Below are 122,241 nucleotides of genomic sequence, written 5' to 3' on the forward strand. Positions count from 1 at the left end.
ACATTTTAAAACATTTTCATCTTTATCCTCATAAAAAGTAACTAAAATCGGATTATAAAACCTTTTCACATGATATTGTAATTGTTTCCATCTTCCGCAATACTCAATACTTGACCATGACGAAGTTGGCCAACAATCATTTAATTGCCAATATAACATTCCGCGATTAATTGGCTTTAAAGTTCTCCAAAATTCGCAGCCCATTTTAATCGCAATTGATTGTTGAACTTGACTTAAATAAAGACAATGTTCGAAAGTTTTCGGCTCCTTAAAATAATGATTAAACATGTTTTTGATCAATTTATTTCCGGATTTATTTTTTTGATGATTTTCGAAACCTTTTGACTCAATATCAAATTGATCTTTAGTTAAAAACATGAATAAAGTAGGAAAAGATGGATAACTTTGATATCCAAACTCAGAACAAAAACGTGGTTTAACATCATAAAATGATTCAAAAGGTTTTCCGCCATGCCAAACTTCCCAATAATGAATATCGCCTTTGTTTTGTGAAAACCATTTTCCTTCGTAATCAAATGTTCCGTCGGAAGGTGACGAAGGCCAAAACAAACGATTTTTATCATATTTTTCAACATTTTCCTTAAGGAATTGATTAAAAACTTTATATTGTTCACGTAACCATTTTTTATAACTTTCGGTAAAATTAAACCAATTAATTGCTAAAAAATTTTCGTTGTCACCACACCAAATCACTATTGATGAATGATGTTTGTTTCGTATAAGTTGACACTTAAGTTCTTTCTTAACTTCACGTAAAAATTCTTTTGTAGTTGGATATTGTGCACATGAAAACATTAAATCTTGCCAAACTAAAACACCAAATTCATCACATATATCATATAGAAAATCGGGATAATATCCGCCGCCCCAAACACGAATCATATTCATGTTCGAATGAACGACGTCTTCAATTAATGAATAACATTTATCATATGTAATTCGCGATGGAATTGAATCAGGCGGAATGAAATTTGCGCCTTTAACATTAACTATTTTATTATTAAGCTCAAATTCAAATGTGGTTCCATAATGATCTTCATTACGATTAACTTTAAGTTTACGTATTCCAATCTTTTTGGTGATGATTTGATCTTCAATAGAAACAGAAAATTCATAAAGTTTTCGATTGCCGATTTCATAAATGTTCCACAATTCGAATTCGTTTGGAGTTATTTCGAAGGATTCGATGAATTTCATTGGATCAATTGGTTTGATAATTTTTTCATGAGTAACGCCATTAAAGTTAAAAATAAGCGATGTGTCTTCATTGGATTTATGATAGCATTGAAGATGCGCTTCTATTTTAATGCGAGGAAATTCATCTTCCCAAAATTGTTCTGCTGATATATCAACAAGATAATAATGTCTTATTGGTATGAGCTTGATGGGTTTGTAAATGCCACATGGAATAAGACATGGTCCCCAATCCCAACCTGATTGAAATTGTGGTTTACGAATTAAATTCATGTTGGGTACTTTGTTGTTCCCTTTACTATATGGATACACGTCAGGAAGAAGTCGTTCTGCACGATTATTTGCTTCTTTTGTGGGATCATGAAAGATAATTTTGATTTTGTTTTGTCCTTCAATAAGATATGGCTTGATGTCTAAATGATAAAATTCAAAGCAGTTGTTTGTCTTCTTAATGAAAATATCATTAATATAAAATGATGCGAAAGTATCAACCATTTCTAAAGATAAAATCATAGAATTATGTGAAAGGTTTGGAATTTCGAATGTCCTTTGTATTTCCCATTCTACTTGATGAACCCATTGAGTTTCATTTTCATTTGATCCAAAATAAGGATCTGGAATTAATTTTGCATCTAACAATGCGGTATGAACATCTCCAGGAACTTGCATTTGTATTTGACTTAAATTTTTTTCAGTGCAAGAAAGAAGCCAAGTTCCATTTAATGTTTGCATTTAACCAAAATAAAAAATAAACAAATTTATCGTCAAACAATAACTTTACTTAGATAAAATAATGATTAACTGCAGCTTTAAATGTTTCATTGGATTTCAAGTAGTAAAAAATAATTTGATAATTAAAAATCTCAAAATAGTTTAACTACAAAAAGATCAGCAATGTATAGTCTATTATTCTATTTTATTTAACAATTAAATTTTCTTAATCCGCTTTTTGCATATCTTCGACAAGGAAGAGTGGAAGGCAACAAAATGGGTCATCAAAGAACGACAAAACATCAATGGACTCCGAGTTAGCCATCATTTGCTTTTGTGGGTATAAAGGAACAGCTTGTGGGAGATCAACAATAGTTTCCTCAATACATGGTGATGAGAAAGTATATGACTTAGAATGAGGTATTTCTTCAGTAACTAATGGATTTGGTGTTACTGGTGAGTAATTCTTAATATGCCATTCTCTGGCAAAGTTTTGGTCCGACTCAAAGAGAGGAATATACTTGCAGAGCTCACTTAAAGGTCGAGCTGATGTCATGAAACCTATTTTCTTTAAAGATCGATTCAAATCAGAATTCGAAATTTTGAGTAATGAACAAAGTTGTCTGTTATTTACCGCAATACCGGATGGTATCCAAAAGATACCGCAAGCGATAGCTCTTCTCCATTCATTTTCACCTCCGGTTTGGATGAAATTTTTGATTTCGGAAATTTTCTCCGAAAATGTCTGTTTGCTTTCTCTGATCCTTCTCTTGAGCTCGTCGAACAAGTACTCTTCCTCGCCAATAAGTCTGATTTGATTGTTCCTGGCAAAGCCGATCTGATCTTCCATCTGTTTTATGGAAAGTGAAAAACGGTTTTGAAATTGATGATTATTTATCACCGAATTGAAAACGTTATATTGTTTTTGTGTTGGAAAATTTTTCATCAGCCTGATTTTAATTCAAAAAGTTTGGTTTGGCGGTTGAAGATTTTCCGCTGGAAATAACGGTTTATAACGAGGCAACGATTTCACAAATCCTTATCAGATAAAAGAAATCGAAATATGAAACAATAACGCTAAAAAACATGCGAAATGTATTGTTAACAAAGTTTTCTTATTTTGTTTTTGCTATGTGATTAATATTTGTAAAATGCTATCTCAATTTCAACTAATTAGATTGGTTGTTTAATTCTTTTTCACAGTAAAAAGAAATAACTGTTTTAAAATATTTCATTTTGCATTAAAAAAAATTTAATTTTCAAAATAATTTTATTTTTTCCTTTACCTTTTGATTGAATAATAACTTTTGCATTCTGATAGGTAGCATCCCACTAATTTTTTAAGGAATATTACCAAATTTATCAAATTTTTTATTCAGAATAATTTCAAGATTTTACATTAATTTTAACCAAAATTTGTTGCTTATATTGCATAAGCTATAGCTTTCATAATATGACGAGTTAAATGAAGGGATTTAAGAAATAAATTCCAAATCAATTGTTTTGTAATCTCAATTTTTTTTCAAATGATGTTTAACAACTAGTTAATATTTGCTTTTTTATTTTAAAATGATTATTGTTTTTTAATAGTCACAGCCAGAATTTTTCTTATTTTCACCGTAGTCAAACAACCGTCAAAACAAGATAGTTTTAACCGTTTTTCATTTTCTTCATTTATGACAAAATTAACATTTATTTTCGGAACCTATCCGACATCCAAAAGCAATCCTAATAATGAAATGGCGATATCAAATCTATTTGGATCAGATCCAACGATAATGCAAGCGTCAGCAAAAACAAAATCTTCTCTTCCAGAAGATTCAGCGTTTCCTGTTTATCTTGCAGCACTTAACGAACATATTAATGAACCTCTTCAGGTTCAATGGATTAGTCCATTTCATAATGCACATGTTTTAAATCTTTCGTCAGTGAAAGATGAAATGCTTCACACACTTTGGAACTTCATGGCATTTCTTCACTGGCAAATTGTAGAGCAGGATTGTACTGTCAAAGAAGGAATGCAAAACATCAAATATCTCTTATCTGATATTACCGCTCTTCATGAAAGTTTTGGAAAAGTTATTTCAAATCATAACCATCCTGTTTTCACACCACAACTATACGCATTCATGACATGTTATCATCATTACATTTGTTCTCTTTTCTTATTCCATGCATTACAAGATGCCAAAAAGCCAAGTCTTCAAATATGCAAAGCAGCTAACAGATGTTTAATCGAACTTACCCAATGCAACGCAACACTTAACAGTCTTCAAGATGAAGCTCGTGTTTATTTCTCACCAATCATATCCGGATTAATCAAATACTTCAATGGATTTATTTGCTTAAATATGGGTAAAAGCTCAATAGATAAGTGCGATTATCGCAATGGACTTGGCTATTATCAAAAAGGAGTACGATTCTTCGAAGGTAATATTGAATTGTCAAATTTTGCAACATCAGTCAATACTTCAGTATCAATGATGAAGAACGCCATAAACTCGACATTTGCGTCCGCTCAACATGAAAATAAGACGATTTGGTTTGTTGCAACAATCCCAGATCCACCAGATTATCCAGTCGCTTACAAGCTTGACATGACCAACTTCACTCCAACGCCATGTCTTCAAATCGAAAATGGCTTCAAAGAAGATATGCAAGCTCTTGAACAATCATTATTAATGCAAGATGTCGAAATTCCTGGATTAGGCCCACCCACAAAGCCACCAACATCATCTGACCCACCTAATTCATCTGGTCCTCCATCATTTGGTGGAAATAATTCAAGTGGTGCACCACCTAAATTTAATCCCACCTCTTCAAATAATTCATCAGATGGAGGAATTCCAATCTTTAACCCGACAGCAAGTATGCCACCTTCTAGCGGTGGCGCGGCTCCAAAATTCAATCCAACCAACGGGGGTGCCCCTGTTTTCACACCGTCTGGGGGTGCCCCAAAGTTCACCGGTAACAGTCAACCGCCGACTTTTTCACCTAACAATTCACAACCGTCAGAACCGAAACCGTGGACACCGCCATCGTCATCAAACAGTAACCAAAGCGGCGGCCCACCAGTTTGGACGCCACCAAGAAGCAACAGTAACCAAAGCCCACCAGTTTGGACACCGCCTGGTAATAATAATCAGCAAAATAATGCACCAGTTTGGAAACCTCCATCTCAACAAGGAGCACCACAAAACAACTCAGGCTCGTGGAGACCTCTCGGGACATCACAGCCAATCCAGCAGCCAAACTTTTCAGCACAACAGAATCAATTTCCAAATTGGAATGAAGTCCTTCAACTCAAAAATAACATAACAGCTCGATTCCAATCGCTCAGGCAAAGATTCCCGAACGTTGCGCAGGTCTTAAACGCATACGAACAGCAATTCCAGCAAGCATCAAGTAATGATAGCATCATATCAAGTACCATCCAAAACTTCCTCAACGGACAAAATATATCAAAGCAACAGGTCGACGGAATGATAGGACAGGCATCGAACTTCTACAACCAGCTGAAGAGTCGACTTGATCAAATCGAATTTCAATTTGGTGGACGATAAAGTGTCCGAATGATTTCGTAAATAAAACTCAAAAAACGCTAATTATACTTTGAATTATCTAAAAGATCATATCAATAATCATTTTTTTCTTTAATTAAAAAAATTTGGTGAAGAACATTAACAAAAAACAGAAATTCCTTAAACATTTAACTTTGGACTGACCGCTTTTTGTTATTTTTGAAATATAAAGAAACCACCGATGGATACAACTACAATCACTGCTATAATTCAATCTGATAAACCATTCACTATGTCATCTTCATATGTATTTTCATCGCCAAAAGAGAAATGGTTATCATTACTTGAAACAACATTCGTTGAAATATCAGCAGTTATTGTTTATGTAGCGTTGGCTCAACATTAGTTGTTTCGATAATACATGTTTCAATTGGTTCTTCATTTAAAAGTCCGAATATTTTAAACATTTGGATACAAGTGTTAATTCTATTGATAATATTTATTATTAGCATAATTATGAAGTCTAACTTCAGAACCTCTAAAAAACCTTATGTTACAAAATTAATGTTTTCAACTTTAAACCCAATAAATTTATAATACATTAAATCCATATAAGCACTAAATATATTGGGATAATACAGTGATGTTGGATTGTCTATGTAAACATAAATTAGTTGTGATTGAACTTCGATATTAATGTTTGCTTCCTTTATATCCACAGGTAAACATATACGAACAACTCTTTTTCGTTGTTAAATTATCATTGAAATAAACACCAAGTTCTTGAAATGTCCTATCACAAACATATTCTGAAAACAATAATATGCTTGTTGAAGATCTAGAATAATTTTCATTTGAGTTAACATATTGATCTTCATAATCAGTAATATAATATTCCGTTTGTGAAAATATTTTTTCTCCTGCAATGTTAGTGTCAATGTTTACAAGTACTTCTAGCGTAATGTTAAAAATGTTGAGGGGTACTTGTGTAAAAATACGCAGACACAGTGTACATTGTTGTTATCTGAATATAATTTTGCATAAGTTATATTTCAAGATGAATTAAGTTGTCTTGTAAACAAGAAAATCTTGTATGTAAGAACTGTGATAAAACTCAATAGGTTTTTCAACTATGTTTTTGTAAGGAATACCTATAATTACAACTTGTGCATCGCCAATATCATTAAAAGATTAATTCTTCCATTAACTGTTTTTTCTATTGTTTTACTACCTGAAATAAGAGAACTAAAATATGAATCAGTTATATTTTTTTTAAGAACCATCAATTGGATCTTCTCTAATTCATTAAAATATTTAATAAGAAAGGACAGTGGCAATATTGCCCTTATAAATTTTTTCAAATTTTGAATAACATTTTATTATAAATTGGACAATATGGAATAAAAAACGTAAAGTAATCAAAAAATCTAATCAACCGTTTATTACATTCAAACAAAACAGTTTTTTATGACATGTCACTTTTCACTCATTAGTTTTTTTGTTTCTTCAACAATTTCATTACTTTTCTCGCAATCACAATCAAATCGTGCCAATTGTAGTGCAGTTTTCATATCCCCACCTTTAGCTAATATAGTAATTGCTGTACTATGAGCTTTACATTTGATCTCAAATTTATCTGCAGCACACATCACAACACTTCGTAATTGTTCTTCTTCATCTTTACCACGCTTTTGCTCGGCAAGTTTAACCACAAATTTAGCCACTCCAACGAAATATGGAAAGAATCGATTTGAACTTTCAAGGAAATGTATTGAAACAATTGGCAAAAATTCACTCATGTAAACATTTCTACAAAGATAAACGCACCATTCGAATATGATTTTGGATATACCATAACAGTCGCAAGTAATAATATCATTTTCGATCCATGTCGTAATCAGATTTAATGCATACATCTCTTTAGATGACTCATGTGATGTAATAGCTTCTTGTAACTTAAGGTAAATAGACATTAGAAGCGGAGAACCAGGAGATGTTTTAAGATAATTTGAAAATGCGATAATTGTCGAAAGATTTTCTGACTTAAGGGAATACGCTATTTCATAAATAGGTGTTAGACAATGGCACATCAAAGGGAATGCGGCATCTGATGGAAGAGGCATCCATTTTGAAAAGTGACTTAAGGCGTAAAGTTGACACTTTTTGACATCGGTGTACGTTAACATTATACAAATTGGGGCACCGCAAACCTCCGGAATTGAGAATATGTTCAAATATTGTATGAGCTTTCTGAAAATTGAATGATAATTTTCTCGAATTAGAATTTGCTTTTTATCAGAATATGTAGTCATAAAACGAGAAAATATCCTCATTCCACAAACAAAGAAAGAAGGATAAGATGATTCAAAGAATGGTATAAATAATTTCGGTGTATTTTTATCATTAAATGTATTTGATTTATCACAAATAATAAGAATTTGATAAAGTGGATATAATTCTGGTGATATTATACTTCCTGAATTATTAATAATTGTTTTAGCCAACTTTAAAATTTTTTGATTAATACTTTTAGTTGAAATTAAATAAAGACATATAGAAGAACGATACGGCATATCAACGATCATTTTACTCTCAATTAACTGTACGATAGTGTTAACGGTCTCTCCGTCTATTTCTTTGATTCGTGATAATAAAGAATTTAATACCATTAAGCAAAATCGAAGTTTGTTTTTATTTTGTATGGTTTGTAATAAGTTTATAATAGTTTTAGTATAATTTTTTTGATGAAAAGCAATATAAAGGAAACTTTTTGCTAAATTATATAAATGTGCTTTTGAAATTTTAGGTAATGAATTTAAATGATCTAAATATTTATCAGGGAAAGTAGAAATCAATGATATCATTAAATCAGTTGGAATTGTTTCATAATTTTTAGAATATTTTTCATAAAAATTATTTAATTCAGGTGATTCACTTTTTCGTAAATAATTCAAAATTATTGATGCAAATTTTATCGGAAATTTCACATCAGTCAAATTAACCAAAATTTTCTTCTCTTGCGCATACCGAAGTAATATTGATATCGATATGGGATCATTTTTCTTAATATAATACTTTAATATTTCAAGAATTTGTTTTTCATTAAATTCAAATTTCTTAAATCTCAATTGAGTAATAATCATTGGACTATAAATTGGATATTCTTTAGCTAAATCATCTTTATCATAGTTCGTCAGCAAATATTTTTTGTTTTCGAAAGTTAATTCTTCATATTTAATTTCATCAATTTCTTCTTTAATTTCATTTGAAGCCTTAAATGCATTAAATGTTTCTAATTGTTCTTTCGTAGCATTTTCAGGATGTTCAATGATATAATCGATAAATTCGATTAAAGAATTTTTAATTTTTTTTGATTCGTCGAAGTCTTTTGAGTACTTTACGTACAAGTGACACAGAATATTTACAAATTCATAATCTTGAATCATACATAAAAGAGAAACAGCTGCTTTAATTCCATCTTTAATTTCATATGAAATGAATTTCTTATAATATTTTTCCATTAACTTTAAACCCTCTATTGGGAATAATTTCATCAAATGTTTTGCTAATAAAATTGTAAATTTCCCTTCGATTCCAGTTGTAGGAAGTTTTAATATAAATTTTAATGCGTTATAAGCAGGAGAAAGAAATATATTATAATGTAAAGAATTCTCTGATATTACGTCTAGATTTTTAGATTTTATATCAATTTTTATCATCTCTTTAATGATTTGTATTTGTTCTTCTGGTAAATTTATATTCCATGAAGTAAAACCTGAGACTTCTTGTATAGACACAATTAATATTAATAAAGCTGATGAGAATAACACTTGTAAAGGTTTAACATCGAAGTTTGTATAATCGAAATTACTTAAGAATAAAAAGACTTCCGAAAGTATATTAATGTTCTTCTTATAAAACGAATAATATTCGATTAATAAATATATTAAATATGTTAAATGTGTACATTTGTAAGTTGTAAATGAATGAATTAAATATGATAATGTGTTTAAGATTTTAATTAAATTGTTTTCATCATAAAAATCAATTCGTTTACAAAGTTCTAATGTAATCATTTCATATGTTGAAGATGTAATATATAATGTAAATAATTCTTTGACTTTCTCTGTGATTCGTTCGTTCTTGAATAAAAGCATTTCGATAAAGATGTTTAAGGTTCGTTTTAGCCCAAAAAATTGTATTATTATATCTTTCGGTATTGATTTGATAACTGTAATGGTATCGATTGCTTGGAACCAATTATCTTTGTTAATGTTGTTTAAGATTTTGTTGATCACGTTGTATAACTTTTCATGATTTACATGTGAATATAATATATGAAAACTTTTGGCAATGCCTTGTAGCGATGCGGATGAAGAATCTGAGAATTCTTTGGTGATGTTATCAGACAAAATGTCTAAAACTTGTTCACTTTTACTTGGATCATGTAAAATGTATTTTGACAATGATTTGATTTTAGCAGATTTGGTTAAAACTCCATCGGATTCATTAGGAATACATAACTCAAATGGGCATTTTAATAAATAAAATGATGGACGTGTTAAATATTTCGGATCATTTAGCGTTATTGTTTCTTCTTCGTTTTTAGTTTTGAGCGTAAGTTTGAACGTATCGTTTTCGGTTTGCGCCATTGAAATCGAGAAGTTTTTCGATTCAATCGACAAAATTTGAAAGGCGCTGTCAATTTCAGTGAAATTTGATGCGGGGTTTGATAGGATAACAAGGGAAGCCTTGGCAATGGATGTCAAATCAAGCTCATCCATTTCGAATTCAATGGATGAAAATACAAAGGCAATTAATGGTAGGTATGCTTTGTAATTGTTCTTTAATTCTACATATGAAAAGACTTCTTTCATTAATTTGATCTTATCATGATTAATAATAGTAGAAACAACTTTGAGAATGTTGCGATTTGTTGAGCTTCCTGTTGTTTCTAAAAATGATTGAAGTAATGATTGATACCATTCAAATCCAAGATTTCCTAAATTAGAAATTATGGATGATAAATGTTCAGAAAACACAGGGTCTGCTATTTTGAAGTGATGGAAAACAGGAGTTGAATTAAGAAAACTTTCTAAATAAGGATATGCAATATGATTTGAGACAAATGCAAATGACGCAGCTATGATAGCCGAGCTTTTTAGGTCAATAGTTGTATTCATTGAAATATCTGAGAATGTTTCTTTAATTAATGTTGGATAATATGGAGTTATTTTTAGAAGAAAAGAACCAGTTGATCTATATGAAGCAATACGAACATTACTTGCTTGATGTGAGGCAGCAAAGAGAAGGAATTCCCAAATGATTTTTAATGTTTTTTCTTTTTGATCATCTGCTAATGAATCAATAAAAACCGAATTCACCTTATTTTGAATATCAACTAGTAGGCGCATAATTTCATTTGGTTGCGCTTCTTCGCCTTTAAGTTGAAGCTGAAGCTCTTCTATTAAGCTCACTTCCATCATCTGCAATTCAGTACTTTATAAAGAGGTTATTGTAACCATTTTACATCACATTTCCGTAAACAAAATTTGATTTCAAATTCGATTTGTATTTTAGTGTTTATTCAATTATAGCAAGAAAGTACATTGTCCGGCTTATGTACAATCTTTTCATACGCCTTTTCGAAATCTTTTGGTAAAATTACATATCTGTTTCTTCGAACTGCATGCATTCCAGCTTCCATACAAATTGATGCTATATCCGCACCACTAATCTTATCAGGCCTTGATACATAATCTTCCAAATCTACATCCGGACTTAAATTCATCTTATTAGTTAATACTCCGAAAATTAATCTTTTCTGTCTTCTGTCCGGAAGAGGGAATTCTATCTTTCTATCAAGTCTGCCGGGTCTTAACAATGCAGGATCTAATGTATCAGCTCTATTTGTAGCCATAATGACTTTAACGTTGGTCGTCTGATCAAATCCATCCATTTGTGCTAACAATTCCATTAATATCCTTTGGATTTCTCTATCACTTCCATGCTCAGCGTCAAAACGTTTTTGGGCGATTGAATCAATTTCATCAATAAATATGATGGAAGGTGCATGTTCACGTGCTAATCGAAATGTATCACGTACCATTCTTGGACCTTCTCCTAAGTATTTTTGGACAAATTCACTACCAGCTACTGCAATAAATGCAGCAGATGTATGATGTGCAACTGCCTTGGCTAACATTGTCTTGCCTGTGCCTGGTGGACCGTATAGAAGTACTCCTCGTGGTGGATCAATACCAATTTGTGTATATAAATCTAAATGTGTAAGTGGTAATTCGACTGCTTCACGAATTTCTTGTTTTTGCATATCAAGGCCACCGATGTCTGCGTATGTAACATCGGGTTTCTCTTCGATAATTTGTACTGCTGTTGTTCCTTCGGGTGGTAAAACATCGACAATAGAATGCGCAACACGATGAAGCGCAACACTTGTGTTTGGCTTCAGAAGGCGACGGTCGATGGTTTTCATGACTCTGACAAGTTCATTTGAATCAATTAATGCATAATTTGGATCAACCATTTCGGAAAAGTTACCAACTTTAAGAGGAACGGATTGAATGCATGTGACTTCGTCTTGTGCTCGAATTAGTTCACGTCGAAGATATCGGATTTCATCTTTGATGTATTCTTCTTTGATGTTAAGTAGCTCGATTTCGTCTTCGAGCTCTTTCATGCGGTTGTATTGTTTGATGGACTCTTCTTGTTCGGATTTTGCTTCTGTGCTCATTTATGATCAAATGATATTGTCATAACCGTTTTATAGTTGGTCAAACAAAAAAAAATTGGAAATTTACATCAATACAATAAAAATTGCATTTGTTCGAATTATATAATGTATTAGAATTAATACTTATGCTAGTTGTTGCCAAAAGAAAATGAAATAGTTATAATGTATAATTTATCTCATTGAGTGATTGTTTACATGAACAATCTCAAAAAGAAAACTCTGAATCATTAAATAAGACAAATTATTTTTTTTCTATTTTAAGTAATTTTTTTTTAAATATTTCTGACTAAAAACAATGGGAATAAGTAATAAACAAAGCAAAATCGACAAATAAATGTTTTACACTAAATAGCTCACGAATTCTTTACCCTATGAACAAGCACAGCTATCATGAAAGCAATAAACGCTGCTCCAATTACAGCGCACACTGCAATTCCTGCGTACACGCCTGGGTTTCTCCACACGACGACATCGCCATATTCGAACACGGTGAACTTCACTCTTGGGTTTGCATCTGTACTCATTTCTAATTCATATTCCACCGTTATATTATTAGTTCCTTTCTTTAAGCTCAATTCTTTATTTGGTGCATTAAATTGTATATCACCGCTTTTTCTATTTCCGAAGTATCTACAATCGGAAACATTCGTAAACTCCAAATATTCACCGCTACTTAAGCTCATGTTATAAAATTCAATTTGTTTACCATTGACTTCGACTTTAGCGTTCTTTAAATATGTTGTAACAATTGGCAAAGCCTTTATTGGAGAAATGTACACAGTACAACTTGAATTCGCCGGAACATTATTCATGTATATATTCATTGTTCCAATATGTTTAAAATCGGATCCAATTATATATACATTTCGATTTAAAGACGCCGATTTATAAGGCCATTCGAAGTCATCGAATCGTTCTGCATCTCTTTCGATTAAAGGAATTTCAATATATTTCCAACCAACGAAATCGATAACGACATAATATTCGTTTGATGATGATGAATATGTTGTCGGAGAAGTTGGCTGAAGATTTAATACTTCTCCTTTACCATCGCCGTATATCCAACAACAAATTCCGCGCTTCGATATATCGACAATTGTACCCAAAGATTTCGACATTTTGATCCAAGCGCCTTCAGTTACATAATTGTTATTAGTTGCAACTATTTTAAGACTTGTTGATGATTCTTTAACAATAGTTTTTTCTATTGTTACTTTTGCTGTTACATTCGTTTTTGTTTCGATAGAGAACTCTGTTGATGAAGTACACGATGCTAATAAAATCGAAGACGTGTTACTGTACGGAGTAACAGAAAAAAGGGGCTGAATACGGAATCTTAAGTTTTGCTTCGAATAAGGATTTTCGATAATAGAAAATGATTTTTTCTTTTGCGTGAGTATTTTTGAAGGATATTTAGCTCTATAAATATTCCAAATTCCATCGTCAATACTTCCTTCGATGTGAAACTCTTCTTTTGGTTTTTTGAGGATTTCTTTTTCTTCATTTGTTAATATTTTCCTTCTTCGTAATGTTTCCCATTTCTTAAATGTCTCCATAAGGTCATCTTGTTTACCATTTGTTTTAGTTGTTGGCGATAACCCTTGGAAAGATGCTGAATAATCATTAGCTGTTGTCTTACAACACATATATTCGAACTCATCTATTAATTGGGAATAACATCCATCGGATTGTCCATTTAATGACCACCAGCCCATTTGTGATGGCAATAAATATATTTTGTTCTTGTCATTATATCGAATGTGTTCGTCGACAAAGTTTTTATAGCCCCAATAAGGTCGATCGAGTGCTCCAACGCGACTATGGAATGTCCATGATGATGAATCCCATGAACTCGCTTCGATACTTCCATGTGTATTTTGGGCATAAAACATTGCTCTCCGCATTTCTCGTGTTCCTAATGATGTGTTCGGCATCCCTTCAATGCCATCATGATAAATATAATCAAATCCTAAATTGTATAAGTTCCCAATGTTTTGCGCTATTTCAGTTACAAGTGTCGAACCTAATTCAGGTTGAAATGTGTTATAACGAACATGTAAATGTGCTAATTGCTCTGATATTGTATGTGATGACGCTGTAGTACCAAATGCGCCACGAACACAATTACTAAATCCATAAGGAGATTGTGTTAGTAATCCGCCATATTGAATGAGTTCATTCCCAATTCGAATGACATTTCCTTTACCGCTATATGTAAAAACAGTATCAAAAGTCTTTTCGGGTGCTGTCGTTGTATATATTGTCGTGTCGGTACTAGAAATTGATTTAGAAAGTTTATACACATAATCTTTGGCCAAACGTGAATCAGGTATAGGCGTAAGATATGAATCTCTTTGATCAATAGCTCCAGAAAGTGTATGCAATCCTACAAGTAAACCTGCCGCATGAATTTTATCGATAACAGCTTTAACTCCTGCTGTGCCGTTTGGGAATAATGATTTACTTGGCTCATAATGTCCAAGTGTTTGATATGCGGCTGAAAAATGTATCATTCCAATCCCATATTTTAAGGTCATGTTAATCCATTGATCAACATTAGCTTCACTAACACTTGCAAATACATATGATTCTGATGCTCGTGAAGAATCAAGTGCAAAGGGACCGCCATGTGGTGATGTGGGAAATCCTTCAGAAATTACCATCTGCTGAAGTAAACTTCTGAAAATGGGGGCTTTGCCAACGGTTACAACACATTTTGGCTCGTCTCTGAGTTCGCCATTTAAAAATGCCCAATTAATATATGATGTAACTGAAGCTACAGTGGTAGGTGTACCATTTAATGTGTGTAAACCAATACCATAATCATTATTCATATGAACACCTGATGAGGAACTCGAAGTCCCATTTGGAAAAGATGTGACAAAATATGGAAACAAAAAACGTGTATCTGAAGTAACAGAGGTCTTGAGAATCTCAAAGCAAAAATGAGTGCTTTTGGCTGAAACTTTAAATATGATGTAATTGTCTGAAGTTGACGCATTGATTTGCACATTATCTGAAGTGACAGAAACTACTTGCGCTGCTTTTGTAGGAACAGTTTTGAGATATGCCATGGCACCAGAACCATATACAAAATTTGTTTCTAAATCTAAGATTCTATGTTTCCCAGAACTGTTAAAATCAATTCTGGCGTAAGAATTTGTAAGTGATGCAATAACTTCATCGCAATTCATGAGATAGAGATAACAAAGAAAAAACATTTCGAAAAGATGCCTCCAAAGTCAGCTGTAATGAAACTTTTTGAATAACACGCAACTTTTTCAAATGTCGATTTTAACCCTTGTCGGTTGGGCTGCCTCACAAAATTTTGTACGATAGAACGTTAATTTTTACATTGGCAAAGCTTTGCTGTAACGTGATATATTGAGTTTTATTCCATCTCATTATTTAACACTTAATAACATTTGATAGGAATCAAAAAATAATTTTTTAATCTCCATTATTATAATTCAATTGTCATTCAATCATTTATAAAGTCAAATTTTCATGATAAATTTGTTTTAACAAATCATTATAGAATCATTATTAAATGTATAAGTTTATAATTAAATTAATGTTAATTTTTTACTCGAGCTCATTTGTTGTGATTTTATCATATTTTAATTGAATTGGAATTTTTTCGTTTCCTTGTTCAACACAAAAGTACTTTAGTTGGCGCGTTCTTTAACTTGAATATGGATCACAAATATAAAATGAAAGAAAGCATTTTTATTTATAAATAAAAGATGGTCAAATGATGTCAATAATTTTTATTTGATATTTGAATAGTTCTGAAAACGTTTACTCTTAAACAGACTTGTGATATGAAATGAATTTTACATGAAAAATGGACCTCCTCCCCAGCAAAATATTGGTGGAATGCAACAAAATTTCCAGCCAAATGGAGGGTATCAAGGTCAAGGGAGCAACGGCCAACCTTTGCCAAATGGACAGCAACAACAACAACAGCAACCCCAAATATCACTTTCTGCTTTAGGCATTAATGGAATTCAACAATTACCTAACATTCTCAAAGCAAATATCGCTTTATTAAATGCCATGAAAAACCAAAATCAAATGCGAACAATGCCCCAAGGGGCACCCCCACATCAGCAAGTTGCAAGACCTACTCTTCCTGGAGGAATTGGAATTCCGCAGCCACGCCATCCTCCACCTCCCCCGAAAGAACCAAAACCTGCTCCTCCTAAAGCTGATGTTGTAATTCGTTCTCTTCCACTTGAACACCATATACAGCAATGCTGTCTCAACAGATCATTTATCGACAGACGTGTTCAAGTCGAAAAAATGTTTTCGGACAAATTCCAAGTATCTTTTCATTTTACAGATAATGCAATAATGCTTCTTGCCACTGCCCTCAAAGCACGCATGATGTACGTTGTTAAAGAATGCGTTTGGTACTGTAAGTTAAGACGTCAACAAACATTTCCTCCCGAAAGATTGATTATAGATGTTCCAAGAGCTCGATTTTCGTTATTAGAAGCAGAACGAGAAATCGTTGCAAATAAGGAATTAATAATTAAAGAGCAAAAAGCGAATCCAGATGTAACTCTTGATCGTTTAAAAAATGAGGCTCTACAAAGTATTACATCACAAACGCCTATAAAACAAAGAGAAATGATTCCACAGACCACAAACGAGGCTGATGATGATGCTCCTCAAAACTTTTCTAGAATCAATGAGCTATCGATGCCCATCAATCAACCGGAGACCGTTACACAAGAGGACGTTAACGCGTTTATTGAAAACGATATGTTTCTATCGGCTTCGCAGTATCGGAGGAGCTTCGCGATGCAAAACTTTAAAATTTAATAAATAAACTGTACGTCTAAAATCCATGGAATTTGGTGTGTTTCTTCTAACTATAGGTTGTTTATGTTCGAAACTCAAAAAAAATAATACATTTCTTTATATTGATAACTTAAAATCTGTTAATTTTGGTGAAAATTTGTATAAAATTGGAGATGCAGCTTCTCTTGGATGTGTTATTTTTTTATTTTTTTTATTTTTTATTTTTTTATTTCTCGGCATCCTAATGACCAAATATCTGTTTTAAAATCATATGATAAAAAATGAATGATTTCTGGTGAGAAATATAATGGAATACCTACACAACTTTGTCATTTTTGAAGGAGAGTTTCAAGAACTCTAACATTATCAAAATCACATATTTTAATATGATCATTCTTATCATGTAAAATGTTTTCTGGTTTTAAATCTCGATGAATGATTTTATTTTCATGAAGAAATTGAATCCCTGTTAATATTTGATGAAAATAATGAATAACTTGTGATTCTGAAAAATTACAGCCTTCTAAGTATTCCATAGCAACACAAATGTTTTTCTCTGTTTCAAAAACTTCATGGATTTTGACAATGTTTGGATGTCCTATTCATCCAAAAGTTTCATAATGTTTCTTAATTTCTTCTCGCTCTTCTGAAAATTCAAATAGTATTTGTATTTTTTAAGTGCATATTTTTCTTTTGTATTAACTTCTTCTACTAGGCTAACTTTCTCATATGACCCGTATCCAAGAAATCGTATTTTATATTATATTTTCCATAATTAAAAATAAAAAGAAACATGTTAACTTGTATCAAACTTTTTGTAAATAGGCAAAAATATTTTGAAAAGTTTACATGTTCAAAAAATTGTTTACAAATAATATAACTACATTTATAAATGGCTAAGACCCCATTTTTCTTGTTTTTTTGTAATTTATAAATAATTTTGTACACATACATGGCATAAATGTCAATCAAAAAGTGTTATAGTTTATTTTGGAGAAAATATGATTCAAACAGTTCGAACTTAAGTTCTTTTCCCTTTGAACATCAAAGGGAAAAATAAAAGCGAGTTTTACATTGCGTCAAATAGTAATTAATTTAATTAAAAAATAAATCGTTTATTAGTAAAACGAACCTGCTTTTTTTATACAATAATGCTATCTGAAAGCAGCACTTCTTGTATATCGTCGTATTGAGGTTCTTGCTCTAAATTACTTTCACAATAATTTAGATTCATTGGACGAGAAGGACGGTTGAGTGAGCGACCCAATATTGCTGGGTCCTCTGCAAAAAGAGCATCATTTGACTTGTAGATTGGTGCATCAAAGATATTACAACAGGACTGCGGCATATTGGATCGCAAAAAAAAAACAAATGCGATCAAAATCAAATTGAAATTTGATACAAACCGAAATACTCACAGAAATACATAACCGATTATTTGTATCGTCATGGTTTGAAAAATTTTTTTACAAAAAAGAATGAATAGTTTACAAAAGGGTAAATAATGGTAAATTTAACTAAAAAAAAATACAAAAACATTATTTAACGAATTTAATTTGTTAACAAATTGTAACAGTATAACCAAATAGTTATCTCATTATCAATTACTTTATGTCTGAAATGAGTCTTTATAACATTGATCAATTATATTTCTTGAATATTGGTAATATTTTCAATTTGAGCACATCCATAGCTTTATAGACAGAACAATACCTTGGGAAAATTATTTTGTTGATCATTTTATAGATCATGTGAATTAAAAATTAATGAATTTTTTTGCTCAAAATTTAATTTAATCTGAGACTTGATTCGGAGTTTAGATTCCAAATATTGCGACACCATTTTCTGTTCAAAGCTGTAAAATATCATCGTTCCGTTTTCAAAAGAAAATTGACAAATATTCTGAATGTATCGTTCTATCGTTATTTCCAATTTTTGGAACGCACGTTTAAAAGAGCGACCGTTATGAAATAAATGACTTTTTTTAATTAACGTTTTCCATATTTGATGGCTGTTTTAAAAAAACTCGCACTTTCGATATATTCCTCACTCCTTCCTCATCAAGAAGGGATTAAAAGAATACAGTCGCTTGTGCTTTGGCATAAGCCTGTTTTTTCAGTAATTCAATTGCTAATTATCGAATTATTATTTTTCATAATTTATAAACTTCCATTCTCAAAGATTTGCAACATCATCTTAACGATTGGTAGCATTGTTTTGTTCCATTGCGTTTATACTGCTTTTCCTTCATTTCTCAATAAAATATTTTCTTTCCAAATTGAGGAAAGACCACCTGAAGATCCTCGAAGAATACGTTCCGTCAAAGAAGTTTCTGCTTATCTTTGTACATGTATTTCATATGGAACAAAACTTTTGGAACTTGCTTTCTCATCAGTTACTGATTCCAGCCTTTTCTCCGTTATTTACGTCATCTTTATATTAGTTGTTTTCTTTATTTTCACATTCTTTATTGGAGATTTTTGTGTTTTGTGGATCGTATTTCATCTGATTTTTGTTCTTCCGGGAATTGTCCTTTTGCCACCAGTACAAAATTGGCTGAATGATCCAGAGCTCAACCAATCTAAGAAAGCGATGAACAAAAAGCCAAAATCAGATGAAAATGAGAAAGATGAAGAAGAGTCAAGCGACACAAGCTCAAGCGAAAACGGAAACGAAGGAGAAAACGAAGATGAAAAGGAAAATAAATAAACCGAAAGTGTTAAAGCATTCTTCATAATGACTTCAAATTTCGTTAATTTTTATTGAAAATTGTGTAATTCAAATCAGAAAAACACGAAAATGTTTCCAAACATCGAAAAGCCGAAAAAATAAAATATGAAATATTTCAAATATGAAATTAAATAATTCGTTTACAGTTCGGAGCATTTGTATTCAAAATTAAAAATTATATATGAAGTTATACTTAAAGTGAAAAAGCATTAAAAATTCACATGAAAATTATTTTACAAACACAATTAGATGCGCGCGGAGGGAAGGAAATCCTTGCGATTACAATCCAAAAATTCCTCAAACCTATAAAACTGCAGTTCAGGCGAATCGTATTCATCGTCCAGTATATTAAAGCGGCCAAACAAATCATTTATCGGATTTGATTCTGTTCGTGTGTGCGTATCCGTTTTCCCGATTCCTCGTAAAACAATTCCAATAAATTGATGTTCAATATCTCCATCAAACGTCGGTAAAACTTGGACAATTTGATTAATTATATTTTCATCAAATTCATTTCTTTGAAATCGAATTTTAATAGATAAAAGATATGCATATAAAAGTTGAAGTGACACTTTTGTGTCATTTCCGAAGTTTACACATGTTTCATCTGACAAGTCAGTCATTTCCAAAAAAGTGTCAATCAAATCTATATCTTCCAAATTTGACTGTGGGTCTGTTCGTAAATAAATAAACGTCTTATCGTTCGAACAAAGCTCGTCAAACTGCGTTTGAAGTAATTTTATGTCAAAAGTGATTTTATCGTTCCAAACGGTTTTATCGTCAATTGTCGTTCGAAATAAAATTGTAGAAAAAATTAAAGGCATTAAATCCTTTACATTAATATTATCATTACTATTCTTTGTTAATTTTAATAAGATATGTTTTTTAATTCCAGATAAATCAAGTTTTGAAACAAATGAAATTGTATCCAAAACCGCCAAAAATTTATTTAATTCAATTAGATTCAATTTTTCTGTGCAAATAACCGAATAAAATAAATCATTCAAATTGAATTCAGAAGGTTCGTTCAGATTTTCATAAATAATTAAAATCCAATATTGCCAAAATGGAACACTTTTAATCAAATCTTTTGCATCGGCTTCATTACTAATATATTCTAATAACCAATTTGAAAGGTTTGGAGCATTTTCCATTGATATTGTTGTCAAATATGCGATAAGAGGTAACATTTCTATGTAACGGTTTAACCGTATCATTTGAATACAATTTGTTATAAACATTGGCACTGAATTCTTTTCAATTTTTATTGTTTCAATTATATCAAAAACTAAATTTGACAGAATGTAATTCTCTGAATTCAAGTTTTGAATGAATTTCAATATTCTTAACGAAATTCGTTGTAATTCGAAATTACTATTTTTCATTAAGTCGATGAAAGGTTTATAATAATCGAATTCCTTCAGTGCCTTTACGAGCTTCTTATCGTTGAATATTAACTTATCTTCGATGAAAGAGAAAATTGCGATCAATAATGCGTTTGCTGAAATTCCATTAATTATTTCGTTGATCACTTGTATCAACGACTTATAAATTGCTTTTGTATGTAGCATATTAATTATCTCGGCTAAGAAACCCCAAACTGAAATAATTATTTTATCGGATTCTGGTTTATCATATTTTAATTTGGATAAAGCGACGCAAAAAACATTTAAATAATTATTTTGTTTGAAGAATTTTATTATTATTTCGTTGTTCCGATGAAATATTGTCGACAATATATTCGTTGCATAAAAAGAAGCAATTTCGAACTTATGTTTAAACCAAATTTTGGGATTTAACCATAAATCACTTATCATTGTTTCGATGAACGTAATTGAATCATAAGAAGAATCAATTAATGTGTTTAATATTAATAAAATGTTTGTGTTCATAAACTCGTTTTTAATCTCTTTTATTGTCTTGATTAATAATTTACTTCCTTCGATTTCTTCGAAATGTTTTATTAATTGTTTTCCTTTTAATATGTTTTGAAATATTCGAAATAATTGTAAAAGTAAATTTTGGTCTTCAACAAACGAAAAAATGCCCAAAAAAATGGAAAACAAATTCGTGTCTTTAAAGAGGATATTAAAAGTTTTATTATAATGAATTCCAATTCCTGAAAAAGGAATCGAATTTTTTATATCATTTTTAATCAAAGTAATTTTCTCATTTTCTTTAATGTTAATATTTAATCCGATTAATATTTTATTATTATCTTTTATATATGTATCACTTAAATATAAATTCTTATTACCGAATGTAATTATGGAAAAATTATTAATCAAAATATTACTTTGAAAGTTTATCATTTTTTTACTTTCATTTAATTGTATTGAGTTTTTAGTAAACCTCAAAATTATATGATAAAAAGTATTAAACTCGAATTTAACATGATTAAAATTAAATGATTCTAGTGAATTCCCAACTTTTATACTTAAGATATTATCAGTAACATATATTATTATACTAGAATTTTGATTAGAAAACAAATGAAGTAAAGTCGTAATTTTTTCACTAGAATTTATATAAAATGTTGTTTCAAATTGCCAATTCTCAGGTAATATTAATGGCGATTCACTTAATGATACATGAATTACATCCTTTAAACAGATAAATGAAGATGGCTCTTTTTCATTTTGGATTGATAATTCTTCGAAGTCATATAATATCCAACTTAATTCATTATAATTATCTTTAAATATATTGAATACATATTCTAATGATTTATCATTGATTCCTTTGTGAACAAATTCTTTGATAAAACATTTTATGTCTTCTTTCGAATTCTCTAAGTAACGTTTAATTATTATTGGTAATATATTTCCGGTAATACATTTATAAGTGTTTAAAAAATTATTGTTCATTAACGATCGAAGATATACATAAGTTTTTATTTCTTTTTCTGTGTTTTGTGTGATATATATTAATGTCTTTAATATATATTGATTATTTATTATTTTAACTTCACCAAATTTTGATGGCTTATCAAACATTATCGTTGTTAATAAATCTAAATCTGTAATTTCTTTCGATATATTTGTTAATAAATTAGAATTTATTTTATCAATGTTCTCTTCTGTTTTTAATAAATTCGTTGATTGTAAAAATTTAATTGTAATAATAAATGATTCTTTAGTCTTAATAATAATTGGCGTTTTAATTACACTGTCAAAAAACTCATTCAAAGGTATTGAAATATTTGATAACTCATCATTGAAAATTTGAATGAATTCATAACAGAAAAGTGGCGAATTTGAATCCAAAATAAAATCGTAAAGTTTTGAAATGTATTTTATAACAAAATCATTTTTTGGGTTTTTTAAACAACTGATAAAAGTTTTAAAAATTGAATTTCGATATTTATCATTTAATGTTAATTGTAACATAAAATTAAATAATTTTTCATATGAGAAAATTGATAAAGGGTCCGACATATATAAATATAAAAACAATTCGAATAAATTTGTTGATAATTCACTATTAGGAAATATATTTATAATATAAATTAAAGGCGTAAAAAATGTATAAATTTCATTATTAACTTCGAACAAATCGAATTTTAACAAATCGACGTACTTATTATAATTCAAAATAATCGAATGGAACAAAGGCAATAAATTTAATAATAAATAATATAATTGTAAATCACGTTTTTTTTCGATTAAATTAAATGCATTTTTGACAAAACCTTTCAAAGTTAACATAATAACTTCTTCACCATTTTTATACATATTTAAAGCGAAATTCGAAATTAATTGTATCAATTTAAACTGATGTTCTTTAGTTACGTTATCATTTAATATTTCATTTGGTATTGTGAATATTAAAGGATGAAACAATAAATGAAAATGATCATCAATTAAAATCGAATATTTTATTATATTCTTTATACACATAAACAAATCAATAATAAAATATAAAAATGTATATATCGATTCTGGCTTTGTTAACTTCGATAATATTTTTAATGTTTCTTGACATGATAAACTTTCATTTACTGTTGATTTAGTTGCTATAGTTTTTATTAATTTGAAATGTTCCGCTAATAACTTTAATTCTTTTTGTTGGAAGATGGATGAAATATCTTCAACTTGTTGAATAACAGAAAATGAATTTTTTAATGTTTCCATTTCTTTAAATTGTATTATGTCATTAGTTTCGTTTGGTAATGGATAATTAATTGATGTGATTTCAGGTATTATTAAATTAGAAATCGGAAAGTTTTCTGTCGTCCATTGGACAAATGTTAATGAAGCTTGCGTATATAATGGATCATCAGATGTTGAAGACTTCATTAATATTGTCGAACATGATAAATATAAATTAAACATTTGTTCCTTTTGAAGAATTATTTCAGGTTTGTTTATCGACGAAAAAAATAAATAACAAATTTCACATAAATTTAATTTTTGTTCGTATAAAAGTGTTTCGCAATTCTTTGTTTCATATTCAAGAAATTGTATCATTTGTGGTATAAAGCAAAGCTTAAAATGTGTTACAATATAATTAAAGATCGTAATGTAATATGAAAAAATTAAAGAGTTTTGAGTTGAATTAATTTCTTTCGTTAAATAGTCAAATGTTATGTCTAAAAAAACTTGGATTAAATGACTTAGTGGATGATTTTGGAGATTAAACAATGCGTCAACACGTTCTATTATTGGATTTAATATTGTTCCAATGATTACTAAAAAATCTGAAATCATCTTATTTGATTTGGTGGTAAAAAATTTGAAGAAAAAAGGAAAGTAATTCCATAAAACTTGTGGAAATCGACTATCCTCCCACTCTAAATTGATGGCTTTGTCTAGTTCTTTGGAGAATTTATATGATATCATAATAAGAATTCGCATGATTACAATCTCAAGAAATTCTTTGATCGATGTTTCACTTGATTTCGGTACATAATCTGACGCAAAACGTACAAGTTCAAGTTGTTGTATATCGATATTTTTATTAAGATTATACATTTTCCCAATGATTTTTATTTTCTTGGATTCTTCTTTGACGTTTTGAAGCTTCTTTTTTAAATCAGATAAATGAACACGATATAGTGAAACAGATTTAAATAATGAAAAAATTAATATATTCGAATTTTTCGCAAGCTTATCAATGTCACTTTGGGAAAGCGGAAGTTGGCGAGTAAGGTAATCTGCATAAACATTAAAGACTGATCGAGAGGAGGCTGAATTTTGGGTATTTGCTTGTTTCATCAATCTTTGTAAGTTAACGGGTTCTAACCGTCAGATCTGATCGAAATCAAGTAAACCAATCAAATTTATTTTCGGTTATAAGCTGAAGACCGTTAAATTTGTCAGAATTTTTCTATCGTGCGTCAAAAAGTTTTTCGTCTCTATGAATACCCATTTGAAGGAAAATTTGTGTATAAAACACAGAAGAAATTTAATTTTAAATTAAGAAGAATTCTTCTTAAAATTTACATCAAAACAATTATTGAATTCATTTACGTTTATTTAAAAATTTATTCTTTTTTATTTTTAGTTCAATGTATTAACAATTGATCTTCATCATGCCTAATTACATTATTAAATTCATCATCAATATGTATTGTTTGCTTTTCGTTGTCTGATGAAGACTCAGAAAGGATTTCAGTAGTTTTGCTTGGAATTTTCTTACTTCTTCGAATTGTAAATATTATTATTCCAATGATCAATAAAACAGTGATAACCGAACCACAGATAATTCCTATTAATGCATTTGTTGAAATCTTTTTAGTTGGCTGAGATTGAGTTTGATAATATGTAAACATTATCAAAGAATAATCTAAGTTATAGAAAGAATACTGAATAATTGTGTATTCATAATGAATTATTTCTGTAGAGATAAAAGAGTCAAGTGTATTATATAATAAGGAATGTGTTAAATACATTGTGTAAACAGAATATGATTGAGTTAAATATATATAAAATGTAAATGTATACGAATATGGATAAGTTATTATTGTATTTGACTTAGTGAATGTATTTGATTTAGTGAATGTATTTGATTTCGAAAATGTATTTGTAAATGTGTTTGTATATGTATTCGACTTTGTAAATGTGTGTGTTGACCATGGATATTGATCACATTCACCAAATGCTGTTCCTTTGGATATGTTAAGTTCTCCAAATGTTTCATTTTGATATAAATCGGATGTCATAATATATTGATTTTCAATATTATCAAAAGCATTATCTGCTACATTTGGAGTTATATAACCTAAAAAGTAAATACATGTGAGATTGCTGCATTGTGTAAATGCTTCTTTTTCAATAGAATTCACATTTTGACCAATAATAACTGTTCCTAATGAAGAACAATATTGAAATGCACGAGATTCAATCCTTGTTACTGAATCAGGAATTGTTATGTTTGTTAATGATAAACAATAAGAAAAAGCATTATTCCCAATAGAATTCACATTTTGACCAATAATTACTGTTTCTAATGAGGAACAATATTGAAATGCACTAGATTCAAATGTTTCGACTGAATCAGGAATTGTTATATTTGTTAATAATGTGCAATAAGAAAATGCTGAATCTTTAATAGAATTCACATTTTGACCAATAATAACGATGCTTAAATTAGAACAATGTTGAAATACACTCTCTCCAATTGTTTCAACTGAATCAGGAATTGTTATATTTGTTAATGATGTGCAATAAGAGAATGCATAATTCCCAATATAACTTACATTTTGACCAACAATAACTGTTCTTAATGAAGAACAATATTGAAATGCACGAGATTCAATCCTTGTTACTGAATCAGGAATTGTTATGTTTGTTAATGATAAACAATAAGAAAAAGCATTATTCCCAATAGAATTCACATTTTGACCAATAATTACTGTTTCTAATGAGGAACAATATTGAAATGCACGAGATTCAATCCTTGTTACTGAATCAGGAATTGTTATGTTTGTTAATGATAAACAATAAGAAAAAGCATTATTCCCAATAGAATTCACATTTTGACCAATAATTACTGTTTCTAATGAGGAACAATATTGAAATGCACCAGATTCAATCCTTGTTACTGAATCAGGAATTGTTATGTTTGTTAATGATAAACAATAAGAAAAAGCATTATTCCCAATAGAATTCACATTTTGACCAATAATTACTGTTTCTAATGAGGAACAATATTGAAATGCACCAGATTCAATCGTTGTTACTGAGTCAGGAATTGTTATGTTTATTAATGAGGAACATTTAGAAAATGCTGAAGCTCCAATAGAATTTACTTTATCTCCAAAGATAACATTTTCTAAATTAATACATTCTTCAAAAGAATATGATCCAATTGTTGTTATATTTTCACCGATATAAACTATTTTTAATGTTGTCCACTGTTTAAATGCTGTATTTCCAATTTTCATAAGTGAATCTGAGATTTTTATTGTATCATTTAATCTTCCTAATGGATAATAAACAATTTCCGTATAATTTTTATCATAAAGAATTCCATCTCGTTCAGAATAATATGAATTATCTTGAGATACATTAATAAAATAAAGTTTAGTACAATTAGCAAATACATTTTGTTCAATAGTATAAACTGATTTAGGAATTGTAATAATTTGTAATGAAATACATGAAAAAAATGCATATTCACCAATAAAATTTACATTTTCTCCAATAATAATATTTTCTAATTTAATACATGAAGAAAATGCAGAATTTTGAATTGATGTAACAGAATTTGGAATCGTTATATTTATCAATGAAGAACATGATGAAAATGCATTACTTCCAATCGTTATTACATTATTTCCAATAGCAACATCAATTAATTTAATACAATTAGAAAATGCATTACTTCCAATCGTTTCGACAGATTCACCAATAAATACTGTTTCAAGATTTTGACATTTATCAAAAGCATTGGACCCAATCGATATAATCGTATTCCCTATATCAACAGAAATTAAAGAAGGCCATTCTGAAAATGAGTTGGAATATATTGTATTAATTCCTCCTTGAATTATGAGATATTTTGTATCCTGTTTATATGTAGATCTTGTATTATAATCATTTAAATTAATTATTGTAAGTGTTTTAGTATTTCCATCATATGCTGAAAATATTTGTTCAAAAAAGAAAATGAATAAAAGTGGTAAAATTTTAAATTTGCTTTTCTCTTTTGAAACAATATGAATAATTAATAATAAATAAGTTTTTAACATTAAAAATAAGATAAGAAAAACTATAGCAATAAATAAAATATTTGACAAAATTTTTTTGCATACGAAAGAAATTAAATTTAAAGAATTTTGACTAACATGCTGAAAACCATGACAAAATGAACCATTGATATTGGGAAGAGATATAACAGATTTTCTAGTTTCACATAAAATTTGAAGATATAAATCATATTTAGTTATAGTTATAATTTTTTGAACCAATGCACCATCCTTTGAATAAAGGTTATTTAAAACATCTGGAATGTAGTGTAATGTTTGCATATACGTTAAAAATAACAGGATGCGCGGAGAAACACCTTTCATAACCGAAATAGCTTAATACAAAAGTTGAGGTTTAACATTGAAACTTCAACCACATGTATTGAAAAAGTTATTTCGATTTTTTCTTGGTGATATGTTATACATAAATATATTATACATTAATATGTTATACATGAATATGTTATACATAAATATGTTCTACATATGTGAATATATTATTATAGAATGAATAAATGTAATTAATTAATTAATGAGTACTTATTGACATATTCTGATTTCATTCGAATAATTTTTGACGGAAAATATAAATCATTCAAATACAAATTGAATAAGAATTTTCCTTGAATTTCATTCTCCTTTCAATTTTTTCAATATCGCACAAAAATTCGTGAAAAGTAGAATAGTATGTCACTTTCTATTCCTGTAAAATCGTTCGTTTGAAGTTTCGAACTTTCAAATAACCTATTTGATGTCATTTTGAATTTTGAGAAAAGGGTATCATTCGATTTCTCTCACTGTAACGGAGCTAAAGGCGAATTTTCAGCAAAAATAGAACTCTCCATCAAAAAACAAAAAAAATTCACCTTCGACGGGACTTGTTTATTCATTATCGTATGTTATTAGAGATATTATCTTTAATTATAGACGCGTCCGCCTTATTCTACTTCATTTTGACTCTTGTTTTATTCGTAAACCAAATCTCGTCGGTTTTTTGAGAACTTTATTGATTGTCATGTTGGGGATGCCCTAACCCATCCTCAACATTATCGTCAACAAGTTCTTCTTGATTTACACCAACATCTTCTTGTAAATCATCGATTGAATCTTCTTCATCTGATGATGTTGGCTGAATGTTAATAGTAGTATCATTTGCTGCACATTATTCTCTTTAAAACTCTTATATAATAACAACATAGATTCTCTTAAAGCAGCTACTGAACATCTTTTTGCTACTAATCTCGCTGTTCTTTCATTATTATATAATAGTTTTAATTCATGAAATGTTTCTTCGGTAATTGCACCTAACGAGGGTAATACGTAACCTGTACGCACTTTTTGCGGTTATCGCCTCAATTTCCCACTTTTTGAACGGCCTGACATCCTAACCGTTCGGAAACACGAAAATACGAAACACATTAAAACAAATGTATGAATTAGAAAATTCTGAATATAACAAATTATAGTATATGCAGTACTTATTAGCATATTGAAATATTTTTGAAAAATATTCTATTTTTATCGAGATATAAGCATTAGAAAAAAATTGTCTTATTTTTTAAAATAAATATTATGAATCGAAAGTACATAATGAAAAACATATAACAGTATATTTTGTTTTTTTAAATATTTTGTTTATAAGCTTGTTTTTAAGTGTTTTGTTTCGCATATTTTTTGAAAGAGTATTCAAATTCAATGGGTATTCAATGATTTCTGAGTGTTGTTTTTCCCTCTGAAAATATGGTGATTAAATTCTGAGAGCATTCAATTCCATTTATTATAAATTAAAATTAAAATATCGTGATATACTATTTACTTTAATCAACAAAAAAATGAATATTATGTTGTAATATTATATATTAGTAAATTTAATATAATATAATATTGCAATTAATAGAATTCTTGTGCATTCATTGTTCAATCTTTGTTTGCTCATTGTTTGTTCTCATTTATTCTGGTTTGTTTTTTTAATTTATTCATATATATACATATTTATTCATTTTATATTTTTATTTGTTCATCGTTTATTCTTATTTATTCTTTGATTATTTTCATTAATCCAGTGATTATATTCATTATTTTATTGTTTATTCTTGTTTATTCATTGATCATATTTATTAATTCATTGATAATTCATCATTTATTCTTATTTGTTCATTATTTTTCTCAAATATTCATTGTTTATTCTTGTTTATTCATTAATTAATCTGTTTATTCATAATTTATTCTCATCAATTCATTTGTAATATTTTTTCTCATTGTTATTCATCTTTTATTCATGTTTTAGATGTTTAAGATGTTTTATCATTTTTACCCAATAATCATTAATGTTAAATATATTTTTTTATTATTATTCACTAAATTTTAATGTTTAATGCATATTCTCATTGTTATTCATGATGTGTTCATAGTTGATATGTTTTCACAATATTATTCAATACATATTCATGCAATATATTATATCATTATTTTTTTATTGTTTATTAATATTTTATATATTTTTTATTATCATTATTTTTCATGTTCATATGATTTTTTCTTTTTATTCTTTGTTTTTGATTATGAATAGATTTTATCATTGTTTTGCATATTTTATTAATGTTTAATATGTTTTCTCGTTTCCATTTCTCCTTTATTTATGTTCAATATTTTTTTAATTTATTTTTTATTTCATATAATGCACTTTTTATTGTTCTGATTCATTATTTTTTCATTGTGTGTGTTTGTTTTCTCTTTCTTTCATTACTTGTAATGTTAATGCGTTTTTTCTTTACTAATATAATCTTTTTTATCTTTCAATATTATATTTTTTTAATATTTTTTGATATTTTTTATTATTATTAATTCGTATTTCTATTTTTAATTCTTATTCAAGTGTTTAATCTTTTTTAATTATCTTAATTTTTCTATTGTTAATTTTCATTTTTATTTCTTGGCGATTTCTTTATTGTTTATTATGATATAATTGCTTTTTGTTATTTCAAATATTGGAACAATAATTTTAATATTCTTAAATATATTAGTATTATCTAAGATTGAAAAATATGTTATATTTTCTTTGCTGATAGCATTGTCAAATAAAGGATATTTCCTAGAATTATCAATGCATCTACAAAATTTAGTTACCTCATTATGTTCTATTTCTTTAGTAAAATCAGGATAAATATGGTTTTCAGATAATTTTGAATTATTATATGTATTTTTATATTCACCTTCCATTTTAACAATTTCTGAATAGAAGCTTAAAATTGTAGGACACTTCATTAGTTTGGAGTTAATTTTTTTATTGAAGCTTTCATTTATATTATGAGTTGCTCTGTGACTCATAATTTTTTCACTAATATTCCAATCATTATTTATATCAAATTTTTTTGTATAAGTTGAAATAAAGTAATCAACAAACTCTGAAGATTCTTTTGAAAAATATGATATCTTTGGAAGAAATAAAATTACCTTTTTAGCACATTCTATGTCAATAAGTGGTAATAATTTTATTAATTTATAAAGTTGCTGAGTAAAAAAACGAAATCTTTTGGATAAGATTGATAATAATTTTTCGCGAATAGCTTTGCAAAAATGAAAATAACATAATTGTATAGAGTTTGAATTTGTTACAAATATGTTCTTTATTGCATTGATTTCAGCTAATTCAAAATCACGAATGAATTTTACATTTTGATGAAACTTAATATTAAGGTATTTTTAGTGCATTTAAATATGTTTTGAATGCTAATAAATATGTTTTGCTATTTTTGTTTGGCAAAATCAAATATAATAATGGAATATTTAAAAAACGAGATATTCCAATGAAAATGCATACCTGATAAAATCCATTCGGCGCTGGATGGAAAGTACCATCTATGCCAATTATTTTGCATTCGCATACACGTTGTAACATAAAATGAGAATTATAAACAAGAATTAGTGATAATAAATATAAGCAAACAAATGAATAACTAAATGAGAATAATCAATGAAAAATCAAGAACAAACAATAAACAAAAGATAAATAAACAAGAATAAGCAATAATTAAGCAGAATAAATTATGAATAAATGATAATAAACGAGAACAAACAAGAATTATTTGAAAAAATGAACAAGAATAAGCAAGAATAAATATAAATGAATTAAAAAAACAAACCAGAATAAATGAGAACAAACAATGAGCAAACAAAGATTGAACAATGAATGCACAAGAATTCTATTAATTGCAATATTATATTATATTAAATTTACTAATATATAATATTACAACATAATATTCATTTTTTGTTGATTAAAGTAAATAGTATATCAAGATATTTTAATTTTAATTTATAATAAATGGAATTGAATGCTCTCAGAATTTGAGCACCATATTTTCAGAGGGAAAAAACAACACTCAGAAATCATTGAATACCCATTGAATTTGAATACTCTTTCAAAAATATGCGAAACAAAACACTTAAAAACAAGCTTATAAACAAAATATTTAAAAAAACAAAATATACTGTTATATGTTTTTCATTATGTACTTTCGATTCATAATATTTATTTTAAAAAATAAGACAATTTTTTTCTAATGCTTATATCTCGATAAAAATAGAATATTTTTCAAAAATATTTCAATATGCTAATAAGTACTGCATATACTATAATTTGTTATATTCAGAATTTTCTAATTCATACATTTGTTTTAATGTGTTTCGTATTTTCGTGTTTCCGAACGGTTAGGATGTCAGGCCGTTCAAAAAGTGGGAAATTGAGGCGATAACCGCAAAAAGTGCGTACAGATTACGCATTTCCTGTGTTTTATATTTTAATACTATAATCCTTTAAATATAACTAGTAATTTCTGATAAATTCCTAATCATATTGTTTTGTTTTCTAATTGTTTCTTTTTTTCTATCCTTGATTTTGTTCTTATTAATAGATTTACCTAACATCTTTTCTAAAGGAATATGTAAAGTTTTTCTAATAGTTTTTCTAATTAATAAATTCATTTTGGCTAATCCTCCTTCAAAAATTATCCATTCTGTTTCACTTTCATTTATTGGTGTACATTTCTTTAATATTGAAATTATTTTATTTCTCATACATTCTTTGATTGGGATAATAAGTTTTTGTCTATAGTTTTTAGTAAGTTTAGGTAAATGAATCTCATTTTGTTATTCTATTTCTACCCTATTTAACCATTTTCTACATTTTATTAGTATATCATTTCATTCTTCTGAAATTATTTGTTGTTCTTCTTGTGTCATTTTTATATTTTCTACTTGTTGTCGTTCCTGATTTATATTTTGTTGTTCTTCTTGATTATTTAATTGTTCTCGATTATTATTTTGTAGTATATCTTGATTATTTGATTGTTCTTGTTGAATGACAGTTTGATTTTGTATAAAAATATTATTATTTCTATTAATTTCTTTATTATTTTGTTGATTGATATTATTATTTCTATTATTGAAGTGATTATTATTGTTATCATCTGTTAATTGTTCTTGAGCTTTAATTTCATTTTCAATCTCATCAATTTGTTTTTGTAACAGAATTCTGAATATTGTGGATTTAATTATAATCTTTTGTTTTGGGATAATTGTTCCTTTTATTCTTGAATCACTATGCATTGAAGATGCATGTAATTTGAAGTTTTTTTCATTAGCTGTAATTGTCTTTTTACAATAACCACATAATAAACCAATTGTTTCTTTCATTAATTCTTTGATATTTGGTGTTCTATTAACTTGATTAATTCAATATTTAATAGTCGCCCAAATCCATCCTATTTATGATTTTTTATCAACTATATATTTGTGTTTGGTTTTCATATGTGAAGAAAATGAACCCTGATTCATAGTAAAATAATCACAATTTGGACAGAAGCAAAAATAATAATTCGAATGATAACTTTGATGTTGGTCTTGTAAATTAACTTGTTCCCAATAATTATTCATTAAACTTAAAAAATTTAAAAATTCTAACATTGTACAACCTGGAAATGTTTTATTATGTACTTGTTTCTCATGATATTTCAAATGAGGTACACATGTAAATGCTTCTCCATCTCCTTGTGTACATACAAAAGGTCCTACACCTGGCCAACCTTTTTCGAATGCTATAATATTTAAAATTGGTATTTTAAATCTATTATTATTGCACATGAATAAGTTCTCGTTTAAATCATTATTCTTCCATTTATTAATTACTAATTTAATTTCTTCTTTAGTATTCGCATTCCTAATATCATTTAATAAATTTTCTGGTGTTAAATCTTCTTCATTATTAATATTATTATTATTATTATTTCCATTATTGTGATTATTATTATTTAAATTGATGTTATTGATTTGATTTTGATTTTGATTTTGATTTTCTTGTGGAATATTATTGTTATTGTATCCTAAGAATGTAATATTTGAGTTTAGTTGATTTTGATTATTATTGTTATTTTGATTTTGAGTTTCATCATTATTTAGATTTATATTAATATTAATATTTGGTAAATTATAGTTTGGGATTGGAAAAATGATATCTTTTTCTACAAATTTAATTTTTGGTACTTCTATAATTTGTTCATTAACTCTAATCTGTGGAATATTGAATGGCACAATTTCTTCATTGTAATAAGGTATAACAACATTGATTTCTTCATTATTGATTTTGAAATCTGGAATATCAATAAGGTATTCTTCAACTTTTATTACTGGTAAATCACAATTTATGTTTTATGTGTAATAGAGAAATTAGGAACATTAACATTAACATTAACTGGATATTGTTTAACTTGTAGAACATGAGAAATGTTCTTATTTGGTCTAATTTTGTTATTTAAGAATTGTAATGTGTCAGGTCTGATTGATAATGTTCTATTTATAATTCGAAAAGTATCTGGTGGTAAAATTGGACCTCGATAAGAACATATATTTGAGATCTCAATATTGATGTTATTTTGTTCGATGATTAATATCCAATATGGTAAATCAATTTCAGTAAAATCTTTGTTTTCATAATGTTCATTAATCAAATAAATTTCTCTCCGAGCATCTGGATTAATATTATTGAATATTCCAAAATCAACTTGTGTTTTTAATGAATTTAATGCTGTCGGTAATTTTCCGTAAGTTTTTGTCCATGAAAAGATTAACGTCCAAAATAATCCAACGGTTTGTAAAGAATTCATAATTATTTCTGAACTGTGCGTGTGATTTACATGGTTGATTAATTTAAAATTGTCAGAAATAATTTTATAACAATTTGGAAACGGACAGAATCTTTTAAAATTTTTTGATTATATAATGTACTTGTTTTTAGTCAATAATCTTTGTATGATTCTTTCGTGAAAGAGTAATTCTTGATTAGGGTCGATACCATGTTCTTCTGACAAGTGTTTTAACAATATTTGAAAGTTTTCTGTGAAAAAATTACATTCTGGAACTAATGAACAACAAAATGGTTCGGGTAATGGGATATCACGAAATTCATTTAATTTGAATAATTGAGAAATTGGGAAATTTAAAAAATTATAAATTAATAATAAATTTTGTTGTAACCAAATGTTAGGCTATGGTATTCGTCTCTTAATTGCTTTGATAATAATTCTTTTAATTTCTTCTTTGTTGGAAAAATCTTTATTAATTATATAATTTTGTAAAAAGTTTTGTGATGTTCGATCTGTAATAATTTCTTTGTTATCTCTGTGATAATTTTCATTAATATCCCATATATTAGTCTTATCTTGTAATACATGGTCGAACTTTAAAATATAAATATCTTCATAATTATTCGTAATTATATATTCGTTTCCTGTTGATTGTAATCTAGAGGTATGATCCTCTATTCCTGTAAAATTGTTAGTCTGAAGTTTTGAATTTCCGAATAATCTATCTGATGAAAATTCGAATTTTAAGGAGAAGATATCATTCGATTTCTCTCCCTGTAACGGAGCTAAAGACGAATTCTCAGCAAAAATAGAACTCTCCATCAAAAAACAAAAAAATTCACCTTCGACGGGATTCGAACCCGCAACCCCAGGATTAAAAGTCCTATGCTCTAACCGTTGAGCTACGAAGGTTTCTGGAATATATTTGAATATATATATTATAATCGATATTATACTTGATCTCATATTTTTATTATTATATTTATTTATCTTATTAACCTCAAATAATTTACCGAACAATAAAAATATACTTAAAATAATATATGTTCAAAACATATATTCATTTTGTGTAATTCAGAAACAAATATATCATTCAATTTTTTGATTAAGAGTTATCAATTTATTTTAAATTGAATTAACGAATGTTGAAAGATGCATCTCGGAACAAAAGATCATTTTCAAGAAAATGCATCACAACTAAAGACTGATCGATTGAAAAAAAAGATACAATTTGTTCAAGATGAAATTTCCAAAACAAGAAAAGAGATCCTCCAACTCCAAATTGAGAAATTTCAATTAAATAACCCATTAAAACCAGACGGAAAGACATCAACAATTGAAAAGACCACACGCGTTTTAGAAAATTTTGATATTACTTTAGAAAGATTAAACATTTCCAATTATCTAATTTCAGTTTTCAATCAGATATCACAAATAATTCAAGGGAGCCCCAAGATCAAAAACAACAAAATGACATCAACCAAAAAAATAGTCAAACCAATTATTAACAAAAATGATTTATTGACTCCACGAAAAAAAATGCAAATTCAGTTTGCCGTTAAAACAGCACCAAGTTCCCCAAAACGTCAAAAAAATTCCTTAACAAATCAACAAAAAAACCAAACAAAACAATTAACGTTCATCGAGCAAGAACTTCAAAGCAAATTCGGAACCACAGATCCCACTCGTATCTATTTCAAATGCTCAATTATAGAACGAAGACATCAATATCTTCAAAAAACTTCACATGACCTTAAACAAGAAAATCATAATTTGAAATCCAAAATTGATCATCTCAAAGGTCAAATTGAATCTTTAAATTTTAAAAGAGATGACAAACGACTCATAACAGAAGGACAACGATTATTAACAGAACTTCATGATAAACGCGAAGCAATAACAAAAGAACTTAATGAAACAAAAGAAATTAATACCCGAATAAAACAAATTATAAATCAAATTTCGCATAAAATATCTTCAAAACGAATAAGTTACGAAACACTTCAAGACGAAATCGAATGGATTCATGCGCAAGTTATTATAATAAATGAAAATAACAACAATAATAATAAAGCAATTAATAACAATAACAAATATAATACAAATAATAACAATAATAATAATATCACAATTGATCACAATGAAGAAGAAGAAGACAAATTCGATCCAATTATATCAGTTGTTCCACAACTTAAATTGGATTCTATCACAACATCGAATAACATATTTTTGCCTGGAACACGAAGTTCGAGGCGTATAATGTCATCACAAATTAATATTAATGTTGATAAAGAACTTTCGTTAATTGGTAAATTACTTGGTAACATAACAATTAAACGATTTTCGAGTTCTTTTTATCAGCATAAAAACGAATTACATGAATTTAATTATAATGTTCAGCTTCCTTCAGCTGTAATTTTTAATGTTGAGTTAACTTATATTATACCTTTGTATTACAAATATAAAGATAATATTTATTTAACAATGTTTGAGAATATCGAAATTAAAGAATTCGATTCGAATTTTTTGGAATTTATTTCATCCAAAAAATATTTTTTGGATAATTTAAAACTTAAAGAAAACGAATTTTTGGACTCAATTAAATTTTATATTGAAACTGATTTATTAATTACATTATATTTTTTAGGTGATTTTACAAATAATAATATAATTAAAAATGTTTTGGATTTATTAGTTCCGATTTATAACACGAAAAAAAATAATTTCGATTACGTAAATAACCAAAATGAAATAATCGCATGGTGTTATTTAATTGGAACATTTTATGCAAAAGAAAAAAATTTTAATTATGAAACTTTTAATTCTTTAATTTTTGTCGATTTTACTAAGTTTATAATGAATGATTCAATCGAATCAACTAAAATTGGGTTTATAATGTGTATAATGTTAAGATTTGGATGTGCTTTTCCGAATATGTTTTTGAGTTTAATCGAAATAAATGAACAACAAACATTGTTTCTGATTAAATTCCTTGAAAAATATTATCATTATCCAACATTTATTAATTGTGTGTGCGAGTTTTTTATTTCTATAATGAAATTCTTAAGTAATGAAACTATTATTTTACATACTTCGATGTTTTTTAATTTTTTTATTGATGAAATTTATAAAACTGAAATATTAACGAAAAATATTTCTGCATATATAAACGTTCTTTGTAATATAATAGAAAACAGAAATGATAAAATAATTGAACATATTAAAAATATGAATTTCTTACATTTCTTTCAATCTAATTTCTCACTTGAATATGAAATGTCTAAATCAAAATCTAATAAAACAATTCAACAAAATATTAACAATAACGATAACGTTCCCCCAATTCAAATTAATATCAACGATAGCAATAACGTTCCTTCACTTAACTTTAATGCAAATTCAATTAAATTGAACGAAGAAAAAATTGAAGAGAAAACCGATGTAAACGATAAAAAGTTATATCTTGAAAAAAGAAAAAAATATCCAATTTATATATCAGATGAAATACATACTTTATTTATCAGAGCTATATTTTCTTTATTGATAGATAGTTCTGTCCATAGGTTTGATTCCAATTTTTGTGATCCTTTTCCTCATGTTAATAAGAAATTAAACATTTTATTTATCATAATGAAGCATATGGAAAACCCCGAAAATGTTGAAATTGCTAAGAAAATCAACAAATTAATGGAAGAAAGCTTAGATCCAACCATTCAAGATAAGAAACGACTTTTAAGATTAACTGTTCCATATTTTTTTACACCTTCAAAATATGCTAATGGAAGGCATATTGCAAATGGAGCATTTGGGTCAGTTATGGCTGTTAAGATTAACGAGAAATATTATGCTGTGAAAATGTTAAATAAGTCGATGAACGAATTTGAGGATCCTTGTTTGTACAAAGCTTTTTCTGAGGTTTCAATTCTGGAGCTTTGCCAGAACGATAGAAGGGTGGCCCAATTAACCGATTACGGGTGCACCCTAAATTCATATTACATCATAATGGATTATTATCCAACAACTTTAAAGGTTTGGAGAAAAAACAATACACCTGAATTGGGTACTTTATTAAGAATATTTTATGAGTTTTTAAAGGTGGCAACCGTGTTGACTGAAAAAAAGATTAATCATTTCGATATTAAATGTGATAATGTGATGATGAACACGAAAGGTGAGCCATGTATTGGGGATTTTGGTGAAGCAATGTGTTACACCGACGAAAATAATTCTAATACATTATTAAATAAAGGTACAGAATGGATAAAATCGCCTGAAATGTTGTCAATTGCACTTGATTCTACAAAAGAAAACCCTAGTTTTGATAGAAGAAAGAAAATAGGTGCTGGACCGGCATCAGATAATTGGTCAATTGGTTGTTTGTTCTATGAATTGATAACAGGAGATTACCTTTTCATGGAGCCAAACTGGAGCCATTTTTTTATGAGAGTTACGGATAGTTCAAAGGAATTGTTGACGGAAGAAAATAAGAAAAAACTTCCGAACGATTTAAGGTATCAGCAGTTCATAGAGTTCATCTTGCAAAGGACAGTGAGATCGAGACCAAACTTAGAACAGATAATTTCGAAATTTAATGAAATGTTTCCTGAGGCATCAAAACAAAACCTTCCATCGATTGAGATGCCAAATTTGTTGTAATTAAATATTTAGAGATATATTTTTATTGTGCTATTTTTTGTAAAATGTGGAAGCTGCAGCTTTCGCATGATAAAAAATATAAATGAATTAACAATTTTCATGAAAATGTGTGCGGGGAACAGAAGCTTCTGTTACAACTACCATTTCAAAGTTGGAACGTCAATTCCGTACGTAAAATAGCTATTTTAATTTTCAAATTAATTTGATATCATTATTAGATTTTTTTTTAGGGATACATTATTTTAATTTATATAAATATTTATTTGTTTTGTTTCCTGAAATAATGTTACATTCTTAATAGCCACAAGCTGAATCAAGCACAAGCTTGTATCTATTGAGTGTTGCCTGAAAAATCATGTGTCATAATTCGAAAATTGACAGATAAAAAAAATATTTACAAAGCCTATTTAGACATTATCTGATGCCATTTGAGAAATGATGAAAGTTTGTGTTTTTGCGTTTGGAGTGATTTTTAACGTTCACCTTAACGGTTTGGCCGACCTTTTGAATGTCTGGTAAAGCTGAAGCTGCCGCCGCTGCTGCCACAAAGGGTCAACAAAAACAAATCAAGAAGACAAGAAATTTCAAGAAATTCCAAAAGCCAAAGGCTACAATCCCAGCAAAGAAACCACAATATGAGCATAAAGCTGTTCAACCAGTTTCTTTAAAGCGCAATGATTACAAGATCATTAAGGGTCCAGTCACATCTGATAAGGCTTCTCGTAAACTTGAAGATGAAAACACAATGACTTTTTATGTTGATATCCGCGCTAAGAAACCAGAAATTGCCGCTGCCATCAATCGCCTTTATCACGTTAAGCCAGTAAGCGTTAAGACACTTATCACACCTAAGTTCCTTAAAAAGGCATATGTTCGTCTTCCTGAAGAAGTTGAAGCAATGAACCTTGCTAACGAAATGGCTTAACAATAGGACTTGGAATAACTAAAAACAGACATCAGATTTTTCTTTATTCTGTTTTCCTTTTTTCGATACAATCAATAAAATTTAAATTTCACATTAAGTACCAAATGCTATAGCAATCATAAGCCCATCTTAAGTAACCGAAGAATTAGAGAATGATTATGAGCATTAATACAAATACAGAAGAAAATAATTAGAAATTAAAATTTTAAAACTATACCTTAAAACTTAGCAAAGAAAAAAAAAGAAAAAAAAAAGAAAAAAATGAATGTAGAATTTGGATTTTATTGATTTCTCATAATGATTTAAATGACTATTTTAAAATTTTTGAATTCTATGTGTTAGTTGATATGAAAGATTGTTCAGAGAGATCTTGATCTCACCACGAAGTAGCTGAACGAGAGGAAAATCTCATCATCACAATAACATACACTGTTGCCTATGATATTATGGTAAAATGAATTCAAAAGGTCTATTTGGTCTTACGGAAACGTTTATTTTTCCACTTTTTTACGTTAAGCATTAATGAAAAAACAAAAAAATATCGAATCTTTGCTAAAATCAGAGGATAACCCTCAAATTATATTAAATGCAATGTTGAAAGATTTTGATCTTCCTGCTATTGATTCTAACTCATCGAAATTAAAAACAAGAAAACGAAAATTTGTATCAGTTGGAACGCAAGCTGAACAGGAAATCCAAGTAGAAACCAAAGAATGTGTTGCAAATTGGATTTTTGGTCCATCTCCAACTCTTCATCCCATGCCATCTGATTTAACCATTGAAAATTTTGAGATCATTTCTAATGAGCCCACATCCAAACCTTCACACACCAATTTTGATGACGGATCATATCCAGACGATCCAATTCTCAGACAACTTCGTAAACGACTCAAACTTTTATCAAAGGATTAAATTAATAATCTTTAAATTCCCAATCTGACCTTGAAATGAACAACTCCTTTTGGAACGATTTCACAGAGAAGTTACCGTTTGGGTCTGTTTTGATTACAATGTTTCCCAAAGTGCATTCTTTCGCCAAGCATCTCAAGTTGGTGGTTTTCGGCGGTTGGAAGCTATCGTCCACACCACCCCAAATAACCGTGACGGTTTCACCGTTATCAGGTTTGATGTCATTAATCTTCAGCAAGATTCTCGATCCTGCTAATGACACTTCACAGTTTTCACCTTCAGGATTTCCGAACCCTTCACTATCGACACCAATAATGATATCTGATAAAGCAACTTTTGATCTAATTTTAATCTGTATTTTTCCTTTTCCATTTTCACGTTCAAAAGTCGAAGCAACTTGGAATGGAAGTGCTTCGTCATTATGAACTTTGCTTTGGAAAACTAATACTTTAGTTTCTTTTTGTAAAAGCTCTAACGGTTTTTCGCACTTGTAAATTCCCTCTGGTGTAAAGTTCAGAATTTGTTGGTTGTATTTTTCGTCTTCGATTAACGTTCCCGGCACCATTGCGAAGCAAAGAGGCCCGCTCTCGGCTCCTCCTGATGCCTTTATCTCCAATGAGTTATTACATTCAATGAGCTGTATTGTGTTGTTAACAAAGTTAAATTGCGCTTCTTGCAAAAGTTTAGCTGATATGAATCCTTTCGAATCTTCAACAGGAAATGAATCAGATATTGATGCAACAACTTCATTAGATGCAAGTGAATCTGTGACAGAAGTTTCGTTCGTTGATGAATCGTATTTGGGTTCTGTTTGATTGTTTGTGAAATCTCCTGAAAGTTTGGGTTCCATTTTGAATGAAATGGCTGGATTAATGGATACATCTATTATGTTATTGAGTGATTTTGTAACTTGTTGTGGAATTATTCCACCTGGAGTTTGGGTAAGAAGTGATCTGATTGCATGATATAGAACTGAGCGATTAGAGTAATCGCGAAGATCTATATCACCACTACCACTATGTATTGCATTAATGCAGTTTGTTACTCTTTCCATTGTGGAGGATAATAATGGAATGCTAAAATTATGGTATGTGCTAACGCCAAAGATATACCCACGATGCCAGCGTAAATAGGTGCTGGTAGCTCCAACAAATAAAACTCTGCGTGAATTAATTGGAAGTGGATCTTGTTGAATTCGACTTGCAATTGCACGAACAATATTAAGCAATTCTTTTTGAGTCATCTCGACACCATCGCTGCAAATAAAAAGATCGTCTGAAATGTTTTTGTATGCAAATATTCCTCCACAAAACATCGAAATAAAGCAGTTGTCACTTTTTATATCAATGAGCAACAAAACTTAAATATCCAGAGATTATTTTTGAAACTTGCGATTATAATTGGACCAAAAGCTATTTGCTTTGATGAATTTAATTTGTGGCAATTTTGATTTTAAGCAAAAAAATCAACAAATTAATCATCCAAGATTTAAGCATATTTTTTTATTGTAGGAATGTTCAAATTTAATTACACTAATTTTAAATGCATGTGTATCTAAATTTGATTTAATAATTAAATTTATTTTAAAAAATTATAAATTAACATAAATTTTATATTTACAACATGGCAAATCAATTACTTGGCTGGTCCAGCACTCATGATTTTAGTCATAAAGGATTGGAAGAATTGAAGTTCATTTTCGAGAACATGGTTTTCAACACGAAGAGCTTCTGCTTTGCTGCAGAGGTCAAGCGTGCGTCTTCTGAGTTCATCATTAGCAGCTTCAAGCTCACTAAGATATTGATCTTTCTTCTGTCTCCATTTTTGTGCTGCAATACGATTTCTTTCTTTAAGGTCTGCCTTTTCATCTTGATCTTTGTTATCACTTGGTGGTGACATTGGTTGATTGTTTGGAATTGGCATTGGAATCATTTGAGCAATATTCTGTGGTACTTGAAGAGAAGGAATCATTGTTCTAAGTGGTGAAGGTAAAGGTAATGGGGTTTGGATCAATGAAGCTGTTGCAGGTGGGATAAATTGCATTTTAATGAAGTGATCCGAAAATGATGTGATATTACGAAAATACGCGTAATATCACGTCACTAGCAGTGATTTTAGACCAGTTTTGCTCTCAAAAAATTCCCTCAATTTCAGTTTTTGAGAAGTCTCATGTGATCTATAAACATTATGCGAAAACGCGTAATCGCATCATATGATGATGTGAGCTGATCGATCAGTTTTTTGAATAAATGTAGAAAAAACGATTATTTTTTTCACAAAATACGAAAATGTATCATTCAATTTTCTTTTAACAAACTTCCATTTCACTTTATAAAATTATGCATTTTAGAGTAATATTTATTGTGCATATGTGATAAATCAAAATTGAATCAAGTTTTTCAATGGCCTATGGTACTTGGCAAAAAATATTTTACAGAATTTTATTTTGAGCCAAAATCATTCTTTTGTCTAATTTCGTCTCTGTTGACCTTGCATTGAATGACCAAAATATCAATTGATTTAATTTATATTATGTTAAATTTTAAATATTGAGATTTATAGAAATTTAAAAATATAAAAATCTTCTAAGAGAAATTTATGTTTTCAAAATGATTTTTGGCGCTTCTTAAAGATACTAATTAATACTAGATTCAAAAAGTTTGTTGGTAACAAAATTAATTAATTAATTTCATCATAACTTTTTGGCAATGAAGCGATTATTACGTATTTCTCTTGTATACAATGCTTGAATTGCGGTTTCATATTAAGATGAAAAAAGAATTAATTAATCATTTAATTAGCTTTTTTTGGGATTGGACCACGGCGGTAGACACGGCGCATGTGATTTCCGCACTCAACGATTTTGCCAGAAGCGAGGTATTCTTTGTATTCTTGAAGTGTGTATGGAGTGAAGCCGACCTTTGATGATACAATAACCTTTGACTTACCTGGGAACTTGAATGAAGCACGGCGGAAGGCTTCAATAGCATTCTTGAGACCATCCTTTGGTGCACGAACTGACATGATGCATTGTGGGTGGTTAACACGGGAAACCATACCATTTGGCTTACCGAAGGCATGACGCATACCAGTTTGAAGTCTATCTGCACCTGCAGTGGAAAGCATCTTGTTGATACGGAGAACATGGAATGGGTGAAGATTGATACGGATGTGATATGCTTTACCCATTGTCTTCATCATGTAACGGTTGGAGCTAACACGAGCGGCTTCGAGTGCTTCAGCAGAAATGTTTTGTCTGTGTTCAAGATAGATAAGACGAACACAATATGGGAAAACGTGTGCTGTGGCTTGCTTTGTACCAGTTTCATAACGTTGGAGACGTGGATCTGGAACACCACGGCAGAAGCGTGACTTTGGATATGGAGCACTCTTAAAGTAGCGGTAGCAACGAGCTGGACGACGACCCATTTAAAAAAAGGAGTGATGGCTGTCAAAACCGTTTATTTGATCGGCATGTCATTTAAATCAAAAGTGACGATAGAGAACAGGGGCTACCCAAAAATGTAAATTAATCAGGGCAACCTGAGGTTTGTTTTTCAATGGTAAAATGCAAAAATTTTCTTATAACCATTATGTCACATATGCTACTTGTAAGCTCGATATTGCTTGTTGTTGTTTCAGGTGTTTCTTATTCTTATTTTAATAATCCCATAATAATCTACTCACCAAAAATTCCATACAAAATCCTATTTGGTATTGGAATTGGTACAGGAATTATTTCTTTTATAGGTTTTGTATTATTTTTATTGTTTCCGTCTTTAAAATGCAATTTTTTTGTTACATTTCCTTTATTTTTTATAACCATAGCTTGTTACTTTTATTTATCTTACCCTTCTTCGTCTACAGATTTCTTAAAAAGCTGGAACGATATATGGAATCCATCTTTTGAAACAGAATCATTTCAAACAATGTTAAAATGTTGTGGGTGGTTAAACTCTACAGACAGACCTATACCTTATTGCCCAATGGACTATGAATCAGGTTGTGCTGAAATTATCAGAAATTATCTTGATCCTCGATTTGATGAAATTTTTATTTCCACAATTGTTGTTGCAGTCCTAGGCTTAATTTCAACAATTTCATTGGGTGCAATCTGTTGTACTTCAAAAGAACCAAGACTTTTGACAGAACTCGCGATTTTTAATTAATGTTGAATACATAAATATTACTATTTAATAAAAATTGTTTTTATTATTCATCATTGTAACTGTATTTACCTTTTGCTCTGCATCAGTTGTTCAAATTGACATATAAAATAATCAAATTTCGAAAGATATTTTAATATATTCTTTAGAATCAGGGTATATCGAACTTGTTGAAGAGCTTATCAAACATGAAGGAATTGACATGCAAAAAATATTAATTTATTATATTTAAAGTAATTATAATATATTTTTTGTTTTAAAATATTTGGAATTTTTTCCTGTGGTACATCCCCAATGCCAAGAAGGTTGTTAACACACCACTAAATATTTCGATTCAAGATGGCTATACAGACATTGTAAAATTACTTCTTGAACAAAAGGAATTGATATTAATGATTTTGTTTGTAAAAAACTCTTTATAATAGTTTGATGTTTGTTTTTAATCTTTGGTTATTCTTCAAATTATTCGATACAGCACTTATTATTGCTTCTTCGAAATGTAATCCTGGAATTGTCAAACTACTTCTTCAACATGAAAGTATTGATATCAACTATATAGATATTTATATGTTTTACTCAAAATTTATTTCAAAAACATAATACCTCATTGATATTTGGAAATCATATATAATATTTGATACACCACCAACAATTTACATCATCAAATGGTCACATTGAAAATACTAAATTACTTCTTGAACAAAAGGGAATTGATATCAATGCAAAAAATATTTTTTGGTTTATTTGATATTCATTTTGATAATTTTCTATTTCAAAATAATATTTGGAAATTATTTAAAATATTATGGACAGCACTTATTTGTGCATCTCCAAATGGTCATATAAAAATAGTGAAATTACTTCTTGAACAAAAGGGAATTGATATTAATGCTAAACATATTTATTTGTTTTATTTAATATTAATTTTAATAATTTAATATTTCAAAATAAAATTTGGAAATTATTTAAATTATTTGAAACAGCACTTATGTATGCATCTGAAAATGGTCGTACAGAAATAGTTAAATTACTTCTTGAACAAGAAGGAATTGATAATAATGCTAAAAATATTAATTTGTTTTATTTCATATATCAAAATAATATTTAACGATTATTTGAACTATTTAAAATATCTCTTATTATCGCATCTTTAAATGGTCATATATCACAATAGTTAAAATATTTCTAGAACGAAGAAAAATTAGTGTAAATGCAAAACTTATGTTTATTTTCAAAACATGATATTTCAAGTTAATATTTGGAAATTATCTTATATATTTTTTACAGCACTTATTTGTGCATCTTCAGAAGATATACAGAAATAGTTAAGTTACTTCTTGGACATAATGTTGATATAAATTCAAAAAATATTACATTAATTTATTACATTATTTGGTACTGCTCTTATCGGTGCATGTAGGAATGAGATGACCAATTTTATACTGTAATTGCATTAACAATTTTTCTATGAAATTATCTCCACAACGAATTCGTTCAAAAAGTTGTTGTTGTAAAGTTCATTCAAATTGAATTTCCATTCAAACCTCTGTTCAAATATAAAAAGTGGCATCCACAAAAGTGAAGAAATTAGTTCACTTTTAAATGTGGATCAGCAATCGCAAAGAAAAAGACTTCAGAGAGAAGTTTCAAAAAGTCATAGATGTTGATGACGCAAAACAATTAGAATCCTTATTTAAAGAATATGAAATCAAAGATGTAAGTAAAGATCTTGGAAAAATATTCCATCATCCTAAATCATTATGCTTTGTTTCCATTACATGTTATGCACTTTATTGCGAGGCTGAACATTGTCTTGACCTTATCAAAAGTCTTGGCCATAAATTTAAAAATGACGATATTTGTGAAGCTGTCCGAAAATGTTCTTTTAGGATCATCAAAAAGTATTGTGATGGTATCTCACCAGAGGATTACCAAAATCCATTTTATTCTATCGAGTGTTCAGCAGCCAAAAGAGGAGACTTAGAAATTATAAAATATATTCATTCATTAGGGTTTTCATTTCAAAAGAACAAGCATGGCAACATGCCAATTCTTGATAGTGCCAGAAATGGAAATGTTGAATGTTTCAAATTCATTTCCGAAGTTGTAAACTTTGCAGAATATGACATAAATGACTTTACCAAAGTAGCCAAGGAAGCCAAGTCGGAAATTCTTGATTTTATGTATGATACATATTCAGATGAAACACATCGTGAAGCATTAAAACCATTTATTCTTTCCGGCGATGCACTGTCATCCTATATTAAAGTATATGGAACCACTGAAGTTGACAAAGAAAACATGATAAAATTAGCCAAATCTGATTCCCATAAAATCCTTTCCTATATCAATGAGAACCACATTAAATCCTATGAACTCTCATTTGAGGAGCTTTCCACATGTTATTGTCCTGAAAGTATTCTTGAATTGACCAAAAACCGATACAAAGACGCATATTTATATTTAGTCCAGAAGCAATGTTTTGCGAATTGCGCCAAACTTTTAGATGTCATTGAGCTTACACCTAAAGAAAGAGGGCTCTCAATCCAACAATTTGTTTTGGAACAATTATCTCCATATAATGATGAAACGCCAGAATTTAATCGCAAGATATTACAAGGCGACTCAGAAATCGAAGGAACTGATGCATTTCTATACATGTTAGGACATTGTTATTATGTTCCTGAAAACATTGCTCGCGAGTTCAAATTATTCGAACGTTATTCACATACGCCTAAAGAATATTATGATAACGCCAGGGGTAAAATTGCATGTGTTAAGCTAATGCTTAAGTTTGGATATGACATCTCCGACTTAATCGATCAAAACTTCATTAAAAATCTTGTCCAAACTGAAATACGACAAAACGAAGTCGAACCGATCATTAAACAAATGAAAGATCCGAAGCAATGTTTACTATGGACAATTGGTGAATCCGATGACACTGCATTTACATATCGCGAAATAATTTATGGGTTTTTAAGTGTTCATCCTGAGCTTCGTTATGATAATGACGTCATCAAAGCTGTGCAGCATTGTAAGGCTGGTTGGGATTCGACGCCATTGTTTATGGAATTCAAAGTCGGAATCTGCGACTCTTTAATCGAATTCTTTAAACGCGAACACGAATCTCCTATGGACTATGAATACGTATTCAAGTGCTTAACAAACGATGAGAAAACTGAAGTGTTGTTCAGATGCAACTATTTCTCTACAAAGATACTAGAGTGGGCTGAGCCGTCGCTACGATTCAAGGGAGAGTCATTGATGCATAGCATATTAAGAAGAAAGGAAAAGTATATGCTGTATCACTACGTACAAGACAAAAAAGCAGACCTATCGTTCGCTGAAAACGATGGAGATGACCCAATAGTATTCGAAATATTGAAAAGCGAATTCGCGCCAATGGTTAAGGACATGTTACTTGAAAGAGACGACTTGTTGGGGCTGACAAATCACGAAGGAAAGACAGTGAACGAGATATTGGATGGAATTGAAAGCAAGCCGCTTTTTTAATTCAATTCACCACTTTTTGATATGAAAGCCGTTTAACATAAACGAAATTTAATATTTTATGTTAAATTTATCCACGAAGTCAATGCGCTTGTTTCTTGGAAGAAAGCGAATGTCCATATCGACTCCTATTCGTAATATGTGAAACATTGTAATTTTGAAGAAGAGTGAATTAAATGTTTATTTTTTATTTTCATACAAGTGTCCACGAAATACAACGAATTAAAGATGTTTTTAAGGATTTAAAGATGAAGCAAAACGAAGACAATGAAATTATATATGAAAGATGTTTTTTTTAATAAATTCTAGTGTTATAATATTATAATATTTATATATAACTTGTTGTATTCAATAATTATTTAAAATTTAAAATATTATTCATTCCATATTTATACAAAAGATTAGAGCTTTGCTTCATCTGGGAGCAATGGATTTATTAGGGAACCATTAAGTACCCTTATTAAAAAAGTTCAAGTTTGTATCTGAAATGATCGAAAACCGCTGATTTCCCAAACAAACATACTCAATTCATATGCCGATCAAATTCCATAGAAGTATTACTTATATCGCATGAGTAAAGGTCACAATCTATCGATAGATAGACGAACCGAAAACTAATTAATATTATCTAGTATGTGGATTCTAAATATCTAAAAACTATTTAAGCTGATATTCTATTTATGGTTGGAATGAACGATATCTATCAAAAAATTGCATTTGGCACTCACGAAATGGAACAAGATTGCATTTTGACAGTGGTCTAATTGCAAGCACAACACCACTTTTGCACTCTCTAAAGCCATGTGAGTTAGTCAAAAAAAAATCGGATTAATTAACATCAACACCTTCAAAAATTTTTATCTATTGCAAAATTAACCAAGTTCATGATGCTAGTATGATCGACGATACAAGAAATTCAATGATACGAAATTGATGTATATGCATACGCAATTCTTTGTTGGGAATTATCAAGGATTAGAACATACATAAATCATAGCAACGGTTATGTTTGAGAACATGAGACCTCCATTTCCACAAAATGTATCAACTCCATTAAAAACTTGATTCAGATTGTTGGGATCGTGACCCTAAAATGCGACCATCAGTCAAATAGCACGCCGATTTCGTAACGGTGATATCTTTTTGGAAGGAGCCAACAAAGAATTTGTCACGACAAATATATTAACTCAGTTTCAGCTCAAGACAAATACGAAGTCGAACACACAATTGAAGCACAGTAATCTTCAATGCCAATCAATGAGGATGAAATCAATGTCTCATCAGATACATTATGAAGATCGATCAAAAGAAATATCCTGATTTATACCGAAGAGGGCTTTGTGTATTTTTAAGTACAAATTATGTACATAAAGCAGCCAAAGAACTCAATAAACTACCACATTTTGATAAATCGAGAAATTGCTGAACATCTAATTAATACTTATTTGTAAGGAATTGATTGACAAAATTGTAAAGGTGTCGATCCTTAAGGATCTACATGAGCTTATTAAAAAAAAATACAGGAAAAAATGTTATCTTCGAAAGAAGATTCAAATTGAAAAATTGAGTGAATCTCATTCAATAAAAGTTTTATTATTTTACAAAATTGAAATATTTTTTATGGTTTTATTCTTTGTTTCATTTATATTTTTTGTTGATTCAAACTTATTTGCTTCTTCCAATTATTTTTGTTCAAGTAATTTAACTATTTCTGTATGACCATTATAAGATGCTTCATTAAGTGCTGTATTAAATATTTTAAAGAATTTCCAAATATTATATTAAAATATAAAATTATCTAAATAAATATTAAATAAAACAAATAAATATCTTTAGTATTAATATCAATTCCATCTTGTTCAAGAAGTAATTTAACTATTTCTATATATCCATATTGAGATGCTTTAATAAGTGCTGTATCAAATAATTTAAATAATTTCCAAATGTTATTTTGAAATATCAAAATATTAAAATAAATCCTAAATAAATCAAATAAATATCTTTAGCATTAATATCAATTCCTTCTTGTTCAAGAAGTAATTTAACGATTTCTATAGAACCAATTTCAGATGCTAACATAAGTGCTGTTCTAAATATTTTAAATAATTTCCAAATAATATTTTGAAATAATAAATTATTATAATAAATATTAAATAAAACAAATAAATATCTTTAGCATTAATATCAATTCCATCTTGTTCAAGAAGTAATTTAACTATTTCTGTATGACCATTTCTAGCTGCAAACACAAGTGCTGTCCATAATATTTTAAATAATTTCCAAATATTATTTTGAAATAAGAAATTATTATAATAAATACAAAATAAAACAAATAAATACCTTTAGCATTAATATCAATTCTTTTTTGTTCAAGAAGTAATTTAACTATTTCTGTATGACCATTATAAGATGCTTCATTAAGTGCTGTATTAAATATTTTAAATAATTTCCAAATATTATTTTGAAATAAGAAATTATTAAAATAAATATCAAATATAACAAATAAATACCTTCAGCGTTAATATCAATTCCATCTTGTTCAAGAAGTAATTTAACTATTTTTATATGACCATTTTCAGATGCTAATGTAAATGCTGTTCTAAATAATTTAAATAAATTCCAAATATTATTTTGAAACACAAAATAATCAAAATAAATTCTAAATAAAACAAATAAATATCTTTAGTATTAATATCAATTCCTTTTTGTTTTAAAACGTATTCAACAAGTTCAATATTTCCTGATTCAGCTGAAAATACCAATATATCATGCGGAATTGAATGCTCTTTAAGAAAATATTCAACTAAAAAAATATTTCCAATATTTGCTGCTTCATTAATAATATCATCATTGATTTTCATTCCTTCTTTAAGTAAAAATGAAAATATTTCATAATTATGATATAAAATACAAAGCTTTCCTAATTTTTCTAAATTATTAATTTCTTTTAATTTATTCTCATAAATATATTTAAAGACATCATTTTGATGAAATTCAATTGCTGTTTCATATGCATCTTCAAATGGTGAATGATTTTGTTCACATAAATGAATGATTTCTTCATTTCCACCTGCAACTGCATACCTACCTGTGTTTTCAATGTTTGCACCATTCATAAGTAAATATTTAAAACATTTAACTGATCCAAAGAATGCTGCATAATCAATTAATGAAACATCTTCATCTTCATTATTAATAAATAAACATCTTTCATAAAGTGATGGTTCAATTGTTTGATCAAAATCGAAATCACTTTGTGATGACATTTCTTGAAGTTTTTCTATTTCATCATTTCGAATTATTTTTGATATTTCATTTGGATTATGTCCTTCTCTAATTAATTTCTTATGTAATTCCCAATCATTCTTTGAAAGTTCTTCATAATTTACAAAATCATGTTCCCTTAAATAGATTGTTAATTCATCTTTAGACATATAATGCGCAAAATAAGCACTCTGGTTGTTTTTTACAATATTTGGTTCAAGAAAATTATGTTCAATCATAGCTTCAAGAAGATAAGATGATTCATCTGTATACTTATTACTAAGAAATCGCCCAAATATATCAAATATATTGGATTTGATTTTATTACTCTCTTCAAATGTTCTTATTTCTTTTATAATATTCAAAAATAAATCTGCATTATTGTTTTTAATTACAAAGGAATAATATATCATTTGAATAATAATTAAATCATAAGATAAAGGATGGTTTTCATCAAATTTGTCGATTATTAAACCTAAAGATGTAGAGAAATTTTCTTCATTCAAACTAAAAATTGCTTGACTTATTGATAGAAGTGTTTCCCAGTCGCAATGTTCCTTTGGCTTCATGTGGAAAATATTAATTACGAATATATCAATTCAAATTTGAGAGTATAAACCAGTGAAAAAGTTGAGAATTCTCTTCGTAATCAAATAATAAAAGCAGGCTTATTATTATCTCCAATTAAAAGTACATTCCAAATTATTAAAACATATTATAAATTATTCAAAATAATAAATTTTGGTTTCATGTGGAAAAAGAACAGTTTCAATTCTTAGGCAGAACGTGATGCGCCATTTTTCATTCAATATTTTCTATGAAGTCTCGCAACCCCAAAATTTCAATTAAAAATAACATTCTGGAGAAGGTTGATTTCGATTTTTAGTAAACCATCTAATTTTTCAAAGGAGAACGTTAAATATAGAGTTTTTACCGCCATTTTTTAAAAAGTAATAAATCGCTAGATAAATGACTGATCCAATTGAGCACCAGTTCAACCCTCAATCAAATCAAGCAGTGAGTTTGGGTGAAGAGGGGCTCGGTAATGTAATGAGCTTTAGTACAATTCAAGATACAACAAATACAAATGAACAAAAAGATAACCAACAACAGACAAATGAACAAAGTATTTCTGAAGCAGGGAATCAACAACTTCAATTTGTACAGCAAATTGTAATACCTGATGGTTTTGATGACCCATATTATCAAACAATACTAGAAATATTTTCTTTCTTTAATCAAACAATACCATTAACTACAATAATGAATGCAATACATCAAGCAGCAGGAGATGTAGCTCTTGCTGTACAGAGACTTTCTCAAAATAATACATATAAATATGATGAACCATGCGACTTCTCTTTTCACAAAATTTATTGTCCAAAGGAAAAAATTGAGCAGTACTTTTCGTTTTAATTCATAAAAACTTTTTTTAAATTTAATCGCTTTTTTAAATATAAAATATACTAATTCTAGATGTTTATTATTTAAATAATATATTATTATTTTGAAAGATCAAATTATAAAAATTAAATTCAAAGATCTAAGAGAAACAAAGTTAAGCTTTTCATATGAAAAAAAAATTTAAATGGAATAAATTAAATAAGAGAAATAAATCAAACCACCGAAAAAACGATTATAATCAATTTAAATTCAAATAAAATATAAAATTAAAGTATCTAGAAATCTATCAAAAGTAACTCAAAAATGCATAATCTTTGGAATAAATAGCATTAGTATATTACCATATTATTGTTATGAAGAAATCTTTATAAAAATGTTGGAACTACTTTAGTGAGGTAAAGAAGATAATAAAAATAACTTATTTTTTTATATATTATTTATCTGATATTTTTCTTTTTTTAAGATTAGTTGAAATCTGGTGTTACAGTTATTTTTGGACAACTTTTATTTGAATTTATTCAGAAACAAAATATTTTTACGAATTTTATGAAAGAAAAAACAATTTATTCTTTTAAAATTTGTATAATGTTTATATATTTTCTTTTGTATGTATTACAAAAAATCGATTTAACAGTAACAAACAGTCCAAATGCTTCAGATAAACCTTTTCTTAAATGGACAAAAATTAACGATGAAAAAATATTTTACAAAATATTTCAAAAAAAAGAAAATGAAGAATGGAAACAAATTAGCACATATTCTAAAGGTGAAGTTATAAAGGTATTAAATGTTTATCCACATATAACTTCAACAGGACCATATTATACATATCATGTACCTAAAGAAATCCCATTATGCAATTTTGTATTTGATAATGATCCTACTCTATATAAACTTTCAAAATCAGCATCATTAAAAGTTTGGATGGAAGGAGGAACACGAACATGTGGTAATGTTATACAAAAATTTGAAGCACTTGGTAAAGATCCAGAAACAGGAAAACAACAAATAACTGTACAATATCTTTCAATTACTGAGTTTGGATCAAATCCATCAATAATTAATAATTATGATGTTGTTGTGTTTGGATCCTGGTATGTTTCAAATTATGTTTCAGTAACAACTGATACAGCACAAAATATTATTAAACCTTTCATTGAAAATGGTGGAGGTGTAATTGCAACCCATGGTGTAATTAGTAAAATTTTTGTAGGTTTTACAGGAAAAGAATCTTTAACCTATTTAGCAAAATCTCATTTTGGTATCGAAATTTGTCCTCTTGATCGACATTGCATAGAAGATTTAGGATTTAGTTCTGTAAGATTAAAAAAGAAAGGTATATTAACTAGTTATCCATGGGATCTTAAAAAAGATGTTGGGGATATTATTAATATTCCAACAACTAGATCTTTTGGGAAATATGTGAATGGTGAATTATGGCTATCAGGAATTATTAAAAATCATGAAATGGATAGATATATATCTTATCTTTCAACTTATGAAAACACAGCTGTAATGGAAATTGGACAGGCACAATGTGATACATTAGTTGAAGAAAGAAAAATATTGGCAAATTTGATATACTACTTAAAGAGAAAAACAGAAAAAACAGAATTAATTGATTATTCTATAAATGATGATAAAGAGCCTATTATAAAATTAGATTGTTCACTGCATAATCAAAAAATTAATTGGGAATGGCTCAATATTGGAAATAAATATGGATATAAAGTTCAAGCATTTAAATATGATAATCCTAATACAGTAATTGGTGAATCAGATCCTGAATATATTACAATAAATACAAAAATAAAAGGTTTTTATTATGTTATAAATGAAGATAATTCAACATTAATTATAGGAAATGAAAAATTAGAATATTATACTGAGGAAACTTCATATCTTGTCTTAAATAATGATGTTTTAAAATATTTTCATATAGCGACAATAAACTTTGATGGAAAATTAGGTAAAACAGCTCATTGTAAAATACCTTTATTGCCGACTCCAACAATTTCGGATATACCAACACAAAACACTGGAAACAGTGATAACGGCTTGATTTCAAGTCTTTCGACTTCAACACAATATGTTTTGATTGGATCTGGATGCGTTATTATAATTATATCAGTTGTTTTATCAATGTTTATATATGGATACTTCAAAAATGTTAATGAAGATTTGGATAAACAGATCAGTTTTAAGATTAACCAAAATTTAGCAACACCTGTAAAGGTAGAAAATCCATTATTTGATAATATGGAAGCTGATCCATTTGCAAAAGATTTTTATAATTGAAACTTTGTAATGTAATTTTGGAGGACTTTATAGTATCTTACATTTTCCGGTTAACACAAATTCATAGAGGAACAAATTAGCAAAATATCATATTATTATAAAAAAACTTTTTTTCAAAATTTTAATTATAGGATGTAACACAAATATCCTTATATAACATCTTTCATTTTCTATAAAAGAAGTGATAATTAATAAGATTATCAACACTACTTAAAAAATATTTTTTTTAATAAAAATTCAATATCAATTAATTAATTTCCGATTATAAATCAATTTTTGGAAGAAATTATGATATTTAAGGTAAGAATTATTGGGGTAAATTCATTCGAAGCTGTTTTTTGGAAATTTTGATGTCTTCACTTCACCATGTCGAAACAAAATTTTGAATTATTTACTTAAGGCGCCCTATTTTGGTTATAAACACAAAAAGTTGTATTTACGTAAAATACGAACGTTCGATCAATGTTGTCTATTTGGTCGAATGATTTCTAAAATTTTGTGAGGTGAAATGCCAAAATTTGGAATGCCTGAAGGAATTGCGCATTATCCTGATCATATCAAAAAACCAAACTACTGGGAACTACTCACTGAAGAAGATCAAGTTCAATATATCGAACTTCAAAAAAAATTTTCAACATCAGAATACAAGAATCGACGAAATAAGAGTAAAGAAACATTTCAAAATTTAATTGACCAAATTAAAGGATTCGTAGTAAGAAATGATGGAAATGTTATTCAAAGGTCTTTGGTTTGTGGAATTGTATGGCTTGAACATGGAATTGCAATAAATACACACCAATTGTGCTTGTTAACTGGCAAATGCAAATCTTCCATAAACGGGTCTTTCCAGTCCATTGGATATGGAACAATTCCAGTTGGTACAGATTCATCAAACGAATTAATTAACACATTTCCTTTTTTAAAAAATAATTTTCCGGAACTAAGACAATGGACAATTCGACAGAAGATTGAAGGAAGCTCTGGATTAAGCGATGAGTCACCAGCACCAAATGGATTCGAAGAATCAGAAAATTATCATTATGAAACAAGTGTAATTGATGTTGTAAAGAAAATACTATCAAACAAAAGCCAAAGTTTATCATTATCTGCACCACCTCCAGAAGTTGAAAAAATTCATCAAATTGAAAATGAATTTCCCTCTCTTGGTGACGACCCATTTTCTGCCTTTGTATTCGAAACAGACTTTGATGCTTTTGGTTTTTAATGTTGTTAATCAAATTAGTAAGTAAATATCACCACTGTCCTAATTAAGATTTTTTTCATACATTTTGTATGGTTTACACAAAACTGGCAAAATATTAAACGTAAACCATTCAATTTGATTTGTTTTTTGTGCAAACGATCGGTTGTCTTACAAAAAGTTTTATCGTTCTTCAATTTTTGAAAGTGATAAGTGTCACTACGCTCTGATTTGCAAAGATCCCAATTTTGGTATCTTCCATACGTTTTAAACCTATGTATATTGTCTAAAAAGATAGTGAAACAATATATATCAATTCATTTGAAAAATTTGAAAAATGATAATTAATAATATTTTTGAACCCTTTTTTAGGAATGAATTTCTATCGTAAATAAAAAATAATTGAAATCTAAAAAGCATGTATCTTCTTTTTTGATTGAATAAAAACCACGTACATTTCTTGAAATTATTCCTAGTTACTGTTAGTTTTTTTAAGAATTTTGTTGGAAGTTCTGTAAAATTTATTCATCGATTTCATATTCACAATTATTTTTTTTTTCTTGAAAACTATTAATAATACTTTTGTTAACCATTGCTATAAGTAAAGTTAATTTTAGTTAAAACAAAATTGTTTCCTTTATAGGAAGAAAAATAATAAGTTCTGAGGCGAATGTTTTACAAATACGAAAACAACATAATGAGAGCGTATTAATTAACGTAAATACATTTTAAACAAAGTCAGAAGAAATTGATGATCAAATTTCTAAAAAATTATTTTTAATTATTAGAAAATTTTCTCGTCATTTCGACAATTGGAGAAGTCAAATATTGGTGATATTAATTGCCATTAGAAAAAATCGTGGTCATTCATTTTATATCACACGAATTTTTGAGTTGGTTTTTTGCCTTATAATTTCGGTTTATTTCAATAATTTGAATTTAGATTGATCACGTAACCGTTTTGTGGTTGGCTAAAATGTGTGAAGCCCAGCAAAAAATTGATGAATTAACAGCAAGGATAGCTGTTCTTGAAGCCGCTGTTAGAACTGGAAACACAAAGACACCATCTAAACCAGTTGACGAATCGGATTATCCATTTCTTGCAAAACTTTCTGATGACGATTTAATCAAAGCTCGCGCCTTAATTGAAGAAAACAAACAGCTTCGTGAAGAGGTTGAAAAACTCAGAAACACTGTTGAAGAACGTGATTATCGCATTGAGCATTTAAAGCGTGGAATTGATAAATTGCTTCCAAAGTAGACCTTTAATTAATAAAAGAATTTAAAAAAGATAATACTTATAAGTAGAAGTTTCATGATATTCTCTTTGGAATTTTTTTAATATGTATTCACTGATTACAATTTTTATTTTGTATACAAGATTATTTAAAACAATAACAATGAAATATAAAAAACATTTAATCAACATAAAGGTTTAAAGGTTCTAAAGCGGCAGAAATCTTTTTTGATTTTTGGAACATATATTTAAACGTCTTTTCCTTGTCAATTTCCACTTTTTGAATATCATTTTCATCCAACTCCAAAAACAAATTATTGCAACTTGATACAATTTCGAATTGCAATAACATTCGTTTTAATTCATATATTGGGAAACTGAAAGGTATTTTAAATAAGAATCCCAAAGGTTTCTTTGAACTGAATTCACATATACTTAAGACAGCCAGATGATATTTGTAATCATAAAACAACTCTGGATTTGGAGGAGTTTCTAAATCTTCGAATTGATCTTCTGAAGTTACATCAATCATTGCATATTGGATATCATTTGGAATATGTTTATAACATGGAAAGTTCGGAGGTGATTTAATAATTGGTAATTGATCACCAAATTCAAAATCTATTTTTGTATTACTATCAATAAATTGGAATATTAATACATTTGCGTTTTCAATCCCATATTCTTTAAACGTTTTATTATCATCAATTTTTATTGCTGAAAAATCGTTTTTTTCAAAATAAACGTCCGCCGGTTTCACATCACATTTCAGCATCAAACAAATAATTTGATGCAATGAAAAGATTTTGTCATTTATATTAACTCTTTTGCTACCAATGAATTGTAATGGATAATGATCATTATTTGGAGTGTAAAGCTTTAAGAACAAAATAATTTCATTTTCGGATAAAATTTGATTCTCATTTTCAGATAAAACATGAACATAAACGAAAGGATTATCTTCAAGAATGAAACACTTATCATCAAGCATTAATTGATTTGTAATTTCTCCATCAGTAGTTACACCCCATAAAATTAATCTATTTGGATCAACAACATTTAAATGTTTTGAAATAATTTCTCTAAATTCTCTAATCGTTTGTTCATCATTTGTCGGGAATATTAATTCGCCTTTAATTCCACAACCAATTTCACCTCTTAGGTTTGCTTTTTTATAATCATTTTCTTGGATTATTGTTACCAAAAAAGGTTCAGATTGCGGATATTTAGGACATAACACATTCTTTGGTATTATTTCATTATTAACATTTATAAAAATTTCATCTTCCGCTTTAATTCGTGTATATATAATCGCAACAGGTTCTTTCGGAGCTAACACTTCATTCATTGGGACTTCTTCGATATTTGCAGACGTAAACTTTAGCCATTTATTACCATAATAAGTAATAAGTGAGAAAAGTCCTGAATCTGGTCTACCGCGTGTACATATTATAGACTTAAGTCTCCATAAGTCATTTTCGTTAAGTAATATATCACTAATGTCACAAACTTCATTAAGATGAAGTTGTCCATTTCCTAATTTAATTGTTGTCATATTAGAATCGAATTTATATCGATCCAAGACGATAATGATGACATTTGGTAAGGACTCAACTTTCGTCTGAAGGACTCCGTTCTGTTTCCCTTTCCGAGGCACATAAAGGTCATCGATTTCTTCAACGTTTTGAACATAACTTTTTAAAAGTGTTTCGACGTTGACATCGGCATCGAAATTGAATGGAATTTCAATGTAAAACGAATTATATCGTTGAATTCGTTCAAACGAAATATTGGTGCACTTTTGTGTGCACACCATCTCAATTTTGAATAGGGAATCAAACGAATTCTGAGGTATTAATTCTCTTACACTTTCTAGAATTGAACTTATCGCTTCTTTGACATGTGAACTGACAAAATGGTCAAATGACCAATGTAAACTACTGATTAATTCAAGGGAATTAGTTTGATCGTTTCCGGTCTGAATCATGGCAAATAACCGCTGTATCGCATAGGGCACATTGCCGGTACCCTCGTAACCGTAAGTGTTAATTTGATGCACAAGTGAAACGAACTTCGGAATCATGAAAAGTGACATCGAAACTGAGTTAAGGCATTCGTCGCCTCCATATGATATAATTGGTGATATCCCATACTCTTCAATTAACGCGCGATTGATTCTCGGGCGTAAGTATTGTGATGGCAAAAAAGTTCGATCATTTATTTTATCTAAACCAACTTTCCCTTGGAATGTCGATGGGTTATGGAATTCAAACTGAATACGAAGTTTGCAATGATCAACGAAACCATTTTGTTCGGTTAAGTCCATCCATTTTATTGGAAAATCAATATAAGTTTTGAGTGACTTTGGAGTGAAAATTACATGTGACTGAGTTGTCAAGCAAAGGTTTTGATTGACATTAACAAGTTGTGCATTTAAGTCCATTGGATATTCTGATGATGAAATTGATTTAAATGAGATAATCATTGTAACGCATGAAGTTACTCTGTTAAGTGGATTAAGGAAAGTTAAATGGAACGATGTGTCGTCAAATGGGAATTCTTCAGAGATTGCCATATAAGTTTGATTAATAAAGTCATCTATAACCCAAATCCCGCGAATAACGTGAAATCCTTTGTCTGTTTTAGCGTATTTGTAAATGGTTTTTTTATAATTCATTTTGGATTTGAAAACGGTTATTTTCATTTAACGTTCGCTTGAATATGTTTGCGAGACCGCCTTTTGCGAAGAGCTCAAAGCCAAAGCAATTACCACCAGATCTTCCACCAGTTGAACATGCTAGTACACCCAAACAAAACGCACAACAAATACCAAAATTATCATCACTTTTAATACAACAACCAAATGAACATTCAAGAGGTCGTTCTGTAAGTAGTATAAATGCATCAAGAAGTGATATTCTTTTATATGGAAGTAATTCAAGAATTAAAAAAAATCGAACAAGAGCATTAAATCCTCAACCAAAACAAAATGAAACAAATCTTCAACAAGCAAATATTAATGAAGAGTCTTTACTTAGCGTTTCTTTAGATTTAAATAATAAATTTAATATTAAAGGATCATCAAATACAGTATCAATTTTAGAAACAATCATGAATATAAATGATATTTCATTAGAAAAAATTGAAGCTGTAGAAAGAGATCTTTCAGAAACTTCAAAAATAGTTAATGATATTTCCCAAAAATCAAATGATTTAATTTTAATTTCAGATGATTTAAATTCAAAAACCAAAGAATCATTAAAAGAAGTAAAAACTTTAATACAACAAATGCAATCAATGTCACGATCGAAATTCTCATTTTCGACACTTTTGCCGACACTTTTATTATTTATATTTTCACTTTTTGAATTTGTGTTCAAAATTGGCAAAAAAGTGTTTTCAATGCTGTTTGGCGGTTATATATCCAACGATAGAGAAATTTCTTGAAGAAAAAAATGTTTTGTAGTTTTATTTTTATGTTTTATATATAAAAATGTAATGCTCAAAACCAAGGAATAGCTTCCTCTGGTTGTATTTCTTCATTTTCCGCTTGAGAAATTAATTCTTCTAATCTTTGATACCATTGAATAGTTTCTTTTTCATCGACTTGACCGATTACAGGTGCTAACATACAGATGTTTTCTTCGATTATTTGTCTTTCTTTGATAATTGAATCTATTGGAAATGTCTTATCATCGATCATTTCTGAAATTAGAACCTCAAGACAAGATCTTACGTCCTCTATTGATTGTACAAGTGATTGCGCTGTTGCTGCAATGGTCAATATGAAGTCGCCTTTGTAATAATCGCCAATGAAAGATCTTACATTTGGTGAAAGTCTAAAAGTTGACTCTTCTTGAGTTTGGAAGTATAACGAAGGGTCAATAGTTTGAAGCATTGGGACAATTCCATTTTCAAATGAAACTAAATAGTCTTCTAATTTTGGATATTCCAATGAAAACATTTTTCTCATAACTGCTTGTGATGCTGAACATTTTAATGCATTAGTTGAAACGAAACAATAAGCATAAATTGAATCCAATTTTCCTATAGCTATTTTCTTTACGTAATCATTTGGCGGTGAAATGTCACGTGAAAAATCGCCACTTTTGTGTGTAAACTTCTCATATAAACTTAAGAAATTTGTGATGTTTGTATTAAGTAAAGTTAACAAATATTGAGTACCTATTTCAATTATGTTTGGGTTATATAACACGATATCTCTACTTCTTGTTGGATAAGAGAATTTAAATATATTATTAAATAGTTTAAACAAATTATTAATTATTGTAATTGGACTTTTTTGATTAATTTTTTGTATTAGAACATAATTTATTGACTTTGAAGAAGTTATTACTTTTAACTTTAATATATTTGATGAAATTTTCTTTGGATATTTTATTAATTTATAAATCACAAACAAGAAATTCTCGAATTGGAATTCGTAAGGCAAATTATTTCTAAATATTTTCATGACTTCATTCACTTGTTGTTTTAATGTTTGATATTTTTCATAAGAATTATTTAACATTTGAACATGTTCTTCATCCAAATCATCGACTTGGAACTTTTGTAATATATTAATTGGAACATATTTCAGAATTCGTAAATCTTTTTGTTGTAATAATGAAAAATCATTTTTTGCCTTTTTTAATACTTTCAAGCATAAGAATTCATTAAAGTCTATTTCGAATAATTTACTAATTGCTTTAGCAATTTTATTAAGTAAATAAAGGTAATTATGCGCCATAACTTTCGATTGTACGTATTCATAAATTTGAGTTTTATTATATTTCTTTGAATATATTAAAGTTTTAATATTTCCTTTGATCAACAAACTCTTTATAAGTTGATAAAACCATTGATTATTATTAGTTATCTCGATAAGAACATCGATCCAACTTAACCATATGTTATATTCGAATATAACTTTTTTACTTTTGATTTTCTCTATCAATAATTGGTTTTTCGTTTGTATTGCAATACGAATTATCGACAAAATTCTTGATGACACTTCAATCGATGGAATTAATTCAAAGACTTTACAATATGATATAAATGAAGTTTCAAGTAATACTCTCGGTGATGATATCGAATAAACATTAAAACAAAAAGATGCAAATGTTTTAGTTTCTTCGATATTCTTCTTATTTGATATATATTCATTAATTTGTTTTGTACCAATTGCGATTAAACCTTTGGATGTATAACCTAAAATACTATCGAAGTTATGTCGCATTGATGATTGAACAAATAGTAATGGTTGATCTTGAATTTCAATTATTGGATGTTGATTGTTTTCATATAATATTTCGTTAAGTAAATTCGAATATTTCGGATCAATGATATTCGATAATATATTAATTGAACATGTCGCGTTTTGAAGTCGACATTTTAAGATCGATATTAATGTTTCTAATGAAATTATTTTATTAAAATTATTTCGTGATATTGGCTTCGATTTTATTAATATATAATTTGTTAAATGATTTTGAATTGTTTGTAATTGGTTATTAGAAATTCCATTTTCAAATAAATCTTCAATTTGTTTATTTACATGTGTCATTTTAAATAATAATGAAATTTTATCCGAATTTTCATTATACATTTTTAATTGTTTGGATACTATTCGATGGATTTCATTATAAACATTATTCGACGTATTATAAAACTTCGAGAAAATTAATTGTGATGATTCATATGAATTTAATACTGTTAATAAAATCGCTGTTTTCTCAGCAATTGTTGACGTGTTCAAATAAAAGAAATCATTAAATATGAAATCTTTTATAGATTTACTAATTATTAATTGTTCTGAATTTTTACATAATAATTTATAACCACAAATTTCTTCAATTTTAGTTAATAAAAATGAATTTATTTTAATTCCTTTTGTATAAATAACTTTCAAAATTCCTTTTAATACATTTCGATAATTATATTTGTTTTGTTGTGAATAAATTCGTGTTAATATTATTGGTATAACATCTTCTTCGAAATATTTATAAAATAATGCAAATGAAAATTGTTCAGACATTGATTGATATAAATAAGTTAAATATTTTAATGTTGGAAATTCATTTTCTTCATCACAAATGATACAATATATATAAGGAATCATTGAATCTTCCCAAAAATCAATAAAATCAATAAAATCAATTAATAATGAAATAGGAAAATTATTCTTTTGCATTATTTCATGTATTTGATTAAATAAAATTGGCCTTTGATCAAAATCACAATAAACACATGAAGAGATTAATATAGGAATTAAATAAGTATCATCTTGATCAATTCCATATAATTCATTAAACATTGATAATGAATCAATAACATAATTAAGATAATGAAATATATTTTCTTTAATTAAAGAAGGTAAAATTTTAAATATATAAACTTTGATTTGCATTTGTAAATTAAATTTTATGATTTCAGGAAGTAATTTAATGAATATAATTAAATCATTCCAAATGTTATCTAATATCTTTTGTAAATAATCTTTTTGTTGTTGTTCAGGTATAAATTTTAATCCATTTATTAAAAACTTATACAAAATTTTATGGTTTTTAATTGTTAAATAATTCCAACATTGATATAATATTTCATATTGAATATTATTAAGATTTAAAAGTTCTTCTAATATTAATATACCTTCATTAAACATTAATAAATTTTTAGTTTCGAATATAATTTCCATAAATTTATTAATTTCAATGTTATTTTGTGTACAATAAATAATAAATTTCTTTAATATTGGTAACGATGGGAAAAATTGATGTTTTTGCATTAATATAAAAGTTTTTTGTATTAATTTATTATGTTGTGATAAATATTCATTTGATGGATTTGCTGAAGCACATAAAACTAATATACAATTTTGTGCTATTATTTGTTTTTCCATTAATTCGTTAAAAAACATTTTCGAGAATTTATTTTTAATTGTAATAAGTAATTCATTTGGGAAAACACAATTATTTTCATTTAAAAACTCAATTATTTTTAATGGGAATTTCGATTGTGTTATATCATTTAAGATAATATGATTTAAATAATAAAATGACTTATTTATAAAAATGTTTTTTTCTTCATCGTTACCATATCTTATTAAAAATTCAAATCCATTCATTAATAATTGTTCATATTTCATGAAATCTATAGATTTATCATATATAAAAGTTTCAAACATTGATGTATATGCATTTAATAATGAAAATGGTAATAAAGAACTTAATAACTTCGATCTACAAAATATATTTAAATGTTCTTTAATCTTTGGTAAGAATCCAAAATTATCACTAATAAAAGAAGACAAAATATTTGATATATTTGTAATTTCAGTAAAATGTGTATCAATTGCTTCAATATATTTTAATGTATATTTAGAAAATGGTGGTTCGAAAAATCCGTTATAAATAAACAAATGTTTAATTATATTATCATATAAATCAATTGGTAATAAATCATGTTGTAATAATACATAACCAACTTTCAGTGCTGATATTACATAATAATTATTTTTATTAGGTATTAAACCTTTAATTAGTTCAATGATTTTTTCGATTATTTCATTCGATGGCTTTGATTTTTGTATGAATAAATATATTGATTCATTTAATATATTATTATTTAAGAAAATTTCATTTAATGAATCCCAAATAAGATTTGTTATATCTAATGGGATTTCATTTATATATTTCATTGATTTATTAAATAGAAATGTGTTCGTATCAGTTTCAAACCCTAAATTTGATAAAATGACATTAGCTTTAAAGTCATCTGATGTATTCTTAAAACAAATGTTCATAATATCATAATAAAGTTTCGATTTTTCGATTTGAATAAGTAAAAATAATTTTGTAACAAAGATTAAATTAGTTAAACTATTGTTTCTTGTGAATAAATATAATTGGATTTTTATTATTTGATTTAAGATAAATAAAGAATTTGGATCTTTATAAAAAGTTTCATTATATTTTTCAAGGAATAGTTTCGATATATTATTAATGAAATTAAAAAAAATCTCATTTTGTAAATAATTATCTTTTTTAACTAATTTATATAATGTTACATAAAACGTAGGATGAAACATTGTAATATTTTCATCATTATTATATATATCAATTAAACTTTTTATTAAAACTAATGAAGTATCTAACTCTAATAGATATTCTAAGAATTCAAATGATTTTGGTTTTTTATTATTAACATAATAATCCATAGTTTTTTTCGGCAATAATTTTAATAATTTTAATAACTTCTTTGATAATATTAATTTAAATGGGAATTTATCACTTAAGAATAAATATTCAATACCTTGTAATAATGTTTGTAAATAAGAATATTTAAGATATTTCGATTTAATTAATTGAATAATTTCGGGCTTATTAATAATTTTAGGATAAGATAAAATCGACAGAATGACTTTAACAATTGGTAAATATTGAATCCATTCATTAATACCCATTCGAACATATTTAAAGATTAACGTGAATAAGCTTTGTATTAAATTAGCTGATGCTGCTAAAGGGAAATTCTTTAATAAGGATTTCAAGAACATTATTTCTTTAAAATCGGATATATCAAAACTTACAGTATCACAATAATTTATTATCTTTTCTTCCCATTGATATTTAAATTTACGACAACTTGTCGGATGTTTTATTAAAATATTAAAAATCTTTTGAAAGAATCCGATTTTAAATAATGCATGTTCTTTCAAAAAATCAAATAAAATGTTTTTAAAATATTCCAATATTACTAAATCTCTTAATTTAGATTGGAATAATCCATATAATATACTTGTTTTCTTTGATAAATTATCAGAAAAATTTTGATCGCCTAAAGGCTTACGTAAGAATTGTTTCATATTATCAATAATTTCTTGTGGAACTTGATATTTGGAAAATCTTTTACAGACAAATATTAATGGAAGTTGTTGACAGATTTCATATTCAATGTTATTTGATCTTTTTGTTTCTTGATATAAATGTGTATCAAGAGTTATATTCTTAATATTAATGAAATGTATTAATGTTAATCGAATTGGTATCGAATATTTACCAAAAAGTTTTATTAACATTAAAACAAATTGTTTCATTTCTTTTTTTTGTAAAGATTTAAAATATTCATCAAGAAATCGTATAAATGAATTATTGAAATCAGAATTTAAGATTAATGATTGTGTTGAATTTATTATTAAATATCGAATATGTTCAATTTTAATTAACTTTGGATAATAACTTACGATAATACATAATCCATTAAATATTGAAAAGTAATTTGTTTTAGGTGAAAATGATTTAAATAAATTTTTAACAATGTTATTAATAAACTTTAAAGGTATATTAGTGTCAATAGTTTGACATATGAAATTCTTTGCTATTTCTAATAAGAATCTTGAATCATGACTTTGATTATCATCATTGACTATATCTAAAATAGCAAAGAATAAAAAACTTATTCCATTTTCAATGAATTGTATCACATGAAATTTGAATAAATTATTTAGGATTTCTTGAATTTTAGGTTGAACATTATCAAAGTTTGAACAAATTGCTAATAATAACAAATTTTTTTTCATTGGTTCATATAATTTATGAAGTAGTTGAAAGTTATTTTGTATGAATAGGAAAACATCTTCAACTAATAAAATAATATTTAATATTTCATCTTTATTAACATTAATATTATATAAAATATTATCCAAAATTTTATTTAAATTTATTCCGTAATATAATATTTCATCTTTAGGTATTTTATTATTAATAAAATCAAAGTATAATGAATATTTAGGTATTTGTTCACATAAAATTTGTGCCTTTTCTCTCGGTAAATAATTCATTGAAGAATACCATAAATTAAATAATTCATATAATTCATTATGATAATCATTATAATAATATATTTGAGTATTATCCCTGAATAAGATTTGACAAAAATCATTTGCTTTCTCAATGTATTTTGGGTTTTTACTTTTAAATGCATCTTTAAATAATTGGATATAATCAATTAAATTCATTCCTTCTCGTATTAGATTTAAAAAGATTCCAATGATATATTTCCTTAAATATGGATAAAAGTCATTATAATTTTGATGAATTGTTAATTTGTTTAATTCATTCACTCCAAAACTTGTTATACAATATTCATTAAAAGTCTTAAATAATAACGTTTTATTCGATATATGTTTTTGATTGATAAATATTAATGAAAATAAAAGATTGAAATTATCAATTAAAAATTGTTCTGTTATCGGAAGGAATTTATTTTCATTTGATTGTGAAAACCTTAAAACAAAAATTAACCAATTTGTTAATTCTTTAGTTTTATTATATGATTTATTAAATATTAAATTTGTGTTTTGTTGGAACTTTTCCATTATTAATAAAAAGATATTATTAGTTATATAATTTATTTTATTTGTGATTAATAAATTTTGGAATTTGATAACGCCATTTAATGAAATTTTATGTTTTGTAACATATTTATATATTATATTTACAATGTTTTTACATAATATCTTTTGATAACATGATTGAAATGAATAAAGAAAATCAAAACATTGATTAAATTGATTCGAAAAATCAGGAAATATAAACGTCGATGGGTTTAATGATTGTTGAAATGTTTCTGTACTAAGTTCAAGTAATGTCTTAAAATTAGTTTCATAAATAACAAGTTTAGTATACATTTTTGTTATTTCATTTAAAAATATTAAAAAATTCGAATTTATATTTAACCAATTCATGTTTGAATGTACAAATGTTGTGAATACATTTAAGAAATTTAAAAGGATATTAATTCGAATAAGTCGTTGTTCAAAGTCTTGAATTTGTCTTGTTAAATATTCATAAGCTTCTTCATTAGTATTAAACTCTTTAAAATTAAATTTGGTATATAATTCTGTATCAATATGTGTATGAACATCTTTGTTTTGTACTTGATTAATAAATGAGATTTTTTTGGTTATTATGTTATTATCATTGTTTTCAGGTCGAATAATTGTACCATTAAATGATTTGATCTTATATAAATCAATTTTAAATATCGAGATAATTAATTCGACAAAATATATTAAACTCCATAATGAATTTTCATGTCTTTTATATTGGAAAAAAATAAATTTCGGAAATAAATTAAAATTTGGAATTTGATCTCGAATGTTTTCTTTAAGATTGAGAATGAGTTCAATGATAACTTTGATAATACAACATTGTTGATCAAATGTTTTAAGGATATTAAAAAATGGAAAAATCATGTCCCATTTTAATAAGTTACCATAAAAAACGGCACTTTTGTAGCCGTTAAAAAACGATGACACAATTTCTATTTGTTCTGAAAAACAATTTAAATTGTTTTTGGTTAAGTACTTTTTGAAATAAAAGAACCAGGCAATGAATACTTTATACGAAATTTGATGTGGGCAACCGTTAGTATATAGCAGTAACATTTGAGTAATTCGACGTTGATTAATTTCATTCTTACGTCTGTTAAGTCTTTTAACTATATGTGTAAAAACTTCTGAAATGAATGAAAGATTAGAAAAATTTGTTGTTTCAGGAGACAAATCTGATATCAGATCGAAAAAAGTTACGATGAAACTATTATATTCAGAATCTGAAATCCTATTGATAACAAATGAAGCTGACTTTATAAACTTATGGTGAGTTATGGTATAAAATTTAGAAGGATCACTTGGTTGAAATGTAGATAACCCATTTTTGATGTAAGCAAAAAACATATCTACGAATGTATCAGAATTTCTGATCTTTTCTATATTAGCAATAGCGGAAAATAAATATAAATTTTTTGAATTCATTTTTAAAATTGGAAGTTCTGCCGGTCTTAAATACATTTGCATTACCAAAACTATAAATTGAAAAAAAATATCTTGAGCCTTCTCTCCGTATGTTTCTGTGAGCTGAATGATTTGCTGATATATTTGTGTAATTATTTTGAAAACTTCGTCTCTTTCAAAAGATAGCAATATTGTCTGTATTTTTTGGAATGCAAGAATTGTGTTATTTGCGTCAAGATCTTTAAATGAAGCTAAAAGATTGGTTAACTCTTCCATGTGATATGATGTATGGATTGAATGGGCGAACGTTTAAATATTTTGAAGATATATTTAGGGTTTTGCAGAATGTGATGGATGATTCGACAAGATTTTGTAAAAAAAAGAATTTAAATCAAGAAAATTTTCTGTTAGGATAGTGGTAAAGGGGATTAATTAGAAAAAAGAAGAAGTTTGATGAAAATGACCAAAAAAAATTAACAATGACATACAATAAATTCAATATTTTACATTTACCGTCAAAATATTTGATTGTTGTGTTAAGGACCACTTAACCACGAAGAAGTTGATGAATATTATCTTAAAAGGTGTTGTGATAATATTTCTTGAAGTTTTTCTTTGTCATCATTTTAAGATATTTTTTAAATTTCATGATTTAGGAAGTCTTCAATATAATTCTTATGGAGTTTTTAAGAGAAAAATTAGCTCTTCTGAATTTTGTTTTCTGGATGTATAAAAAGAATAACTTTTATATTTGGAGTCACACTTCACAACGATTCAACAAATTGAAGAAACTAAGAACCTTAAGATAAAATTTAATTATCATCAATATTAATCGAAAAATGAAAAACAGCTGCCTGCGTAGCATAGTGGTTATTGCGTTCGCCTTGTAAGCGAAAGGTCGGCGGTTCGACTCCGCTCGCAGGCAAAACTTTTTATTTTTTAAATTTGTTTCAACTACAAAATCTATCATTATATTTTATTGCAATTATGTTATTTTACATTATTAGTAAATTAACATCAAACAAATTAAAACAAAATTAAGCATCAATTCCTTTTTTGCCAAGAAGTAATCTAACTTTTTTGTTCGATTAAGTTCTAATGTCAATATCAGTGCTGTATTAAATATAATCGTTAATCACCAAATATTATTTTGTAATACAAAATACAGCATATAAGTTTTATCTCCTATAAACATCAATTCTTTTTCGCTTATGAAATAATTTAACAATATCTATGATTATATAGTTGTTAAAATATTTTAATCCAATTTTATTTAAGAAATCACTCCTGTTATTGAATATTATTTGAAATTCATTTTAAAAATTTGTACATAAAATTATATTCTAACACATATATACAGTGTAAAAACTGATTTATTTTCCAAACTTTGCGATATGCAACGTAGATGGTTTGATTGAAAAAGTCGAATTTTTCTTAGAAAATCAGCTATCGTTTTGATAATTTTATTGATAATTTTTTTTTACTTAGTTCATTGACAGCAGTAAATTTGCAGCCATTTCTTCGTTTTTATCGCAAGCCTCATAGCATTGTAATACATAAGGTAAAGGATAGTTACCCAATTCTTGTAATCTTTTAATTGCTTGTTTCTCTTCCTCGGTATATCTTGCTAATAAATTCTCTCCAGGTTGCATTGGTGGTTGCACTGGTCTTGTTTGGGGTTGTTGTTGTGGTGAAGGTGGTGGTTGCCCATATCCGAACATCATTGGTTGAGCTGTATGATTTCGAACTCCTTCGCAGTCAAAGTTGGCAGGATCCAAGCCAAGACTTTGGATAAGGATTTCCGGTTGTTGACGAACGGCAGCTCCTAATTGTGGATTATTTTGCTCAATGGACTCAACAATATTCTCAATGGCAGCAGGGTTGGCTGAAAGGAGTTGGACTAATTGTTCACGTTGTTGCAAGGCTTGACGTTCAAGTTCAAGATCGGAATCTTGAGGAATCTCACCAGAAAACAAATACTCAGCAGCACGCTCTACATTACCAAAAGCTGCGCGGAGTGCGGCTTCACAGTCCTCTTTGGCAAATCCAAGATCCATGAGTTGGGTAACATTGGAAGCAAATTCAGGAGTATCTTCAATGCGTGGTTGGTCAGGCATTTGTGGACGTGCGCCTGGCATTTGAGGTGGTGGACGATGAATTTCGGGTAATGGAGCAATTGTTGGTTGTGATGGAGCTGGACCTGGTGTTGGTGCAGGTGCGGGTGTGGGTGCTGGAGCTGGGGTAGCAGGAGATGGAGCTGGTGCTGGCGCTGGAGCAGGGGCTGGAGCTGGCGCTGGAGCAGGAGCTGGCTTTTGGGCTTGAACATGAACAACAACGAAATCCTTTGGACCAAGGTTAAGAGATTCAATTGTTGCGTCATTTGGTGGAATCTTGCATTTGAATATAATTTTCACTTGGGTTGTGATGTTTAGCTCTTTTTGAACAAGCTCCTTAACTTGCTCGATTGTGGTAGATGGATCCATTTCGATGCTAAAAACTTTTCCTGTTACAGTTCTAAATGTAATGAGAACCATTTCAAAAATGACAAATTTTCTTTAGTTGGCCAGTTAATTTGTCACTTTTGGGGGCGACCTGACAAAAACCGAAAATCTTTTGAATAAAAAAGCATTAATCGGATTAAATAATGAAGTAAACCAAAATTCTCTTATTAACCTAAAAAACAGAATATATATGATAATGGTATTAATTGTACATGAAAATATTGCTTATATTAATAAAAAAAAATTTATAGAAATATGCATATTTCAAACTTCTATTTTGGTGTGATTTCAGAGAAAAATCTTTTTAGACTTTTAGGTAAATTCATAAGAACCCACTGTCTTGTTTTACCTGATAACAGTTGCCACGCGTGGGCATTTGTTTTTTTTACTGGTTTTCTGAGTACAAATTGGGGTGCCCTGTATTGCTAACAAACATTGTCAAACACTAATGAGCAGAAAATTCTCCAAAGAACTGAACGAAAAGATTGATAGAGATCTTGATGATCAAACCAAAAGTAAGAGAAGAAGAAGCGATCGTGATCCACCAAAACAAAAAAAATCAAAATCAAAAGATAAAAAAAAAGAAAAAGAAAAAGAAAAGAAAAATCACGACGAAATCCCTAGGTATATTACAGTTGACCTTCCACAAGAAGCTATCAAAGCTCTATTAAAGGCTTCCGGTCAACCTTCTGATTGTAAAGGAATGAAACTTGAAGTAAAGCTAAGTATTCCGGAAAAAGAAAAATAAAGATACAGAATTTCATATAATGGACAATATATTTTTCGATAAATAATATATTATAGTGGTGGTGATGAAAATTGATTTATTAATAAATTTTTCTTTTTATGTAATATTGTTTTTTCGTAACACTATAAACATAACACAGGTGTTTTTAGTCAGTAAAAATACTTTTAATGAATAACAATTACTTTATAAAGGATGAATTAACGGTTATTTAGCGTTACACTCAAAATTAAAACTTAGTTCAATGCTTTATTTTATGACTTGTTGATGTTCATTTTACAACATCTACGACTGCTTGGTATGTAGCTATAGCAGCAGATACCACACCAAACACAGACAAACATAAGCATAATATGTTCTTATAATATTTGAAGCCATGAGAAGAGTTCTTAATCCATAACAAAGGCGGGAAGAAGAAACTTGTCATACAGCCACCCAAAGCTCCTCCAATAGACAGAACAGGTGCGATACTTGGACAAGCCATAGCAATAACTACTGGTGGGATATTAGTAACCAATAAAACGATGGCTCGTTTTTTCCATGGCAATTCAGCCGGATTAAAAACATTAAATATCAACGCAGAGAGATCGGCTGATATTGTTAATGCAATTACTGGGAATGATGCAGTAACTACGACAAAGAATGCAACACGAATGACTTGAATGATGACATCACGATTCGAGAAATTGTTTAAAATGATCTCATTAACTGAACTTCCGAAGTTTAAGTAGCCCAAAACGCCAGGAATTAACACAAATAAGTAGCATGACATAAATGCGGTTCCGATAATTCGATAACGTGAACGAATTCGTGGGTCTGCGTTCTTAATGATGGGTAAAACAATGGCTGGTAACGCAAACATTAAGGCGTAAATAGCTAATGCGTTAAAGAAACTCAAATTTATTGTCGCAGTCTTGGTGGTGACATTTATGCCATTAGAGGCTAATGAGGCACTGCACTTCCATATCATAACAATGGCGTATACAAAGAGACAGAAAATGGAAAATGTTGAAAATATGGATAAGAATCCTAACTTACGTGGAATGGTAAGTGCGACTGGTAAAACTAAAGAATATATAAACATGGTTAAATATCGCTTGGATCCCATCATCCATTCTTCATGATGAAGAAGAGATAACCACGACTTAATATTATCACCTCCTATGATAAGATAAGCTACACAACATGAATAAGTGAAAAGTAATGTAAGAATTGTTAGACCTAATGAGCCCCATTTGCCTAATAATTTTCGGGCCATATCATTCATACTTTCAGAATGTGTACGAAATTGAAGACGAACAATCATGATTGTTGCCATGTAAGAAAGAAAAGCTGCAAGAGTCATTAATGCTACAGATGTTACTAGACCACAATAATTCATGGTACTAGAAATTGAAAGAATTTCAGAACCAACAAGTGAGTTAAGAAGGTTCATAACAGTTGAAAAGAAACTGACTTGAGGTTGTTGTTGAGCATTGGATAACTCAGTAAAATCGCCAATTGTGTCAGTATAATTGAGATCTTGTCCATCACCAAACAATTTCTCATTTTGGAGAGATTGAGAATCAAATATAAGTGGGCCATCTTCAGTGGCATGCACTTCTTTGTTTTCTTCCATTTCTGAAAACATCAGCCTATTCAATTCGTCACTTTTTGATAGGAGTTGTTCTACAAACCGTAAAAATGACTGAATGTTGGGCTAACGGTCATTATTAACCTTACAGTGCCCTATCAAAAGCGGTTTATTAAACGCGATTTTTACATAACGTACAGAAAAGAGCTAAAATTTGAATGAGCGAATACTTTTGCGGAAAAATTAGAGTTTACAGATAAATTACTTACTCTTCCTTCTTCTTTGTTTGACCAAGAAGTACTTTATGAATATGTGGAACAACGCCTGCAGATGCAATTGTTACATTTTCAAGAAGTTGATTTAATTCTTCATCATTGCGGATTGCAAGCATAATGTGACGTGGTGAAATTCTTGTCTTCTTATTATCGCGAGCTGCATTACCTGCAAGTTCAAGAACTTCAACAGTAAGATATTCAAGAACTGCTGCCATGAATACTGGAGCGCCTGCACCAACACGATCTCCATAACGACCTTCACGAAGGAAACGATGAAGACGTCCAACAGGGAATTGAAGTCCTGCACGACTTGATCTTGTCTTTGGATGAGCACGTTCTCCATCAACTGCTGTCTTTGTAGCTGTTTTCTTAACACCTTTCTTGGCTGGCATTTAAAATAATGATTACCTGGGTTAAATATTGACAAGTTAGTGCCGAGAATTTTTACCGGGTTTTGATATAATTTTCAAATAAAAATTTATTTGGCTCAAAATGACATTAAAAATCATTGAAATTTTTACATCAATAAATTGGGTATTAAAATGACATCATAATTCTATTAAAAAAACTAATTGAATAATAATGGACTTAAAATGACATTTTATAGATGAACTGAATTTTGGTGGGAAATGATAAAGGAATCATTTTAAAGATGTCAACTAAGAAACCAGCCTCAAAGACTCCAACAGAAAAGAAGCCAGCTGTAGAAGGAGAAGCTCCAGCAGAAACTGAAAAAGAAAAGAAACAACGTCATAAGAAGAGGAATGAATCATTTTCTTCTTACATTTTCAAAGTTCTTAAACAAGTTCACCCAGATATTGGTATTTCTAACAAGGCAATGTTGGTCATGAATAACTTTGTTACAGATATATTTGAACGTATAGCAAGAGAAGGAGCTCGACTTGTTGATATGAATGATAGAAATACGCTCGGATCCCGCGAAATACAAACAGCAGTTAGACTTGTTCTCCCAGGAGATCTTGCAAAACATGCAGTTTCAGAAGGTGGTAAAGCTGTTGCTAAATTCAATGCAGAATAAATTGATTTTTTTAAAAAATTCATCATAAACAAACCTTTTCCAATGAAACATATTTTTGTAATTATCAAATTGTATCACAAAGAATTCGTTAAGATCTTAATTATTCTTTTTTATTAAAAACTTTCTTCAAAAAGCTGCTTATCATAAACATTTTCCAAAAAATGACTTATTGATGTTCCTTGTTTCCATTAGAATCATTGATACAAATAATTGTTTTGCAACTGATTTCAAATTTTCCTTCTTCTGATGTCACATATGGCAACTCTTATAAATTTAATTTTGCTGATTTCCAATAATTCTTGATAAAGCACAGTAAAAAAAATTAATTTTAAATCAATATTAATTTTCAATCCTCATTATGTAAATGTTAATCTGAACAGGGTATTAAAGGTGAAAATTGAATAATACTTTCCTTCTTCTGATGTCACTTTATTATAATAATATAAAGTAAAATTGAAATTAAATGTTTTACTCAAAAAAGATAAGTAAAACAAAAGCAAATATGCTTTTTTCTTTTGCTTTTAATCAATTACTTTTTTAGAATTTGATTTAAATCCTTTTTTGTTTTACTTTATATTTTATATAACTTGGAATTCCAGATGTGTCTATATGATTCATAGAACCAGGTGTTACAATTATTTTCAATTCAAAGCCTGTAGCTTCTTTCCAGTTTCCAATAAAATTGAAACCAATCTTAGCATTGGATATTTTTATTAAATCATCTAAAGTATAAAAATCCATTATTTTTAATAAGTATGTTTCATTATGAAGGTGTGAAAAAAGTGCATATGATGGATTTTCAAAAAATATAGAAATTGGCTTTGCATATCCTATTGTATATTCATCTACTACAAAAGTGATGTTAGTAGAAAAATCATATGGATTCACCATAAGTCTAAAAACATTTGAAAGTCTAATACGGGCACCATGATAAAAATATTCATACCCCCTTACATGGATTTTAATTCCTTCCAAGTTTTTTACAATTAATGTTTTTTTGGGAGCATTGATTTCCATTAGTTGCTCATAACTGTCTGAATAAGCATGTTTTGCATAAATTTTACTTCCTCTAGGAAGATAATTTCGAGGAAGGGAATTTATTAAATAAACATTATTTCCTATAAATTTTCCTTTAAAATCTATAATCCCATCAAAGTAGATATCTGTAATTAAATATGAAAAGTCGCCACCTGCAACATATATTTTCGTCTGAGTATTAACTAAAATTTTTGTGTGATTTTTAATTAAAGAAAAATTAAATATTTCATTGGAATAATCTCCTTGATTTACGTTAATATATACAAGATCTCCTTTGATCATTTGACCAATAATACTTGCAGTTGAAAAATCACAAGTACAAATAAATTCATTACAGCTAATTGATTTCGATATATCACATAATTTTTGATAAAAATGAATGTGTTCTCTTATAAGAGAAATGCCTTTTGAATAATTAAGCCTATCTCTAAATGTTTCAACTTTTTTCTGCCTATTAAAAATATCACAATTTTTTGTATCACCATAAATAATCATCTGAAACTTGGAATATGCAAATGCAAATAGCACAAGAAACATACAAACAAAATGATGTGAGATATCGGGAAATCTTTTAAAATAGATACATTAGTGAAAAGTTATATAATTTTGATTAATCAAGTGTTACAAAAATTTATTACCAAATCATTAATATAAAAATTTAAAACTCTCATAATATTCAAAAATAACAAATTTCAAAATATAACATCGAATTTTTATGCAACTTCTCTCTATATACAGAAGTTTATAAATATGTTTTTTTTTTCACAAAACTCGTTCTCATATTAATTTATAAAAAAATAATAAATAAAAAAGTGTGAAAAGATTAATCAAATAATAAGATTTTTTACTATCAATTGATATTGATAACTTCCTCTTGCATCACGAGTTGAGCTAGTTTTACTTCTTTATATACAGTATGTCTTGAACACCATGTATTGTGTTGTGATACCTTGCAAGAATAAAAAGTAAATCAGAAAGTCGATTAAGGATTTGACAGATAATTTTCCCATTTTTATGATCTAAATAGCAGCGCACTTCAGCTCTTTCCGCGCGACGACAGACTGTTCTTGCAAGATGAAGATACGCTGATGATATATGTCCACCAGGAAGAATAAATTTTTTAAATTGCGTGATCTTTTGATTATACTCTATTTCCCATGAGTTTATTTTGTTGACAAAAGATAAAATAGTTTCGTCAGGATCATAATTACATGCTATACATGCTGAAACATCGAAAATTTTATGTTGAATCTGCTGAAGTATTTCAACAACTTCACCTTCGCAATAGCATGCACATACTCCAAGGAGTGAATTTAGCTCATCTAAACTTCCAATTAATTCAAAAATTAATGAATCTTTTGGAATTCTTCCACCAAATCCAAGCGAAGATGTTCCGGTGTCACCAGCACACGTTGAAATTGAAGGAAGCTTTTGTGGATTTTCCATATAGTTTGTGATTCCCAGACGTTAACATAAAATCATAAAAAAATTTCACCTCATATGTCTTTGATATGAGCAAATTGAACGAAACACGATTTTTTCTCCAATTGGACAAAAGGCAAGTTTTTTTCATTTTGTCTAGCAGGGTAGATATGTAAGACAGAAAAATTCCTATGGCGATAACGTTTTATATACATTTGGCAATCAATATTATTTTAATTACTAGAATGTTTCCTTGGAAAAATCAATTAATTAATCAAAAAACTAATTAGTAACATCCTTAAAGAGCTATCTTTCATGCAAGGGAATGTTTACTCTTTATTAATTTTTCAACAATATCTAAAATAATATAAAATACAACGAAAAAATGAAAACAATAATGGACACACAAAAATTAAAATATTTTGCATACTTCTTTTTTTAATTTTGTTATCTCTATTGACTATTTGGGAAGCAGGTTGGAAAACCTTGTCCAAATTGTATCCTGATGCCGAAGAACATTTGATGCATCTGCATCAGTTTCATCTTTTTTCCTTCATCAGAGGTGTGGCTCTTAAGAGTGATGTCACTTTTCCATTCATTTAATTCTATCGTAAAGAAAAATCTTTCTGCAGCCATTCGGTGGTCTGCATGTTGGTATGTTTTTAAAGTTTAAACACATATATTGTTTATTAATGAACAAAACGTTGCTCACAGAGACATAAAACCTGCAAATATCTTATTAGATAATTATGGAAGACCAAAACTTGCTGACTTTGGTCAAAGCAGAAAGTTGACGAAAGGGGAAGTTGTTAATAGCTGTGCAGGATCTCGTCCATATATGGCTCCGGAAGTAATAACTCGACAAAATGCAGATCCTTTTTTAGCTGACATTTGGTCACTTGGTATTACGTTTTACACAATTGCATTTGGGAAGCTCCCATGGGCAACTCAAAAAATCGAAGAGTTAGAGATGGCAATTCAAGTTGGAATCTTCAATTTTCCTTCTTGTGCCGATCCGTTATTTTGCAAGTTAATTCATTCAATGACCGCTGTAAACCCCTCAAAAAGAGAACCACTGGCAAAACTGCTCCGATCGCCACTTTTTGAAGGAGTACACTGCGGCAGTTTCTTATAACAGAATTTCAAATAGGGTAAATAAGTTTTGGTAAAGAAACCAGAAATAAAGCAGAACACCATGTCGCCGAAGACTTTTGGAGGGTAATGTTTGAATAAATCGGGTTTGCTTTTAAATTTGATTGAATGAAATCTCTTCAATATTAGAAATTTCCTTTCGTATTTTCGTTTTTGGCATTCAAAGTTGAAGGTTTGTTGCCTTGAAATGTTTTGTTGTGTGTGAATTAGAGTGTTGCTTATCTATAACAAATTGAAGAAATATTTTTAGTAATGGTGAAAGGTTTGGAATGTGATGCTCATGTTTAACTTGGTAATCTGCATTTCTTTGGAATGTTGAAGATATGGAAAGGAGGATTCCATAAAATTTTTGTGATTGTAAATTTACACTATGAATAAATTCAATGATAAAGTCCAGAAACACTTCTGTTATAAACCGCTTTTACCAATGACTTTTCTGGCAAACGAACTTGGTGGCTGGGAGTACGTTAAAATGCGATCGATGTAAATTTCGGTTTAATTGATGTAAAGTAGCCAATCATTGTGTGTTGCGGTTTGAAAAAATGTAAATATTAAATTATTTTGCGAGAGAGGAAACACTGAAAGGAAACGTGCTTCCTTTAAAAAAGATTTTTTTTTACAATATATATTTTTTTAATATATTTCACATCCCTTCGAATCTTTTTCTTTTTTTGCTATGAAAGCCCGAATTGCTAATTCGAAAACTTCGTTTACACTTGAGTATTTATCAACAGAGCACTCGATATAGCCATAAGCACCAATTTTTTTTTCATTGCTTCCCCTTGTTGTGTTGTAATTATTTCTTCCGAAGAGCTATTATCTATAAGGTCATTCTTCAAACCAGCTAGAATGAATGGTACTCCTTTGCAATATTTTCTAATGTCTTTTAACCATATCTCCTCGACATTACGAAAAGATTCTGGAGAAAAGAGGGAAAAACATATTATTAAAACGTCTGCAAAAGAATATGAAATTCGTCTGAGCTTTTCATATTCTTCTTGACCTGTTGTGTCCCATACATCTATACATACGTCTTGCCCATTAACATTAGTTTCAATTCTATAATTATCAACTACTGTAATTTTATATTCATTATAATCGTGGTTAAGTCCATGATTTTGGTAGGCATATGCCAGTTCAGCTTTACCAATGTAGTTGTCACCAATGATGACGCACTCCACGCAGTCCATTAATTGAATTGCCTTTGTTTTTCATAAAAAAAACGGTTTATAGTATTTAAAATTTGTGAACTTTCTTAGATGTGTGGTGTTGGCATTTTTTCCAACATTTTGAGTTATAAAGTATACAAAATTTGTAATGACGAAATAACATTTGTTCGTAGCTACCAAAACTGTTGCAAGATAAAAAGCGCCTGACTGTATACAAAAAGTCGATGATATAAACTTGTCAAAAAGTTGGCAACTTATTTACATGTAAATGACATAAAAAGTCACTGAGTAAATTAATCAAAAAGTTAATGACGTTAATTTCGAATACGGTTAAACAATTTGCCTCAAATCAACCTTAAAATTAAGGATGGGTATCGATAAATATTTATCGATTATCCTGATAAAAAAAGTGACAGTCTGCATTCAAAATTTTCATATCGTTCTGAATGATAATATTCAAAATTTCATCATAAAAATAAAAATATCTCGTGAAAATGGATATATATTTATGCTAAATCAAACTGACAGTAATTACAATTTCTGGAGGTTATATTATCTATCTAATTCAAATGGTATATTTATAAAATTGATTTTCGAAAATTTAGGAGCATTAATTAGAATGCTATCAAGATAAAGTATTCTAATTGTGGTTACACATTTAGTGCATTTGCGATTAAGAATCAATTTCAAACATCGCAAAACTCCACATTTTTCAAAAAGTGGTATCGGTCGGTAGTACTACCACTTGTTACTTTTTAAAATATCTCTTTTTGATTATTTCATTGGAATAATTTTCGCTTCGCTCAAAACGTACTTTAACATAATGCTAATATCGCAAATTTTATATGATAAAATCAAATGCAATTATCAGCCCCCATATAAAACGAACTAAATTTATATAATTTAGTCAAATAAAATTGCATTTAATTTAATCTTCCAATTTATATATTTTTAATGCATTTTGAGTTCTACTTATAGTGTTTTAATGCTTGTTTATTTTGGTATTAAAAGTTTAAACTAAGTTTCGAAAAAAATATATCAATTATCATTCTCACTAAATTTTAATATTATGCATAATTATATTCTAGATATTATTAGTAAATTATTTATAACTAAAATAGTTTGTATATTCATGATTATTCATGAGATATTTCAGTTTTATTGATTTTTATTTGAATGCTAGATGCTATCGTCAATTACGATACAAGAAATTTGAATATAAGTTGGTCACTTTTTTTATCAGGATAATATCGATAAAATCTGATATTTTTATCAGCGGTTTATCGATATATCAGAGCCCACCCAACCCTACTAAATAGGGGGTGATGATGTTCACTCTATTCATTTCAGCTGTTTTTTGCTCTTCAAAATTTTTCGAACTGTATTTTTGTCCCCTATTACAAAACAAGCACACCTAAATTTAAAAATTACACGGACGTTGAATTTCAAGATGTAATTTTCCAAAATCCTGTTGTTTTAGCTTTAGTAATTGTCCCACACCCTCTATCAGAGCAAGCTCAATATTTATTTTCAAACTCACTTAATATTTTATCTAAGCGTCCGTTGTTTACTTTACTTATTTCTTCTGATGTTCCTCAACTTGTATCTACCTTTCAATATGAAAATCCTTTTCTCGTACTATATCAATCGGGCAGAATATATAACTCATGTGAATGTCCAACTAGTGAATTAATTACAGCTAAACCCGAACTTTTTGATTTTTAGTCAAGGATTTGAAAATTTGTATCAATTATCAAATCTATTTCCAGAAATCAGGTTTGGAGTAGTTCCAATGGAAACATGGTTACTTCTATCACGTGACAAATTGTTTGATAACGTTGAATTCAAACGTTGAAATATTTCAGCGAGGAAATACCTGAAATTATCGAAAATGAAAGTGTCCAAAAAATTGTTGGGTTAACTTACAAAGATTTCATAGAAAGCGAGAGCTACGATGCAGTCGTTCTCTCCTCACCAGAATTTGGTCCAAAAGAAGTTTTCCAAATTTCCCTCGAAAACGCCGATGAAGTGGCAAAAAGTGGCAACGATAAAATAAAGTTTGGAATTTTGGATCCGATACGAAACGCTTCACCTTTAGGTTTTCCTGTTTTTGTGCAAAGGCCACACATCGAAATATTTCCAAGAGGATCTAAGAATGCTATCCTTAATGAATCGAGGTGGATTTTTGAGGTTTTTGAATGATTGCTCAACATCAAAAATTGATCTCGATATCCCTGAATTGACAAAGGAAGAGGCATTAAGGGAAACAGACGAACTAGCTCCGAAATATGAGTTACTACCAGAGAACATTAAACAGAAAATACAGAAATATGTGGAAACAAAATTGGCAAAATTAACAAATTTGAATCCTTTTGCTGTAATTTTGTAAAAATTCATTTGTAAGTGTTTACTTATATATAAATTTTCTAATTGAGGATGTAGTTCGGAAGATTTGGCAAAAAAGTATCAAATCATTTGATGAAATAAAAAAGAAATCAAAAGATTCATTCTTTAAGATTTTTTAAAAATAACCATATGTTTATCACCTATAAGATATATTCTTTAAAACTACATACGCAGAATGAAAAATAAAATTGATAAAAAAATCAATCATAACAATTCGTTTGTATGCATGGGCTGATATATTTTATTATATCTTTTCCTAAATGTATCACTTTTGATCAAACTTAATAAATTATTTTCTCGTTCATCATGTCTATATTTTCAACATCTCAAACTACCTTCATCTTTTAAAATTATGAAAATAAATTCATGATAACCATTAATTTTATTCTTTAATTTTTATATTAAGATTTTACATGAGTCACGATGACTATTTAAGCGAGTTATTCTTGACAATTATTATAATATTATTCTCAACAAAACATACATTTATTTGGTAATTTTTCACGAATTAATTGAACAATTTCGACATGAGAATTTTTTGCTGCCAACTTGAGCGAAGTTTCAAATAAATTTAATAATTTCCAAATATTTTTTCTGAGTTTTAAACAATATAAATAAATATAATTCAGAATAATTTAACATCTTTTGCCATAATATCAATTCCTTCTTGTTCAAGAAGTAATTTAACGATTTCTGTATGACCATTTTCAGATGCAAACATAAGTGCTGTTTTAAATAATTTAAATAACTTCCAAATATCATCTTGAAATATTAAATTATTAAAAGAAAAATAAAATAAAAGAAATAAATATCTTTATCATTAATATCAATTTCTTCTTGTTCAAGAAGTAATTTAACGATTTCTGTATGACCATTTTCAGATGCATGCATAAGTGCTGTTTTAAATAATTTAAATAACTTCCAAATATCATCTTGAAATATTAAATTATTAAAAGAAAAATAAAATAAAAGAAATAAATATCTTTATCATTAATATCAATTCTTTCTTGTGAAAGAAGTAATTTAACTATTTCAATGTAACCATTAGTAGATGACCATATTAAAGATGTAGATAATAATATGAAAAAATTCCAAATATTTTTAATGGATGCCAAATAATTAAAATAGATAATAATAGATAAAATCTAATGTCTTTAGCATTAATATCAATTCCTTTATGCATAAGAAGCTTTTTAGCAATAAAACTGTAACCATTCCGAGATGCATAAATAAGAGCTGTGGAAAACAAATTATATTAATTCCAAAAATTATTTTGTTATCCAATATGATTAAAATAAATTTTATCTTTAGCATTAATATCAATTCTTTCTTGTTCAAGAAGTAATTTAACGATTTCTATATAACCTTTATTAGTTGCATATATAAGTGCTGTTTGAAATACTTTAAATAATTTTCAAATATTATTTTAAAATATCAAATTATTATGTAAAATATCTTATAATATAAATATGCTGATTTCAGATTAATATCAATTCCTTGAGCAATAAGTATATTAATAATTTCAATGTTTCTAATATCTATTGCATAAATAAGTAATGAGTTGTATATTTAGATGAAACTTCAAATATTTTATTGAAATCCAATTTGATTTAATTAAATTTTATATAAAAACAAATAAATATTTATATCATTGATATCAAATCCTTCGTGTTCAAGAAGTAATTTTAAGATTTCAAAGTAACCTTTTTCCAACGATATAATAAGTGATGTATATAATAATTTAAATAAATTTTATCATTAGTATTAATATCAATTCCTTCTTTTTCAAGAAGTAATTTAACAATTTCTGTATGACCTTTTTCCGATGATATTATAAGTGCTGTTTTATATAATTTAAATAATTTCCAAATATCATCTTGAAATATTAAATTATTAAAAGAAAAATAAAATAAAAGAAATAAATATCTTTATTATTAATATCAATTCCTTCTTTTTCAAGAAGTAATTTAACAATTTCTGTATGACCTTTTTCCAATGATATTATAAGTGCTGTATTAAATAATTGAAATAATTTCCAAATATTATTTTGAAATATAAAATTATTAAAATAAATACCAAATAAAGAATTTAAATATTTTGAGCATTAATATCAATTCCTTCTTGTTCAAGAAGTAATTTAACAATTTCTGTATAACCCTTTTCAGATGCATAAATAAGTGCTGTTTTAAATAATTGAAATAATTTCCAAATATTATTTTGAAATATAAAATTATTAAAATAAATACCAAATAAAGAATTTAAATATTTTGAGCATTAATATCAATTCCTTCTTGTTCAAGAAGTAATTTAACAATTTCTGTATGACCTTTTTCCAATGATACTATAAGTGCTGTATTCAATAATTTAAATAATTTCGAAATATTATTTTGAAATATAAAATTATTAAAATAAATTATAAATAAAACAAGTGAATATTTTTAGCATTAATATCAATTCCTTCTTGTTCTAGAAGTAATTTAACAATTTCTGTATAACCCTTTTCAGATGCATAAATAAGTGCTGTATTAAATAATTGAAATAATTTCCAAATATTATTTTGAATTTCCAAATTATTAAAATAAATTTTATCATTAGCATTAATATCAATTCCTTCTTTTTCAAGAAGTAATTTAACAATTTCTGTATGACCTTTTTCCAATGATATTATAAGTGCTGTATTAAATAATTGAAATGATTTCCAAATATTATTTTGAAATATAAAATTATTAAAATAAATTTTATCATTAGTATTAATATCAATTCCTTCTTGTTCAAGAAGTAATTTAACAATTTCTGTATGACCTTTTTCCAATGATACTATAAGTGCTGTATTCAATAATTTAAATAATTTCCAAATATTATTTTGAAATATAAAATTATTAAAATAAATATCAAATAAAACAAATAAATATCTTTAGCATTAATATCAATTCCTTCTTGTTCAAGAAGTAATTTAACAATTTCTGTATAACCCTTTTCAGATGCATAAATAAGTGCTGTATTAAATAATTGAAATAATTTCCAAATATTATTTTGAAATATAAAATTATTAAAATAAATTCTAAATAAAACAAATAAATATTTTTAGCATTAATATCAATTCCTTCTTGTTCAAGAAGTAATTTAACAATTTCTGTATGACCTTTTTCCAATGATATTATAAGTGCTGTACCAAATATTATTTTGAAATATAAAATTATTAAAATAAATACCAAATAAAACAAATAAATACTTTGAGCATTATCATTAATTCCTTCTTGTTCTAGAAGTAATTTAACAATTTCTGTATAACCCTTTGCAGATGCATAAATAAGTGCTGTATTAAATAATTGAAATAATTTCCAAATATTATTTTAAAATTTCAAATTATTAAAATAAATTTTATCATTAGTATTAATATCAATTCCTTCTTGTTCAAGAAGTAATTTAACAATTTCTGTATAACCCTTTGCAGATGCATAAATAAGTGCTGTATTAAATAATTGAAATAATTTCCAAATATTATTTTAAAATTTCAAATTATTAAAATAAATTTTATCATTAGTATTAATATCAATTCCTTCTTTTTCAAGAAGTAATTTAACAATTTCTGTATAACCCTTTTCAGATGCATAAATAAGTGCTGTATTAAATAATTGAAATAATTTCCAAATATTATTTTGAAATATAAAATTATTAAAATAAATACCAAATAAAGAATTTAAATATTTTGAGCATTAATATCAATTCCTTCTTGTTCTAGAAGTAATTTAACAATTTCTGTATAACCCTTTTCAGATGCATAAATAAGTGCTGTTTTAAATAATTGAAATAATTTCCAAATATTATTTTAAAATTTCAAATTATTAAAATAAATTTTATCATTAGTATTAATATCAATTCCTTCTTGTTCAAGAAGTAATTTAACAATTTCTGTATAACCCTTTTCAGATGCATACATAAGTGATGTTTTAAATAATTGAAATAATTTCCAAATATTATTTTGAAATATAAAATTATTAAAATAAATTCTTAATAAAACAAATAAATATTTTTAGCATTATTATCAATTCCTTCTTGTTCTAGAAGGAATTTAACAATTTCTGTACGACCATTAAAAGATGCCCACATAAGTGCTGTTTCAAATAATTGAAATAATTTCCAAATATTATTTTGAATTTCCAAATTATTAAAATAAATTCTAAGCAAAACAAGTGAATATCTTTATAATTAATATCAATTCTTTCTTTTTCAAGAAGTAATTTAACAATTTCTGTATGACCTTTTTCCAATGATATTATAAGTGCTGTACCAAATATTATTTTGAAATATAAAATTATTAAAATAAATTCTAAATAAAACAAATAAATACTTTGAGCATTAATATCAATTCCTTCTTTTTCAAGAAGTAATTTAACAATTTCTGTATAACCCTTTTCAGATGCATAAATAAGTGCTGTATTAAATAATTGAAATAATTTCCAAATATTATTTTGAAATATTCCAAAATTATTAAAATAAATTCTAAATAAAACAAATAAATATTTTTAGTATTAATATCAATTCCTTCTTGTTCTAGAAGGAATTTAACAATTTCTGTATAACCCTTTTCAGATGCATAAATAAGTGCTGTATTAAATAATTGAAATAATTTCCAAATATTATTTTAAAATTTCAAATTATTAAAATAAATTTTATCATTAGTATTAATATCAATTCCTTCTTTTTCAAGAAGTAATTTAACAATTTCTGTATAACCCTTTTCAGATGCATAAATAAGTGCTGTTTTAAATAATTGAAATAATTTCCAAATATTATTTTGAAATATAAAATTATTAAAATAAATTCTTAATAAAACAAATAAATATTTTTAGCATTATTATCAATTCCTTCTTGTTCTAGAAGGAATTTAACAATTTCTGTACGGCCATTAAAAGATGCCCACATAAGTGCTGTTTCAAATAATTGAAATAATTTCCAAATATTATTTTGAATTTCCAAATTATTAAAATAAATTCTAAGCAAAACAAGTGAATATCTTTATTATTAATATCAATTCCTTCTTTTTCAAGAAGTAATTTAACAATTTCTGTATAACCCTTTGCAGATGCATACATAAGTGATGTATTAAATAATTTAAATAATTTCCAAATATTATTTTGAAATATTCCAAAATTATTAAAATAAATTCTAAATAAAACAAATAAATATTTTTAGTATTAATATCAATTCCTTCTTGTTCAAGAAGTAATTTAACAATTTCTGTATAACCCTTTGCAGATGCATAAATAAGTGCTGTATTAAATAATTGAAATAATTTCCAAATATTATTTTAAAATTTCAAATTATTAAAATAAATTTTATCATTAGTATTAATATCAATTCCTTCTTTTTCAAGAAGTAATTTAACAATTTCTGTATTACCATTCATAGATGCATACATAAGTGCTGTATTAAATAATTGAAATAATTTCCAAATATTATTTTGAAATATAAAATTATTAAAAAAAATTCCAAATAAAGAATTTAAATATTTTTAGTATTAATATCAATTCCTTCTTGTTCTAGAAGGAATTTAACAATTTCTGTATAACCCTTTTCAGATGCATAAATAAGTGCTGTATTAAATAATTGAAATAATTTCCAAATATTATTTTAAAATTTCAAATTATTAAAACAAATTTTATCATTAGCATTAATATCAATTCCTTCTTTTTCAAGAAGTAATTTAACAATTTCTGTATTACCATTCATAGATGCATACATAAGTGCTGTATTAAATAATTGAAATAATTTCCAAATATTATTTTGAAATATAAAATTATTAAAATAAATTCTAAATAAAACAAATAAATATTTTTAGTATTAATATCAATTCCTTCTTGTTCAAGAAGTAATTTAACAATTTCTGTATAACCCTTTGCAGATGCATAAATAAGTGCTGTATTAAATAATTGAAATAATTTCCAAATATTATTTTAAAATTTCAAATTATTAAAATAAATTTTATCATTAGTATTAATATCAATTCCTTCTTTTTCAAGAAGTAATTTAACAATTTCTGTATAACCCTTTTCAGATGCATAAATAAGTGCTGTTTTAAATAATTGAAATAATTTCCAAATATTATTTTAAAATTTCAAATTATTAAAATAAATTTTATCATTAGTATTAATATCAATTCCTTCTTGTTCAAGAAGTAATTTAACAATTTCTGTATAACCCTTTTCAGATGCATAAATAAGTGCTGTTTTAAATAATTGAAATAATTTCCAAATATTATTTTGAAATATAAAATTATTAAAATAAATACCAAATAAAGAATTTAAATATTTTGAGCATTAATATCAATTCCTTCTTGTTCAAGAAGTAATTTAACAATTTCTGTATGACCTTTTTCCAATGATACTATAAGTGCTGTATTCAATAATTTAAATAATTTCCAAATATTATTTTGAAATATAAAATTATTAAAATAAATATCAAATAAAACAAATAAATATCTTCAGCATTAATATCAATTTCTTCTTGTTCTAGAAGTAATTTAACAATTTCTGTATAACCCTTTTCAGATGCATAAATAAGTGCTGTTTTAAATAATTGAAATAATTTCCAAATATTATTTTGAAATATAAAATTATTAAAATAAATACCAAATAAAGAATTTAAATATTTTGAGCATTAATATCAATTCCTTCTTGTTCAAGAAGTAATTTAACAATTTCTGTATGACCTTTTTCCAATGATACTATAAGTGCTGTATTCAATAATTTAAATAATTTCCAAATATTATTTTGAAATATAAAATTATTAAAATAAATATCAAATAAAACAAATAAATATCTTCAGCATTAATATCAATTTCTTCTTGTTCTAGAAGTAATTTAACAATTTCTGTATAACCCTTTTCAGATGCATACATAAGTGCTGTTTTAAATAATTGAAATAATTTCCAAATATTATTTTGAAATATAAAATTATTAAAATAAATTCTAAATAAAACAAATAAATATTTTTAGCATTAATATCAATTTCTTCTTGTTCTAGAAGGAATTTAACAATTTCTGTATAACCCTTTGCAGACGCTTTCATAAGTGCTGTAAAAAATAATTTAAATAATTTCCAAATATTATTTTGAAATATAAAATTATTAAAATAAATACCAAATAAAGAATTTAAATATTTTGAGCATTAATATCAATTCCTTCTTTTTCAAAAAGTAATTTAACAATTTCTGTATGACCTTTTTCCAATGATATTATAAGTGCTGTATTAAATAATTGAAATAATTTCCAAATATTATTTTGAAATATAAAATTATTAAAATAAATATTAAATAAAACAAATAAATATCTTCAGCATTAATATCAATTCCTTCTTGTTCAAGAAGTAATTTAACTATTTTTGTATGACCTTTTTCAGACGCTTTCATAAGTGCTGTAAAAAATAATTGAAATAATTTCCAAATATTATTTTGAAATATAAAATTATTAAAATAAATATCAAATAAAACAAATAAATATCTTCAGCATTAATATCAATTCCTTCTTGTTCAAGAAGTAATTTAACAATTTCTGTATGACCTTTTTCAGACGCTTTCATAAGTGCTGTAAAAAATAATTGAAATAATTTCCAAATATTATTTTGAAATATAAAATTATTAAAAAAAATTCCAAATAAAGAATTTAAATATTTTTAGTATTAATATCAATTCCTTCTTGTTCAAGAAGTAATTTAACAATTTCTGTATAACCCTTTTCAGATGCATAAATAAGTGCTGTATTAAATAATTGAAATAATTTCCAAATATTATTTTAAAATTTCAAATTATTAAAACAAATTTTATCATTAGCATTAATATCAATTCCTTCTTGTTCAAGAAAGTATTTTACAATTTCAACATTACCTGATTTTGTAGAGTATATTAAAAAATTTGTATTTTGATTATTTATATGAAGATATTTAATAAGGAATAAATTTCCTATTTTTATTTCTTTTAAAATATTTTTATCATCATATTGTATTCCTTCTCCTTCCAAAAATAATAAAAGTTCGTAATTACCACTAGTAATACAGATTTTTTGGAAATAATTAAGCATTGTTTTATCAGCTTGGTTTGATTTATCAATAATTTTATTTTCATAAAGATATTTAAATATATCATTTTGATGAAATTTAATTGCAGTTTTATCTACATCTTCTAATGATGAATGATTTTGTTCACATAAATGAAATATTTCTAGATTTCCACCTGCAACTGCATATTTACCTGTATTTATTACATTTGCATTATTCATAAGTAAATATTTAAAACATTGAACTGATCCAAAAAATGCTGCATAATCAATTAATGTAACATTTACTTTATTAACAAAATCACATCTTTCATAAATTGATGGTTCTATTATTTGATTAAAATCAAATTTTGGTTGTGATGATATTTCTTGAAGTTTTTCTATTTCATCATTACGAATGATTTTTGCTATTTCATTTGGATTATGTCCTTCTTTAACATATTGCTTATGAAGTTCAAAATCATTCGTTGAAAGTTTTTCTATGTTTTTCAAGAAATTTTTTTCTGCTCGTTGAAATTTTTTGGGTTTTATATTTTTATGGTAATGAATAAAATAATTAGTTCGTTTAATTGTTAAAATATTTGCTTTAGTTAAATTTTGTTGAATCAATATATTATATATATAATATGCTTCTTGCTTTTCCATTTTCGATATGTAATTTGAAAAAATTGTAATGATTTTAGGTATATTTTCATTTATTTCATCTTCTTTCATTTGAATTAATTGTAAAAATTTTAAGTATATATCAAATTCATTCTTTCTTGAACAGAATACAAAATAAATCAATTTACAAATGACAATATTAAATGTATATGGATAATTCGATTCAAATTTTTGCAATATTTGTTGAACTGAAAAATCAAGGTTTTCATCAGATAAGCCCATGATGATTTTTTGGAGTTCAATAAGTAATTCCAAGTAGGAGTATTTATTTTCTTTTTCTGGGGGATTGGGATCTTGCATTTATTTTCTTTTTCTGGAAATAAAAAATTAACAGCAAATCTTGTGCGTCACTTTTTCGAAAAAAGAATTTTTCGAAATTTTCAATTTCTTCTTCAAAATAATGGAACTAATGTTAATGTAAAAGATATTTTTCAATTTTTTTGATGTTAATATTTTACAAAAATATTCGGAATATATTTAAATTATTTAATACTCCACTTATAGTTGCATCTATATGTGATAATGATGAAATTGTTAAAATACTTCTTCAACAAAAAGGAATTGATGTTAATGCTAAAGATCTTTTTTTGTTTCATTTAATGTTTTATTAATTAATTTAATATTTTCATTAAACATTTAAAAATTATTTGATACAGCACTTTTACATGCATCTTTCAAGGATAATGTAGGTGTTGTTGGGTCACTTCTTAAATTTGAAGGAATTGATGTTAATGCAAAAAATATTAATTTATGAGATTGAATATTTTATTGAATAATTTGATATTTTTATCAAAGAATTGGAAATTATTTAAATAATTTGATATTGCTCTCCATCTTGCAGCTGAAGAAGACAATTCAGTAATTGTTGAATTACTTGTTAAACATAAGAAAATTGATGTTAATGCTAAAAATATATTTCTGTTTATTTTATATGTAAATAAATATTTCGATGTTTCATGATGAAATTTGGAATTTATTCAAATTATTTGATACACCACTTATTATGGCAAATATAAGTGATAATGATGATTTGGTTGTATTACTTCTAATCAATAAAAATATCAATATAAACACTAAAAATATTCATATGTATTGGTTAAAATTTTATTAAATAATTTGATATTTTATTTAAATATTTGGAATTTATGTAATTAATTTTTTACACCTCTTCTGATTGCAAAGGCTAATGAAAATGATATCGTCGATTTGATTAAGGGGTATAAATAAAAACACTCACTTCCTTAAATATTACTTTTTTATGTTGAAGTCATACATTTAATTAGTGAGTTTTTAACTTAATACTTATACTGATTGACTAAAGTATAATCTTAACGTACATTTTCCAAATTTCAAAAACGGCCCCGAGAAATGGCGGGAAAAGAATCAGGAAAATCACATAAACAATTTATTTCCGTTTTTTATATGAGGCTTACAAAATTATTTAATAATCGCTATCAATCATAATTTTTTTAGAATAAATTGATTCAGGAAAAAAACCAGAAAGATTGAAGAAGTTGTTTTGAATTTAAACCTTTTCATATGTTTTTCACATAACATTTCCGTTTCATAACAGATGGCTCTTCTCCAAAAAGATGTAGAAGCTTTTTCGATTGATATTTATCGCATTCGCAAAACAGTTATAGAAATGCTTGCAGACAGGGGCTATGATGTCGGTGATATGCTTGAAGAAGATTTTGATACATTCAAAATGTCAAATTCTATACCTCTTCAAGATAAACAGCTCGATGCTTTCACAATAAATTGTACTCACAATGTTAATCGTGATGAGCGCGTACAAGCTCGTTTTGATCGACTTTATATTTCTTCAAGAGGAATAAAAGAAATTGTTTTAAAACTCGAAAGCGAAAAAATAAATCACTGTATTTTTGTGGCAGAAGAAGTCAGATTATCAGCTAAAAATCTTGAAATTATTTCAAAGTTATCAAAGAAAATAGAATTTTTCACACAGCAAGAAATGCTCATCAATATCACTCATCATAATCTTGTTCCAAAGCATGAACCTCTTTCACAAGAAGAGAAAGAAGAACTTTTGCGATGCTATCATATCAATGAAAATCAACTCCCAATGATTTCCAAAGATGATGCAATATGTAAATACTTTGGTGTTGAACGTGGAACCGTCATGAGAATTACACGTAGATCAAATACTTCTGGGAGATATGTTACATATCGATTAGTTATTTAAAACAAATTTTACAAATAAATCAACACAATTATGTGGGAAAGAACATGAGTTTTAATAAAAGAGACAAACATCATTTTTTGATTTTTTGCCGGGAAAAGAAACAGCCAACGGTTATAACGATGAAATTTAATTCAATAATAGACGTTTACAAAACCTCAGAAGAAAATTTTAATGGATTTATTTAGCGACACTATTCCACCTCCAACAACAACAGCTGCAACAAGGCCAATTCCAAATTTTAGGCCACTTAGTCGCACTTTAAGCGTTTCGAAACAAGAAAAGCCAGAAGTTCAAGTAAAAAATGAATTGGATTCTATTCCTTTATCAACTCTACTTCAAAAACATTTTAACAGAAAACAACCTAAACAAGAACCACAAAAGGAAGAACAAGGGGCAGATGATACTGATCAACTTATTGGTGATTCAAACTTTGAAGCAGCAGGTGTTGCCTCTGATTTTGTCAATATTTTCAAAGAAATTAATGATGATGATCTTTATAACCAAGGATTTGTTCAAACAAATAGATATTTAAAAGCCGAATTCAATGAACCAACAGCACGAAGATTTGGGACTCGTGAAAGACAAGTTACTCAAAGATGGACTGAAGAAGAAACAGATCTTTTTTATAGGGTCCTCGCTATGTGTGGCACAGATTTTTCAATGATATCCAAATTCTTTCCAGATCGTTCCAGGAAAATGATTGTCAACAAATTCCACCGCGAAGAAGCAAAGAACAAAGAAAAGATATTGGAATGCATTTCTAAACATGATCCACTCGATTTGAATATGTATGCATCAATTGTTGGAATTGATGAAAGCTCAATTATCGACGACTACCAAAAGAACAAAGCTAAGCTGTCAGGGAAAAACAGTTTATTCCAATCATCAAAGCGTGATGACAAACAGAATCAGAGCGGCGATGAATCAAATGAATCTGATGAATGGGTATCGGCATCTGAGAGTGAGGAACCTAACTTGGGGGATGTGGATGTTAGGGAGGCTGATAACCATGATGACGATGAAATTGAAGGTGATTTGAATTTTTAATTATTAATGTAAATTGATAAAATATTTTTTTGCTACTTGGTACTAATAAAATATGTTACGTACTCATTTTTGTTTTCCAGTTTTTTTTTTTCTCTTAAAAAAAAATAATATTAACATATATATCATAAAAATAAAATGATAATAATACCAAATAAATTTGGCAGAGAAGGCGTTGTTTTCCAATTATTAAATATTTCGATAATTGTTCTATTAAATGAGTTTTGTTATAACTGTAAAAAAAGAATAATTTCATGTCATATGTCACAAAAATGGGCATCAATGTATCTGCAACAGGAAAATTACCAGAAATTATACAAACAATGAGTACTAGAGACTTACCGCCTTCAAGTTCTTTTTGGAGAGATCTGACTATTCTTGATTTTGTTGGTGTTGATAATGAAGATGAATTCCTTAAAACTTTACTTATTGATATTCGGAAAAAACATCCTAAAAATTTAGGCGAACTTATAAAGTCCGTAATTTCTTTAATATCAAAATCTGCAAAATCATTAAATGAAGATAGGAAACAAGCGTTAATTCTTTCTTCATTAGCTGGATTTATGCAAAACCTTATTTCTATTACATGTGATTCTAAGTGTTCTCAATTTTGGGTTAAACATGCTTCAAATGGAATTGCATCATATAAACCAATAGAATCACTTATCAATTCATATATGACTCCTTTTAATTTTGATAACAAAACAATTAAGTCCATACTTAAAAATCCAGAACTTTATACAACTTATGGAAAAATATTGTTATTTATTATTCATGGCCCATCATTTTTTAATCGTAAAACAAATGATCCTACTGAATTTGTTCTTTCATTTGATCAACAAAATCCAACTGTCTATTTTAAAACACTTATTGAACTTATTCCAACAATCATAGAAATCAATCAAAGAACAGACCAATCCATGCAACTTATAAAAACGCATATAACATTAGCTGTTTCATGTGTTTATTCCTGTAAGACTTGGAAAAGTTGTTTGACTCATATGGACCCGTTAAAATTGTATTGCGCGTTGGCGGTTATTTTCTGTTTCACTCCGTCAACAATTGAATGCTCCGAGCAATTGAATACTTTACTCTACCTATCGGTTTCACTCAATCGAAATTTACTTAAATTTATTGATAACAACAAAGTTTCATTACGTTTTATAGTATCTTTGTTATATCATTTTAAAGATCGTCTTAATAATTCCCAATCTAATGATTTTTTAATATCGATTATATTGATCACCATTAATATTTTTATTGAAGGTATGCCTACATTATTAAGTCTAAATGATAACTTTGACTATGATTTTCCAATAAGCATTCATCGTGCAACATTTGCTGATTTAATAATCGAAATCTTAACGACTCCAATAATTGAAGATAGTTTCCAACTAAATGAAAACATTGTTTTACAAATTGTTGGAATTATTACTAATATGAGTACGTCCATTACAAATTTATCGGAATATTCATCTAAATCATTAATCGAGTTTTTAAATGTGTTATCAGAAGATAATAAAGATTCGAATTTAATACAATATACAATGTCTTCGATTTTTAACTTTATATGTAACCAATCATTAAGTAATCATTTTTTATATTTCGCTATCACTGAAAAGAGAAATTTGTTTAAGGAATTAACAAAATCGAAAAATAAATTAATTGTTATATTGGCGAAATTCTTTTTGAAGTTAATTAAATCATTTGTAAAAGTTTATTCGGATGAAAATTTAAATAAAAATGAAAAAATACTTCAGTTACATAAGTTAATAGTTCCAACATTCCAAAAGTTTAGTAAAATTAAAAAAATTACCGAAAATAAAATTAAGTTGGAAATGAATGATAGCGTTTTATGGTTCGATTGGTTTCGCGGAATGTTTTGGAAAATTTATCCAAACGAATCAATGTATTATCGATTACGATTTCAATACGAAGAAACAAATAATGAAGAAACGGCAACAGACAACGAATCGAATAATAGTAATAATGTTAAAAATGATACAAATATAAACAAAACTAATGAAATTAATGATAAAAAAGTTAAAGAAAATATTAAAATTGATAATACAAATGATGAAATTAAAGATAATGTGAAAAAAGTTAAAGAAAATAAAATTGATAATAAAAATAAAGAAATAAAAAATAATGAAATTAAAGATAACGTGAAAAAGGTTAAAGAAGTGAACGAGGAAATGAAGAAAGAAAAGAAAATTGAAAACGAAATTAAGAAAGAACTCGAAATATCAATTGATGGATTGGGCGAAAGCGACGACTTTGATGATTGGATTGGCGAGAAACAGAATAATAAAACAAATAACGAAACGAAAAGCGAAAATAAAAATGAAAATGAAAAACATTTCGAGTTATCGATTGGTGACGATTTAACATTTAATGATGATAACACATTCAATGATTTCCTAGCAAATGAAAACGAAAATGATAAAACAAAAGAAGAAATTAAAGAAAGTAAAAATGTCACAAATGAAAAGGAAAATAAAGAAAGTAATGAAACAATTGAAAATAAAATTACAGAAAATAATTCAAACGAAAATGAAAAACATAACTCTATTGTCGGCAAGGAAACAATACCTGACGACTATAAAAGTATCGATATCGACCAACTCTTCGATGTCTTCGATAAAGGCGAAACTAAAGAAGCAGATGAAGAAAAGCAAAATGAAATTAACGAAAAAGAGATTAAAGAAGAAAATGAAGCTATCAGAAATGAAAATGAAAACAAAGAAATTACTGAAACAGGTACAAGTGAAAATAATAATGAAGAAATTGGAAACGAAATTAAAGAAGAAGAAAATGAAGTAATTAGAAATGAAACTAACGAAAAAGAAAATAAAGAAGAAAATGAAGCAATTAGAAACGAAAATGAAAACAAAGAAATTACTGAGACAGGTACAAATGAAAATAATAATGAAGAAATTAAAAATGAAATTAACGAAAAAGAAAGCGAAGAAGAAAATGAAGCAATTAGAAATGAAAATGAAAGCAAAGAAATCAGTGAAGAAAACACTAATGATTATGAAGTAATTAGAAATGAAATTACCGAAAAAGAAAACAAAGAAGAAGTAATTAATGAAGTAAATGAAATTGAAAATAAAGAAAATGCTGAAACGAATCACGAAGAAAAGAAAAATGAAAATTATGAACAAATTAATGTTGTTGAAAAAGAAAACAAAGAAATTCGCGAAGAAGAAATTTCTGACATAAACAAAAGCGCACAGTCAGTGAATGAAAACCAAATCATTGCTAATGAAATAGAAGTAAATGAAAATAAAACTGTTGACGATATCGAAAGCAAAGAAGAAACACAAAACGAAATCGATGACAATACTCAAAAAGAAGAAATCATTGAAACAAAAACAGAAGAAAATGTTAACAATGATACAAAATCTGACGAAATGAATTTCGAAGATTTTCTTAACGAAACACAAAACAACGAAAACGTCAAATTGGAAGTTGGCGCAAATGAAAGTATTGGTGATAATAGCGATAAAGAAATTCATAACACCGAAATAAATGAAACAAAAGAAGAGAAAAGCGAAGTGCAAAGCGATGAAAAGATTATAACAACGGAAAACGAAGTTCATTACAATAGCGAAACGCATAAAGCAGAAACGAACACCATCAGATCCATTAGTGAAACGCAAAATGAAATCGAAATTGCTCGTAATGAAACAAATGAAAAATCTGAAAGCAACGAAACTAATTCCACTAAAGCAAACGAAATACAAAATGATAGAAACAATGAAATCATTGATAACGGCACTATGCCATCGCAGACTAAAGCTGATTCCACTAATAACACCAAAGCAAACGAACAGCAAAATGACAAAAACAGCGAAATCATCGACAACAGCACTGTGCCATCGCCGACTAAAGCTGATTTCACTAACGAAATCGGTGCCAATGATGCCGAGCGCAGCCCTCGCCCCTCTCCGCGCCGCTCGTTTGCATCGCCGCATGCGAACACATCGAAGCGCCGCACTGCCGCAAGTCGCCGCAGCAGCCGCCTCACGAAGATCGGGCTCCCGAAGCAAAACGGCGTCAAATTGGAAGTTGCCGCAGACTTTGCGCCGCTTGCGCAGGAAAGCACGGCGCCGCAAGCGCCAGCGCAGCACGTGCCGGATGAACTCGACGGAATTGAGGACTTCTTTGGCCTTTAAATGTTTAATAAATTTATAATGTTTTATAAACTCAAATTTGCGTTTGAAAATGAGCACAAGCACAAAATCGCAAATTTTGACGATTTGCTGATATTTCCAAAATACAATGGATATAAATTGGAAATTGATTTATTCGGTGAAACTGATTTTTTGAAATTCATGTACAATTAGTGAAAATATATACATATTCTTTTTGAATTGCTTATGAAATGCAGACTCAATATGACATTAATTTGCATTTAAGAGAAACTGTGAGATTAACGTGCCTTTTTTGACGGTTCTTGCCAGGAAAAAATGAATGTAACCCACTGACTAAAAACTATGATGAAACTTTTTGTAAACTAATTGAATCGAATCTGATCGTTTCATTATCCATATTTCAATACAATCGCTGCAACTTGAAAATTTTTGTCTTCATATTTTCTTGTAAATATATTTCTGGATTATAACAGCACAAACAGCAATTAAAAATTATTGTCAGATAGGAGACGAAAATTATGGTGACATTTCACGAAATGATACTACCAAATTACATATAAAAAAATTAAACTTTACTTGTAACATTCAAAATAATATTTCCATAAATTATCTTGATACAAATAATGAATCTATAAAAAAAATCATCTTGAAGAAAAGTTATAAGAGCAATTTGGAAATAGTGGTAGAAAATTTTAATACCCATTTTAATATTTTATTTCTTTATTCTTCCCAAAACCTATTTATTCAAAATATTTAGCATATTATTCCGGGTTTTATCTTATTTTTGAAAATAATGAAACAAATAATGAAGATAAAACATATATTTATATTATTATTGGCGTTTTAATTGCAGTAATTGTAATTATTTCAGTTCTTATTATATTATTACTTCGCATTCGAAATAATAAACAAAAAAGTTCTGATGAATCAATAGAAAATAGTGAAATAGAAAAAGAAATAGTAACAAATAATATATCAGTGGGATATTTACAAAATATTAAAGAAGAATATCCATTTGCAAAAGATTTCCAAGAAGATAATTTAATTGTACATATTTGATCTTAATAATAACACAAAATAAATAAAATATTGAAATTGTTTTTGTAAAAAAATTCTTTTAATGTTTATAATTAAAATGAGTTATTTTATCCAAAATTGAATAAAATGAAATATTTTTAAGTTTAACACTCCAAAATTGTTTCTTAAGCATAACAATACCAATGTATCAAAACATTTTTATAGTTTTCAATATCTTTGGCAGATCGATAAATCTAAAAAGAAAAAATTTAACATTTGATTTATCTACAACGATATTGTTTATCAACTTCAACACAAGTTCATAGTTATTATTATTATTAAATCACATGATCCAACAGTTCCCTCAATGACTTTTTTGTCTCTGCGCTTTCTCTTATTCTTTTTCTTAATTGTTTTCTTTCGTTTTTTTGTTGCTGCAGCAGAAATTCGGTTTCTTCTTTCTGCCTTTTCAACAACTCCAAAAACTCTGGACTCTGCTTCGCAGCAGAAACTTTGCTTATTTCCCCACTGCTTTGCCCTGAAGCAGATTTTTGTGACTCAAACTGGCTTCCGCAAATAAGGGCGTGTTCCTTAAGTTGGGAAACAGTTGGCCGCTGCTCAACGGGAAGCATACAAGTGGAAATAAAGTCAGCAATGATAGGATCAGAGACATTAGTAAAAGCTTGCGGCATTACGCCGCTTCGAATGGTATTTTTTAGTGATGAAGATGAATCACATTCGGAATATGGCTGAAGACCTGTCGACATCTCAATCACGCATAGGCCAAGGGCCCATACATCACTCTTAGTACTGGAAGATCCTTCTTGTATTTCAGATAATTCTGGGATATCACCAAATGCATAATAATTGAGATTTGGTAGGCCAAGCTTAATGGCTTTGGTATTAGGATCAATTTGGATATTACTGCATTTGATATAGCCGTGAATTAATGGCGGTTTATTTATATGGAATTGCTCTAAGCCATCAAGAAGTTGACCGCACCAATTACCAATGGTTTGCCTATCTGGAATAGATGGTAAACTTTTAATATATGCTTGGAGATTAGACTCTGAGAAAAATTCTGAAAGAATTATTAAAGATTTTCGACTTCTATCAACCCATGCATGGGCTAACTTGAGCACGCTTGGATGGGAAATATTTCGCATAAGTTTTATATTGTTTATAAGACTGTTAAATTGCGAATCATTGCATTTTTCCAAAGATAATTCTGTCCAAAGTAATTTATTTCCAGTGCTTTTTTCAGTGGCCAAATAAGTTGATTCAGGTTCTCCACGGCTAATGATTTTACCCCGTAAATAACTATTTGATGGGTCTAAAATGTTTTCTTCCATGAATTGTCACTTTCGAGAACGTTTAAAATCAAGTGAGAAACCGCACAAACCGTTTCATCGTTTTTTTGTCCAACACATTTTGAGCCTATTAACCGCTTAAAAATTGATCGTTTTTCTTTCTTGGTTCGATATGAAGGAAAACTTTTAGGTCAACCAGCATGCTTTGTTGTTGTTTACGTTTAAGAGATAAATGTAATCATTTCATCACAAAGAGATATTTTAGAGATTTAATTTAATCTATAGTTTACATACATGGTATGGAATTAATTCCGCTTATCTGCCTTTTCGTACTTTCCAAAAATCTTCTTCGTTTCTTTCGTTTGAGCTTGGTTCTCTTATTGTTGTGGTTCTTACACGAGGCCATATATGCTTATAACTTTTTTGAGGATCGATTTCATACATCAGCTCAGGTTCCTTTTGTGTGTTTTTACCTGATTCTCGCCCTAACTGCATATCAAATGTTTGTTTTTCTTTTTTCTTTTTTGGGGTGCTCCTTGACGGCGACCGTTTAATTTCAGCAAGAACTTCTTTTTGCTTTGCGGTGAGGTTTCGAAGGAAATCAACTCTATAATTCCCCTTTGGTTGGATCTCACGTGGCAGCTGCTTTTCGAAAGATATTGTAGATCTTCTTCTTGGACCTAATTTATCTTTTTGCTCAACTGCTTTTTCGTACTTACCACAACATTCGCTCTTCTTAAAAAGCTCTCCTCGTTTTGTTTGCTTCTCAAATGGAATTGGAAGCTTCTTTTGTTCTTCAATATAAACAAAATCCTGATTAGAAGATTGAAGAGGTTGTTCAAGTTTGATCACTCTTGGATGCTGATCACGTTCGAAAGTTGGATAAACTTTATGATCAACTGGCTCAGTATCTAGAAATTGAGTATTTGTATTAGATTGTTTAATAGACTCAGGGTCAAAAGTACGAAGCTGCTGATTGAATGAATTGATAATGCTTGCTGTCGTTATAGTATCTGTCGATTGTTTGACGTGACGCAATTCACCAATTTTCAAATATTTTTGGTTAGGAGCTAATGATTCATATATCGGGTTATATGAACCTGGGCCTAGTTTGAGCGGTGATGAAAGTCTTCGTGGAAAAGAATATGTAGTGGTTTTATGTGATTGTCGTAATAAGGGTTGTGGTTTTTCATCGATATTTATATCTGGTCCATTTCCAAATGAGCATTCTAAGCTTCTTGAATATTGAGATATTGTGTTTTTAGTGACATCGAATTGGTAATCTAATGCATTTGAATTTTCTTGTGATGTAATTGTTGAACTTACTTCGATTGGTACCATTGAGATAAGCTTCATTCTGTCGAAAATTCGTTGTCCGCTTTTAGAATTTTCATTTTCTGTTTTGAATCTGTTCATTTAAATCTAATAACGATTTCGTTTGCCACTTTTATTTAAAGCAATGAAATCGAATCCAATAAATTTCCTTCTTTCATTATGTAATATCCAATTAAAATACCACTTTACTTCATGTTTAAATGAAAACACTGTTTTCAAAACAGTATAAGGTATTTCATTAAAATTGGAAAACATTAAAATTTATGAAAATGTGTAAATTTACTGTATATTATAATGCATAATTTTTTACAAGCAATTTGTATTAAAAAGTATTTAATATCTTTTATAGGCTTTTAAATATTATTAAACGAGGGTTTCAAAATCATATTCAGAATCATTTACTTAAAAATTGAAAATCAAAACAATGTTATTCTTATTGCCTCCAAAAAGAGATTAAGTAATATGCTTTAATGGAATATCCATTTTTTAAAAGGGAAAATATTTTTTCAAAATGATATTTTATGTAGAACTTCATAGAAATAATCAAAAGTGGAAAAAATCCTTTCATAAAGAATAAGTAAAAACGAGGTAATATTTGGATTTATTGTTGTGAAACCAAAAATTCTGAAATTATGAAAAACGACTTGAAGTTAATATCACTTAGCTTATCAAAAAAGCATAATATTGACATATTTCTTAATAAATGTTTCTAAAATGTTTCCATGCCTAATTTGGTCAAATTTTATTGTTCAAAATAATCCAATTTGAAATATTATGGGGTAATTGAATGGTGCATGTTCATGAACGATATGTATAGTATTCAATCTGTGGTAGAATTTTCTTAACGTCTCGACAGTTTTTGAATAGATCGATAAAATTTAATAAAGTTTTAAACCAATTTTTTTCCGCCGAAATGATCTCTTCTGTCCATAACCAAGAATGGATAGAAGAAGAAACTAAACGCTCAACAAGATTCCAATCAGTGTCCCCAGAAATAAATTCAATAACAAAATCAATTAAAGCATTAATTCGGAAAGGAATTCCACAAAAGTTTCGTGAAAAATGGTGGCTTATCTCTGCAAAACTTGATGCGTCTACAGCCAATAATACTATGATTTGGAAATGTATTAAGCAAACTGCTCAGAAGAAAAAAATTTCAGACGATTTCTTCTGGGCTCCAATTGATTTCAGCTCCATTAAAACCGAAATTCCAAGTGAAAAACTCCATTCCTTTGTTCACATTGTTTTAGTTCAAAATCCAAAAATCAATTTTTCACCAATGATACCTTTTATCTCAATTTATCTTCTTACAGTATATCCCAAGCACACATCTTATTTTATACTTCAAGAGATGATTAATCGTAATGATAATCTCTGGTATTTTTTCACCACATTTGATGAGTCCAAAACATTCATGCTTCATCTTAATAGTATTCTTTATCTCAAATGCGGTTCTATTTCTAAGCATGCCAAAGCCATTAACATGGACATTACTGAACTCTTTTTAGAATTTTGTTGTAAATTTTTTAATCCATATGTTTCATTTCAAATTTCTCTTAGTATTTTCGATGCATATATGAACGAGGGCATCAAAATCCTTATCCGGTTCTTTGTTGCTCTTTTTATTATGTATAAAAAGCAATTTCTCCAAGCGCAAACGACTACTGAATTCTGGTCCACTTTTATAGATAAACTACACAAACTCACTTCACCTAAAGATTTCAACTTATGGGCCAAATATGCGTATGACATATCTATATCACGTACCAAGCAAATACGTCATCCATCCAAAGTTAACAAAGTTCTTAAGTCCACTTCATGTCATAATAGTCTAAATGATCAAATTCGCCGAAGTCAAATCATCCAAGCTATTGGACATTTCCCAGGCAAATTATTAAATGGCGCATGCTTTTATGAGCTCACTAATTACTTTCCTGGTAGTATTCGTTTTTGTAAGCCAACATTAGTATTCAAAATGGAAGATAACGGAACGTCAATATTAACAATGTTAGAGCACATGAACTCGAATTGTTCATACCTATTGATCCTAAAAACGTCGTCCGGAGTTTTTGGTGCTTATTTAAGTGATCCGCCATCAAAACGAAAAGAGCGCGGAAGGTTCTTTGGCAACGCGACAACGTTTGTATTCTCGATGAACCCATTGTTGGTATATCCTGGAAGGTCATCTGACTCGATATCTGGTGGCTTCATATCGATCGACAAAAATAGCGTAATGATCGGAAAGCCGAACCCCGCAATATACTTCGAGGACCAGTTTCGAATGGTCATGAGTAATTATTGCGAATGTTTCCATTCACCTGCTTTCACGCCCGCCGATGGAGCCGATATCTACGATATAGAAATTTATAAACTGGACGTTGGAATGAAGAGACAAAGAAGCATGACTTTTAGCCATGAAGCTTTCATAGTGGAAAATTAATTTTAATGTATAAAAAATAATATAATAATAAAAATGTTGTTTTGTATGTTTAATCTAAAAAATTTCAAACATTTCACTCAAATCATTTAGAAGAGGGTTTGAATACATAATCAATCCCATTTTTAGATGCATAATCAAAAGCTGTTTTAAGTAATTTAAATATTTTCCATATATTATTTTGAAATATATTATTTTAAAGATGCCAACATTAGTGCATTATTAAAAAATTGAAATATTTCTTAAATATCGTAATGAAATATTATTTTATGAAACAAACAAATATCAATAACAATTCCTTTTTGCTCAAGAACATATTGCACAAGTTCAGCGTTTCCTGATTCTGTGGATGATATCAAAACGTCTTTAGGGATTTGATTATTTTGAATAAAATCTGTGAGTAGATATAAATCCCCATTTTTTGCTATATCATTAATTATGTTATTGTTAATTTTCATACCTTCATCGAGTATAAATGATAAAATTTCATAGTTATAATACAAAACACATTTTCCCCTAAATATTCCAAATTCTTCATTGTCACAATTTTGTATTCATAAAGATATTTAAAGATATCATTTTGATGAAATTCAATTGCTGTTTCATATGCATCTTCAAATGATGAATGGTTTTGCTCACATAAATGAATGATTTCTTCATTTCCACCTGCAACTGCATATTTGCCTGTATTTTTTACATTTGCTTCATTCATAAGTAAATATTTAAAACATTTTACTGAAGAAAAAAATGCTGCATAATCAATTAATGTAACATTTTCTTGATTAATAAATGAACATCTTTCATAAAGTGATGGTTTAATTGTTTGATTAAAATTAAAATTATTGTGTGTTGATATTTCTTGGGATTTTTCTGTTTCATCATTTCGAGTTAAATTTACAATTTCATTTGGATTAACTCCTTCTTCAATTAGCTTCTTATGAAGTTCCCAATCATTCTTTGATCAAAGGAACTAGTTCCTCAGAAATATTAGTGTTTAAAGAAGCAGAATTTTTGTTGGTTTCTGCTTTTGTTTGATAATGAGCAAAATATAAAGAATGAATATTTTTGGCTATGGATTTGTCAATTAAATTTTTATTTATCATTTTTTCAAATGAATTATCATTAGGTTCAGACAGCAATATGGGCTACCCCTTCACTTTCAAGTGAAGTGATGTGTAATATTGCATTTTTCGTAATATATTCATAAGACAATTTTCTTATAATTTCTTCGATAGGTTCCATAGTGTAACGGCTATCACTTGGGACTCTGAATCCCGAGACCCAGGTTCGACTCCTGGTGGAACCAAAATTTTTTGTTTTTTTAATGCTTCATATCAATGTTAAAAACAAAATAATTTCATATTACAAGAAAAACAAATATTTCATATTAATATTGTTTTAATATCCCTTTTTCATTTTATTTTGCTGTGTTTTTTATTTTGATATGCTGATTTATCGCCATATAATGAAGAATAATCAATCCTTTTTTGTGACTTATCATTAAGTAATTGCTTAGCAAAACCGAGATGTCCATTTTTAGATACGTAAGGAGCATCAAATAATTGACTCATTAGTTTATCTTTTTTCATTTTTTGTAAATTCATACTATATGCTTTTATTTCATTACCAAAGCTTTTCAAACCGAGTTCATTTAGCACATTTACAATAGTATCTGTGTCTACTTGTTCTTTATTTGATTGCAAATATTTCAAAATATAATTAAAAAACATTTCTGCAACATCACAAAGTACTTCTGGTGGCGAATCACATTTCGTCACGTTTTGTACAATCCTTAAAATGACTGTATCAATTTGTTCCATTTTCTTTTTTTTGCGGCCGTTTACATTAACGGTTATATACCCAACGTTCAAATATAACGATACCATTCAATTTTTTTATCTAAAACTGACATAGCAAATGAGTAGCTTTCTCAGCAAATTCCGAGGTTTTCCTGAATATCACATGACCATTGAATCACTTTCTTCGCTTCGCAAGAACGAGTGTATGGTCATTGATTGCACTGGACAAGTTTTTGCTGACGATGGTCTTCCGGGATATGGGAAAAAGCAAAAAGAATCAACAAAAGAGACAATCGAAAAGATCACAGCTGCCGGCAGAGAATATTCGTATTCGTTACAAAGACTCTTCGTAATGTTTGAACATTTTGCGGATGATTTATCACCACTTTTTACAGAAGAAGAAGACTTTAAGAAATGGAAAGTTTTACTCGACAATGCAAACGCTCAAGCAGCGAAAAGTAAAGCGGCAGAAAAAAACGCACAAAAAAATCTAGATAAAGCTCGTAGATCTGCAAATCAATCGCGTATTTCAAAGGCAGAAACGGAGTTAACAATGGCCCAAAGGAAAGCAAGCGATGATGCTGAGAGTGCAGAAGAATCAAAAAGGAAACTTGAGGAAGTTCAATATCCATATGAATCATCAATGCTCGAAAAATTCACGACATCAGTGAATTGTATGCTCGAAAAGAGAATAGAAGCAGCAAGGGAACGTGAGCCAATCATCCAAAAATTTAGAGAAGCAACTGCGACATTTGTTGATTATGAAGATCCACGAATACAAAAATATGATAATATAATCAATGAATTTGAGGAAATGCTTCGCAATGAATTTGGCGTTGAACCTGATCAGAATTAGTTAATTGGTAAAACTTTTTTTTGATTTTTTTTTATTTTATTTGAAGTCTTTAAGTTGTCCAATGATTAAATTCATTTCGTTTTCAAGTGATGAAAAGTTTTGATATAAGGCATTAAGAGTTTCACATTGTTGACTTAGTTGCTCATCATATTCTATGAGTTCTTTCTCTAATTTATTTACTTCAAATATAAAATTTTCATATGAACCATCTTCATACATAAATTGATTTTCATTTTGCTCAATTTTTTGTGCTGTATTTAATGGATTAAGGATACAATTCTTTAGCGGAAGCGTAAGAGGTCCTTTCATTGGAGAAACAAAGTCGAAGAAGTTCATTTAATGATAAAATTTAATTAACGCATCAAAGCACATCAAATAAAACCGCTAACAAAAAAAAATTAAATTTTAAGAATATCGAAGCTGCATTAAAAAGTCATTAACATGCCAATAAGATTACAATTAAATTTTAATTAGAAATTCTAAAAAAAAATTAAATCTACAAATTAATCAATTAAATTTTATTCAGAAAATAATTCTATAAAAATATATCCATATATTTTGAAAAAATAAAATATTTATAATATCATTTTGTATTGTAAAATTACGTAAGTAGAATGTCGGATTGGAAAAGAGCAACAAAAAGTATTTTTAATACGTTATTTATATTTAGGGGCGGTTTCTATCAATTTTGAATCCTTTTACTTGTCAAAACCCAAAAAGATATTCAAAAACTGTATTCCAGCCAAAAAATGAGCGATGAGAAGCAAACCCTTGAAGAACAATTAGCCCCCATCAGTAATTTCAAGGTGTCTTACTCAGATTTTGAAAAAGAAAAGCAAATCGGAAAAGGTGCTTATTCAGAAGTATATTTAGCTATACATACACCAACTCAAATTAGAACAGCTCTTAAAGTTCTTACCGCAAAAGAATTACAAGGAACTCAAAGAACTTACTTTGTTCGTGAAGTATTCATTTTAGCTACAATTCAAAACCCATTCTTAGTTCAATTTCTTGGATATACAGATACTTATCCATATTGCATTGTTACTCAATTTGTTGAATGCGGTTCATTATATGATGCACTTAACCATAGTCCTTCATCACCAACTCTTAGTAATACAGATAAAACAAATATTGCAATGTGTATTGCTTATGGAATGAATTCACTCCACAAATGTCAAATAATTCATAGAGATCTTAAATCCCTTAATATTTTACTTGATTCAAATTCACTTCCCAAAATCATTGATTTTGGCATATCACGATTTCATACAAGTAAGAGCGAACTTAACACCACCACCATTGGCACGCCACATTGGATGGCACCAGAAATGTTTAATTCATCGAATTATGACGAAAAAGTTGATGTTTATTCATATGGAGTTTTATTATGGGAAATGTTAACAGGTGGGACTCCATTTGATGGACTAACGCCATTCCAAATAATGACTGCAGTTTGTCAAAATGCTCAGCGACCACAAATTCCAGAAGATTCACCAGAAGGGCTTACGAATCTCATCAATGCTTGTTGGGCGCAAGATCCGACTGATCGCCCATCATTTGAAGAAGTATTCCAACAATTTGTTTCACATGAAGTCTATTTTGAAGACACGAATCACGAAGTTGTGCAGTCGCTCATTGAATTCATCGGTCAATATGAACAACAAGTACAACCGTCGCAAATTGAGATACCCCCTGAACCGCAACCGGAACCGCCGCAGCCGTTAGCGCAACCTCCCAAACCGCCGAGTACCCCAGATGCGGCAACACGAACAAGGATCGTTTCTCCGGCAGTAATAGCTCGTTCTATGCCACGTAAGCATTCGTTTTCAAAGCATAAATCAATCCAGCCGCCATTACCTTCAAGGAAAATTAGAGATGACAAATCAAACGCTTCTGAATGGACAGCACCAGACCATCATCACCATAGATCGAAGAGACATACAGTTAGTAAAGGTAGTAGCCTCTCATCTATGGTAGATGTTTCAAGATCTATTGGATCTTTCGAATTAAACGAAGAGCCTGGGCATAAACGTAAGCGCCAAAGCTTCTCACAAGGATTAAGTTCGATACTTAACAAAGATGCAGTCCAATCTCATGATAGTATGAGACCACGGTCAATCTCTTCTAATCCATTTCGCCCATACACTAACTACGAAACAACAAGCACATGTGGTACTGACGATTCTTCCGCCTCAGGATTTGACAAGCTTGAGAATCCGAAAGCGCATGGATATAAGCATCATCTCAAATCAATTGCGTCCAAACTGACGCCCGATTCCTCTCTTAGCTTCTTCCGCTGCGTCGCCAACAATTTGACTGTTCCAGACATATCTGACCGAACGTTATATATTATTGTCCGCCAACTTAGTAAGCTGTGCAAACGAGATCCGCGTTATGTGGTTAACATTGTTGAAAGTAACTGCGTCACTTTATTACCTTTTAATAAGCCATTATTGACTGATTTAATTTTGACCATTGTTCTTAGTGTTGCCAAGGAATGTCCCGGATATGTCCCAATCAGTGGCTTACAAACACTTTTAGAGTACATCAAAGGTCGTGAGCATAAGTTTGTCATGTTATTGATAATCTTCCATCGCACGATTAATAATCATCCTACGTTTGAACCCATCATACATTTATACCTAAGCAAATCGCTTAACTTTTTAGAGTCATATGAATGTTATAACTATTTGAACATTTTGTATTCGATTTATCTTACAAATCCACATTTTGTCTTCATATCTAAGATCTTCATCTTAGCGCTTGAAACTTCGACTAATCCGAAGTTAATACAATTATCATATAATGCCTTATGTAGCATTAAATTTAACATCAAAGATTTACCTATTGAAACAGTTTTGTTACATTTTAATGAATTTCCATATGAAGTCACATCGTTATTATCACGAATATCTATTTCATATATACCCACTAATAATGAATTTGTTGTATTGGGACTCATCAAATCAATACAATACACGAAGATTGCGGTGTTTTTGTTATGTAAAATCATAATGAACGATTCGAAGAATGCGAAGATATTAATCAAGAACAATAACAAATGGATTAACAACCAAACGATAGCGATCAATTATCAATTTAAATTGTTTTTATCGATTTTTATACATAAGAAATTACGGAAATTATTGATACAAATTCCAAACTTAATCGATATGTTCATTGGCATCTTAGAGTATTGTTCATTAGATGCATTACATGCACTTGTTACAATACTTCGGATGATAAATAATGAGTTTCCTGATTTTTTAGGATATTTAAGTGAAAGTGAATTCTTGAAGAAATTTTTTCATGAAACTTTCACACAAAATAATAACGACGTCGTATATAACGGAATTTTGTTACTCGATAACATCTGTAGAATAGGTTACGTAAATGATTACGTAGAAATAATTAAGTACTTCCCAAATATGTTGAAGATGAGCACAAAAATTAAAGACGCAATAATAGGAATAATGATCATACTATGCCACTACCAACAAACTTTGGAATACTTCAGGCAATACAACTTGCCACAAATAGTAAAGAAGTGTCAGCTGTCGGAAAAGGGAAACATGTACAGAAGCGAGTTCTTGAAGTTCTTCGAGAAGTAACAAAATGTATGTCGAGAATTGTTAATTAATGAGTAAATAATTAAATAAATTAAATGTGAAACAATTGTTCAGTTTGAAATTAAAAATAAAAATGTGAAACAATTGTTCAGTTTGAAATTAAATGTTTTAGTGATAATGAAACAATTGTTCAAAGTGAAATTAAATGTTTTAGTGATAATGAAACAATTGTTCAAAGCGAAATTAAATGTTTTAGTGATAATGAAACAATTGTTCAAAGTGAAATTAAATGTTTTAGTGATAATGAAACAATTGTTCAAAGCGAAATTAAATGTTTTAGTGATAATGAAACAATTGTTCAAAGTGAAATTATATGTTTTAGTGATAATGAAACAATTGTTCAAAGTGAAATTCATTGAATAAACTATAATTTATATTATAATTAAATTATAATAAATGGCTTTAAATTCGAAATTCTCTCATTACAAAACAATATAACAATAACAAAAGATTTTTATTTTCCTAAATGTTTCATTATTTCATTAAATTCAGATTCAGAATCCAATGCACCATTTTGAATCAAGAACTTCTCAATTTCACGATGACTATTAATTGATGCCCAATACCTTGCAGTTGTAAATAAGAAAAGTAAACGTTTTGGAGTATAAACAAATTGATTTTGTGAAAACAAAAAAGAAACTAATGAATTGAGATTAACCTTTAAACCACATAAAACTTTCACAACCTCAAAATTACCAGATTCGGATGCATAGTGTATTGGCCTCCAATAAAGAGAATATAAATTCCTGCATGAAGAGTCGAAAATAGACATCTTCTATTTCAATATATTTTCTATTTTCACAAAATGTTAGAAAAATAATTACGTTGGAATGCATAGCAGCAAAATGAACAGGGTATCGAATTATAAAAATGAAATACCATTTTTATCAGGAACATCAATTTTTGAACCCATTGCTTTTAAAAGAGTAAAACATTTTGTTGAATTATAAAATGCAGCAATACTTATTAGGGGTGGATCAGATTGTAATTCCCATTCAAGATTTTGGAATAATTCTGGTGATATTTGTGCTGTCACTGCCATTAAAAGTAAAAAATACAATTGAATTTGGTGTAAATGGGAAGCAAATAAATTTACTTAAGGTTGATGAATCATCTCTTTTTATTGATTTGATGATTTCATCCATTTTAAAAAAAAATTCAAATATTTACACGATCGTTATCGTATTATATAACGGTCTATACAATGGGGTTTGAAAAATTCTTCAAATATGATTTTCTTCCAAATTTACATTTATTTTTACAGCATATATTCTATCTTATATTGAGTGTAATTTTTATGGATAAAAAACGAAAATATGAAGATCAACTAAATTATGAAAATTGAATTCATGATAATTGGTGAGAGGGATTTTGACCAAAAATCAAAATGATATTCATATGTTAATACTTATAAGTTTTATAACTTTAAGGTCATATAAGTATGTGGTTTCAGAAAGGTTTTTGTTTTGACACTTTTATTTTTGAAAATTTTCAACTGAAAACTGCCATAAAGTTAATGTCTAATATCAATGATATTATTCCACTTAATAATATAAAAAGAGAAAACATTGATTTTAAAAATCAAACTATTGATTTGGAGATGCTTATATCTCTCAAGCAAATAATATTTAATTTAAGAGAAGAAAATCTTGTTTTTTCTACTCAGCGGACAATGAAATTATTTGATTTAAATTATCCATATTCATTTAATTATGTTTTAAGTAATTTAATTTACTTTGCATTTTTTTCACAAAAGAATGAAGAAAGTAATATTTATATAAATTATTTACAATTAATTCAAGAAGAAGAAAAAAAATATAAAAATATCCCAAACATCATCGAATTTTTTGGTAAATATATTTCTGGAATCAAATCGCAAGAAGCTTATTATCTTATTGAAAAAATGACTGAAAGAAATTTAATAAATAAAAACATTGCTAAAAATATTAAATCAGAATATTTTGCACATTACAAAACAAGAAAAGAAAACAAAAAACAAAGAAAATACAATTACCAATTTTACCAAACTTTTTTTGCAAATTACAAAAAACTTTCAAAGAATGATTGGGAACTTCATAAAAGATTAATTGAAGAAGGAGTAAATCCAAATGAACTCGCGAAAATAATTCGAAATGATGAAGTCGAAAAACTTCAAGAAATATCATCACAAAATGGTTTTAATTTTAATCAAACAATTAAACCATCACTTTATGAAAGATGTTCATTTATTAATCAAGAAAATGTTACATTAATTGATTATGCAGCATTTTTTTCTTCAGTAAAATGTTTTAAATATTTACTTATGAATGAAGCAAATGTAAAAAATACAGGTAAATATGCAGTTGCAGGTGGAAATGAAGAAATCATTCATTTATGTGAGCAAAATCATTCGTCATTTACAGGTGCATATAAAACAGCTATTAAATTTCATCAAAATGATATCTTTAAATATATATACGAAAAGAAATTAGAAGTATTTCCAAATTTTATAGAAATTTTAAGGATTAAATGTATTTTATATCATAACTATGAAATTTTATCATTTTTACAAGATGAAGGATCAAGAAGTAATGGTCACATTATTAATGAAGCAGCAAGAATTGGAAATTTATTACTGGTTAAATGTTTTCAAAAATTTAATCAACTCCCAAAAGACATTTTAGTTTTTTCGATAGAATCGGGAAATATTGAACTTGTTCAATATATTCTCCAACAAAAAGAAATTGATGTTAATGCTCAAAATATATATTTATTTTTTAAGAAATTTGTAAAATTGATTTCGTATTTTAAAATAACATTTGGAAATCGTTTAAATTATTTAATACGGCATTATTGATTGCTTCATTTAATACTAATATAGAAGTATTTAAAGTACTTCTTAAACAAAAAGGAATTGATATTAATGCTAAAAATATTTACACATTTTTCAAAATATTTATATTAAAGATTTAATTTTCCAAAATCATATTTGAAAATCATTTAAAATCAATAAAACAGCACTTATGTATGCATCTATAAATGGGTGTATAGAAATGGTTAAACTACTTCTTAAACAAGAAGGAATTGATATTAATGCAAGAGATATTTATTTGTTTTATTTATTATTTCTTTTAATAATTTAATATTTCAAAATAATATTTGGAAATTGTTTAAATTATATAATACAGCACTTATCATTGCATCTGAAAATGATCGTATAGAAATAGTTAAATTACTTCTTGAACAAGAAGGATTTGATATTAATGCAAGAGATATTTGTTTGTTTTATTTAATATTTATTTAGAAAATTTTGGATTTCAAAATAATATTTGGAAATTATTCGAATTTATTGATACAGCACTTATGAGGGCATCTGTAAGAGGTCATAAAGAAATCGTTAAATTACTTCTTGAACAAGAAGGAATTGATATTAATGCTATAGATATTTATTTATTTTATTTAATATTTATTTTAATAATTTAATATTTCAAAATAATATTTGGAAATTATTTAAATAATTTAAAACTGAAATTATATTGGCAATTGAAAATGGTAGAACAGAAATCGTTCAATTACTTCTTGAACAAGGAGAAATTGATATTAATGCTATAGATATTTATTTGTTTTAATTGATATTTATTTTAATAATTTGATATTTCAAAATAATAATTGGAAATTATTTAAAATATTTGAAATATTACTCATTTGGGCATTCAGAAGAGGTAATATAGAAATAGTCAAATTACTTCTTGAACAAGAAGGATTTGATATTAATGCTAAAGATATTTATTTGTTTTATTTAATATTTATTTTAATAATTTGATATTTCAAAATAATATTTGGAAATTATTTAAATTATTTAATACAGCACTTATCATTTCATCTTCAAAAGGTTATGCGGAAATGGTTAAATTACTTCTTGAACAAGAAGGAATTGATATTAATGCTAAAAGTATTTATTTGTTTTATTTAATATTTATTTTAATAATTTTGGATTTCAAAATAATATTTGGAAATTATTTAAATTTTTTAAAACAGCACTTTTGATAGCATCTGTAGATAATCGTACAGAAATCGTTAAATTACTTCTTGAAAAAGAAGGAATTGATATTAATGCTAAAGGTGTTTATTTGTTTTATTTAATATTCATTTTATTAATTTTGGATTTCGAAATAATATTTGGAAATTATTTATATTATTTGAAACAGCACTTATATTGGCAATTGAAAAAGGTTATATAGAAATAGTTAAATTACTTCTTGAACAAGAAGGAATTGATATTAATGCTAAAAATATTTATTTGTTTTATTTAATATTTATTTTAATAATTTTGGATTTCAAAATAATATTTGGAAATTATTTAAATTATTTAATACAGCACTTATGAGGGCATCTGTAAAAGGTCATATAGAAATCGTTAAATTACTTCTTGAACAAGAAGGAATTGATATTAATGCAAAAAATATTTATTTGTTTTATTTAATATTTATTTTAATAATTTGATATTTCAAAATAATATTTGGAAATTACTTAAATTATTTGAAGCAGCACTTATCATTGCATTTTTTGGTGGTTATACAGAAATCTTTAAATTACTTCTTGAACAAGAAGAAATTGATATTAATGCTAAAAATATTTATTTGTTTTGTTTAAAATTTGTTTTAATAATTTGATATTTCAAAATAATATTTGGAAATTACTTAAAATATTTGAAACCCTTCTCATTTGGGCATCCAGAAGAGGTAATATAGAAATGGTTAAATCACTTCTTAAACGAAAAGGAATTAATATTGATGAAAAAGATATTTGTTTCTCTAATTCAAAATTAATTTTAATAGTACAATATTTCAAAATATTGTTTGGAAATTGTTTTAATTATTTTTTACAGCACTTATTTATGCTGGAAGTATTAGGAATAAAGAAATAGTTAAATTACTTCTTAATCCCATCTTAATATAGTCATATTTCTAAAAACAATTGAATTATTTCTTAAAAAGATGCCAATAAAATTTTTAATATCATAAAATTGTTAAATTACATATAATAAAATTTTCCTGGTGATCGACTGAGTAAAGTTTGATTGCAACTTCTTTTTGCGAACATATGTTGTGCCAATTGATTTACTGAGATGCCTCATTCGATTTTCTTGACTTGATAGTTGTTGATTGTGTTAAGCATTGAAAAATGACTTTTTCAGAGATATTAGAGAGTAAATGATTTCTCCAGAAAAAATTTATATTTTATTTTCAGTGCCGGCCACAAAAAATTGACCATTAGAAGCTAGAAGTTGCCGCTTTTTAACACAAAAATATCTGATCTTTGAGGCATGAAAACTGTCTATCGGACATAAAGAAATTGTCCACTTTTAACCGTTGGGAAAAATATTAAATGTCATATTAATCCAACAAAAATTAAGTGCAAAAGATTAATGTATTTATTGTTATTGCAAAAATCAATACAGCTGGTTTCCATTTATTCGAAAAATAAATCTTTTTGTTTGGAAATTAATTCCAAACGATATAAATACTTAAACGATACTATTTTTCGGAACTATAAAAAAGACTTGGAATACAAGAGACTTCGATGTTAATTTATTTTTTTGAAAATAAATCTAAAATAAACATTGCGTTATAAATTCAAAAATTATCCATTTTTATAATCTTAATTAATTTTGTAAAACTTTCTAAAATCAAAGTTGATCTCATAATAAAATTCATTAATTGCGATTTACATTTGATTTACTAATGGAGCCCCTTCTGTCAGAGCTTTGCATGGTTTTTCCATTTTTCTGATGAGATTAAATTCATTTTTTGATGTTTTTTATTTTTAATATTTTATCAAGAAACATATCATCATGACGTTTACTTAACTTGTGACAAGTTGCAATGTTTTGCATTTGCCTCATGATTTATATCATGATTGTGTTTTATGGTTGATAATCGAAGACTCTGGCCGAGTCAAAAGTCATTTGAAAACCTCATATATAATTTTACATATAAAATTTTATTTTATAATTGCCTTAATGATCAAGAAAAGAGTTCCATACAAGATCAAAAATGGAATCCATATCGATAAAAAGTCTTTGACTGTCAGAGATCTACCTTTTAAAATCAGTTCTGAAACCAATTTTTTGTGTGATTTGTCAATCCAATTTTGCTTTGGTTGTTTTCGTATAGTATCAACGCGATCCAAAACACTTTCTACAAAGAAGTGGCAATTGGAATTAATGAAGTCGTATCGTTTGGAAGTAAATTCTTGGCTAACTTCTTTGATTGCTTCATCAATGATTTTCGGTTCAACCATTACTCGAAATTTTTGTTTAGGCTCTCCGAAAAACATCTTTCCTTTTCTAACGTGGTAGTCACCTTGGAAATCATAAACATATCCAGATGAGTCGCAAATGCCAACATGTCCAAAAGCAGGACATACCCATGAAAGAATTGGAATTGACGTCCAGACAACACAACATGAAAGCTCAGGCCTTGGTTTGCCACATAAAGAATCATCAACTTTGTTTTTGTGTTGATTTTCTTTCATTAAAATATGATATGACCATATATGCATTGAAATTAATTTGAATTTGCAGAAATTGACATTTTTATATTTATTTAAAAATAAATGACAAAAATCGTATAACTTCACGTGGAAGTTGAACTTGAACAAAATTTAAAATCCTTGGTAAAGCTTTTTTGCATAGCACATCATGATTACAAAGTGAAGCATAACTTATCATTTTTTTTTTCAAAATATTTGAAATTGAATATACGTTCTCTATAAAACATTCGATTCAAGATTACACCACGAATATCGATATCAGATCTGAGGCTTCAGTTAAAAAAAGTCGTAGTCATTGGGTTTTTAATACTTATCCCAACCACCATACCATTTCCATTCGTGTACTTGCATCCTATATGTCATGCTTGCAAACTTGAAGAAAAACCACAGGAACTCATTCCGATTGTTTCATCATCATAATTCCAAGCTTTGTTGTCTCAGAAGAAAATTTTAAATATTCGAATTATGAAAACGATGGCGTTTTATATAATAAAGAAATTACATATATTATTAGTTATCCGAATATGAAAAGTAAAACATTTACAATTCCTAAATCAGTCATTTCTATTATGAATTATTCTTTTGCATATTGTAATAATTTAGAAAGAATTTTTATTGATGAAAATGTTGAATATATTAATTCATGTGCATTTACTAATTGTACATCACTTCAATGTATTCATTTTAAAGGAGAAATATCATCAGAAATACAAAATGATGCATTTGTTAATATAAATGCGACATTAGTTATGACAATAGAAACATATCAAAATGAAACATTTGGAAATATTAATGTTACTAAGGGAACAACACTTGACGAATGTCTCCTGCCAACACGCACATTCACATACACACAAAGTGATACATTCACTAACTCGAACACATTCACTTCATCAGTTGCTTATTCATCGGATGTAACTTTATCTTTAACACATTCGTTCACTTTAACACACTCGTTATCTATTACACTTTCGATTACATTTTATAGTAAATATATAAATACAATTTCATTGTTAACATTTGAATCCACTTATAGTTATATATCGACAAATGTCATTTATTACGATTACACTGTTATATATTATTCGTCTTATTATAGTTATTATTCTGACTTTTACACATTAGTTGTCACTGATTATGATAATACAGCAAAAGATAATTCGATATCAAATGAATTGTTAATTGGTTTTATATGCGGCGCTATTGTGATAGTTTTGGTAATTGCCGGAATCGTAATATTTATGATTAAATATCAAAATAAGAAGCGAAAACAAAATGAAGAAGAAATGAATATTTCAGATGAAAATAATAATAAAATTAAAGAAATAGATAATACATTTTCAGTTGGTATTAATAATTCAAATATTGAAGAAGATCCATTTGCAGACGATTTCAAAGAAGAAAAATTTATCAATCAGATATAAGTAAACATATTTTAAGAACAAAATATTTTAATTTGTTTATTAATTTAATAAATACAATCATTTTTGTTATTTAGAAAATTTATGTTTCTTCTATTATATGATTATTATAGTAAATCCAATTTATCCAAATCATAAATACTAAAAGTAAATGATAAATTATATTAAAGAAAAAAATTGGAAATTTAGAGATATTATGGTAAAAATGCATTATTTTTTCAAAAATCAAAAGAAAGATATTTCAATTTCAAATAAGTGTTCGTCTTGAGTAGTTCTGCTTTTATCTGTGATAACTTAAGTTTGGACAAAAAGTAAATTATTATGAAAATAACAAATATATCGTTAATTCATCGAATAATTAACGCATTTTTTAACATATTATGAAGTTCAAAATCATTATGTAAAAGTTTATCATAATTTTCTTGATGTTTTCCTAAAATGATCAGCGTTCATCAATCAAACAAAGCATAATTTTTAAATATATACCTTGGTCAGCTGGATATATGAAAGCTTACAATTTTACTTGAAAAATGCATACCACCACTTCATAGAACTTTTTGATCATATTTCTTCATTGATGAAAAGAGAATTTCTTGAATTTGTTATTCGTATTCATACATGGTCTTAATTATTTTCGATTTTCTTGATAGTTAACAAGAGTTTGGCAATAGGAAAATTCATGATCAAAAAAATATCTACAAAAATTTATTTACTAAAACATGATGTTAATTTTGCAAAACATAAAAAAAAAAACATTATAATTTTGCTATAGTAAAAATATGTGATTGGGTGATCAACCTCCTTCTTTTCATCTCTTTGTTATAGTTTTATTTTTTTCTATGTAACGATAGAATTCAAAATTTCCACTTTTTCAGTGAAAACTTCATCGATAGACATTTTCCAAAATGACTTTTTCTAAAGAATTTACTTTCAAAAACATGTTAAAAAAACATAACAATATTTTATTTTTACAGCTGTTTGCTTTTTGTTTGATTTGCTTTACAATAGTAAATATTCGAAAAGTGACACATCTACAAAATTAATCACCTGAATCACAAAAATATTGTCTTGCTTTGGAAAAGTAATAATATGTTTGGAATTGAGAAGTTTACAAATGCTTCACAAAAAAATTGTCTATCCTATCAAAAAAATTCAACTAATCGTTTTCGCCATGAACCGCCCTCTCAAAAAGTGGAGAAATATTTTCCAGGAAGTCCCTATAAAATTTTACGAGAAACCCGCCAAACAATATCTCAATAAACAACATCTTTCTTCATTTATTCCATCATCACTTGTACATTCTTATTCCTTCACTCATTCCATCATCACTTGTACATTCTTATTTTTTTATTCATTCCATCATCACTTATACATTCTTATTCCATCATTACGTTTACATTCTTATTTCTTCACTCATTCCATCATCACTTGTACATTCTTATTCCCTCAATTCTCATAATTTCATATCCATAATATAAATTATCATATTATCATTATTGATCTTCCAGAAAATTTGTTTTAAAATATTTTTTTTTATTGTTATTACTTATTTTTTTTTGGACATGTTTGCGCATTATGCCCAAAACAATGACAATTGCTACATTGATATGATTTCGTGGTTTTTGGCTTTCCTCCAAAAACCACATTTTTAGAGAGATGTTTTGGAAATTGCCCTTTCCTTGCAATTGCAGATGGCATTCCAATGTTTACCTGTTTTTTGATGATTTCTGCTTTTTCAAAAGAATCATCAAAAAGTTGTGAAACCTCTTGATTTTGATGAGCAAGAGAAGCCAAAGGCGATATCTTTGCCATTATTGAGGTATAATCTTTTTTCTCATTGTTCTTTATATCCTCAATAATATCGACTTTGGTTTGTTCAGCAGAAGGGATTTTTCTGAGATACCTATTAGGAATATCCTTTAATTCAATTTCATTAATTGTCATCAAAATATGACGACAAAGAATTGAAAATTCTGGTGCTTTATTGCGGAGAATACACCAACAACAAACTGTAGG

At 27.8% G+C, this 122,241-nt stretch overlaps 27 protein-coding genes across 27 annotated transcripts; 13 read left to right on the forward strand and 14 right to left on the reverse strand.

Annotated features, from left to right (window-relative positions):
• Positions 1–2,152: 2,152 nt before the first annotated feature.
• On the reverse strand, positions 2,153–2,776 carry GO595_002440 (potassium/sodium hyperpolarization-activated cyclic nucleotide-gated channel 1; the record flags this gene model as incomplete). Its single annotated transcript, XM_067915350.1, has 1 exon — positions 2,153–2,776. The coding sequence occupies one exon, from the start codon at positions 2,774–2,776 to the stop codon at positions 2,153–2,155; it is 624 nt and encodes a 207-aa protein (XP_067777377.1).
• An 826-nt stretch (positions 2,777–3,602) lies between these two features.
• GO595_002441 (uncharacterized protein) lies at positions 3,603–5,489 on the forward strand (the record flags this gene model as incomplete). The annotated part of the gene is made up of 1 exon (XM_067915351.1): positions 3,603–5,489. One exon carries the CDS (start codon positions 3,603–3,605, stop codon positions 5,487–5,489), a length of 1,887 nt encoding a protein of 628 aa, XP_067777378.1.
• A 1,433-nt stretch (positions 5,490–6,922) lies between these two features.
• GO595_002442 (uncharacterized protein) lies at positions 6,923–7,633 on the reverse strand (the record flags this gene model as incomplete). The annotated part of the gene is made up of 1 exon (XM_067915352.1): positions 6,923–7,633. The coding sequence occupies one exon, from the start codon at positions 7,631–7,633 to the stop codon at positions 6,923–6,925; it is 711 nt and encodes a 236-aa protein (XP_067777379.1).
• A 3,401-nt stretch (positions 7,634–11,034) lies between these two features.
• GO595_002443 (26S protease regulatory subunit 6B-like) lies at positions 11,035–12,198 on the reverse strand (the record flags this gene model as incomplete). The annotated part of the gene is made up of 1 exon (XM_067915353.1): positions 11,035–12,198. The coding sequence occupies one exon, from the start codon at positions 12,196–12,198 to the stop codon at positions 11,035–11,037; it is 1,164 nt and encodes a 387-aa protein (XP_067777380.1).
• A 353-nt stretch (positions 12,199–12,551) lies between these two features.
• Positions 12,552–15,419, reverse strand: GO595_002444 (uncharacterized protein; the record flags this gene model as incomplete). Its single annotated transcript, XM_067915354.1, has 1 exon — positions 12,552–15,419. One exon carries the CDS (start codon positions 15,417–15,419, stop codon positions 12,552–12,554), a length of 2,868 nt encoding a protein of 955 aa, XP_067777381.1.
• A 619-nt stretch (positions 15,420–16,038) lies between these two features.
• On the forward strand, positions 16,039–17,028 carry GO595_002445 (uncharacterized protein; the record flags this gene model as incomplete). The annotated part of the gene is made up of 1 exon (XM_067915355.1): positions 16,039–17,028. One exon carries the CDS (start codon positions 16,039–16,041, stop codon positions 17,026–17,028), a length of 990 nt encoding a protein of 329 aa, XP_067777382.1.
• Positions 17,029–40,231: 23,203 nt separating this feature from the next.
• Positions 40,232–40,648, forward strand: GO595_002446 (ribosomal protein L23; the record flags this gene model as incomplete). Its single annotated transcript, XM_067915357.1, has 1 exon — positions 40,232–40,648. One exon carries the CDS (start codon positions 40,232–40,234, stop codon positions 40,646–40,648), a length of 417 nt encoding a protein of 138 aa, XP_067777383.1.
• Positions 40,649–41,561: 913 nt separating this feature from the next.
• Positions 41,562–42,872, reverse strand: GO595_002447 (uncharacterized protein; the record flags this gene model as incomplete). The annotated part of the gene is made up of 1 exon (XM_067915358.1): positions 41,562–42,872. One exon carries the CDS (start codon positions 42,870–42,872, stop codon positions 41,562–41,564), a length of 1,311 nt encoding a protein of 436 aa, XP_067777384.1.
• A 320-nt stretch (positions 42,873–43,192) lies between these two features.
• GO595_002448 (ATF-like basic leucine zipper transcription factor B-ATF-related protein) lies at positions 43,193–43,528 on the reverse strand (the record flags this gene model as incomplete). The annotated part of the gene is made up of 1 exon (XM_067915359.1): positions 43,193–43,528. One exon carries the CDS (start codon positions 43,526–43,528, stop codon positions 43,193–43,195), a length of 336 nt encoding a protein of 111 aa, XP_067777385.1.
• Positions 43,529–44,350: 822 nt separating this feature from the next.
• GO595_002449 (putative 60S ribosomal protein l10) lies at positions 44,351–44,986 on the reverse strand (the record flags this gene model as incomplete). The annotated part of the gene is made up of 1 exon (XM_067915360.1): positions 44,351–44,986. One exon carries the CDS (start codon positions 44,984–44,986, stop codon positions 44,351–44,353), a length of 636 nt encoding a protein of 211 aa, XP_067777386.1.
• Positions 44,987–47,325: 2,339 nt separating this feature from the next.
• On the forward strand, positions 47,326–49,239 carry GO595_002450 (uncharacterized protein; the record flags this gene model as incomplete). Its single annotated transcript, XM_067915361.1, has 1 exon — positions 47,326–49,239. The coding sequence occupies one exon, from the start codon at positions 47,326–47,328 to the stop codon at positions 49,237–49,239; it is 1,914 nt and encodes a 637-aa protein (XP_067777387.1).
• Positions 49,240–56,725: 7,486 nt separating this feature from the next.
• On the forward strand, positions 56,726–57,427 carry GO595_002451 (potassium/sodium hyperpolarization-activated cyclic nucleotide-gated channel 1; the record flags this gene model as incomplete). The annotated part of the gene is made up of 1 exon (XM_067915362.1): positions 56,726–57,427. The coding sequence occupies one exon, from the start codon at positions 56,726–56,728 to the stop codon at positions 57,425–57,427; it is 702 nt and encodes a 233-aa protein (XP_067777388.1).
• A 952-nt stretch (positions 57,428–58,379) lies between these two features.
• Positions 58,380–58,664, forward strand: GO595_002452 (uncharacterized protein; the record flags this gene model as incomplete). Its single annotated transcript, XM_067915363.1, has 1 exon — positions 58,380–58,664. One exon carries the CDS (start codon positions 58,380–58,382, stop codon positions 58,662–58,664), a length of 285 nt encoding a protein of 94 aa, XP_067777389.1.
• Positions 58,665–62,142: 3,478 nt separating this feature from the next.
• GO595_002453 (uncharacterized protein) lies at positions 62,143–62,604 on the reverse strand (the record flags this gene model as incomplete). Its single annotated transcript, XM_067915364.1, has 1 exon — positions 62,143–62,604. The coding sequence occupies one exon, from the start codon at positions 62,602–62,604 to the stop codon at positions 62,143–62,145; it is 462 nt and encodes a 153-aa protein (XP_067777390.1).
• A 9,317-nt stretch (positions 62,605–71,921) lies between these two features.
• GO595_002454 (UV excision repair protein RAD23-like A) lies at positions 71,922–72,971 on the reverse strand (the record flags this gene model as incomplete). The annotated part of the gene is made up of 1 exon (XM_067915365.1): positions 71,922–72,971. The coding sequence occupies one exon, from the start codon at positions 72,969–72,971 to the stop codon at positions 71,922–71,924; it is 1,050 nt and encodes a 349-aa protein (XP_067777391.1).
• Positions 72,972–73,954: 983 nt separating this feature from the next.
• GO595_002455 (Transmembrane amino acid transporter protein) lies at positions 73,955–75,301 on the reverse strand (the record flags this gene model as incomplete). Its single annotated transcript, XM_067915366.1, has 1 exon — positions 73,955–75,301. The coding sequence occupies one exon, from the start codon at positions 75,299–75,301 to the stop codon at positions 73,955–73,957; it is 1,347 nt and encodes a 448-aa protein (XP_067777392.1).
• A 220-nt stretch (positions 75,302–75,521) lies between these two features.
• On the reverse strand, positions 75,522–75,923 carry GO595_002456 (Histone H2A; the record flags this gene model as incomplete). Its single annotated transcript, XM_067915368.1, has 1 exon — positions 75,522–75,923. One exon carries the CDS (start codon positions 75,921–75,923, stop codon positions 75,522–75,524), a length of 402 nt encoding a protein of 133 aa, XP_067777393.1.
• Positions 75,924–76,183: 260 nt separating this feature from the next.
• On the forward strand, positions 76,184–76,570 carry GO595_002457 (Histone H2B; the record flags this gene model as incomplete). The annotated part of the gene is made up of 1 exon (XM_067915369.1): positions 76,184–76,570. The coding sequence occupies one exon, from the start codon at positions 76,184–76,186 to the stop codon at positions 76,568–76,570; it is 387 nt and encodes a 128-aa protein (XP_067777394.1).
• A 1,935-nt stretch (positions 76,571–78,505) lies between these two features.
• GO595_002458 (cob(I)yrinic acid a,c-diamide adenosyltransferase) lies at positions 78,506–79,054 on the reverse strand (the record flags this gene model as incomplete). Its single annotated transcript, XM_067915370.1, has 1 exon — positions 78,506–79,054. The coding sequence occupies one exon, from the start codon at positions 79,052–79,054 to the stop codon at positions 78,506–78,508; it is 549 nt and encodes a 182-aa protein (XP_067777395.1).
• Positions 79,055–94,047: 14,993 nt separating this feature from the next.
• GO595_002459 (putative DNA-directed RNA polymerases II 24 kDa polypeptide) lies at positions 94,048–94,680 on the forward strand (the record flags this gene model as incomplete). Its single annotated transcript, XM_067915371.1, has 1 exon — positions 94,048–94,680. The coding sequence occupies one exon, from the start codon at positions 94,048–94,050 to the stop codon at positions 94,678–94,680; it is 633 nt and encodes a 210-aa protein (XP_067777396.1).
• A 171-nt stretch (positions 94,681–94,851) lies between these two features.
• GO595_002460 (transcription factor TFIIIB component) lies at positions 94,852–95,727 on the forward strand (the record flags this gene model as incomplete). Its single annotated transcript, XM_067915372.1, has 1 exon — positions 94,852–95,727. One exon carries the CDS (start codon positions 94,852–94,854, stop codon positions 95,725–95,727), a length of 876 nt encoding a protein of 291 aa, XP_067777397.1.
• A 2,192-nt stretch (positions 95,728–97,919) lies between these two features.
• On the forward strand, positions 97,920–99,905 carry GO595_002461 (uncharacterized protein; the record flags this gene model as incomplete). The annotated part of the gene is made up of 1 exon (XM_067915373.1): positions 97,920–99,905. The coding sequence occupies one exon, from the start codon at positions 97,920–97,922 to the stop codon at positions 99,903–99,905; it is 1,986 nt and encodes a 661-aa protein (XP_067777398.1).
• Positions 99,906–101,239: 1,334 nt separating this feature from the next.
• GO595_002462 (STE family protein kinase) lies at positions 101,240–102,067 on the reverse strand (the record flags this gene model as incomplete). The annotated part of the gene is made up of 1 exon (XM_067915374.1): positions 101,240–102,067. The coding sequence occupies one exon, from the start codon at positions 102,065–102,067 to the stop codon at positions 101,240–101,242; it is 828 nt and encodes a 275-aa protein (XP_067777399.1).
• A 459-nt stretch (positions 102,068–102,526) lies between these two features.
• On the reverse strand, positions 102,527–103,567 carry GO595_002463 (uncharacterized protein; the record flags this gene model as incomplete). The annotated part of the gene is made up of 1 exon (XM_067915375.1): positions 102,527–103,567. The coding sequence occupies one exon, from the start codon at positions 103,565–103,567 to the stop codon at positions 102,527–102,529; it is 1,041 nt and encodes a 346-aa protein (XP_067777400.1).
• Positions 103,568–105,173: 1,606 nt separating this feature from the next.
• On the forward strand, positions 105,174–105,986 carry GO595_002464 (TLD family protein; the record flags this gene model as incomplete). The annotated part of the gene is made up of 1 exon (XM_067915376.1): positions 105,174–105,986. One exon carries the CDS (start codon positions 105,174–105,176, stop codon positions 105,984–105,986), a length of 813 nt encoding a protein of 270 aa, XP_067777401.1.
• Positions 105,987–107,900: 1,914 nt separating this feature from the next.
• GO595_002465 (uncharacterized protein) lies at positions 107,901–108,638 on the forward strand (the record flags this gene model as incomplete). Its single annotated transcript, XM_067915377.1, has 1 exon — positions 107,901–108,638. One exon carries the CDS (start codon positions 107,901–107,903, stop codon positions 108,636–108,638), a length of 738 nt encoding a protein of 245 aa, XP_067777402.1.
• Positions 108,639–109,387: 749 nt separating this feature from the next.
• On the forward strand, positions 109,388–112,252 carry GO595_002466 (TKL family protein kinase; the record flags this gene model as incomplete). The annotated part of the gene is made up of 1 exon (XM_067915379.1): positions 109,388–112,252. One exon carries the CDS (start codon positions 109,388–109,390, stop codon positions 112,250–112,252), a length of 2,865 nt encoding a protein of 954 aa, XP_067777403.1.
• Positions 112,253–122,241: the final 9,989 nt, after the last annotated feature.

Source organism: Histomonas meleagridis, assembly GCF_020186115.1.
Source record: "Histomonas meleagridis strain 2922-C6/04-10x chromosome Unknown contig_18, whole genome shotgun sequence".
NCBI classification, from domain to species: domain Eukaryota; phylum Parabasalia; order Tritrichomonadida; family Dientamoebidae; genus Histomonas; species Histomonas meleagridis.